We start from the raw sequence: 144,179 nt of genomic DNA on the forward strand, positions 1-144,179 counted from the left end.
CATGGAAATGATATCACAAGCAGTCGATGTGTGTTGAGTTGGTGTGTATTCTTAAGCTTATTGCGTAATACACATTGTTGATAAGCATTTGGACAACGCTTTATATAACAGCCACTGCCGAGGGCCTTTAAGCGGAAGATGGTGTATGATACGGCGCCCCCTGTGGGCAAAGAACAGAACGCACACAGTGAACACTGGATGTGGTAAAGGGTTATTGCAGAATCTCTGCCTCAATATTACATGACATGTAAAAACATTTAACTTTTTTGTTTAATAGATTATCGTACAGAAATCATACATTAACCTACAGAAAAGTTTCAAGTCAGCTCTGCAAGAAACTTCAATATCCTGTGTGAAATAGCTTTTTTCAATAAGATAAGCCTAATAAAGAATTCCACTGCATGAATTATTCCACAGGAGAATGTGGGTGGAATTTCATGACTGACTCTCTCAAAAGCAGCTTAAAATATCAATGTTTGTACTGTGTAATACAGATCTATTCTACCACACACATACTGGAGCCTATCTGATGGGTGTAATTGGTAGATTTTCCTTATTAGAAAAAGTTTTACCATGAAAGAATTCCAAAAATCCTGTCAAAATCCAGCCATATTAGTAGCCTTATAACAGCAGGTTTTTATGTGGATCAGGGCTGCTTGAGCTCACATGATGAGCTAAATACTACTCTCTTTATCTTATTAACACCCTTACTTTTAAACACTTTCACCCTAGAAATAAATTAATCATGAACGATTGCTAATAAAGCATGGTACTAGCAGCAGAAAAGTATTGCTTTTCCATTATGCTAAATTGAGTAAAAGAACAAGACAACTACCATAATGGCTTGCACAACATAAAGGATGAATTTATATTGTTACATGAAGAAATAGAAAGTATGCTAATATGCTATTCCCAATTCAAAGACAAGTAGTACAAAACTTGCCACCACTATGATATAGGGAGCAGCTTTGAGATCCAGAAAAGTAGTAAAAACTTTGTTAAAATAGTCAACGTGACTGCAGTTGTTCAACCTTAATATTATGAACGACAAGAATACTTTTTGTGTGCAAAAACAAAATAACGACTTTAATCGTCTTTCCCCTGTCATCCTGATAAACTATTTATGTTGCTTCCGTGCTTATGTCTGAACGGCAGCTCAGTATTGGCCGGTTCTGGTCACATGAGGAGCACGACGCATGCGAGCCGGCCAATACTAAGCCACCATTCGGACGGAAACACAGAAGATCTGCAACGTTAATAGCTTAGCAGAATGACGGGGAAGAGACAAATTTGTTGAATAAAGTTATTATTTTTGTTTTGTTTTTGCACACAAAATGTGTTCTTGTCATTCATAATATTAAGGTTGAACCGCTGCAGTCATGTTGACTATTTTAACGATGTTTTTACTACTTTTCTGGACCTTGAATGTGGTAATTTCATTGCTTTCAATAGAGGATGATAAAAAAAAAAAACCTCTCAGATTTCAACAAAATATCCTAATTTGTGTTCCGAAGATGAACGAAGGTCTTACGGATGTGGAACAACATGAGGGTGAGTAATTAATGACAAAATTTTGGGGTGTACTAACCCTTTAATGTGAAAAAATCCTTAAACCTAAACACATGAGAAATACTAATAATAGTGATAATTATCATAGCAAGCACTAAAACATGACTGAGTGGACTTTTTTAATTACGTTTGAACAAATAGCAAGACTGTATAATCAATTTCTGACCAGTTTGTCACTTAAATGACTGCTCATTAAATTTGAAAATGTTAAACTAACATCAAACTTTGACAACCGATCGTATTGTTTTTATTAAAGGGTTAGTTCACCCAAAAATGAAAATAATGTCATTTATTACTCACCCTCATGCCGTTCCACACCCGTAAGACCTTCGTTAATCTTCGGAACACAAATTAAGATATTTTTGTTTAAATCCGATGGCTCAGTGAGGCCTGCATAGCCAGCAATGACATGTACTAAAAACATATTTAAATCAGTTCATGTGCGTACAGTGGTTCAATATTAATATTATAAAGCAACGAGAATATTTTTGGTGCGCCAAAAAAACAAAATAACGACTTATATAGTGATGGCCGATTTCAAAACACTGCTTCATGAAGCTTCGGAGCGTTATGAATCAGTGTGTCGTGTGTCAAACCGTCAAACTGCTGAAATCACGTGACTTTGGCGCTCCGAACCGCTGATTCATAACGCTGATTCATAACGCTCTGAAGCTTCCTGAAGCAGTGTTTTGAAATCGGCCATCACCATATAAGTCATTATTTTGTTTTTTTGGCGCACCAAAAATATTCTTGTCGCTTTATAATATTAATATTGAACCACTGTACTCACATGAACTGATTTAAATGTGTTTTTAGTACCTTTATGGATCTTGAGAGAGGAAATGTCATTGCTGGCTATGGAGGCCTCACTGAGCCATCGGATTTCAACAAAAATATCTTAATTTGTGTTCTGAAGGTCTTACGGGTGTGGAACGGCATGAGGGTGAGTAATAAATGACAGAATTTTCATTTTTGGGTGAACTAACCCTTTAAAAACATTTTGAGAACATTTTCCTCACTTGGAACAAAACCGACTAATATCTCTTAAAGTTGAAATGAAATGAAAATTCACCCTAATTTAAACAATCTTATTGTAAACAGTTCGTCCATGTCTGTTTATTTATTTAATTTTAATAATAATAATAAAAAAAACCTCTATGTTTAATCAGAATACCAGAACTCAAATGCTACATATAGTGACTTTAATTCAGTGGTTCTCAAAATTTTTGGTCACATCCCCCTTTAAACCTTTAAATCTGGCTAAATTCTTAGGATCATTTATACCACGTTTGTATAGGCCTATAGCCATATCATCCAACCCTAACACTGCTCTATGTTAAAACATTAAAGCATTTAAAGAAATAACAAGACTTTCTGTAAAGTTCCTTTGAAACGCTGTGTATTGTGAACAGAGCTACAAATAAATGTGACTTGACTTAGTTCATTTCCAGATTTAGGGCCTGGCAGCTCATGAAGAGCACAATAATGATGCTTTGACAGAATTCACATTCTAATCCCCATCACAGACATTTTCTTAGAAAGCCAAAAAAAACTTACAATATTCGTTCTACATAATCGTTGCAACTGAGGCTTATTCTGCAAATCGCCCGTCATCACGCTTCCAGTAAAAGAAACAAACGGATTGTTTTTACAAGGAAACATCTGAGTATAATTTGATGACCTGAATACATTTCTGTGAAGTTCTGAGGAAACAAGAGAGAGAATGAGAGTAACAGCAGGAGAGTGATAAAAAAGATTTAGGGTTGATGAGAAAAAGAAGAGAAACAGATCAGGATGCAACAGAGGGAGGGAAAGAGATAGAGAGATAGTGAAATAGAGAAACTGATCATGAGATCTGGCAAGCTTTTGAGCTGCATCTGTATCTGTGACGAGTCCAGACGGTGTAGCTAGACTGGGGAATCACCCGATCACACACACACACACACACACACACACACACACACACACACACACACACACACACGCACACAGATGGTTTATCTCTGCACTAATGATGCTGAAAATGTCGAATGAACTCAAAGTGACAGCTAAACAAACTGTCCCACTTCCAATTTATGACTTCTTTCAATCAACCGAACAGTTCAGCAATAATATGAGACCCATGAACTATCATTCAGTACTACATAAATGTACTTTTGGCATCACACACTTAAGTAAAGGTGTTTTTCTGCACGTATTAAGAATCATGTGTACCAATTTACAGTAAGGTAACATTAGTTATTACAATAGACATCATGAACTAACAAAGTCCAAAAATGGCAAAATATTTAGTTCTGTCAGGACCACGATCGTCAAATATGATTGATAATTGCATAGAGTTTGTATTGGCAGGGAGATCAGCAATAACCCCCCTAGGGTAAACAGAACAGAACCAATATGCAGATATAATTAATGTCAATAATTTAACATGTACACATTTCAGGAATTAGTTTGATTCAGGGGAATCATAAGGCCAATCCTGACTGTCGAGAGAGGAGGAGCTGGGGATGGAGGAGGGTAATTAGCTCCTGAGAATGCAATAGCTGCTGATAATACTGAAGAGCTTATATATGGATGCTGTTATAGGTGTCGTATTCCTATAGGTAGACCTGGGAGTCAGCTGATGCGAGCTTGACTGACGTGATCTGCCAGAACTGAACATTCTTTTAATGGTCTTAACCATTTTAATCACAAATCACTCAGCAGGAAATTAGCAAGAATTGCATGAATTCCCCTTTGTTTTCTTTAAATGTTTAAGCCGTGTGGGTAACCTTGCAGACAGCTTTTTACAGGAAGAAGAGTCAGTGTTGTTCCACTCAATATGGATGGCTTCAAACAGTTCATGAGTTCATGAAAAAAGTCTCCCAGTTTGTTTGAATTTTATGCAAGACCAAATATTCACTATAGAGCTCAAATCGTGACTCGGACTAGGCCAAAACATGAGCCTGATAGACTTCTCAAGCCACTTCTTGGTTGTCTTTGCAATTTAGGCAGGAGCATTGTCTTGTTGAAAAATAACATCTGACCTTTCCTCTTTAGATAACAACTTTTCAATTGTGGGAAGCAAGCCATTCTGCAATATTCTCCCGTTCTCCAAAGCATTAAATGACTTTTCACAGTAAAGTAGCTCACCAATACAAGCTGTTAAAAAGGCTCCCCACACAATGACATCCTTTCTCACCAGATTTTCGAAGACAAAGCTCTGGAGCTTCACCATGCAACTTATTGTGCTTGATCACTCTACACAACTCTGCTGAACCAATCTGAATCAAACTTCCCATATTCTGCCAAAAACTTCATTCTGTCTTTGATGTTTTTCTGAGACAGCATTGGCTTTGTAAGACAAATTTTAAGTAGAGTATTTGCTTACATTTTGCTAATTTTCTGACCAATACTTTGTAGTTAAGACAATTTAAAGCTTAGTGTTTAGCAATTTTGGGTGTAGCCCATTTTTTTGCCCAGGAGTGAAGTTCTTGCTACTGTATTAAAAGTCCTGTCATGCGTAAACAAATACAAAAATGCCCCACCAAAGTAATCCATATGACTCACACACTATATTTCAAGTGTTCTGAAGTTATGAGAAACTTGTATGAAGAATAAGCTGAAAAGTCACTAATAATCTTCTCCTCTGCTGAAATGTTTAATTTTTTTTTGGGTGAACTGTTCCTTTAAGGATGACTTGATTTACAAGACTATCAAAACTTCTACCAGACCACAAATCAGACCACATACCGTAACCCTAGAAGTGGTCCATATTGTGTTCCTCAAGTGGCGCTTTCAGGCATTGATCTGGGAGGGGTGTCATCTTTAAGCTTATAATGACTGGGGCAGGGAGGAGCACTGGAACACCTGATCCTGATCTGCAGTTTGGAGCCAAGTGTCAGCCAGAGGGAATTTAATCCTGACACTCTCAGACGGAGTGATCTAGGGGAGACAGAATGGGGTTTATCTTCACCTCAGGAGTATGCCAGCAGCTATATTCAAACAGATTTACACCTTACAAATTCAATAAGTGATTTATATTCTTACAGAAAACTGCTTAAGACCAAATAGTCTTGGATTTTCAGAAAATGTGTTCAGCTTAAATCCATTCTGTAGGTTGTTTGATGAAGTCAAATTCCACAGGACGTCTTCATGAGTAACCTAGTCATTTAGTATGCAATACTGTCAGTTCACACTGACATTCACACTCAGTCCAAATCTGATTGGAATCTGATCTAAATGATTGACTGTCCACACTGTGTATCACAACTGTTTTTTGGAATATCTGCGTTGGTTTCCATGGCAATGACATTGTTTTTGTAGGACTACACCAAAAATGGCCCTGTTTACACCTGGTATTAAAATGCATTTTGATTGATCGGATCACTAATGGACGAGGCAGACACCTACCCGTTTACACCTGGTATTTTAATCTGTCTCTTTTGTCCACTTTCACCTACTTCTGTCCTGATTTCTTCAAGGGGAGGGTCCATGGGCGGGTAAATATATGTTTTTTTTTCAGATCTTTCATTCTAATGGACAAAATAAGCTTGCGCAATTTACATATGAACGTGCCCAGAGACAACGGAAAACCAAATGGAGAGCATCAGCTTTCATTTCTGCTCTGATAGCTGCAAGACTGTCCGAACGCGAAGAGTGTGTATAAGAAATCAGGAACAATGAGAGAACATTGTGTCTTTAGCCGTCAAGTTTACAGCTGACAAATAATGTTTATGCGTTAGGTCAGTAGGCGGAGAGTAGGGGGTCTTTTGTGGCGGTTCGAACGCATTCTACACCATGAAAGCAATCCAGACTAATGAGTTTTCAACTACCTCTGGAAGTTGAACGTGCTGGGTAACACACAAGAATGAACCTCATTGGTTCTCGCACATCAAGCAAACATGCTTGAGCTTCCTTTTACCACTACTGATGTGAGAGTTGATGAATGTTTACATGTGAATATAAGCCTAAATTAAATCTGTTCATCATATAAAGCGATCATGTCTCTTCAGAAAATTTGACTAAACCACTCAATTTATAAGGATTAGTTTTACAATCTCTTAATGAACTTCTTGAAGCATCAAAGTTTCAATTGCATAGACTGTCTATGGAGGGACAGAAAGCTCTCAGATTTCATCAAAAAGATCTTAATTTGCATTCCGATGATGAACGAAAGTCTTATGGGTTTGGAACGACATGAGGGTGAGTAAATAATGACAGGATTTTCATTTTTGGGTGAACTAACCCTTTAATACCAGGTGTAAACAGGGCCAATGTGTAGCTGTAGCACTGGACTACTATGCCTAATGAAGCAGCGACAGAGACAGAGGCTGGCATGAGCGTCTTTATTCCGTGCTTCCATCACTGCCTCACATTGAAAGAAGTGAAGACACCTCATCACTGGACCACAGAGAGGTCTCCATTATATTATAATTTTCTGCATGACCAGCACATTGACAACACAACACAAACTTGTTTCTGCAATGATGTCTGATGTGTTTACGTTTTACCTGGCGTAAGAAAGTGACATTTAGGCAGAAAAGCTACGCAAAATCCGATCAAAGCGGTCAAACGGATTTCCAGAAATGAGATTTGAATAGGATTTTCATACCACAAATGAATTTAGCTTGAAACGGATTTGTAAAGATTGGATTTCATGTGATTTTTTGCTGGTTCACACTTGCTAAACATGATTGGATTCCAATCGGATATGCACAAAAATCAGATTTGGACTGAAAGTCTGAAGAAGGCTATACTTGTAACACCTTGCTACCAAAAATCAGGCCACACACACTCTTTCTGTTTACAACAATAGGACAATAATAGAGGGAATTAGCAAGTTAGCATTAAGCTGTGCAAAAACAACTAGCAGGTTGTCTTTAAAAACAACTCATTTAGAGATAATCAAGCAACAAAGTATAGCTTTGTTACCTGATCCTCAATATCTGACTGAAAATGGTTAGCAAAGCAAAACTTGCATTATGGTTTTCTCTTAGTTCACTACACAATAGTGCCAACCAGCATCATTATTATTGTGGTACAATGTCATTAGCATTTAACATGAACTGACAAACAAAGCATTGCCAAAATCCATATGGGCAAAATCTGGCAGCCATCTTGGTGTAATTCGGGCTGCTGCTCCAAACTGGACCTTATTCCAGTGTCTAAATGAACAACAGGATCCCTGTTAGTGGCCATTGGTAGTTGCACCATCTGTCTGAGTGATACAGTCTGCACCAAGCGATACAATAGTGACATCGTGTCAGACATAATTAGTATTATTGTTGTTAATGGTACAAGATAATTGGGAGTGGGAGCCCACAGATGAACCTGACACCCTCTGGTGGTGCACCACAGGCTAATGAACCTCTCCGTGCCCGGGAAAGATGCCAGGCCAAAGACTGAGATCATCCGCTTATTCACGGCCGCTGATTACACAACCAGACCTTTAGTTTCAGGAGTGAAGTTTTCAAGGGCTTTGAAATGCATTATTGAAAGTTAATGGAAAACCAACTGAATGGGTCAATATAATGAAAATTCTGACTCACCATCATGTTGTTCCAAACCCACATGCTGTTATTTTTCCAGTAGAGGACAAAAAAATGTGAATTTAGTAGAATCTTGACACAGTTCTTTTCCAATCATGTCGGCCAAGTTCCAAAAAAAATGGACTACAAAAATGGTGTGCTGACAAATTTTGATGCCAAATGCCTTGCTTCTCTCATATCTCCATGTGCATCTAATGGCAGCGATATTTGATTTGATGGCTACAACAGATGCAATTATTTTCATGGATGCCGACTTAAATTCTAACCTGTTCTTCACATATGCATATCATATGGGAACTTTGAATACAAAGTATGGAATACTTTTATAATGGCTCATTTTAGAGGTCAACATTTCCAAATCTTATTCACTTTCATTAAATCTGGTCAGGATATGCAACAAAAATTAATTTTGATCACTGAAAATATTTCCCTTTGCAATTTATCCATTTATATATTTTGACTTTCTATTCTTATCTCTCTATTTAATAGATTCCTGTTAACTCTGTAAGACAAAGTTCTCACAATGACCGAGATGCCACCACAATCTGGGAGGTCGAGAAGCAGCATATGTGTCGCCTGAAGGAAGTCAGCTGTGAGCTCCTTCACACAAGTTGCTCAAAGGCAGATCCATACTGATTGCGAATACTCAACGTTCTACACCCACCACCCCTTCCTTGTGTGTATTTCAGTTAAAAGTTACTTTCACCTATAAATAATAATACCATACTATTCACTTCGTTTAACCCATTTTAGCATAATTTTCCCTCAGCATCAGCACAGAATAATGCTATTACACAGATTCTATCTGGTGTATTGCCATTAGAATAGGCACCACATCACCATTAGAACAGTTGCTGTGATGGACAAATTGGATTATCCACACAAATACACAGCCAATAATGTTTTTTGAGATGTGAAACCATGATATTAGTTAGAATGGCTAATTACACAATAGTATGCAGTTGAGTTGGATCAAAACTGATGTGACAATTAATCTTGCTTCCCCTTGATCACCATTGAATCCCGAATGTCTTGATTATCTTCACTTGTACGTGGAGTGTCCTTGGAACTGAAAACACTTAACAGCAGAGACGGAGAAAGAATGGGAAAAAAGAGAATGAAAGAGAGACAGATGTGCACAAACATGTTTTGCTTGAAGGCATTTTCTCCTTAAATGGAAGGGCCGAAATTGAGAAGAACAACCGCATCTTCCCAGGACTGTCAGTGCGGGGTGTTTTATGTTGTGTTTGTGAGTGTGTGTGTGCTCTCTAATGATGGGCACCTTGAAGGTTTTGATTTGTGTCGTAAGAGAAGAAGCGTATGTAGGTGCAGGAGTTCCTGAGGTCAGATTCTCATCACTGCAGGAACCTTTTACCTGAGGAGACAGACGTGTGTTTGGTCTAGCTGAATGTGAATGAGAATGTCTGGGTGTGAAACAGAGCAGATAAAATAACAGACAGGGACAAAGTGCAGAACACAGATGGAGAGATAAATAATGAGACAGATGTACCTTCAAGAAACAGACTCAGTTTTGAAGACTAAATTCTAATTAAAGTAAAAGCTTTTACAAGTAACATGTTACATAATTGGCATACCACCAATGGGTTACACATTCTTTTAGAAGAGCTTTTTTAACCCTGGAAATACTTTAGAAAAACATGCATGCAATAATTCTGACATGCAAAGGCAAAACAAATACTACACATTGTCAAAATTGAGCCAATCAGAGTTCTCGCGCCCGACGCCGATTCTACATGCTGAGTCAGCCCAAAAAAAAAAACTGACAGTGTCCGACTAGAGCCAGCGTTGCAGAACACACAGGGAAAACTTAGTTGGCCGACCTTAAAAATGGTCAGACATTTCCCGACAGCCGATCGTAGGCTTGGTGTGTCCTGGGCTTTAGTCATGTGTTCCCTTAGTTCATGTATTTTAAGCCTCTTGTTTTCCATGTTACTTTTTTGTTGTGTATTGGATTTATGTAACCCTGCTATGAGTGAGTGGTTTGGTCAAGTCTGTTCATGCTCATGCTCATGGTCAAGTCTGCTCCTGTTTGTGTCAAGTCTTTGTTTTGTATTTGTTCACGTTGGATTTAATAAACTGCACATGGGTTCTTAACTCACTCGCCTACAGTGGACTTAGTCATTACAGTAACAATGAACACAATCGTACCATAGAGAATTATGTAGAAGATTTTTGTGGACTCTGTTACTTGGTGGACTTTAATGATGTGGCGCTCAAAGACATTTTTTCGAGTGGGTTTGAATGGACCCATTTGTTCCCAGATACCTGGAGGGAAAACACATTTTTCCCTAGCGGGATATATTGACATTGCATTATTACTGAGTGGATCCTCTTTTACTGTGGGGACAATGGAAAAGAAACCCTGCAATTCCCCAGTATCTACCAAGCCGGAGCCCTAAGCCATCATGTCTGCCATGCTAAAGACTTACCACATCAGACGCCTGTTCATGTCATGCCTGCCAAGCCAGAGCCTGTTCACCTCATGTCTGCTAAACCAGAGCCTGTTCACATTATGCCTGCAAAGCCTGTTCACGTCATGCCTGCCAAGCCAGAGCCTGTTCATGTCATGCCTGCCAAGCCTGAGCCTCTTCACATCATGCCTGCCAAGCCAGAGACTGTTCACGTCAAGCCTGCCAAGCCAGAGCCTGTTCACATCAAGCCTGTCATGCCAGGGCCTGTTCACGTTATGCCTGCCAAGCCAGGGCCTGTTCACGCCAAGATAGCCACGCTTGAGTCTTCCACCAAGATGGCCACCAAGCCGGACCCTCGTCACGCTATGGCCGCCACGCCAGAGCCTCATCACGTCGGAGCCTCTTCACGTCACGGCCACCACGTTGGAGACTCTTCATGTCATGGCCGTTGCGCCGGAGCCTCCAGCCATCATGGCCGTTGTGCCAGAGCCTCCAGCCTCATGGACGCCGCACCTGAGCATTCAGCCGTCATGCCCTCCACAGTTGAGCCTCCAACCATTATGGCCTCTGCGTCAGAGCCTGCCACGCCAGAGTCTTCAGCCATTATGGTCGCCTCACCAGAGCCCCCTCACATCTTGTCTGCCCAAGTTTCACCAGGAGATTGTTTTTTTTTTTGGGGGGGGGGGGGGGGGGGTACTATAGGTACCAAGCTCCAGTGGATGCAGAGCTTGGTCCACCACTGCACCATGGCCCAGGTCCTCCAGTGGCCCATGAGCTTCTGCTCCACAGTTCAGGTTCTCTAGTGCTCCATGGACCAGGTCCACCACTGCTCCACGGCCCAGGTCCTCCAGGGCTCCATGGTGCAGGCCCACTACTGCTCCAAGGCCCAGATCCACCAGTGCACCAGGACCCTCTGCTCCATAGCTCAGGTTTGCCAGTGCACCAGGACCTTCTGCTTCACTGCCCAGGTCAGCTATTGCTCCATGGCCCTGGTCCGCCAATGCACCATGACCCACTGCTCTATGGTCAAGGCCCGCCACTGCTCTAAGCTCCAGGCCCGTCACTGTTCCACAGCCTAGGTCTGCCATGCCATGGTCCAGGTCCAGTTCCCCTTCATGGACCTGGCCCTCCATCCTGCCCCCTGAACCTCCTCCACTCCACCACCCTCCTGGACTTTTTGTTATTTTGGGGTTGTTGTTTTTTAGGTGGATTGTTGAGGCACCAGGAGCCTTGAGGGAGGGTTATGTCACATGGTTTTGTTCCATGTTTATAATTTCATGACTTTTATTTCGTAGTTTGATTCATGCTGCTTGTTTGTTAGGTGCATCCATTGCCCTCATGTTTCATGCCACGTGTTCCCTTTGTGAATGTGTCATGTTGGTTCATTGTCATTTCATGTGGTTATGAGTTCTGGTTGTTCATTGGTTGTATTAGTCATGTGTTCCCTTAGTTCATGTATTTAAAGCCTCTTGTTTCCCATGTTATTTTGTTGTGTACTGGATTTATGTAACCCTGCTGTTGGTGAGTGGTTTGGTCAAGTATGTTCATGCTCATGGTCAAGTCTGCTTCTGTTTGAGTCAAGTCTTTGTTTTGTATTTGTTCATATTGGATTTAAACTGCACATGGGTTCTTAACTCACTCGCCTACAGAGGACTTAGTTAATACACTTTAATTGATTTGGTAATTTATGTGAAATCGTTAAAAACATGCATTCAAAAACTGTATAGTAATTTTTGTCTGTTTCAGTATTCAGTTATTATGTTTTGCCATTGCAAGAAAGAAACAATTGTGGATTGCACGTTTTCACAAGATGGTCAAATACTGTCAGTAAATATTTTGAAACATCACAGCGATTATATAAAATGTAAAAAGGCATTGTTCTATCTCATTAGATATCTCTAAACAATGAGATAAAACTATATATATATATATTTGAAAACATCACATTTTTTTTCACAAGTCTTTAATACTCACCAAGGTTGCAATTATTTAATCAAAAATACAGTAAAAACACTGATATTATTACTATTATTATTAATATTATTAATTATTATTACAATTTAAAATAACTGTTTTGCTGCTTAAAATTTTGTAGAAGCAATGATACAATTCAAACATTTCTGTGGTGAGATTACAAAAGAGAGAGAGAAATTGATACTTTTATTCATCAAGGATGCATTAAATTGATCAAAAGTGACAATGAAGACATTTATTATGTACAAAAGCTTAGAACAGGAATAAATTACATTTTAAAATATAATCAAATAGAAAACATTATTGAAAAAGCTCTTTAATCAATATTAAAAATTTTCACATTATTACTGTATATTACTGTATTTTTGATTAAGTAAATGCAGCCTTGGTGAGAGTTCTTTCAAAAACATAAAAAAATGTAATGTTTCCAAACTTTTGACAGGTACTGTAAAAATACAAACATTGAAGAAATTGGTGAAGAAATTTTCACTCAAAAATTGCGAGTAAATTTCACAATTACAAAGAAATGGCAAGTAACACATTGAATGTAACATGAAAATTTTAAGTACAAAGACTGAGATTTCACTTGCATTTCACTTGTAAAAACTACTCCATTAATCTTTGTTTTATTTACAACTTCGCTTTTTTTTTTTTTTTTTTTTTTTTTTTTTTTACAGTGTATACAGTCCCAGTGTATTTCAGTCTTGTTTATGATTAAAAGTCCCGGCATTTTGCATAACATTTTTTTTTTTTTTTTCCCATTTTCTGGTTATTATTAGTATTTAGGTTTCACAATCTGTACCTGCCATTTAATTCGTAAACTCTTGTAGTTTTTGTCTGGGCTGCCTAATACTTTTAGTATTCTAATAAATTAAATCATTTTCCTTGTAAATGTCTCCTTGCATCCCTTTAACACATGAATCAATACATTTTTATTGGCCCCCTATAGTTTTTGTGCTCCTTGGGAAAAAAAGTGCGCTGACACAAGGATGAGTCTGAGCAAACTCATTTACACAAAACATTCTGAGAATCATGTCATGCCGATTACGATGCTCTGAAGGCAACCTGCAGACAATAAAAATAACAGTGAGAGTGTTAAAATAAGAATGGTTTATTAATTAAGTATCATTCTGGTAATTGTCATTCATGATTCGTTTACATGTTTGTAATCTTTCTAAGATAAACACGATTGGTACTGTTGTTGCCAACAATGATAAATGCTTTCTTATCACCTGTCTCATTCCCACCAGCCAAAACTCTCACACAAGCTTGAGTATTTAAAACCTACAAATGTGTATCTAAATGCATATGAAAATGCGCACACTTTCACACAACCCCCTGTAAAGTGCACACTCATAAGACACATACGCAGACACATTTACATAGACATTCACTCTTGACATTGTCTGCAGCATTCCGAGGAATGATTTATTCATTAAGCTCATTCCATTACTGCACTGAAGCCACGCCCTTTCAAGAAGCCCCTCCCTAAATGCCCTCCCAGCCCCACCCACCAATATAGACTACAACAATCTCACACTGTCCTGTAATAATGACTCTCCTTAGGGAGATAATGTACCTATTTCAACTGAGCGCAATGGATGAGATGCATTAGAGATGTAATTCTGTAACTAAGACTCAATTTGCTGGCACATGAACAGAAATAAAGTAAATAAACAAAATAATTTGGCATTAGCAAAGATGAGGAAGGATCCCTCAAGAAAGCAGACAAAACTCACAAAATTTCAAAAAAGGATCAAATGATCAATAAATAACTCAATAAATTAAGTATATAAAGGAATATACTCAAAGAGCAGTTAAATATGCATCATACGGTAAAAACTAAATCTGCATCGCAATTCTTCGATATAAAACAGCGAATTGCAGTTTACGACTCGACCGCTCTTACAAAAATGGCCACTATGCTAATCAGTGGCGCTGGCCAGTCCAGTACCTTTCCATGATGACACGTACATACTATAGGAAATAAAAGTTTATCTATCCATCTAGCATTAGTTTGATCCATCTCGATTCTCTTTCAATATGTGCGCTGCTATGATGACCAAACTTTTTCAGTCACACAATGTACAAAAGTGATGGTCTCTGACCGATAATGTGCCTCTAGTTTCCAAGTTCAGCAATGGAACTAGGAAACTAGATGGAAAGCGTTCCCATTACAGCTCACAGACGAGTCTCCAGCAACTAGCAGAAACAGGAGCCGTGCCTTTCTGTGATCGATTCATAAGCCTAACACCTGAACTTAGTGACTGGCAAATGAGTTTTATTGATCTCAGCAGCAGCACTATCAATGACTGACACATATTGCAGTCACACAGGTATGGGTTGTGACAGAATGTTAAGACGGGATCAAAGGTCTCCAGCACTCCTCGAGTCTCTCAGCTGAGATCCACTGACCACTATGATGCTTGTCATATCCATTCGAGTTCATGTCAATCTTAAAATGTCCATCTCAAGATTTGCCCCAGTCTGGATAGGTTCATTAGAGATGAGAACGGACGTAGCTAGAGGTAGAGAGACCTCACTGTCTAACCAGATTCATTTTCCTCCGCGAGTATGTTTGAGGAGAGTGGACGTTCCATCACAAAGGCAAATTCTGAAATTGATGCACAACATCCTTATTCCTAAGGTCCAAAATTGTGGAGACAAAGGCCACTATTTGGGTGCGGTAGATCTACAATTAGCTCCAGTGTTTAGGGCTCGACTATTGGTTAATCTGACTGGATAATCTCCCGCACAGGTTGAATGAAAGGCGATCTTATTTTCGGAGCGCTCGGAACTGCTGGCTCAGAAATGTCAGGTTGCTAAGACACAAGGAGAGCAGCGAGGAGAAACGTTGCCACAGTGATTAACAGTCGGTCTCCAGACGGACTGCTCCCGCTGACGCTCTTCTCCAGTTTGGGGATCTCAGGGTTAAACTCATCTGAGAGGAAAGAAAGAAAGAAAGAAATAAAGAAAGAAAGGTTAGTGAGCATTTAAAGAGTTTTTATACTGATAAAAAGTCTACGCCGCCTCAGAGTATAGCATTTAAAAAATATACATATAATTTTTCAGAAAGAAATTAATGCTTTTATTCAGCAAGAACACATTAAATTGATTAAAAGTAACAGTAGAGACATTAATAATGTTACAAAAGATTTCTATTTCAAATAAATGCTGTTCTTTTGAACTTTCAATTAAATCCAGAAAAAAGGCATCACGGTTTCCACAAAAATATTAAGCAGCACAACTGTTTTCAACTTTGATATTAATAAGAAATCAGTCAGCATATGGCTTGTAATGGCTATTATTTTATAATATTACTGTTTTTACTGTATTTTTGATATATTTGGTGAGCATAAGAGACTTACTAACCCTAAACTTTTGAACAGTAGAGTATATAATGAGATTTTATCGGTTATAATATGATTTTTTTATGTTTTACTCTGAGGTGGAAACCAATTCCAGATCTATTCTCCAGTTGAATTGTGAGTATTAGCAAAGCTGGATTCCCAACATTCCATCCTGGGCAGCGTTTCCCAAAAGCATCGTAAGCCTAAGTTGATCGTATCTCAATTGGTGACAATGGAGCTACGATCAACTTAAGCTTACGATGCTTTTGGGAAACGCTACCCTGTTTGATAGTAAGGATGAAATACACATGTATATCATCACAAAATATCCAGTGTCCAATGATCATCAATCATTCAGATTAAAAAAATCTGTTAACTGTCAATCTTTCACTGAGTAATGCTAACTTTAGCTCTTTATTTCTCTTATAAGCAGGGTATTCAAGAGAGGGGTAGGAAATTATTGAAAACAGAGAGAGAGGGAATGAGATCGGAACATCATTGTAGGCTGGAATCAAACCTGCATCTCTTACATGAGCACCATGGCTCAATGACAGCAACACATGCACTAACCATTAAGCCACTGCAACCAAAGCAAAAAAACGTTAGATGTCAAAGTTAGACATTGACATAAATGGTAAATTATCACCTACTAAATATCTCACAAAGGGAGAAGGGGGAAATAATGATTCCTCTTTGAGTAATCACCTGCAGCAACTGTAATGGTTTCCCCACAGCCTTCTCTAAATATAAGGAAGATAAAACTCATCCATTCATTTTCTGTATTATTACTAGCCCCAAAGCTCAATATAACACTCTACAAGGGTTATTGATGATGAAAATAATCACTTAGAAAGAGAGAAAGGCAGAGAAAAGGAGAAATGAAGGCAGCAGAGAGGAGGAGAGAAAGCGAGAGAGAAATCTTATCTATTAAATCAGAAGATATATAGAGAGAAGAATGGGAAGGATATCAGAAAGAAAAAAAACAAAGAATATGTGACATTTCTTATCAGCAGCAGCCACGTTGTATGCTGATAAAGGACGCTCGGGCAGTTAGAGGTTAAACCCGCTGCTGTGATAGCAGATGTGAGTGAACATAGACACAAGCTCAATGGACATATCAGCGGAGCGGTGTCAACACATCATGGAAATGTCTGGAATTTGTTATTGTTGACGCACGTAGGTAAAAATCCAACTGAACTGGTTCTGCTTTGCTCTTCTTTGTGTGACAAAGTAGGATGCATTCCTGGATCACCATCTTCAGTTGGGCCTGGAACAACATTCCTGTCACACAAAAATTGTCTTATACCCTAGTGGTTCTCAACTGGTTTTGCTCAAGGTCCCAGATTTGAAGTTAGACAAGTGTTAATCCAACACCGTACCAGAATTGTTTAATGTGCAAAAGTAAAAAAAAAAAAAAAAAAAAAAAAAAAAAAGTTCTATATCCAAAAAAATGCTATATTTAAGCTGTAAATTTAATGTGAAAAATTGTAATATTGTAAAATAGATTGTTCTTTGCTTAGGGGTATAAAGAAGTTCAAAATACTAGAGCTTCCCTCTAATAGTCGACTAACTGTTATTTGACAAGAAGAGGCTTAGTCGACCAAAGTCGCAGGAAAAAAAAAAAATTTCACAGGAAGTGGCAAAACCACGCAGTCTATGATGAACAGATCATTAACAGCTGGACATCCAAATGATCCCCTATCATTCATCGACCTCAAATATGGCTTATCATCTCAAACATGTAAGTAGTAGCAACTTTACATGGACGTTCGCTTTAAAGTTAACCTAGAAAAATGTGGGCAATTCAAGTGTTTGTGTGGCGTGTGAAAGCTGAATAGCAGTGCGCTTACTGCATGACAGCTAACGTTGAGGTGCCGGCGCGATCACTTGCATTTAAAATACTTAAAATAATTTAAGTCTCTGGTGTCCCTAGAATGTGTCTGTGAATTTTCAGCTCAAAATACCCCACAGACCATTTATTATCACATGTCCAATTTGCTCCTATTTGGGTGTGAGCAAAAACATGCTGTTTTCGTGTGTATACCTGCTGCTCCCTGCCCCATTTCCAGAAGAGGACTGAGCCTTTACAGCTTGTACTTCAGATACTCCGGCAGCAACAAAACTAGAGAATCTCATGCAGCCAAAATATCAGAAATCGTCAGTAGCAGTGTTCAGCCTTATGTTCGAACCAGAGTCGGACAACTTTTAGAATGTAACAGGACCTTTTCTGAATGGTTAGTTGATGAATTGATGTTATGATGTTAGTTGTTGTGGAGTTTTATTCAACTTATCGATTAGCATGATCCATCATGATCATCTATAAATTATTGTACAGGTGCTCATGTAGAAACTGTAGTAGGATGTTGTTATCAACCCATCTTTCAAAATCAACTTTTGTGCAAATCCAGCGTTGAACTGACCCTCGTTTGCCAAGCAGTTCGGTGTAAAATCATTTGCACAAACATATAAAACTTTACCTAATTTCTTTCACTCTACCACTTTTCCTTCATAAATGAAATTCACCCACTGTGAATGTCGGGAGCCTATGGAGACTCTTATGTTCATTGGTACATCCAAAAACAGAATATTTGTAACGTTTATGTGGCGCAGACAGACATCAATAGGTGCTATAGCGAGGATATAAACACGGACTATGTGCAGTTCACTCAGGGATCTATGCTAATGGACGGGGCTTGCCCCAACTGTGCCGTCACAGTAGAGGGAAATCTTGAACAGCATATTTTCAGACACTGCTTCTGATTTATGGGGATTATAAAAAAAAAAAAAAAAAGGAGTGGGTGGATTTTTACCATTATAAGGTGGTTGTGTCTACACAATGTAACACCATGTAAAAGTGAATTTTGCATAATAGGTCCCCTTTAATTTAACAACATAAGATGTAATATAATACCCTAATGTACATACATAAGTGATAAGAAAAAAATAAGAAAAAACACTTATTTCAACAGCCTATCAGTCAAATAAAGAGAAAAAAGCAAAAAATATAACTTCATTTCACCTTTTTTGACTGAAACTAGTGTACAAATTCTTTCTGTGTGACCTGGCAAGCTGAAATACGAAACATCAGGTCTCCTAGGTTTTTGGAAGTCTTTTCAGAATAGTGATTATGCATTGCTTTTTTTGACATCTGTAACCCTATCTTTTCATATCTGTTTCAGCGAGTATAATCCCTGACTGGAACACACTACAAAATGTGTCATACGCACAGATTTAAGCAGAATGAACGTTTTAATGCAGCGTCAGCACAAACGATGGTATTATGGAGCTGTTGACTGGAAACAAAGTAAAACTTACTGCTCAAGACTGCTACACATAAGATTTTTTTTTTTTTTTGTATAATAGCGTGGTTGACCTGTCAGCAATGTGTTTTTATTAGATATGGTTTGGGAACGCTAACAAGATGTTGACAGCTTTAGAATTAGGAGGATCTGCGTACAAACAGGGTCATTTTGGTTCATATGGTGTATGTTGTGTCATTAATAGATACAAGAATCAGTTTTCATTTTAATGGCATGTGCATTAACACACGTGTGCCCACACACACATATAAACACACACACACACAGAGAGAGAGAGATGTCCTACTGCTAGAGTGCTTTTAGATGCCTACGGTGGTGTAAAGTGCCAGCTATTTGTTTTGTTATGTGCTTTAGCAAGGGCATGTGGGCGTTGAGCCAAGCTGTGCATCCTGCGGTGTGTCTGGATGATCCTTACTGTGATCCTGATGTGAACTTGGGTTTCTGAGTATTCGCTGGACATTCATTTCAGATATGCAGTCATAATGCGTCTCACTGCACATTTACAGCTCGATTTCTCAGAATAAAACCAGTAGTTAAGTGAGGGTGAGAGAGCAAAAATAGAGAGAATGAATAAATGCATTCATTTGTTTGTTATTGGCCATCTCCTGGTCAGTGGACATTATGGTCATCCAGACTTTTATGAGGAATTTCAGATGCTCATGAGGCAGATTAAATGGGAAATAGCCATATTTGTGAGAACAGATGAACATTTGTGTGTTACTTACTTTTATAAAGCCGATGTGTGTACAGGCTGTGTGTGTGTGTGTGTTCACTCACCGATGTCATGCAGTTTGGGTCTGACAGTGTAGTCAGGTGGACTCTGGTTTGAGTCATCATCTGCATTAGAGACTGTAGAAAAGAAAAACATGATCTCAGTGCATACAATGGCCCCAAACACTATTTATAGTGTTATAAACTTTTAAACTTATAAACTTTTTTCGTCTTTGTCTTGCTCTGGAGGTAGTCAAATTTTACGGTTATATCCTTATATGCAAGTGTTACAAATTCACGTGAGTATTTCCATTTTGCATGAAGGCTCATCCTGACAGTCTGCGTTAAACTTCAAACTTTACTGAATGAGCGTTGGCGCACACATGCGCGTCAAACAGACGGGATGCATTAGAGAGGGAGAAAATTAAAATTCAGTGCAAATATATTCATTTTGCTGAAATATCTGTTGTTGGACGTTAAATTACAGACTAGTGAATGTGTGTGTTCCTGCAGAACATTCCTCTTATCTGTTAACACTGAGTTTGTGTTTTTCTTTATTATCTTTGTTACTATCTTCATTTTTAATGTAGGGATTTAAAAGGTCTTTTTGCTTTATAGCTCTTTTGCATATAGCATAGACATAGATATATTCACTATATATGTTTTCATATCATTCAGTTGGCACGTTTGTTTGAAGGACAGCATAAAATAAAAAATAAAATTGGTCTTTTTATCAATTTAATCGATTAATCGAAGAAATAATTGACCAACTAATTGATTATCATCAATAATCGTTAGTTGCAGCCCTAAAATAAATGCTTTGTTAATAATATGGAGGGCATTTTATACTATGAAACTAGGATGTTTTGATGATCAAAGACCTGTTATATGTCAAAAGTCTCATGTCGTGACCCCCATGAGGCATACTTAAAAATGTATTCATGTCCTTGTATTAGTATGCATAAATAAATAAATATTTGTGAAACTCATATAGGGAGAATTAAGATTTTTTCCACTTTCATTCTCTGTAATTTATCAATATACAGTCTTAAAAAAAATGCTAATAATCTATTTATTAACTTAATATAGATTTTGCATTTTATAATTTAATTCCTGTTGTCGCTTATACACATCACCAGCTCAAACTTTTTTAGACAATTACAGTATATGCAAACACAAATACATTTCAACAAATACACACACATATGTAACTGAGAAATATTAGTGATTAATGCAGCAGGGGGTTAAACTTGTGTTCAAGAGCTGCATGAGCTATGCTATCAAAGAAAGAAAGAGCAAAAGAGTGACAAGAGAAACTGAAAGAGAGAGCAGGGGATGAGAGGACCTCTCCACACATGGCTCTGATCAAAGAGGCCACAGAACGTGTTTGAGCATTAAGTTCTGAAAATAGTTTGCTCACACACAAACACACATTAAAACCACCACCGTGACCTCCTCTTGCGGTTTACGTGCTTTTTTGTTTCTGTGTGTGTGAGATGATGATGCTCACCTGTAGAACAGCAGACAAACACCCGCAGTCTTAAACAGCTGTGTCCGTGGTGATGGATTGGTGTAGCTGCAACAACACATGACAGCACAAACATTAACCTACTGCCACCTACTGGACAATGACATACACTGACATCACTTCTAGGTTCAGAATGTAATACTACTGTAGCTTACTACTTAATGAACACTATGCAGTATACACAGTATTCTGCTTACTACTTTTCAATTATAAGTGAAACAGTAAATTGTAAAATAGCAAGTATTATTATGTAATAATATACATTTCAAATAGTAGTATTCTATGTTGCAGTCACCTGACCTCTTCATGCAACATGTGAATGGAGTCTAGTTATCATTTTGGAAATAAATGCAATTTTTGCTTTTTTATTTATTTTGTAAAAACTTCTGGATGTTTATCAGTCCAATCAAATAATGAGTTAAAATATAGATGTTAAAATTCAGCATTATTTCAAGGTTCATTAGTCACTTGGAAATGGAATGTCAAGCATTTTGCATTGTGGGATTCTATAATGTTTTATACACAGTTTGTAAATAGTATAGTATAGGAAGTAACAAACGTAGCACTAGGTCAAACTAGTATTCTATGCATACTAAAAATCAGCATACTGCGCACAGTATCTGTATGAAATACTGCTATACTGAAATGTAATGAGGTCATGTGACATGTGACACTTTGGACAATAAATATGTAAATGTACCAACAAAGTAGAACACAACAGATTTAAACATTTCCACTGCATTTCTACGGAGCCCCGCACATGACATGCAAGAAAAAATGAAATCGTGCACACTACTTACTAATTCGTTCCCTCGATTTACTAAAATGTGCGCACGATTTACTATTTCGTTCCCTCGATTTATAAATCATGCGCATTTAGTTTCTCATTACCATTTTCCATCCTTAATCTTACCATTAAAAGTAGGGTAGGCAATTTTTTTATAAACACTTTCTGTTATACTGGTTGAAACTCTCTTCACATCCTGATAGCAATCAATAATAGAAGTGGTCTAAATATTAAAACATGTACATACATCTTCTGTGGAAGTCTATAGAGAGGAAGTGGAAGTACTAGGGCAGTTATTAGAGGATGAGATTTTGAAACCCAAAAAAGTGCAACCATCCATCATAAAATATATCCACACGCTCCGGGGGGTTAATAAAGGCCTTCTGAAGCGAATCGATGCATTTGTGTAAGAAAATTATACATATTTAAAACTTTAAAAACTAAAATAGCTTTCAGCAGACGGCCATGCGCATGTTGACTTATGCCAAAAGAGTAACACCTGACGTGATGTAGGAGTAGCGTAAGCTTTGATGCCTCTTGCTGATCAAACAAATACTGCTGCGCAACCAACTCAAGCTCCTCTTCTCTTATATCGAAATCGTCCGACATTTCGCTTTAAAAATTCTCGTTTTAGACTTCTAATTCATGACTAGTGTTTTGTTTTGCTCTATCCTCTGCGCTTCCGCGTTCGTCATTACATCATGCTTTGGGTCAGAGATCACTCTTCCGCCGTAAATCGATGTGTTATTTTAGCTTTTAAATTTTAAAATATGGATATTTTTTTTTACACAAATGCATTGCTGCACTTCAGAAGGCCTTTATTAACCCCCCGGAGCCTTTATAAAGCTTGGAAGAGCCAGGACATTATTTAATATATCTGAGGACCCTATTTTAATGATCTAAGTGCATGTTCTAAAGCGCACGGCGCAAGTGCGCTTACAGTGTGTCCGAATCCACTTTTGTTAGTTTAACGACGGGAAAAATGGTCTGCGCATGGTCTAAAAGGCTTGTCCCTATTCTCTTAATGAGTAATGGGTGTATTTTGGGCGTAATGTGCAATAAACCAATCAGAGTCTCGTATCCCATTCCCTTTTAAAAGACAGTTGCGCTCGCGCCATGGCGGATTGGCTATGTAATTTGCAAGCGGGAAAACTGAACGCTTCTCTAGCAAGGAAACGGATTTAACCTCGTGCACGAGCAGACAATCTATAGGACAAGCCGGATTCTACCAAAGCATTTTATCTTTATGCACACAATAATAATCTTTTAAATTGTAATCCTTTTATTTTTAATATTTGGCGCGTCCCTGTGTGTGTGATAAGCAGAGTGTACGTGCGTTGTGCACCCACATATAGGCGCATATTACTAATGCACCCTTTAATTAACAAAAAAAATATTGCGGCATTGACTTTAGACCAGGTTTCATTTGGTCAATGGCGCAGTCTATTTCAGTTGCCTTAAAATAGCAACACACCAACAATGCGCCTGATCACACCTTGTTTTCAGACCAGCGCACAGATGGACGCAAATGCATTTTCTATTACAACAAAGTAGCACAGGACGTGAAAATGATAACTGCGTCGGGCTGAAACTAGCAAAAAATGCTTGCGTCGCACCTGGTGCCGCATTGCGCCGGGTGTATGATAGGACCCTAAGCCTGTATTCGTCTGAAAGAAGAAAGTCATATACACCTAGGATGGCTTGAGGGTGAGTAAATTTTAAGTAACCCTTTAACCCTGTCTCTCGTCTCATGATGCTTTGCAGACTCTGCTCTGGCTGTATGTGTTCATGCGTTTTGAAGGAGGCGTGTCTTTGGAGAGCGCACTGAAGGGAGGGTGGGATCTTATGTTTTCAAAACTAGCTTGCTATTGCTAGCCTCTCTAAAACTGCCTACCCAACCTTTAAAGTTAAACAGGTTGTTTTTGCTACTGTACCTTTAGGTGCTTCCATATGTAAATGATCACAGAATAACTAACTTCTTCACATGAAGAACTTAAATGAGCAGCAACCTGCTGAGAGTGCTTTAAATATGTCTACGTAGTACATTAAAGTCTTTATTTCAAAAGAGCAAAGCAAATGTTATGGCCATTTTAAGGTATCTAAAGCAAAGATCCTTCTGCTGAGATAAAGCAAACACTAAATAAATAACACCGATCAAAACAGATACGGTGTACGTTTATTAAATTATCCATTTCCACAAGCTGCAGATACCATCTGTGATTGATGAATGGCCCCAAATGAACTCCCCTGGGCTAAGACAAAGATAACGTTTCTTGTTTTCAGGTTGATAAACATATGGGCCATATTATCATAGAAATGTCTGAGTGTGATACCATTTTTCAATACCAATGGTTGTCATACTACTGCTAATAACCTGCCTACAGACCTCACTAATGAAGACGACTATTAGCATTAGGTGAGACATGCATCAGAAAATCATCATTAGCAATGCTCTATTAACACTCGGTTTATAGCCTGCTTTAAAAAGTTTTCAATCAAAAATGGGTGCGCTCTAATTGGTAGTGACTGACCCAAATGCCAGAAAGACTGATGACTGGCGGCCTTCCCGTAACGTCTGTATCCCAATAACAAGCTCCTGTGCATGGCAAAGCTGTCACCGTTTCACCAACAAGGCAGTTTTGAAAGCAAATGGACTGCTGGGAGAGACGCATTTGAGCTTGTCCTTAGGAGCTTTCTTTTATTCTCAGTTGTGATTTGGAAAAATGAATGAAACATAGTTGTGTTTGAAATAACTTTCTTCAAACTACTGCTTCATAGAAATAAAGCCCTTTAAAGACGATCACTGGGGTCGCAAATTGTTTTCTTAACAAGTTTCTCTTGTTAACCGCATCTGTATGATTTATCTGCAACCCTGCACATAATGGTGCTCATGCAGAAAGTTCTCTCTTCTTTTATTCCCAACTCAAAAAACTCCACGACAGGAAGGGCCATGATTGGCTCAGCGGTACAATCGCCACACTATGAAAAGGAGGATCCTGCCAAAGCACTTCTGCAAACAATGTCCCCTTGAACAAAGCACTAAACCTCCATCTGCTCCCCAGTATGCCTTTCCCTGTGTAATAACCTTCTCTGTCAGTGGAGTTTAGATAAAGTATGCCTACTGCAACCTGGAACTCACCAGCAAAAGAACACTTTAAAGGATTATTATGTTAAATAAAAGTTCTATGGACAGCCTCTGTGGCATGTTGTCAATAAACACAGAAAGTAATTTCGACTTGCACCTGAGTTTGTTGACAGAAACCCACTTGTAATTGTGCAACGTTTGCCCCAGATACTTCCATTGTAAGCTTGTTTTCATGAACTGAGGAACAAGTCTGAAGCATTTTCTGTGGCAACTTGCCATTAGCTTTCCATCTGCATATTCCTATACAAATATTAGGATACTGCGTAAAAATTATAAATACTAATTTCCAGAACGTGCACATAAAACGTATACACTCGCTTGAGATGTAAAAACTTACATTTTTATTTAGTAAGAGGACAATGCTAAACTATGACTGAAAAGCATTTACTGAATTTCCTGGATTGATGTCAAAAACAAAAATTTGACTTTGATTCAAGTCATGTGACTGAATTATTCACTCAGATTGGCAAGTAGCACCTTTTGGAATTGTCTGGCAGGCTGTTGTTCAATACATAAATATGAAAGCTTGTTTCCGGCACTAAATAAAAAATAAAAAAGGTAATTGCGACTTTTTTTCCCTCACAATTGCGAGCTTACATTTCGCAATTCTGACTTTTCTCAGAATTGCGAGATATAAACTCGCAATTGCGAGTTATAATGTCAGAATTGAGGTATAAAACCTCACAATTGCAAGAAATAAAGTCAGAATTCAGAGTTATAAACTCACAATTGCGGGATATAAACTATAAAGTCCAATTCTGGGGGAAAAAAATTATTTTATTCTCAGATTTGCGAGTTTATCTCACAATTCTGTATGGAAGCTTGTTTCCGCCACTGAATAAAAAACAAAAAAAGGCAATTGTGACTTTTTATCTCACAATTCTGACTTTATATCTCACAATTGCATGTTAAAAAGTCAGAATTTTGAGATATAAACAATTCTGAGAAGAAAAAAAAAATCAGATTTGAGAGTTTATATCTCGCAATTTTGACTTTATAACTCGCAATTCCAGGTTTATATCACAACTCACAGTTGCGAATTTATATCACGTAATTCTGAGAAAAAAAGTCAGAACTGTGAGATAAAAAGTCGCAATTGCCTTTTTTTGTTTTTTATTCAGTGGCGGAAACAAGCTTCCATACATAAAGCATTTGCAGCAGATTGCTAGCAAAAATTTAATTCTTCAAAGCCTGCTTTATTACATTTAATAAAAGTGGCTTCCATATTGGCTCCAACTTCCATTTACATTTCTATTTTGGGCCAATTTCCCCAAAAGTAAATTTTTTTTTTTCTCTTGAAGGCATAGAATGGAAATGCTGCTAATTGTTTACTTGCAAATATTTCACTTATTTGCATAAATTCCATTTTTGATTTGGATGGAAACATTTGTACTGATACTAAGCTTAATTTGTATTTAAAGAATCACTTTCAGAGTCATTTTTTGGTTGGTCTTGTGATCTGGTTATGTGAACATACCAGCCCCTATGTTCCATGTAAAATAAAATAGCTTTTATAGGGCAATTGGTACGACTCATCTCACTATGATTGAAAAAAAATATTTTATTAAAAACTACTATTCATTTTTTTTGAATGAATAACACTTATAAATAAGTGCACATTTAAATTTTAGGTTTGTAACTAATGCTCTGTAAATAAAACCTAGCAACTAAAATTGTAACAAACAAAAATGTTATAAAGAAAACCTCATGATGGTGATTTTTAGGATTACATCAAATACTCACATATATAGTAGTACTCGTGACCCACGTTGAATTCATAGCCTAGTGAGAAGGCGCTGTAACGCTGGAATTTCTCCGAGAACTTAATTGGTGCGTGGGGGGCGTGCGGCCGGTTGCACTCCCAGCGTTTGAAGCCCATCTGTGGGTCGCAGGTGCGGTAGCCTCGGTAACTGACCATGTAGAGAACGTACTGCTCGGCCACGCCGCGCTCTAGCGCCCCCCGCTGACTCTGGTTGTAGTGTGGACAGTAGATGTCCAGGTAGTCATTAACGCTGACTTGTACGGTGTAGCCTTCTCTCCGCAAACTGAAAGAAAGTGAGAGGAAGGACAAAAAAAAAAGAAGAGAAAGAACAAAACATCATTTTATGATTATAGTGTTTTTGCTATTTGAATGTCATCAGTCATATATACTTTGGATTCTCTTATGGGCAGATAGAAAAAAGGAAGAGAAGGGTAAGATTTATCTCATTGACCTTTCTAAAATGTGTAAGTCCTGCTTGAATGAAAAAGCAGTTATATTTCGATGCTCTGCCACAGCACATTAAATCGGATAATTTTTCATGCTTAATGTGTGCGAGGCCCTGATCAAACAACAGGGGGCAGTGTTTCATTTCACAGCAGCCCTTCTCATTTGACTCTCTTTGTCCCGCACAAGCTCACACAGAAAAAAGCATGCTAATACACACACTTGCGCGCTTCTAGGTCAGGTCCCGCAGGAGATTATTATTCAATTACAAAACGAGGATCAGAAATGTCACCCACTCCTTCTCCGTTCCTCTTCCGCTAACCCCTTTCTCCTCGGTTTCAGTGTCTTTCTTCACACTTCCTTTTTCTTTTTTTACACACTTTCTGTACTACTACATGCAGTGCTGCATTTTTTTTTTTGCTTTCTAAAATGCGCATTATTCACGTGTCCTCTTTATAGCTTTGCTCTTCCTCCTTTACTCACAGTTTATGCAGTTTTCTTTCTTTTTTCCTACAGTTTTTTCCCCCTCTTTTTTAATCAGTGTCTTTCTTAGCCTTTTATCAATACACAACAGATGGCAATCACATCCTTGATTAGGGCTTTCTCTCTCTCTCTTTCTCTCTCTCGCTCACACACACGCAGACTGAATGAAAGATTTTTGTCATGCAGTGTGTTTTGGGGAGGGATGCTTCAAAGCTGCTATATTTAGGGAGAAAGAGCAGGCAAGGAGAGGAAGAGAGAAAGATAAAGGGAGAAGATGAAAGAGTGAGGAAAGATGAAGTGAGAGTGCAGGAAAACAAAGAATGAGATGGGTACAGAGAGGCGCAGAATTGGGACGCTGATGTACTTGACACTGCTGAAGATGATGATGTTGAGGTGTGTGTGTGTGTGTGTTGCTCAGGTTTTACCTACGATGCAGGGACCAAATCGACCCCAAAAGGAGAGTAAAATCTAAAATGTCACATTGTGAGCACCAGCCAATTGCTCCCATGAGGAATATGGCTCAATAAACATACTAAAATCCATCTCATTAAGTTGGTGGACTGAATGAATGACAAAGAAGCAGCTCAAATACAAGAGAGCTTTGATTTGCTGAACATTTTTGATCACTCAATAATTCCCTTACTTCATTTGTTATTTCATAGTATTGATGACTTTATTATCAGTCTAAGGTCATAATAAAGAATAAAAGTAGGTGTGCTCACACTTTTGACTGGTAGCTATTCTTTGAGGACAAAACGTAAGGTAGCTAAATCTGGCCTAAGTTAAACGTTCAATTTCAGTTCACTGAATTAGACCTCTCTCCAAAACTCTGCTCTCTAAAGACAAGTCATCAGACTCAGACATTTAAAAAGCAGAGTGTGTTTCTGATTGAGTAGTTCTCTGATTGGCTACAAATGTTGGGCCTTTCCCTCAACTCTGCCATTTCCAGAGTCTAGAACTGTTACAGAAACAAGTGTGATTTGTCAAGGACACCTGTATATCGGATTTATGTCAAGTAATAGGGACATTTATGTGTGGTACATTTAAAGATACATATAAATTGATTCATATAGTAAAAATATATGTTATTAAAAATCAAAAGGTTTTCTTTTATGGGCATGGTTAGGGTTAATCTATACTAGCAATTATAATTTACTTTATGCAAATCCAATAAGTGTATATTTCCCCATTTAGATTGAAATGAGGTTAAAGAAATAGTACATCCAAAAACGTAAATGTAATTATTAAATGTAACTATTTACTTGCCTTCATGTCACATTTCAAACCTATGACTTTCAAAACCTGTAAAGTGGTCATTTTTCTTTACACAATTAGTCCCTGGGGGGACTGAAGCTTTCCAAAAGACACCTAAAACTAAAATCATAAAAATGGTCCCATATGACTCAGATGTTAACAGCTGTGCCCTGTGAGCTGTGAGAATTCACAAACTGGACCAACCAATTCATCGAAAAGAATGAATTAGAGTCACTACTTCTCTCAAAAACTCACATGAACACTTACAAGAGTGCTAAGAAAGACATCAAGAGAAAGATTTCAAGAGAATAACTTAAATTTCAGTCTGTTCCTCACACAAAGCTATCATATCACTTTTATATTACTTTTGCATCCATTTTAAAGCTTGACAGCTTCAGTTCCCTGTAATTACTTGAAGAGCGACCAGCACAATTCCTCAAAATTTCTTTTGTTGCATGGAAGAAAAAGAAGTCTTCCAAATAGGTTTGTAATGACATGAGGGTGAGCAGATGACAGAATTTAAACTTTTGTGTGAACTATCCCTTGAAATGTGTGTGTGTGATTCTGCAGTCCCCACAACAAAAATAACCTAATGTGTATGTGTTCCTGATCAAGAACAATATGTTACTGTATCATTGTGTCCCACATCAGTGTGCGTTTATGCTCTTCAGTATACATGCTCTATAGGTGAAGTGTTACGCAACTATATGTCTGCCCCATGACACCCACAGACGAGAGCGAGCGAGCGAGCGAGAGAGAGAGAGAGAGAGAGAGAGAGAGATGGAGCACTCCCCAGGGATGTGCACATGTATTGAAGTGTGAAAACGGAGTAATGGTTTTCCCTCTTCCTCTCTTTTCTCACTTTCCCATTCTGCTGTCTCATCATCATTCTCTTTTCAGTGGGCAGGAAAACCTTGTTAGTTAGAAGGCAAAGTGGAAGGGAGGGAGAGAGAAAAAGCTGGTAGATGAGGAATAAAAGTGATAGATAGAAGCAACGTATCCAGCTAATAATTGTCTGAGGATACAATAAACAGCCGTCAGCATAAAACGCTTCAGGGCCAAAGTCTCCACACTAACTGCTAAGAAAATCTTCAGTTTACACAGTTTATCCACCGAGACGCATTACAGATATATTCCAATGGTATGACTTTCTTTTTTTCTTTTTCTCATATTGTGTATTTCTTATATTTTTATTGATGGCCTTTACTTTTCATCCATTTTTTTTATCCTTTTTAAAATAATTTTACTTTTCTTTTATTGAGCTGTTCCTTCACCATCTGGTTTGTCATTGTTTTCCTACATATATTCATTTTCAAAACAAAACAAAACAAAAAAATAAAATGACTGGTCTTTGGCAATCTTTTTTCTTTTTATTGAAAAGATAAAATGACAGAATTAGAATGATAAAAAATTACTTGGACGAATATAAAGAAATATTGTTGGCTGAACTCGAAACTGTGCAATCTGCATTAGCATCATGGTTTAACCTGTTAACCTTCACGAGGACACCGACGCACTGAAGCATTCTTTGTTTAAATTTGCTCATACATACAGTTAGATGTAATGTAATTACCTTGACAAACTATACATCATTAAAAAGATCTAAGACTCAAGCTTCATTTTTTTTTTTTTTTTTACCACTATTTTACTCTCAAAATCTTATAGTGACCGTATTTTGTTAACATGTGTCAGGAGTTATGAATATGAGTAAGAAAATATCAAAAGTTGATACTTTTGATTGAAATGAGGGTCAGCATTCATTAATATAAAAACTCCTGTATGATTGTCATGAAAACACTTGACAAAACAACATCCCTCAGGGCTTTAGTTCAAAAGTATACACATTTGGAGATATATTGATGGATTCTCATATGTTTTGTCAAATTTCTATACAGAGGAGTAATATTTATTCACATTTTTTTTTCCCAAAATGTGCCGATGTTAGCATTATGAGCGCTCTGATGTACCGTTTTCAATTCATACTGGCAGCCTGAGGGCGCTATGCACATTTTGTCCACAAATGTCACTAGTGATGAACAGGCATATCATGTGACATTCCAGGAAATACCAGAGGCTTCCAGAGATCGCTATAACATGCAGATAGACACTTTTGAAGACAATCGATATATGGTTTATCTGTGTTCTTCATGCCAGGTTGACTATTTTCATCATAACAGATTATATTTATAATGCAATGCTAATCGACATAGTTTTTATCAATGTGCAAAATACTGTAAAATAATATATTCTGTCAGATTTTTTGATCCAAAGCCACATCAGATCACAGAAGGTTATTTAAAACACTCGACTTGTGATATAAAGTAAGTTTGGAGCAAAAACATGGTTTTAATCTTATAAATTGTCGTGTTTTGGTAGTGTGCTAAACTAACATGCTAGCTAGCGCTAAGATGCACCTGACACCTAGCTGAGCAAATATGTTATTTTTACGAATAATTTTAAATGGTAAAGCTCACTGAAATGTTTTTTTTATTTTTTTTTTTTCAATAAGGGCAATTGATACAGTTTCAAAGAAGGTGAAGTGAGAAGTTTGATCAAAGAAATGAGGGATTAGGCTAAATCTTGAATAGAAAGCCGTCAGTAATTATAATGAAGACAAAATAAAAGAATAATTAGAGCCATAACCCGGCCGGAGGGGTGTGACTGTGTGCAGGGGAGACTGAAACTGAATGGGGGCAGTTTGCACCACAAAACAATAGAGACAATACACTGAATGAATGCTTAGAAAATGGCAATAAACATCTGTTAGACTTTTAGAGTCTTCTCAAAATAAAATCACATTACATGATTACAAACATTTAATAAAACTCAGAGTTTTAGACTTGTCATCTTCGGATTTGAAATATAACATGGTCAGGCATGTGGCTTTAGCTGCAGTGCATTTCTAGACTGGAACAAGGCCAACTTCAATTTTATTTTCATAAAGATATTTCATAAAAATAAATTTCTAATAACTTTACAAAACTTTGAAGCTATTTATAACTTTTTTTTTTCATTATGACAAAAATGATTGTAAATAATTGACTTTACAATAAACTGCAAAATGTCTGCTTTCAAATGAGACCATACTTATGCTTTTAGTGCAAAGGCTTCATAAACTGTATCTGTTTTAGTTTGGGTATGCCATTTCTTTGGATTTTTTCAAAAGCGGGGGTTCAGGCTAACAGGTTAATGTAGCTTTGCGCTAACAGCTGTGCCACTGTTGATATTTATTACTCTGCTGTCCATGTCAGCTAAATTACACTGCAGTACACTTGCCTGACAAACAAGTAACACATACTATTAAATGCTATACAACTACCAATTACATACATACTTCATACAGCTGAATGATTTACACCTTGCCATGCCTTAAAATGCATTCACCACATCTAACAATCTTTCAGCTCTATAAAATTTGATAACATGCATCCCAAACTAACGATATTTCAGCTCTATAAAAGTCAATAACATGCATCCCAAACTATTTCGTTTAGTCCACGCCAGGTTTCACACATCATTATATGTTTTTATCACACAGCTGCAGCTCTGTGCACAGTTTGCTTCTGAGCTTTAAACATTGCAAAAATGGTATCTGACGCAGTCTTGGCTGGCTATTACTGTGATGGATTCCCTGTAAAAGGTTAAAGCTATAACACAGAAAATTCACTCCCGGGGGCAATCCGCGAATGATTCACATGGGTGGATAGAGAGAGAGCATGAGAGAGACAGTGAGATACAGAGAGAGACAGGAAGATTCTCAAAATCTACCGTACATAATCTAAAGAATCCAAAAAAGACTTACATCTTCAGTGGTAATAGAAACTTGAGAACCAGCATCTTTCTGCTAAAACGCTTTGGGTATAAAACCACACATACTGTCGAAATCGGGTTTTAACTGCACCTAAATGTGTTTCTAAGAGTCAGCATTCACACTTACAGCAATTTACAGCAACAAAGTGTCCGAAAGTCATTAATTTTCAATGAGGGCTGGTAATTTGAGTGACAGCAGACATTGCCAATTCAATGTGGTTGAGTAGAGTTGTGCATTGATTAACTATGCAAATAATGAATGTTGGGGCAAGTTACGTTTAAATGTAATGCCTTACAATATTGTGTTAGTCCCTAAAAAAAGTAACTAATTGCATTACTTAGTTACTTTTTTATGTAATGCGTTACATTCCTTTTGCATTACTTTTTCTCACCTGGGCTAGGCTTGCTTGTTTTTCTGTTTTGTTTCTGTTTTTGACACACCGAAAGTGAAATGAATAAGCAAATTACAAGTAACAAACTAACTTGCGTTACTTATTGAAAAAGTAACTCAGATATTTTGTTGTAAATTTAAAAGTAATGTTACTTTACTAGTTACTTGAAAAAAGTAATTTGATTACATAACTTGCATTACTTGTAATGCGTTACCCCCAACACTGCAAATAAGCAGCGATGCAACGCACTCACTACCAATGGGAGAGCAAAAGTGCTCATGTGATCATCCTCAGTAGCCGAGTATTGACAAAATGGAGAAATTAATAGTAATTCTGAGAAATTATGCACTGATAATTGGTTTAACTGATATTTTTCACTAATATTTACAGTTGACTACTAAATCATATGAACCATCTGGTGGGTCTCTAAAGAACATCACTCAACAATGCCATAACAGGAAAATATGACATTCACAGGTAGTTTTAATTAATGTATTGTTTGCACAATTACTCATTTTTTTTTTTTTTTTTTTTTTTTTTACATTTTTTTTATAACCATTCACTCTCAAATGAGAACTGGATAGCATTTCAAGCTTAACAGTTAGACGAAGCACTAAATAAAGATGAAAATAAATGTATGCCCATTTAGATCACAAAACAACTTGGCATTAATAATAGTAATAATAAACAAATACTGGTAAAAACGAATATCAGTCAAAATCAAATATTGTTTAAAACATCAGTCTCAAAACTATTTTGCATAAATATATTATAAACAGTAACAATCTTTATTATTTATAATTATTATAATTACTTTTTTTTTTAGGAAAACAAAAAAAGACAATATTTGTTTAACTCCGAGAAATGTCCCTGTTCGAAAACATTTTCTGTCGTTTTGCCCACATACTGTGAAAAGATGCCTTGAGGCATTCCGCTTCAGTTTGACTCATGTTCATTTTGTTTATGATACGATATGATACATTATGCACCATGCAAAGATGGAAATAATATAGAATTTTTGTCCTCTGAAATGTTAATTTTCAGAATTAAGAAAACTGATTTGTTGCCCAAACATCTGCAAAAAAAATAAAAATAAATAAAAATAAAAGGCAATACATCCTATTTGGGGGGACAACCAACAAACAATACAGCAACCTCAAATAATACAGTCACTATCAGTGCAAACAAAGTCCCTTTCGAGGAAAGTCTGTTCACTCAGTGGCCATATTTGCAATGCCTCCGGGCAGCTATTTCGGGCATCCAAGACCAAGTTCATTTGAATGGGGGAATCGTGAAATCTCAAAAACTGCTTAGCGAACTCACAATTAAATAACAAATTTCAAATCAGCAACAAAATCTGACATGAACTGTCCCATAAATGTTGTTTTATATTCTCAAATAGCGTTAAAAAAGCCTATTTTTCAGGCTAGATGAGCCAATGCGCATGTGCGGTCCTAAATGCAAGAGCTTCTAATGGCAGCTGCAGTGATGCAATAACTCTATCAATCAGCGATTGGCTCTTTTACTTAGAAGGCGGGACCTATTCCGCCATATTGTGTTTTGCAGTTTATCCCACTCATAACTATATGAGTGGCAGTTTATCTCTATAGTCTCTGGTGCGAATAGCCTTTATAAAAATATCAAAAAAATAATTCATTTGATCACTTTTCTCAGAATATTGTCAGGTTAATGGAATACAAGGAATCCTTGTAAACTGCATTAACAATAAGGGTTAAATTTTTCTGTGGGCATTTCATCTAAACTGCATTCACACATTATTCAGAAGACCAGGCTTTAGAAAACTGAAATAGAGGCTCATGCTAGTGCTCATATTGGCCACTTAACTAATAAGTGAATAAGTATAGTTCCTGATAATACCATCACCCACTCAACAGACTGAAAGTGTATGAGTATGTGACCTTTCATGTTTGTTTGTGTGGACGACAGCTCAGACTTCTGATCTTGAAGCGATTCATTCTAAAGAAAAAGCCGCAGACCTTTTTATAGAGGTCATGGATGGAAATACACATCTTCACTTTTTTCCATTTAAGAAATTGAAAAGATCTGCATTCTAAGACTGCTTTTTAATTAGATTCATATCACTTTATATCCAGCGGATTTTGTATCTTGTATTATGCTAAAGTGTGGATTTCTATGATCAACGCGAAAAAAAAAAAAAAAATCAATTAACAAGAAAAACATATTCAAGTGCCTAATACACAAACAAATCAATATAATACCAATTCTTGTAGACTAGAGATGTCATTATGAGAACAATTACATGCTAATCAATTGTATCAAACATTTATAAGTTTCTAAATTATTGATGCTTGAGAGATGTCTCATCCCCAGCTGAGCTCTTACAGTAGCACATTCAGACACACACATACACTCGTCGCTCTCCAAGAGCTTTATTTGGCAGACAAATTACAGTAGACCCACTTGTGTCTGTTCAAAGAGCATAGAGTGAGCAGTGCTGTCTTTGAAGTGAACAATGCGATGGGGAGCCGCCACTCTCTTCAGGAAGTCTGACACACGGAGGTGTTAGCTCTCACTCTCCTCTCCTCCTTTAGAGTGAGACAGGAGGGGATAGAGAGAGACAAAGACAAAGAGAGAGAGGCTAACTGATTCAGGTGTTAAAATCGAGGAGATATAATGATGCTGACCTCTGAACCCTGAGATTGCTAGTAGGGATGCACAAATAATAAATCTTTCCCCGCCATTTACAGAATTTTTCGGCAATCCATGTTTTCACTGTTAGACGGTAGGGGACACTATTACGCATATTCTGAAATAGTACACAATCCCCGGCTCAAAACACAGGCAAAGAAGCAGCAGAAACAAGCGATAGAAGCATTGTTTAAGCTAATGCAATCATCGGACATTAAACAGCATTTAAATCAAAACTGCCAAATGTTACAGAAAGAAATGTCGACCAAGGAGAAGGAATAGGAATGTGCAAGTGCAGAGTGTGAAAAGCAGAGGCTTTGTTCTTTATATATTGTATGTTCAGATATACATACAACAGAATAATCTTGGGGCCATGGAAATTTTTTTAAAATGATCAAAAATGCTGGCACTGGCTGGCAAATTAAAAACAAACAAACAAACAAACAAACAAACAAACAAACAAAACACTTTTCAAGCTATGGCCGATAACCAATAAATAGCCCATATTAAAATTCTATTCTATTTTGCTGAAATAAATTAAAAATAAAACATTAAAAACAAAAAATTATTTATTTTAAATGCTAGAAGGCATATCAACATTTTAATAACTATGAAAATTGGATAATAATTTCGATATTTACATGTAAGATTACATTAAATTGCTAGCATTTTTAAAAATAATATATAGATTTACAGATTTAAACACTTTAAATGAGCATTAGATGATGGCAAAAATAATATTAATGTAAAAACAGGGAAAATTAGCATGCATAATTAAATTAAATATCCAGTATTGGCTGATATCCAATATAGACACATACATTAAAAACCTCTAATAGTAGCTGATAATCATTATCGTACCAATATATTATGTATCATTGGCATAATCACAGTAGAGGTTGATAGTCATTTTTACCCCAAAAGAAAAAGAATGAGAATTCCCATTTAAATAAGTAACCAAACAAACAAACAAGGGGAAGAAATGTGCTTAAATGCCATTAAAATTAACAATACAATCTCTTTTCTCACCTGGATGTATTTTTGTGAGATCCACCTGTGAATAAATTTTTGCATTTCATTACATGGGCTAGTGGTCGACACCTCCTCCTGAAGTTTTAGGTTTTTGTGATCACATGGGAGATTCAGATTCGAACCTGACCTGAATTGTGATCTGACTCTTTAACAGCCACTAAGTGGGAAAAAGCCCAAAAACCTGTTTGAAAATTCAGCTTAATGGAGCTAGCGGTACAAAAAAATTACACACTTGACCTTTAAGAGAGTGTTCTAAAAGTACAGATTAACATGATTTAAACTAATGTGCAGTAATTCACACATATCTAATGTGCTTATTCTTCATAAATGTCTTTGTTCATGCATGCACGCACACACGCACACACACAGATCCGCTCTTCCACGAATGGTGCGTCATTGAAAGGCATCTATCCTCCATGAATATTTGATTGTATCATAAAAATAACCAACCTTTTAAAAAAACTGTTCAAACACCCCTGAGCTAGAGCAGCCAACCAAAAAGCTTGAGTAATTATTTACACTTTGTACACAATAACACAGACGCATGTGTACATGCGCACATGCGCACACACGGGGTCTGATGATTCTCCGGAGCGAGTCAGACGGAGACTGAGGGTGAGTGCATGAGGGCAGGACACAGCGGCTGCCGCTGCACCAAATAAATTAAAAATTTACAACCATCTCCGACTCTCTCTCTCTCGTCACCTCCCTCTCTCTCAGCTCTGTACATCTAACTTATATAACTCCCATTACATCAAACTGTCTCCCAAAGGCATTCTGGGAATAGAGGTGGGATCTGTCCGCTGAAAAGATGGTGCTATCAGGTTCACATCAAATAAGGCCCCCATCAGAAGGTCAATGTCCTTCATCAAGTGAGCGAAGAGGGGGAGAGGCTATTTGTCTTAATGGCTCTTGAGAGGTAAGAAATGTCAGAGGGTGCAACTGTTCCTCTTAGTTTCCAGCTAAACTGGTAATGGTGCTGTAATTTAGCCAAGGTTTGAAAGCTAGACACCCACAATTTGGAAATTACGGGGTGTGTTTGGCTACCTTGCAACTAGGATGGCTCAAGATGCAAGACTTCTGAAGATCCTGTGAATTAAATGTGAGTTTCGTAGCTTGATTTCAATGTGCAGTTAAATGTGAATCCTGCCCTATTATCACAGATTTCTTTGGAGGTATTGGAAGCCATCCAGGGATACTTTATTTTACATATCCCTGAGGATTCATTTGCTCTCTCTGCATGCTAACAAAGCCCTGGCATAACTAGGTTTCATGCCACAAGTTAACTGTGTTAGAAAACACGATGGAGAGAAAAATGTGGTTGGTGTGCTTTAGATTGAGTCTGAGGTTCTTGAGGTAGAAGACGCAGGTTTGAATCCAGCCCGAAAACATTTGTTTCCTATGGGAGTTATAAAACAGACAATGTAATTCTGACTTCACTTCTTATAATTACAACAATATCTCACACTTGCAGTTTTATATCTCATAATTCCCATAATTTCAAATTTACATCTCACAATGTATATATAGAATTATATATACACTACTTTTCAAAAGTTTGGGGTCAGTAAGAGTTTTTTAATGTTTTTGAAAGAAGTCTCTTATGCTCACCAAGGCTGCTAAAAATACTGTAAAAACAGTAACATTGTGAATATTATTAAAATTCAAAATAAAAATGTTTTATATATTGATATATTTAAAAATGTATTCTTGTGTTGTCACAGCTGAATTTCAGCATCATTACTGATCTTTCAGAAATCATTCTAATATGCTAATTTGCTGCTCAAAAAACATTTCTAATTATTTATGTTAAAAACAGTTGTGCTGCTCAATGTTTTTGTGGAAACAATGATCAATTTTTTAGGGCTGCCCCTGACTAAAGATTTTTCTTTTCAAATAGTAGTCGTACGTTTAAGCCATTAGTTGACTAATCGCACGTTTATATTAATGTAATTATGAAAAAAAGCAAGGGGACATTTTAATTATTTATTAATAAACTAGTGTTTTCTAAATCAGTGTAGGCTGCAGAGATGAAGTTGACGATGCTGCCTCGCCATCGCCACAGTATAATGAACGCACCTATAAAGAGAAATGCACCTTTCATACAGATTACAAATAAAGAGAGTATTTCTTTTCGATTTTAATTGGTTTAAAAGTAGACATTTCAAGCTTTCTATAGAAAATATTTCTTATGTCTGTGAGACAAGTAGCCTAGTTTCGGTTCATTTTTGTGACACGCTCCAGTTCAGCGAGATGGCATCCTGTGTGTTTTCTTTATTTTACAAAGGCACACATTTTTGTTGTTATTGTGAGTTTATACAAATAAAAGTAGTTTCAAATTAGGTATTACTTGTAGCACCTGGACCAATCAGACACACAATTATTTATTATATTTAATGAATAATCCAGAAAACTCTCCCCACAAGTTCTGTTAACCCCTGCAACTAACATCCCAAATGAAGCTAACACACAGGCAGAACCAGGTGTCATGTTACAGGACACAGGAACACTGATAAGAACCTTTTTATGATCTGAAAGAATTTGCAAAGGCTTGAGACACTGACTCAATTCTTTCTGAGAAGGACAAATAAACCCTTTTAATCCTATATATTCTATATATAACCACTTGAGAAATGTATAAACATGTATCCAATTTTCACATCTCATGATTTTCCTTTTATAGGGTTTGGCCTATGTAAAAATTTTCTCTGTTGGTATTATTGTTTCAGAGTTGCATACTAAGGTTAACTAAAATCACATGGGTAACATGTTTGGTATCGATGGACTCCAACTGTTGTTTCCTATTTGGTAATTTATGTTACATGTTGCTAACTTTGTGACACAATACTATTATAAGAATCTAGAAGATTCTTCTCTCATACATCCACTCCAATGTCTTATGCTAATATCTTACTAGAGAACAAAGACTCGTAAAAAAGTTCCCTCCGAAGGAACAACTCCTTATTGGCTCACACACCTCAAGAGGGTGTGACATCTTCACTTTAAAATTACTGATCACAGGATCACAGGCCCCTTTCTGTTCTTTTTACTGAAAAATGCTGATGTGAAGATGATGCTGAGCTAGAAGCTTCTAAGGAACCCCAAGCTTGTGCCAGGCTCTGGCCTAGACTTTCCATTCACCGAAGATCCTCTGAATCCAACTGGTTTTCTTTCATCAAGACAACATCAGCAAGGATCAACTGGAGCCTCAACAAATTGCATCGGGACAGTTTAATTCAAATGGGCGAGACATGCAAGTATCAAACTTAGTCTCATTATTTGATACATTAAGTATCCTTACCCCTTTTAAAGAAGGGCATGTTAGAACTGAACTGATGGTTTGCTCAAGGCTGCATCTGCTGAATTTCAAACAATGCTGTAACTTCTTGCTTTCCTGTATTCTGCTTCAGCTCTCTTCAGTATGTGTATGTGTGTGAATGTTAGAGTACTTTAAGTGTTTAGTCTAGTTAATAAAGTCTTGTTCATGTCACACGTAAAGTTGTCCGTGTTTCATGCTCTCATACTGGAGTTCCTAATCATGCAGATTTTGACTACATGCTCTGAGTAGTACTGTACAATAGAATGTTACTTCCCATAACCAGGAAATTAACATTTCTTAGAATTAATAAACAATTAACACTGAGTGTTCATTGGCCAAACAGGTTAATTGATTGTAATATTAATTTTATTACATTAAGTTAATTTTATTAACTGATCCAAATATTTATAACTAGTTATGATTAATTATTCATATTTCTTTTTGAGCTAATTTGCTACATACTCTTATTTGTATGACTGAAAATGTAATTTAAGTTGCTTCTGCTGTTATCAGGAAAAAATGCAAGTGATCGTGCCGGCGCCTCCATGTCATGCAGTAAGTGCGTTAGTACTCTTGGTTAACATTGGTGCGAGTGGCCAAGTAAAGTTGCTACTACATGTTTCACATGATAAGCCATATTTGATGTTAATGAACTTTGGATTTCCTGCCCGACATACTGTAATTACCACAAGGACCCACCGTTAATGATCTGTCCCTCACGGACAGTGTGACTTCGCCACAAGGTTTTTTTTTTGTTTTTTGTTTTTGTGACTAACCAACTAATACAATTTTGATGAACTAAGCGTTTAGTTGACTATTAGGGGCAGCCCTATTTGTTTTTGTATTCACTTGATGAATAGAAAGTTTAAAAGAACAGCAATTATTTGAAATAATTTTTTTTTTGTAACAATGCAAAAGTTTTTACTTGCACTTTTAATCAATTTAATGTGTGCTTGCTGAATAAAAGTATTAATTTCATTTTAAAAAGTAGGATCTAACTGACCCCAAACTTTTGAGCAGAAAAATTGAGATGTTCTCAATGAGATGTACTCTTTTATTTCTTTTAACTGCAATTTAAACTCTAAATTTCGATTTCATATCTAAAAAGTATGACCGTATATCTCAAAACTTTCTCACAAAGACTTTCTCACAACTACAACTTTACAACCACACTGTATTTCCAACTATTTCAGTTTAACAACTTACATTCAGTTGCTGCCTTAAATATTTAAGTTTAATCAAATTGGATGAACAAGTCATTTCAACTTGAATATATTAAACTGACTTTAAAAAATCGAGTTGAATCTAATAACTTTTCTTACAGTGCAATAACTTTTCTCTAAATTGTGACTATATGTTTATATCTCACACAATGTGATTTTATTTCATAATTACTTCTCTCCATTTACTCTGGATGGTCTTCTATAGTTACCTTTCTACTCTTTTCTTTCTTTAGCCAATAAAAAGTGCCAAGAATTTGGAAAAAAATACTGATGCAAGAATTTGTATTGGACATGCAAGAATCATTTCTGCAAGAACAGAACAGAAGAAACAAAAGCAAACAGAAAACTAGCGGCATCCCTTCAAATCACATTTGCAATGATTAATGTTACATACTGCTTTCCGGTGTCAATGTGTGTGTGAGTGGGAGTCGACAGTGAATCCTTGTCTGGCATGCTGTCATCCGCCCACACCCTAAGGGGAATCTCAGAGGCCGGAGCGTTACTTGCCAGGAGCATTAACGCTAGGATTTCGCAATGAATCAAGCTACTAAACCATAAATGGACCATAAATTCAGTGACTACCAAAAGTAAACTGTGCAGCTCGCATGGGCCGTTATATACGAGCTGCTGCTGCAATGCGCAATATGTTTGTTTGCTTGTGGCAAATGACTGCCACCCCCTGAGCATATACGTTCACATCAAACAGCAGCCTCGACACACGCTGGCCATTTGGGCTATATTTTGATGACAATTACAGTTTGAAAAAGCTTGCGTACACCTGTGTGTAAAGACATTTATATATACACACACACCCTAGAACCCTGCAAATGGGTTATTAGCTCAGGAGCCAATAGAAACCCCACAGCAATTTGAGTTCAGTTTCTGCTCAAGGGCTAATCAGCGCGTAACACCAGTAGCAAAAGCATTGTTAGAGACCCTCGAGAAGCACATGAGCGGTTCCTGCCTGTTTGAGTGAAGAACCGTGAGCCATAGCGTTATAATCACAACCCTGAATGGTTGACACTCCACACAGAAACACATGTTATCTGTTTGCTTTGTGTTTGTGGAGCTTCTTTTAAAGCACTGTATCGGACAGGAAGACATAAATCAAGGTGCTTGTGGGTTGTTCAGTTAGTGTTGTGCCGGGCTTGGTGCGCTCATAAAAAAAACCCCTTCATCTGTCTGCTCAGCTTCACTGTCGGGATGTTGCTTTTTGTGTTTGTGTAAATCTAACGTCATCTTCTGCTGAATTTAATGGCATACTTCACCCAAAACTGAACATTCTGTCATCATTTATTTAGCATTCACACATCATTTACACTTATGACATTCAAAACCTGTGTGACTTTTGTTAAAAATCAAAGGCAGCAGATATGGAACAAAAACATTGCATATAAAACTGTGTGTTCTAAGAAATAAAGTCTTACTGGTTTGGAATGACATGAAGGTGAGTAAATGATGAGAGAATATTCATTTTTGGATGAAGTATTCCTTTAAGAAATGCAGGTACATTAGGACTGTTAAATTATTAATGCTACAGCATAAACTATAAATGCACAAAGAAATAAATGGAAGAACGTTACGGATATTCAGAAACATTTCACAAAGCAAAAACACACAAAATTACTTTCTCTGTGTTTCTTTGTTTTCTCTGCAACAGCTGTTTCTTACCCCCTTTTCACTTTCATACGAAAGAACAACTGATAATCCTCACATGTGCTACACAAACACACACACACTCACACAATGTGTGAAAGCATCGTTAGCTCATCTAATCAGTGTTAATTACTCTACTTACTGACAGTCCCACCTGTCATACAGTCTTGTTCTAAAATCTAATAAGCTGCCTACCTAGACAGCATCATAGTGCTCCTGACATAAAGGCTGTTCCAAATGCCTTTTAAATGGCACTAAGACAATGGTACTTGTCTGGTTTTGAAGTCAAGCACTGATCTAAACACAGTACTACAATTATCATACATAAACAAAAATGTCCTATCTGCATATTAACTGCATATGCAAGATTAATAGAGGTGTAACGATATTCAAACCGAACCGAAAAACCGCGATACACCACCATGGTACGTAGCGCGATACTCTCATGGCATACCGAACGCGCCCCGCCCCCCTGCTGCCCCGCCCAGCCCTGGCCCATTGGATCTACACGACAAATACAGAGGTGTGGCCTAACAACTAATATTCGCATTAATATTCGCTCCACATTTTGTTACTTTTGATAAGAAACTAATTCTGTCATCTTCCAAATTCTGTCCATTTTATCATGAAATTCGAACAAAAAACCCAGTTTTCACACTCTTTAATGTGGCTTGATAGATCACTGTACAGGCACCTCATTTCAAGCGGCAGCGTGGAACGTGAGTGAAAGCGAACATCTCTTCTTTTTTAATACTTGTTACAGAATAAACATGAATGAACATCTGAAGGTATGTTGAAAGATACAGTACAACTTACTGAAAAGTATATAATCTCATGTAATCGCTCAATCAGTGTTTCAACGGCAGAAAGACGTCAATCAAACAGCTTGTAAACACTGCGTCATGTAGCATTTACCTCAGGCGAGTCCACAGCTTGTTATTTCGCCAGAGAAATTAACTATTTCGCTAAATATATGCACTATATTAGCCTATATATTCATTATATTTTACTTGACATGTTAATGATGTCTTGATTATTTTAAATAAATCTGTCATGAAAATGACAGCCACTGTGTAAATGATTATATTTCAACACTAATTGGAGTAAAAACAATTTTATAATTAGAATTATTAGTTAATGCAAAAACTGCCTTATGTCTTATTAACTTGTAAACTGCAAGTTTGCATACAATTTGTTATTTGAGTGTTGATTATTATATCTAAAAATAAATAGCAAATGAACTTAGGCTAATACTTTGGGCTCTGAACCTTTAATATTATAGTATAATAAGTAAGGGCTCCCTATATAGTTTACAGCAGTTGCAGAGATAATTTTTTTATCCTTAAGAAAATTAATTATAATTGAATTCATTTAAAGACAGAGACTCAATTTGTTCAGTAAATTACTGTTTATTAAAAAAAAAAAAAAAAGCAATTTTGCTTAGATTTCCTGCTGTACCGAACCGAACCGCACCGCACCGCACCAAGACTTCAAAACCGAGGTACACACCAAACTGTCAGTTTTGTGTATCATTACACCCCTAAAGATTAACATCAAGATATAGGCTAAATAGTTGCTTTCAGGTTCAGTTCATATCCTGATCCAGTTACCCTCACTTTCTGTCGCTACTCTATTCTACTGTCATATAAAACACATATAGAATGCACTGCAATGAGTTTAATGGAAAAAATTATTTAAGACGACAGGCGAAATGAGAGTTGTGTCACTAAATGATACTAAATTTCATTAAATATCAAAACATAAAAAAACACAGCTCAACTTAATCAAAAATAGACTATATGACTCCATATTTCTGTGTGCCATGTATTTTTATGCTTATTAGAGAATCAAGTTGTTAGCTACAGCTACTGTATAGCAGCATTTAACTAACATCAAACAATTGGGATCAGTGAAGCTTCAGATGAGGAGCGCTATTTGTGTTGTCTGCTGACTTGCTGCCTATGTAGAGCGTTCCAATTCAGTCACTTATGAGCAGGCCCTTATGGAATCTAAGCACACAGTACTCAGCAGAAATGGAACAGCCATTGTTTACGGAATGGAATATTTTGTATAATTATGTTATACTTTCATGTACCAATAAGAGTGAGGTACAACTGGCTCCATTTAAAACATTTTACAATGTTAATATCCAATTATTTCCTAAAAAACAGTACATAAAATGAGAGGGAAAAGTCAGATTCAATCAGGGTATGTAGTAGACAGCAAGGTAGCTCACTAGGTTTTGGAACAGAGCTAATGAGACCATAGCTAAAGAAAGAATCCTTCTGTGAGTGGTGTTGTGTTTGCCTCAGGCTACACTGATATATACACAGGTGTTTGTGGCAGCCAAAGGAAGTTGTGTTTTTTTCTTCCCTGAGTGTTTGTATATTTCTGTGAGTTGGCATGCAGGTTAACCTTTCTCGCTCCCTCACTTTATGTGTGTGTGCCTGCAGTTGATGCTCAATCTGTGGGACCTGCAGAATGGGAAATAGTCATCTAAAAATATCCAGACTGCCCAGTGTGCACTGAGGCTACTATGGTTTGATGTGCCTAATCTCCCTTTCCTAACTCTGCTATACTGTTTCTCAAAGAGAGAGATAGAGAGAGAGGCTCTGACCCGGCCCAACACAGCCATCTCATTACACAAGGGAATACGGGACACAGCGAAGGGACAGGGTGAGAGAGAGTGACAAGCAGAGGACGAGAGAGATACAGGAACACAGGAAAACAGCAACTGGGAAAAGACAGAAGGGGGAAGATGAATGGATTCAGGGATAAGCCCAGGGATGGATGGAAATGAGGGAGTCGGAGGTAAAAGAGCAGTGTGTGTCCAGATATGGACAAGACGAAAGGAAAGGTGAAGAAAACTGCATGAAGGGAAAAGAAGGAAAGTAAAAGATAATGGTCCTATTTAGACATCAAGACACAGCAGAGGTGCAGGAACAGGAAAGGGAATTTCAGAAAAGGTTTGTCCAAAAGGTTTTTTTTTGGACCCAAAAAAGTTAAAAATATAAAATTATTAGAATAAGAATATTATTAGAATAAGAATATAATATTATATTAGAATAAGAAGTTATACATACATACATAATATTATGATAAACATTGCATCACTGAAGACATTTTATAAGTATGTGTGTATAATATATTACTTATGGATTACGGCTGTCTCATATCTTTATGGCTGTATTATATTAATATATTATATTTACTATACATTGCAGATATTACTACAAATGTTCTTTGTAAACAGCACTTACAGGATAGAATGAAACAGGATAATAAATTCAATAATGACAAATAATAAATGTAAAAATGTAAATTTGTATTTTATCATTCAAAAGTTTAGGGTTGTAAAGTTTTATTTTAAAGGGGACATATCATGAAAATCAGACTTTTTCCATGTTTAAGTGTTATAATCGGGTCCCCGGTGCATATACCAACCCAGAAACTGTGAAAATGGACAACCCAGAAACTTTGTTTTGGTAAGTCTTTCTCTGCAAGCATGTGACAAAACGAGCCGATCAGATTTCGCTTCCCGGGGATCTTATTATAATATTACCGCCCCTTAATCTGTATGTTTCCACCCATGGCACCGCCATTTTGTTTTCGCAAACGACAACGGTGTACCAGTAACACTGGTCCTGGGGTGCAGGTGTCCTGCACAGTTTAGCTACAACCCTGATCAAACACACATGAATATCTTCAGGATTACTAAAGCTACGTGAAGGAAGGTGAATTGGGTCGGAGCAAAACTCTGCAGGACAGCAGAAGACAAGAGCCATGTCGTTATTTTCATTTTTAACCCGAAAACGTTTTCAGTCTGCATAATACATAAACGCATCTTCATTCTTATTGAATCTCTCCAACAGTGTGTAGCTTTAGCCACATTAGCCGTGCAGCATGCTGTCAAACTCACTGAGGATCGAATTTTAGCAAACGTCCACAAAATACATGCCATACCTACATGATCTGATATGCTGCTTCACAAACAGCTTGTGATGATCCATTTTGAGAGTTATATTTGCTGTGTGAGCTTCTCCTGTATTGGAATCGCAAGCTTGGGGGCGGTGAGCATTTGACACCAAATCAGCGCATTTTTTCTCCCACCCAAAATTAGGCCGTTAAAACATTGTATAATAAAAAACAAATCCATGGGGTATTTTGAGCTGAAACTTCACAGACACATTCTGGGGACACCTCAGACTTATATTACATCTTGTAAAAAGGGGCATAATAGGTACCCTTTAATGTTTTTGAAAGAAATCTCTTATGCTTACAAAGTGAAACGGTAACATTGTGAAAAAATCATTCTAATATGCTGATTTGCTGCTCAATAATCATTTATTACTTATACAAGAATCTTATTTTTGTGGAAACCATGATACAGTTTTTTTTTTTTTTAATAAAAGATCATGTCCTGATTCCTTAATGAATAAAAAGTTCAAAAGAACATTTATTTGAAATAAAAATCTTAATTGTAATTGTAATCTTAATTGTAAAATGTAATTCTTTATGGTCACTTTTGTTCAGTTTAATGCATCTTTGCTGAATAAAAGTAATTTCTTAAATAAAAAAAAAAATCTTACTGACACCAAACTTTCGATCGGTAGTGTATGAAACCTGGGAAAAAGTCAAATGAGGGGTCTAGTCAATGGTCCAGTGCTCGATGTTTGGAACTGGTTCACAAAGTAGCTTGGTCATACAGATGAAATCGTTCGGACTAAAAATTTAAGAGCTGAGAACTCATTCACTCAGTTAGACATCACTGCTTTCAACCACGAGTCAATATAAACCAAGCGCCTGTGAGGGCCGGTTTTGAGGGTGAACAACGACCACTTATATAAAAGCTGCATCAGTACGTCGATGGTCTGACAGACTTGGTGGCAAGGCAAAAAGAGAAAAGGTGAGGGTGGTTTTAAGCTAGCAGGGACAAAAAAGGAGACAAAGACTGTGCAGAAGAGTGAGGCAGGAAACAGAAAACATACAAAAAGACGAAGACTGACAGCAAGAAGGAGAATATTAATAATGAATGTGTGTGCCATGTAATGGCCATGACCTTCACTAAGATGAGAGTCTGAGAGATCCTACCAGCATGGTGAAATCTTCACCGCTGGTGTATGGAGTGATTAGTATTACAGGGAGAGAGAGAGAAAGAAAGGAGATGGAAGGAGTGAGTTGCAAAGAAACCAGCTCTACTCCTGTATGCAGGAGGGTAAATGAAGTCTAAAGGAGACTGTCTGGGCACTGATGCATGCAGAGTCACCCCCTGTTTGAGGTTACGTGTCTTCCGTTAGATAACACCCATCCATTTTAATGCATGTATGTGAGGGAGGGAGAGTTCTGAGCCTGTAAATTGAAACATTAAAACTAAAATGCAGTGAAATGTAACACTAAATGTTGCGAGCTTGACAGCATGTAATTTCTTTCCCGTGCCACACTGCTTTCCTGCTTACAGACATAATTGGTCAAGATCAGCCTTATGACACTTCATATTTCAAAGTGACAAAAGTCACACTCAATGAGCCCCAAATATGAATGGAAATTGACTTTGGAAAGAAAGTCATTTCTAGCTAGTTGGAGTAACAAAATAATGGTTTCAATCTTTTTTTTTTTTTTTTTAATCTGACATCAACGAAATAAAACGGTCTAATAAAGAAAACCTCAACAGAGCTCAAACCATCACATTTTTAAAATTTCAGTACCGACTGGTATCGAAGTCGGTACTTTTGACAACACAAAATAGAAGTGCTCTAAATATTTAAATTTTTATATCTTCCGTGGAAGTCTCAGGACCAAAAAATGTTCATCAAATCATGATAGGATGTCCTACCTGCCTATCATCGTATGTATTTGCATACCTGCATGCAGACATCACACATCATCAGTGTGTTCCATGAGTCTATGTAGAGTTGTAGACAGACAGTCACAGAGCACCACAAACAGCAGCAACCACCTTTTACAGTTCCTCCTCAACCAAAATAACAAGCTTATTCTGCTTTCATGCCATTTCGTAATTACCATAATTAATCTCAAACATACTCAAACATCCTCTCTGTACTCGGTTACTAGGCATTTAAACTCCTTGTTGGTTGTTTGAAATATCTGATGGATGAACTCATTTGATTATTGGATTGGACTTAGTGAAAACTGGTTTATTTACACGCTGTCAAAACTTCCCAATGTTATGGACATTGCCATTTTTGATACTGTCGCTGAATGCGGTTTTAAGTCCTGAAAATGTGCAGGCTCGAATTAAGCGGCACTGCCATATTAGCCATTGGCATCTGCTCTGGAGTTTTGTTTTGTTTGAAACATGACAGGGGAAACATGACAGCCCTAATAATGATGGTTGAAATGAAACCTATTTCTACCTAAAAAAAAATGCAAATAATAAATGTATTTATTTTAATGTTTCTCATAATTGTAACTTATTTGTATGTAAAATGCATATCTGACAATTGCCTGACAATATGTCACAATGTGACTTATTTAGATTTTTCTAACAATTACCTTTTTTCTGCTCTAAGGTAAAAACAGGCTTCCATAGTTCAGTATCTTTTTTGTAGCCAAAAAATTAAATCTGTCCTTTGTGTGACAACTTGCCCCAGCTTCCCGTATAAAGGACAATTCGAGGTTAAATGGTTCAAAAACACTTTTATATAATCAGAAAAGGCGTGATTTGGATGGCTATGGCGGCGATCTGGAGTCCATGCTGAGCTGCACACATTCTTGGCCGACCTTGTTCAAACCCAGTTTTCACTTCCAAGACAGTCAGTGGAATGAGAGGATTAAAAAAAAGCACTCAATCCATGAAGGGAGGTGATGGCGATTTGCATTTTCCAGGTGTGTGGAGACGATTGGAAATGATTGTTTGCTAATTTAGATGAGGAAAGCAATGGTTTAACGTCTGGGGCTGTTTCTGATGGGCTGAGCGAATGGGAGCAGCTGCCCGGGCGAGCGGATGACATCTGTGCCAGAGGACATGCTAACGCCAGGTTTTTAAAGAGCTTCATGACTGTGTGACTGTGAGGACAGAACATTGAAAGCTACTACAATTTTCTATGGGGGGGGGGGGCTTTTTCAAGTGCTTTTATCCGTTTTTGTCCCAAATTGGCATTTTAGGCGATGAATAGTAACAAAAACGTTTTGTCAATTGGTTTGAATAGGCCTTATCAGTACCTCTTCTTCCAAACTTTCAATATATTTACTCAAAGCAGTGGAATAGTGCACTAACACTGAAATATGCTTTCCATTTCCTAATGTACCATAATACATGTCACACAGGGTGTATATTTGTTATTATTTTTCAGCAACTGTGAATGGCTTTTTAATACAACAGTTTTTTTTTACACTCCAAGCCTTATTACTGAGTATTACCTCTACAGAAAAACAGGCATCACATAATTTATTAAGGTGAGTGCCCCTCTTTTCTGAAACAAATTGAGAGTAATGTAAACCAACGCTTTATTTAATTGCTTTGTGCTGGGCGGCGGTATCTGTATTTGAGCTCCATCGACTGCAAGAAAATTACTAGAACGTTTCTATATTATTTTATTTAAAGCAATAGTTCATCTTGAAATGAAAATTCTGCCATTATTTACTCACCCTCATGCAGGGCCGTCACCAGAACATATAGAATGGGGGCATAGGGGGGCACACATTTTTGTATGATCTGAGAAACAGACTTTCACCAAAACAATAACATCCCGTAATTAATATTACTAAACTAGACCAAGTTCTATATTAACACCAAAACACAAGATAGTCTATTCTATTATGCCCATATACTTAGTAAACATGAGGCACAAAAGCTTTTCAATTCCTCAACAACACAATAATAAAAACAATACATACCAAATAGCAATAAAAATATGTACGTCTGTAGCATATTGATGTGTAACAAAGACTTACAGTGTACTCACCATTAAAACAGTTCAAGGAAGCGTGTCTCAGAGTGATAGTCAGTGATAGTGTTTCAAGTTTTGTTTTGTGTAACAATGCGTTAAATATGAATTTTCTGATCATAGACGGAGGATGAACCAACTCCAGGGAAATGGAGATGCTTCCTATTTAAAAACACATTTTATAGATTTCGTAACACTTCAGTATGGGAAACAATTCTCACTTTTAACTAGTTGCTTATTAGCTTGCATATTGGCTGTTTATTATCATATTCTATATCCCTTAATCCTACCTAAACTCAAACGCTACAACAACTACCTTACTAACTATTAATAAGCAGTTTATGTGTTCCTAGATTTCCTTAAAATAGTTTCAAGTTACTACATCCCAACCTATACATCCCAACATAAACACTGCTGATAAATTGTTAATAAAGCATCTACGTTCAAAAACCACGGTTAATTTTAACAGATTACATACTGTACGTGGGATTTGGCATGGCAGAAAGTGCGGAAAGAGCACTCCAGTCCCTTTATAATCACTAAAAAGCTCACTCATCTTAATTCACTGCGATCTCAAGAAGTTCTGTTACAATAAATGAAGAACAATGAATCTCTTATTTACATAATTGTTTGATATAATGAGAAGATATCTGCAAGCATGCAGAACTCAGAATCCATTCACTGAACAAAAACTCTGGCTCAAAGCGCCAGAGTTTTTGTTCAGCGCTAACTTGAACACCAGTGATTGGTCATCGCGTTCAAGAAATTAACAGACATGATTGTGATTGGCTACATTGCTCAACGCTGCAAAAACACGTTGTAAACAGAAAGCCTTCTCGTTCTTCAGAGCGCAAACACAGATATGCAACTTGATCGTTTGCCAAATATGTTTCACCAATATGCTATTACGGTGAAAACTGATCCCAGATCAGTAGTTATAGGCAGCTTTTCCCTCTAAAAGCAATTAGAAGCAGCAGAAGGCAGTGGTTTGAGTGAGAAAAATTTACACTTCCCAATGCCCCTTGAGTTCAACTCACTGACTCAGTGACAGTGGTATTTAGTAAATTGGTCACAATTTTGGTCTAATAAACACACACACGACAATATATGGTTTATCTGAGTTCTTCAAGACTTCTCGGGTATTTTCATGATAATACAGTATATTTATACTTCAATGCTAATCGACATAGCCTTTATCACTGTATAGAACACTATAAAATAATATGTTGTGTGCCTTAGAAGCCACATCATCTCACAGAAGGATGTTTTCAAACACTCAATTGATGTCATGAAGTGAGTTTGGAGTAATAACATGTTATTAAATGTTGTCTTTTGTTGGACATGAGGTTCATAAATGCTTCTCATGTTTGGAAAGATGTTTGACGCGTGTTGTTTTTTTAAATGTACATTATAAGTGACTCAAACTCGCAGTGCTTTCAGATGGAGCAGCATTTCCTACTGATCACAGAGCCGTGCTTCGTTGACAAGCTGTGCATAATAAAATCATAGCAGCCTTTGCGATTTCATAATCGCACTATCCAAATCAGTTTAAGTGCGATTTCATGTTAATTGCGATTTATTGTGCATTTATCGTGAGCAAATAATCACTGAATCTTCATTTTGGGGTGAACTATTCCTTTACACACGACACTTATGAGACAGCAACACTCTCTCTTACCACCTAATTCACGGGTCATTGCTGGCTCAGTGTTTGACAGCTGTCACCCTTCCCTTCAGGTGCATCATAACGCACCAGAGGACGAGAGAAAGAAAGAATGACAGGGATATGGGAAAAAGATGGATGCAGAGAGGTGTCCATGGGCAGCTGGAGGGATGAAGATAGAGGAGGAAGAGGTGGGGAGAGAGGAGAGATCCCAGGCCTCTCTGTCACTCCGTGCGGTCGTCTTTCCGCCCTCTTGTTTTCTTCATCCTTCCATCCTGTGCCAGTAACCTTCACCGGGAGGCCACAGCAGAGATGATGAATGGAATCAGAGACAGGGGAGAGGACAAAGATTAGGGTGAGAGAGACAGATGAAAAATGACAATGACTCAAGGGAGGAAAACAGAAAGAGAAAGAGCGGGAAAGAGCAAGATAAAGTTAAACGTAGGGTTCAAAATGAAACAAAATTAATTATAGAATATTATTATAAAAATATGAATATGTGAAAATATAAAAATGTATATATATATATATATATATACATAAATATAAAATTTATGTATACATTAACTTTTAATTTAACATTTCTAGGCATATACATCATATTCTAGGCCACGTTTCATCTATAAATACATTTCACACCCAATTTATTTATTTTTACTAGCTGTTGGCTAGACTTTTATTTATTGATTGTAACATTTCATTATGTATTCAATTATATTGTAATATATTGATATGTTTTATAATTTCTTTTTTATTTCATAAAAATATATAGTATAGTTTTCCCATGTATTTAGGTTTAGGTTTTTACAGAGTTTGGTGACTGTGTGATTGTGAGGACAGAACATTTAAAGTCGCTAAAGTGCTTACATCAGTTTATCAAACAAATTATAATAGAAATAAATGTAAATTTTTATAATTATACTCGCCATTGGGCAATGTGAAAAAAAAAGCCAATTTTGGACCCTGTCTGAACAATAAGAGAGCAGGTAAAGTTGAGAGAGCATCAGAAATAGAAAAAGAGAGCCAAGAGAAGGATAGGAAAAGAGCTCAAGGTGTAATGAGAATGGAAGACAGGGTGAGAGGGCAGAGGGTGAAAGAGAAGATATATAGAGAGAGTGTGAAGGTGACTGTGAGACAGTGAAGGGTGATTCTCCATGAGTCTGGTGGACGATGATGATGACCAACATGAGATAATAACACTCACACACACAGCATGCCCTCTGTGCTTCTTTCTCACACAGAGAGAACAATTTTGGTTTTAAAGGAATAGTTCGACTCAAAATGAAATCTCGATCCAAACCCGCATGACTTTCTTTCTTCTGTGGAACACAAAAGGAGATGTTAGGGAGAATATTCATGCAGCTTTCTTTTTGTACAATGAAAGTGAGCAGAGAGAGACAGGCACTGTCAAGCACCCAAAGTGACAAAGTGACAAGAACCCATATGACTAGTCCATTATTGTCCAAGACTTTTTTTAAAAATGTGAAGAATTGTTTTTTCACATACAGTGCATTTTTGACCCGGTTTTATGGTGCCAAACATCAATTTTGCCAATCAGGATATCACTGATGTTAAACATGACATGGTACTGTATGTTTAAAGGATTAGTTTACTTCAGAATTAAAATTAAAATCAGCGGTTCGGAGCGCCAAAGTCACGTGATTTCAGCAGTTTGGCGGTTTGACACGCGATCCGAATCATGATTCGATACGCTGATTCATAACGCTCCGAAGCTTCCTGAAGCAGTGTTTCGAAATCGGCCATCACTAAATAAGTCGTTATTTTGTTTTTTTGGCGCACCAAAAATATTCTCGTCGCTTTATAATATTAATATTGAACCACTGTATGCACATGAACTGATTTAAATATGTTTTTAGTACCTTTATGGATCTTGAGAGAGGAAATGTCATTGCTCCCTATGTAGGCCTCACGGAGCCATCGGATTTCAACAAAAATATCTCAATTTGTGTTCCGAAGATTAACGAAGGTCTTACGGGTGTGGAACGGCATGAGGGTGAGTAATAAATGACATTATTTTCATTTTTGGGTGAACTAACCCTTTAATGCTTCAAAGGGCTCTACACGATCCCAGATGAGGAATAAGGGTCTTCTCTAGCGAAATGATCGATCGTTTTCTAAAATATATTTTATTTATATATATATATATATATATATATATATAATGAGATGGAGTTTTCCGCCCTACCGCGGTACTTCCGCCTACGTCACGTGTGACCTTTCCAACGTGATTGCGTAATGCATGCCGCATCGCAGAGCTAGTGCAAGATGAGCATTTGTGGTTACAAAGTATATATATATTTATTTTTTTTAGATAATGACAGATCGTTTCTCTAGATAAGATCCTTATTCCTCAGCTGGGTTTGTGTAGAGCCCTTTGAAACTACATTTCAAATGCAATTTGGACCTGTTTTCCTCAAAAATCTTAATTTCTTTTCAACTGAAGAAAGAAAGACATAAACATCTTGGATGACAAGGGGGTGAGTAAATGATCAATTTTAATTCTGAAGTGAACTAATCCTTTAAGGTGCTCATTTGTGGTGCCATTTTTGGTGCTCGACAGCCTTTTTATGGTTAAAAGAGCATCCGGAAAATTAACTCTTGTGTTGCACTGAAGAAAGAAAAACATAGTCTTTAAATAATAATAATAAAAAAAAAAGACATTCATATTTAGGTTGAGCTATACTTAATACTTTACCCTTTTGTTGCACTTAATTCTTCCCTCAAGTCAGTCAATGCTTCTTGAGCTAAAATTAATGTAGTTTTTCATGACTATTTTCCACAATCCATTCTATATAATCATAAACCTCTCTCTCTGTAACTCTCTCTTTACCTCTATATGTAAATGAGTTATTTTTATGTTATGATTGGATAAACTCCATGTACTACTGGCATAGTTTCCATTGTTGTTCATCAGGGTCAGCCAAGTGGTTGAATACTGAATAAGTGTTGATGTGTAAATGTGGGCAGTATGTTAATGTGTTTACAGTTCTGATGCCAATACCTTGACAAATTTCTGAATGAGCCGTTTCTTTAGTCATTCATCTTACTCATGTACGAACCCTATACACGAAGGGCACATATTAAAGTGTTGTTGTTTTGCCAGCTTTAGTTCATTATAAAGACCTTTATGCATGAGTTCTTCACAGTGCTGTCAACTTTAATCTCACACTTCACACATTTAACTTTTGTATAGTTCTTTCGCATAGTTTTATAGTAGAACTCTTGAAATTAGACAGAGACTGCATGCCAAAGTGGTAAAATGCATATTCCCAAAAGAAATGCGAAGAAAAGCACAATGGCGGTTGCCAAATTCCCTCCAACATTTCCAGAAAATTGCAAGTCTAAATAATTCTGAAACCAAAGGCCCGTGCCTTCAGTTGTCCGTCCCCCTCCCTCGCTCAGCACAGACGAGTGGAATGACAGACAGAGAAAGGCAGTAGGTCTCCTCCCCAGAGAGAGAGAACGCATTCATCCGTACTGATCTTAAAACAACAGCCTCCTCCTCTTTTCCCTCTCCTTTTCACCCCTCGCTCTCTTCCTCCTTCCCTTGACAACACACCCTCACCCTCTCTCTTCCATGATTGGCTCGCCCTCCATGCATTCCCTTTTTCTCCCCATCAGCCTGTGTATCACCGTGTCTTTCACCTCGTGTTCCACTCCTTGTTTCATTCTTTCTCTTCATCCATGCTGACTTGTATTCCATGTCATTTCCTCCCTCCACCAATCCTTTCCAGCTGCTTCTCTGGATTTCTGCTAAGCTCTTCCTGCTGTCCTCTCACCTGTTACCTTAGTTATTGAATTTCATGAATTGTATTAAATCATATTGCATAAATCACAAACGGGCAGCACATAACTTTACATACTACATTTTACACATAATCTTGTCATACAGTATCTTGCAAATGCTGGTGAACTGACAACACTTTCTGGTTATAAATATTTCATATTGGCCATAAAACTGTATTTGCATGCAGCACCATCTCTTTTAAACATTTTCTGTCTCATTGTCAATAAAATTGCTCAGTGAATCTTAGAAAACCTGTCAAGAACTGGTCAGGGTCATATTTCACCTCAAAGTGGTTAAAAAAAAGGCTGTTTTAGGGCCATTCAGATTAGATTTTTATGGAAAAAATCATTACTGCAGTGCAATAAAATAAAAAAAAATAAAAAAAACCTGATGAAAACCAGTCTTACATAAGGTATTTAAATATTGGGGAAAATATGCAATTTTTTTTTTATTTTATTTATTTATTTTTTTAAAAAGCATACATCTCATTAAAAATATTTAGATAATTTTATTGTTCTACAGTCTAATTACAATCATTATTGACTTTCTAATATAGTAACATCAAATAATTTTTTTTATGGTGGATATAAAAATCTAACAATGCAAAACAAGCATTGTAATAAAATGAAGAATCTTTAAAATAACCATTTATGCTAAACATAATTTCTTACTTTTTGACCTTGGCATGTTCTTGACAGGTTTTGTGAGATTCACCCAACAAACGGCGCATGTCATTGTCATTCAAAGCAGCATGCACTAGTCTCTCGCACCACCTGTTACGGAACATTGAAAATCATTGTTATTTTGTTCATCATATGTTCATTATGTGTCTCCAAATGGAGTTCTGGAGTTATGACATTAAAAAATGCATTTCCTAGCTACATTTATAATGGGTAAATTTTCCACTGAGGTAAACGTCACTGCGCTTCAGTTCTTTCGTTGGAATATAAAACCTACATTATGCTGGAACCTTGTATTACTGCCAGTCAACTGGCCAGTAATTTTATAAGCAAAAAAATTAATTAACATTCACCAAACAAAAATTGGCTTTAGTAAGTGTTAATTTTGGAACCTGTGTATATATTCCACATTTTGAGAAAAATGTGAACGAACAGCAGGAAGCAAGAGTTTCATGAACGAATGTTTACGGTGTGGATTCCTATTTGATACGGTCTATTCATGTACGGCAAGAGAGAAGACTTAAGTCTGCCAAGTTGTATTAAAAGTTTATAATAAACTTCTGTTTTATACCATGTCCCCTTTGTGGATTGTCTTAAAGCTTTCTCCCCTTATCTGTCTTCATAATTCATTTGGATTTTTTTTTCAAAAATTCATGCCTATTTTTAGCTTACAAAAAAAAGGAACTAGATTAAGTGGGGCTTTTAGTAGTCTATTTTTGTAAGTCCAAAAAAATATTGCTAGTTTAATCACAATTTCACACATAAAAATGTGCTGATGAATATGGTGGACAGTGACATCCATGCTGAAGGCTACAAAAATGAGCCCAGATAAACTCTCAGATGCCTACAAAAAGCAATCAGAAGATAAAGAGATTGAGCTGGAGGAGGTGATGGAGGAAGCACACATCTGCATGCTTCGGGTCTGCCGAAAATGAACAAAAGATTAGCTAATTTACATGAGCAACCCCGTGGCTTTAGAAACCACTGCGTTTGAGGTTTTCAGAACAAGTGCGCAAATTGAGCAGCTGTGAGGTTTTGCAGCCACTGTCTACGTGAGAATCTGGAGGTGACACAGGCAAGACATGACTGATGTGAAAGCAGGCAGGGTTTGCACCGTTGCTCTCTGAATATTTAATTAAAACCCCACATACAAAAGCAGAGATGATGTCAAAGGTGTGCTTCTGTTTTCTGCCTCCTTTGAACCCCGCTTGGTTTGGCAGTTCTCTTTTTTCCTCCTTCGCTTCACTCCATAGCCTTACCTTCTTTCTTTTGCTTTTTTCTCTACCGCTTTCTCTCCGATCAAACTCAATCAGCGGCCTGCATGCTCCTCGCCGGCTGTTATTGTAGCTCGCAGGTGCGATGGAACCCCTGCTCAGCGGGCCTGACCTCCTCTGCGTTCTCCTTCACTCTTTTAGAGCCAAATAAAGACATTTTCTTTCCTTCTCTCCTCATCCGCTCTCATGCTTTCACTCTCTCTCTGGCCCTTCCAACACCAGACAACCATGTCACGCCACTAACATGCTGTGGACAAGACCCCGAAATGATTTTGTGCTGCATTGCAAGTGTGCCATACATAAGCAGAAACTAAAATACCTCAAACACTTGTGTAATGAATAGATGCCTCCAGCTGGGGTAAAAACAGAAATGTGAAAACCAAAAAGAATACAGCATATGCAGCTGTAGCTTTTGTTCAACACAGTAAATACACAGAGAAATTCCCACAGAATTAAATGCAGTGGGGAAACAAAAAAAAAATAAAAATAAATAAATATAGCTGCGAGCAGCAATTATCGGGATTCAAGCATTTAAAGACCTTTAAGCATATTCGTAAATAAGTGCAATGTTTTAATTAGCAAGCCTGTAACCATCTCAAGATGGAAAAGGGCATTTACAGCCAATACAGGCAATTTACTATAAGAAATTTATGGTTTATAAAGCTTTTTAACAGTTCTCGAGTTTGAGCCAAAAACCTATGACTAGTTAGGCAAAGTTGGTTTTTGAAATAATTTCCAATATTTAACAAATGATTTGATGGACAGCAGCAGTCCTATAGAGGCAGAGTTGCTCAGAATGAGGAGTTCTACCATGTGGTATGAATGTCATGGCTGTGTGTGAAAAATCAAGCGATACACAATCCTTTACGCATGTGAAAAACGCGAAGGCGCCCCTGGTGGCCGATTTCTTCTGAATTTCTCTCAGGCCTCTAGGGTCATATGTCAAACAGGCACAGCGAGTTTTGTTCCAATCGGCCGCTGTTAACCTTGTCTGAGAGCTGCTCAAAATTCATTGGCTGATGTCGGACATGTTTTTTGATATGAGTCAAAGTCCTTATAGACAATCATGGCACCTTGGACAAAGACACTGCATGCCAATTGTCAAGTCAATTGGACTAACAGTGAAGTACTTCTAGCCATTTTCATGTTTTTTTTTCCTGTTATAGTGCCACCAAGTGGACAGTCGCCGTGTCCTTTTTCACGCAACCACAGAATGAGTTCTTACATAGGTGTGCTGAGTTTGGTGAAAATATCTAATTCCGTTCACAAGTTGTAGCCATTTTAGTAAAAGTGGCTCTGCCCACTTCAAACATTTTGGCGGCCCTTAGGGACTGTGAATTGAAATTTAAACTTTTTTGGATAGTTATCGTCAATCAGACTCCAGAGAATCTTGCAGCACTGGTTTGGTTGCAATCGGGCCAAAACCTAGGACTAGTTTGCAAAAGTAGGTTTTTCAAAAAATCCAAAATACTTGAAAATGTCCTCGATATAAGACACTTGAGCCTACGCCTAACAGTTTAGGAGTTATGAGCGATTTAGTACTTTTCACCGCTGTAGCGTCCCCGTTAGGCTGATCAGGGCAAGCCTTGGTGACGTTGTAGATAGTGTGAGTACTACCAGCCCTCAAAGTCTCAAGTCAGTTTTGTCTGCCCGATCTCTTTTAGGGGATAATGCTGATCCTTGGAAATTTGAACCCCTAATAATAATGAAATACTATATTGTATTCTCATGATATAATTTGCTGCTATTATTTTTTATTTATTTGTTTTTCACCTCATTTTGGGGAAAACACGACTTAAATGTTGGTAAAAACATACTGTAGCATGAGGTAAATTTCTATTCAACCAAAATAAAAAACCCACCGAAAAGTCCAATGCAATGCAACGAATGAGGGACATATTGCAATATTTAGTTTTGATTAAGTATTGCAGTTCTAAACATAAAGAACCAAAGTATTGTATCATAACCCCATTTCCATATAATGTCTGATCATTTTTTTCCACACAATTGCAGAGACTTCATGTTTTGACTGCCTGTTTATTACTTTGATACAGTATATCTTGCACAACTCCACCCCTAAATGGCACATAAAAACAAAACCATAGTTAGTCGCTTTACATGTCTGCTCCTATCTAAGCGGCTGATTCTTGCAATGAAGACCAGATTTTATGTCAGTGACCAATTGTCCTATCCATAGCACTTTCACTTCAAAGGTTTGCTCCTAATCCATTTCCAACCTTTTCCATCCGTAATGCTCCATGATTTGTAAAATCTCTGCCTTATCCCTTCCAATTTGTCTACTAACAAATTTGACGCATCATTCTTTGGTGTAATACTAATATTCACACTCTTCCCTGAAGACGCCACTTCTCCAGATGCACATTGACCCAGCTGCTCTGGGGCTGGTAGGAGGGCTTGTTCCTCAGAGTCGCTCCACTGAACATGACTGACATAAACCACAAAGACTGTAGGAAGGAGACGAGCGGGGGAGAGAGACAGAACAAGTGAGACCTGAGATATTAAACACTAGGTGTGAGAGAGAGCTAGAGCGGGTGTAATTTATGATCAATAGCGTTCCTCAGATTTCATTCTAATTAGAGCTCCATTTACAGTGCTGGTGATTCTTACAGCTGTGAAATATGCCATCAACAGCACGCAGGACATTAAAACTGCACACAAATAGACATACACACACAGACACTGGATACCCATACAAACACTACAGACACTGAGCAAGATATATATAGAGAGAGTGAGGAAGAGAGAGATAGAACGATGAAGAAAAAATGTCAGATTGACCGACCAACTGACAGATACGACTGAACGATAGATAGAACAATAGACAGACAAACAGCTAGATAGATAGAATGCGCAAGCGATAGAAAAAAAAATGATAGAAAGAGCAATGGATAGATAAAAGACCAATAGACCGATATTTCAATCAACGAACAGACAGATAAAATAGAACGATGCGTGTGAGAGAGAGAGAGATGGCGAAATCCTCCTTGTCAATGCAGCAGTGTAAGTTTATTACAGTAAGATTAACGGCGGTTCAGGAGGCTAATGCCTGCTAATACATCAGCGCTGTTTTAGCACAGCCCAACACTCTCCCAGTCAATACAGAGCCTGAGAAGTGGAGAGAGGGCAGCCAACCACAACCACAGACACAGGAAAAGGAGAAAGAAAAGGTGGTAAAAACAAAATAATAATAATAAAAAAAAAATACAACATAGTATGGCACGAAACAGCATAGATGCTGATTGTCAAGTTCCAAAAGGCACAAAAAAATTATAAAAGTATGACTTTTATACTACTTCTACAGTCATATGATAGCTTTATGCATGGGGCAGACAATAGTTGACCACAATATATCTTCCGCTCCGCCATTCAAATCTAGCGCATTAATTATACATGCCAGAGCATCTTTGTTTCATAACCAAAGCACATTGATCGCGCTAGACACTGTATCAGGATAGGAAGAGATTGCACACTTAAAGTACTTAAAGGTTTGAATGTGATAAAATTCAAGATTTAATAATTAGGGTAATCTCACCCACATATTAATTTGATATGAACATATATGCTAAATGATCGTGTAGTATACTATAGTATAGTCAAGTGTAGCAATTTCATTCATTCATTCCTTCAAAATGTGTCAAAACTGTGTTCATAAAATTGCTCCAAATACAAGTTTCAAGGTGAAGTTTTAAACACAGCCGTGAATCAAGTACACATTGTTGCATACTAATAAGACATTAATGGAGTTTGTTCATTTTCACAGTGCAAAGCCCGTAGAGCCCGAGCGGTGTATTGAATCCAGATAGGAAATGGGAGCCAGTTCCAGCTGGCTGGACACAGTTGAGTTCTGTATCGATTTTCAGGGGGAGTTTGAAGCCCTCAGACACCCTGCACAGTAATCCTGGCTCAGGAAAGCATCTACCATCAGTGGGCCACTGAAGTGTGTGTGTGAGTGTGTGTGTGTGCGTGTGCGCACAGGGCCCGTGGGATCTCTGACCACAAACATGGGGAGCTCACTCACCATCTGCATGGGTTGCTGGGAAGATTTCTCAGCTTTCTGTCAAAAATGTTCCACACAAATTGAATAGTCCAGTTACAACGTTTCCCGCTCAGCTCCCTGGATACTGGAAAGCAAGCACCAAGATTCATTCAGCCAAAAGCCCTATTGGGATGGGATTAGTTTTCCGGACACATGTCTGTGAAGTATTAACTGTGTGTGGACATCTGAAAAGTTTAATGTCATTTCAAACAGGATAAGTGTAGAAATCAGTGAGATAAGTGAAACGTACATACTGTACATCACAAAATGTATTTAGTTGGCCAAGTTATGCAGGAAATGTAAAATAGGAGTATATATCAAGAGGAGCTAGAAGAGATTGATTAGAATTTTAAGCAAAAAGTAACAACTATTGGCATTATAATACTATGGGGCGGATTCCTGGACAGAGATTAAGCCTAGTCCTAGAATAAAATGGCCCTTTAAACCAGATTAACAGAAATCTGCTTTCTCTGTCATGGTTTAAAATAGTCCTAGACTTAGTATAGTCCAGAGTTTAATAAGCTGATTTCCTGGAGGAAGACTAGAGCTACTCCAGGACTAAATTGAGGCTTAAATTAAACCTACCAGGAGGCAGGTTTAACTTCAGATTAACGTTGTGTTTCAAAGAAGAAACATGTATTACTTGGATATATATCGATATTGACATACACTGTGTATATATATATATATATATTTTTTTTTTTTTTTTGTGCTGTTCACTTTATTTAAACAATTTATTTTGATTTAACACCATTGTTTCTGGTTCAAATATGATTGCTTAATGTTACATTGACTTGAAATGGTTACTAGAACTCAATTGATGTTTTCATTTTGAAATAACATGTTTCAGTCAAGTAACTCAATCAAACAGGACTTTCACTTCCCATCATGCTTTGCACCGGGCTGAAGTGGGAGAATAAATGTTGAAAAAGTGTTATTTTATGCATTTTTTTAGAAAGATGTGAATATGGAAAGACTTCTTACTGTTTAATGTTCTATTATGTAAAAGTTTTTGTTATGTTAGTGTTTTTTGGAGATTACCGTTGTAGTGAAGTGTTGAGCTTGTGCTTGGGTTGAGGACCTGCTAACAAAAATTGCCTTTTTTTTTTTTTTTTTTTTAATATAATGAAGCAACCACTATGATAGTGCTTTGGATCAAACCAGTATCATTTCTAGACACCGATTATCACATGTATAAATAGTTATGTTTAATTTGTTGCTATTTAAAGAACAAAACAAAAGCATTAATAATCATATGATTATTATACATATAGAATTCATCTATTTAAAAAGAATTCATTACAAACAGATTTCCAGGCATTTCTTTTTTTTTTTTTTTTTTTTTTTTTTTCACAGCTGATGTATTTTGCTTGCTTTAAAATAAATGTCTCTTGTTTAGTTAAGTTTTTATATTGGAGTCTTTTGCTGCCATTGTTTTCCTTGGATTTGCTTCTCAGTTCCATGCAATTTTAAGCTTTTCTTTGTTCATTCCATGTTTTACAGGCAACCTCTCTCATGCTAATTCATTTGCACAGTTGGTTTTAAATTAATCTGGTTTATTTTAATTCAAGACTCCATAGTCCAGGTTTTAGTAATCTGTATTTAATCTGTGTTTCAGAAAGCTATTTTTTTAAACCATGATTAACTATTCTGGATTAAGGCCTATCCTGGCTTAATTTAAACCCTGTCCGGGAAACCGCCCCTATATGTCACTTTAAAAGATGGGAAATCAGTTTACGTTTCGCCAGTTTTCCCTGTATGCAATTAAAAAAAAAAATTCATTGCTTATAGTCGTTGGTTGTTTCTTTTTCTTTTCTGGAAAATCTGTTCTCATTCATCCCTATTGTCCCCCTTTCACTATGAATATTTTTGTGACATAAGCCGCTTTTCCACCATCGAGCCGAACAGTTCTTAGAATGGTAAGTTCTTAGAATGTTTCCACTTGAGCCCGGTACAGCATGACACGATTACAAACCATTCTCGGCACGGTTGTCTAACTGGTAGAATCTGTGAAGTCACATCACCACTCAGGATTGGTAACTTGTCTGTTTCCTGGCTACTAGTTTCTCTGTAGCTGGCTAAGCGCTCTATTTGAGCGGCGTAAATTCAAATTAATAATAAAATTAAAAGAAATATCTGATCATCCTCCATAACGCGGTCGTTGTACATCTCATATCATCAGAAAACCATTGTGTTACCAAGGCAACAACTGATGCTTTTGTATTACATTCCAAAGAGCGGCCGTTATCAGCCCTACAGTGGAAAATGAAACCGTAACCATACCAGCTGGCCTGGATCGGCACGGAATGGCGTGGTTGCGCAATGAGGACTGTTCGGCCCGATGGTGGAAAAGCGGCAATACTTATTTAGCTAAAACCCTTATGCCAAAGTATTTTCTGAATCTATCACTCAGGCCCTGTTTACACCTGGTATTATGGGTTTTGCGTTTTGGTCGATCAAATCACAAGACGACGAGGAGACATTCCCGTTTACACCTGGTGTTTTAATCCACTTTCAACCACTTCTGTCCTGATTTCTTTGAGGGAAGGGGCTATGGGTGAGTAAATGTACAGGCTTTTTCAAATCTTTTGATCTAATGGATGAAATAAGCTCACACAATTTACATATGAACGCAACCGGAGATGATGGAAAAACATACGGAGAGCAGCAGCTTGCATTTCTGTTCTGTTCTTCATCGAATCGACCAAAACGCATCTTAATACCAGGTGTAAACAGGGCCTCATTGATCTGCTATTGGTCATATGCACTAAAATCAATACAAATTCTAAATAATTTTATTTTCCCTAGTTCAACAGCTATTAAATAAACTGAAGGCCATATACCATGCACCATCTTTTCAATCAAGTTACAAGTTACAAAATATGCTTCAGTTCAATTCTGTCATTATTTACTCCATATAATGTCAAAAGATATTTTGAACTGTTCTGGACCAACACTGAACAACACATATTTTTAAAAAATATCTTCTTTTGTGTTCTGATGACACGTTTGGAATGACGTGAGGGAAATTACATTTTTTTGGGGTGTACTATCCTTTTAAGTCCATATGCAAAAGCAAGCACTATCTTTTCATTTTCTGGTGTCAATTCACATGAGACTACTATTATCTTTGCAGGGCATTTTACAGAAAGCCAAGAAGTCTTAAAAATCACTGACATAGTCGATCTGGACAGAAAAGCTCAGATAATTATTACATTACCCCACGTTCCCATATAAAACTAATCTGGTCCGAATAGGACAGAAGATTTTTTTCTGCTTAAATTTAGCTTTTAGCTTAAGCTTCAAAGTGATCAAGAACTGCCTGAGATGATTACAGACATGACCTGTTAAAGGATTGAGAAGAAATGAAAGAACAAATCGTAGACTTTTCTTAGCCACTATCACTCATTGCATCACCGAGTTAGCAAACAGACAGAAATGGGTCATTGTAATGTACTTTATCAAGAGACTCTGCTGCTCCAGGCAGCTCCTTCTTTCCCTCTCTATTTTCTGCAGCTGATTTTAGTCCATCGGTTTTTATTTGAAAGCACAACTACTTAATAGACAATGATCATTTAGCTAAAGCAATGAACACAGCATTGAGTGTTGCTAATATGGAGCAGCGTGGAAAGAAAAGGCCTTTTCCTCAGACAGAACACAGCCTAATTCAATCTTAGTTTTATCTTGATGCAAAGATACGCTGTAGACCCAAAGAGCACCAAATATAATCCTTCCAAGAGGGGCCCTGTGGGGATACTTTCTCAGCATATAGTTCAAACCCATTCTTCTGCTGAGTTTTTTTCCCACCCTCTCAGCGTCATAACTACACTGCACTATTCCTGCACTAGTTTGACTTTACTTCCCACATATAACATGTTCTCACACTTAATTTGTTTCAGGAGTCTGAGAAAAGCATTTGCAAAAATGTTAGCTTAAGTGGCAGTCACACTGCACTTTCCATTGACTTCCATTCAAAAGCATGCGAATGCATCAGACCGGAAACGGAATCTTGTGCGAAAAGTTTCGCATTTCACTGCATTCTAAAGTTCAATTTGGTGAACTCTGACCTGCGAATTCGCATCACGTGAAGACGTGTGACAAGTAGAACATCAATTTGTCAAGGCGTGAGCTCTTGGTTGAATGAAAAGAATTATATTTTTGCAGTAAAGTCAAGTAGATTGTATATTTTGTACATTTTGAGTGTATTACTATTTGTTATATGTTGAATTCATGTTTATAAAAAGACACTGGAGATGGTGACATCATATCACGACCATTACAGTGTTCGAAGAAATCTTGCATGCTCAAAGTCTAGTGTGACTGCGGCTTTAAATGTGAATGCTCCAAACAAACTTGGTGTTGGTGTCCTACTTGATACCTGGTTAAACTGCCTCAAAACAAAACAAAACAAAACAAAACAAAACAAAACAAAACAAAACAGGTTAAATTAAGATCAATGCATTTGTCTGAAGGAATAAGGACTCCTGTGGATCAAGTTAAGGTAAAAAAGAAAAAAAAAAGAAAAAAGAAAACAATAGTTTAAAAGATGTTCACACAAATAGCACTGATAAGCTAAAAACTGTGATTGATTTGATTAACTTGACCTCCGCTGCAAGGCGCATTTAATGTTACCATTCATTTTTCCTTTTGCCTTCTACCTGATGAGAAAAAATGAAGATACTAGATCTAGCACAGAGTCGCTCAGAAAAAGAAAATGAATGTTTGTGTTCATGCCATCACTGCTTGCTGACTGAATAAAGAAAAAAAAATATTGCCATTATCTTTACTACTGAAAAAAAAATGGTGTCTATTATTTTTATTATTTGCCTTATGGGGACTCTTTTTAAATTATTTAAAATAATACATATAGACTAAGGCTATCTCTTCTTCACAGCATTTAGGTGTTTCTTTGTACTCTATCTGTCTTCGTTCACCCGTTGTTTCAATTTTCCGCCTCTTTAGTTTAAGATCACCCCCTACACTCTAAATTAAATCTATTTCATTTGAATCCAAATTGTTTCATTTGGCATGACAATGAATTTCTTTCTTTTCGTCGGCAAGCCGTGAATGCAAACAAACAAATTGAGCAAGGAAACAACGAGTGAGAACAATAAGTGGTAATTATGAGGAATAATTACGCAGCTAATCCGATGAATAAGTGTATGACAATTAGCGTGGGGAGATGAATGGCTGCGTTGAGTTAGCGTCGGTACGGCCCCGCTGCGAGGCAGGTCATGACAGGTGGCTGGTGAAACAGGCCTGTCATTACAGCACACCTCCATACCTCTCTCGGGAGGGGGCAGATTACTGGTAAAATCAGACGACATTTGTTCGCGGTGTTAAAACAGCTAGAAGGGAACAGGTTAGCTGAGCTTTGGTCTGGGGATGTGTAAATGCGCACAAAAATAGCAGGTTTTCTTGCATGTTAATGACGAGAATATCCCTTTCCAGCCAAGAGAGCTCCACATCAATATGGATGATCCATATGGTTCCAACTATATCAACATCAACATGATGTAACTTAATTTCTGAAAATAACTACTGACAACAAGGCTTATTTGATTAAAATATCAGTGTCAGTGCCTGTTTTTTACTCTACAACCAAGAGCCACAAAAAAAAAAAAACAATTGAGGTGTGATATTCAGGAAAATATCAACATAACTATGACACAAAAGACATAAAATCTCACCGAACGCCCACTGTGTCCTGTAAACAAATGAGTGATTTTATTGCACACTCTGCCAAAGACAAATTAAACGAAAACAAAGCTCACCATGGGAAAAGACAGTTAACTTTAGCAGACTGCTAAAATAAGCAAAACATCACAAAACAAAGGAGGCGAGCAGATGGGCAGTTTGAGTGCTACGTAATACATCAAGCTAGTTCACAGAGCAGCACTAAAATACACAATAAAAACACTCACATACTGTTCGTACCCTCAACAAGCCAGTGAACTTTAACTATCTTACTAGCCTCAAGAGCCTCCAATGCAGTTTAACCACTGTTAACCATGCTAGCGCAAACACGATTCTCTTAGAAATTCATTTTTGTTGTAAATGTTAAGACTGTATGGTTTCTCTTGTGTCCTGTAGGTGTAGGCCAACTGCAACCAAGATGATAAAGTGTTTTGGGCTCCCCTGCCATCCTGAGCACAAATGGCTCTATGCTTCCTTTAGTGCCTCTAAAAAGACAAGAGGCTGCGCTCCAGGTGGTTGGCAGACCTTTCTGTTGTGTCAGCCAATGAGGGTGAGATACAAAATGCTATAGGTGACAAGATTTTTGCCAAAGCTAGAGGTTGCCAATTGCATGCAGACAATGATGGTGCCAAGAGGGAAAACCCTGTGCCCCCTGTTGTCAGATCAATGTCGAAATTGCAGAGGAAAGGATATCCAGTTGGCATTAGATTAATGTTGCCTCCTTGGAAGTTCAGAAGTCGTTTACAATGATCAAAAGACTACTGACAATATGGCTTATTTCATTAAAGGATTAGTTCACTTCAGAATTAAAATTTCCTGATAATTTACTCACCCCCATGTCATCCAAGACGTTTATGTCTTTCTTTCTTCAGTCAAAAAGAAATTAAGTTTTTTGAGGAAAACATTCCAGGATTTTTCTCCATATAGTGGACTTCACCAGGGTACAATGGGTCCAAATTGCAGTTTCAGTGAAGCTTCAAAAAGCTCTACATGATCCCAGATAAGGAATAAGGGTCTTACCTATCGAAAAGATCGATCATTTTCTAAAAAAATTAAATAAAAATGTATATACTTTTTAACCACAAATGCTCGTCTTGCACTGCTCTGCGATGCACTACGCATTATGTAATCATGTCTGAAAGGTCACGCGTGACATAGGCAGAAGTACCTATCCAGTGTCTACAAAGCGAACATGCAAAGACTAAGTCAAACGTCCTTTACAAAAAAGGAAAAACAACGATGTTGGATGATTTTGAAGGTGGAGGAGAAAATGAGATGGAGTTTTTCACCCTAATTTCGCCCTAATTAAATTAAATTTAATTCTGGTACTTCCACCTACGTCACACGTGACCTTTAAAACGTGATTATGTAATGTGTGGCGCATCGCAGAGCATTTGTGGTTAAAAAGTTTTTTTTTTTTTTTTTTTTAAGAAAATGACAGATCGTTTCGCTAGATAAGACCCTTATTCCTCGGCTGGGATCATGTAGAGCCCTTTGAAGCTGCATTGAAACTGTAATTTGGACCTTCAACCCATTGTACCCTGGTGAAGTCCACTATATGGAGAGTAAGTAAGTATTTCCACTGGCATTCACAGTTCTGACATGACCTGAAGAAATCCCTTTCTTCCAACCAAGCACAATGTACATTGGATTCTAGATCATTTCATCCTTTCTAGAGCATACACTGTGCATTAATGAGTGCAAGTATCAGTAGCAGTTAGTTTCAGTTTCCCAGGTCACCTCTAGATGGGATTAAACTTTCAAAGTTTTTGTTGGCAGTACAGATTTTTGATGGATTAATTATAAAACCTGTCTGAATTTCTTTCTTCAGTGGAAAACAAAAGATATTTTAATGAAATGTGCGGACCAAAAGTCTTTACACACAACAGCTTAAATTTAAGTCCATGGACATGTATTATGTTGATTATGTTGTAGAAGAAAGTCAATCAAATGGGTTTGGAACATCAGGAGGGTGAGTAAACAATATATTTCTTAAAAATTATATATAATAAATTATAATAATGACAGACTACAGACTTCATCTGTCAGTCAAAATGCCGGTTGGCTTTTGGTTAATGGCTACTGTTCTTGAGGTGAAACTGGTTTAATGTCATCCTGTCATCTTGAATATTAAGTTTAACAGGGTTAATTGACCCTATTGCATCGTACAAGTTTTGGTCACACAGTGCCGAAATACAATGACCAGTAGACCCATCACTTTAACACAAACTAGCTACTTTCATGGCCGTCAATTAGATACCATTAAAGATGCAGAGATTGTGTGGACTATTACCAGCCCATGCTTCTCAAATGTGCTATGCTATGCTCTACCAGAGTGTGTAATTAGAGGAAGCGCTTCAGTCCACAGATTTTTCTTTCCTAGATGCACAGTGAGTCGCTCAGCATGTTGTCGGTTTATTCATACAGGAATTAAGCAAGGCTGTCTTTTATACTACCCCTCGCTTTGCCTTGTTCTCTGCATGGACATGCATTACAATTCTTGCTTCCTACCTCCTCCTTCCTTTGCCGCTATGGCAGCGTTTCTTTGATCATCGAATAGCACCGTGATGGGTAAATTTCACAGTTGGCCTGATTCTTAATTCTGCCATAATTCTTTCAGTAATGTTGTTGTTTTGGTTGATCAACCGTCTCTGGAGTTTCTCTAATAAGCAGTCAATAGTCTTGAAATACAGATTATCTTAAACTAGCATGAAAAAGAAACTGTTCGATATGCTTAATACAAACACCATCACGGCACAGTGGCACACATTAGGTCATATTCACTAACTGTGTGTATGCACATACTTGGGTGCAAAACGTGTGTGCAAATGTTTATATGCAAGTCATGATTCATCAGTTCTGCTTAAAATAAAATGTAGGATAAAATTAACAGCCAACTCAAACCACATGAATGCAAAAATCAGAGACATCTTGTGGCATATACATTCAATAATATACTGTATATCCATTTTTTTTATTTATATACAGTCATGTGAAAAAGAAAGTACACCCTTTTGAATTCTAAGTTTTACGTATTAGGACATGATGAACAACAACATGACACATTACACTGTGTCGTTATTTAACAAAAATAAAGCTAAAATGGCGAAGCCATGTGTGACAAACTAAGTACACCTTATGATAGGCTTGCTACGGTAGTCGGTGTTACCGGTGTTCAGTCGCAACACCGGTTTCATCACTTGCCAAAAATTCTTTTTTTACACTTTAACGCGTTAAAAATATTTGCATTTAATGCAAGTAAGGTAGTATCCGTTTTCTGCGTTATATGATAAGCTCTTATTCATGCTAATGCTTTTAAACCATTCGAGCGCGACAAGGCAAAATAGAATGCACTGTCTGTGAATGCCTATGTGACACACACACAAACACACACAAAATGCGCACGCGCCAGTATTGAGTTCTCTTAACGAACCATAACACACACAAATTATGCCAAAATGTCCATTTTGTCGAGTGCTTTTCAGTCAGAGTAACCCACCATTCAAGCAATTGCCATTAATTTCAAAGTGAAAGTCGGCCTTTCCGTAACAAAACATCGAAAGCTCAGCCAAACAGCAGATCATAGCTGTACAGGGCCGGTTTTTATTTTTCATGTCAAAAACATTCCTCGTCGCGGAGAGCGCAGTTCATGGTTGCTTAGCAATGACAGATGCCACGGGAGCGCAAGCACTTTGGAAACAAGGAGAAAGCGATGTAGCCGCGCTTTCCACGCGTTTTTAGAAGTGATATGTGAACGGCCCCGTAAGCGTTTAAAAAAAAAAAAAAAAGAGGTAGAGGCCCCGCCCCCCCAGTGACACCGGTATTACCGGTGTTGTCACGTCGAATAATCAATGGGAAAATACCCTATGATTTAATTGCTCATAGAACCACCTTTAGCAGCAGTAACTTGACAATCATTTTCTATATGACTTCATCAGTCTCTCACATTGTTGTGGAGGAATTTTGGCTTGGGTTTTTTGCAGTTTCTCTGAGCAGTGCACAGGCTGACCTTGGGGTGAATTTGTTGGGACATCCACCCCTGTGAAGATTGGCAACAGTCTTGAATGTTTTCCACTTGTGAACAATCTTCCTCACTATAGAATGATGGACTTCAAATTGTTTGGAAATAGCCTTGTAACCCTTCCCAGATTGATGGGAAGCAACAATTGCTTCTTTAAGATCATTGTTGGTGTCTTTCCTCCTTGGCATTGTGTTACACACTTGAATGCCCCAAACCAGCAAACTGCCAAAACCTCTGCTTTTGTAGAGTTGGTCACACTTGCTGATGATAAATTAATCAAAGGCATTTGATTAGCAGCACCTGACTGCTATTCACCCTCTTAATTCCTTTGGAAGCAGTAAGGGTGTACTTAGTTTGTCACACATGGCTTCTCCATTTTGGCCTAGTTTTTGTTAAATAAACCATGACACGGTCTAATATGTCATGTGTTGTTATTCATCTGAGGTTGTATTTACCTAATCTTAAGACCTGTCAAGGACCAGATGATTTTTATTATTATCATTATTATGTCCTGATATGTAAAATCATAGAATTCAAAAGAGTGTAGTTTCTTTTTCACATGACTGTATTTTTAGACAACGCAGTACTGTTAAATGTACCAGTACTTCTGGTCAATACTTAAATGTTAAAAATGTAATGATACCAGCCTTTGTGCGGTACCGGTACTATCGAGTACCAGGTCAATTTGGTACCTACTGTTAGGTGCCTGCTACAAAACTCTCCTGTGCAAATTTTGTGTGAGCATTCTCTGAAGAGCATCAAAGGATTCTATTTACAAGGTGTTTCTGTAGTGATTTTGAAGCCAATCACAGACATGTTTGTTGAGCGAACAAACGCAATGCCTAATCAGAGGCGTTTAAACACAGTTAAGACAGTAAGAACAATTTTATGAACAGATGTATGTACACACCTCCTGCAAATATGTCTGAATTTGGCCTGAGAACAAAAGAGTCTGTGTAACAGAGGCCAACTATTAAGAGTTGTCAAGTAAATCTCACTCCCCTGGCCTCAAGAGGCACGCTAGCGACTGACGCTAGAGGTCTTTAGCGTCCTTGTTAATGCGCTCACCTCCAATGCCGGAAACAGCGGTTCAAATCCCGCTCAGAGCAGTGAAAGTAGAACCGGAGGGGTTACACATGCACCCACACATTAGTGAATGAGTGACCCAATGGCTATATGATTTCTTAATTTCCTCTCAAGTTTCCACTTGCAAGCAATGGAAGGTGGTATAGTATAACAATCTGGTTAATCAAAAGATTGACAGTCTGATCTCCAGCAACCCTTGACCATCACGCCCTTAAACACCCCAACACCAGTGAGTAAAATCAGACACACTGTACTTAACTCCGTTTGCTATAAAGAAAGAAAGTCGACCACTGTTCTTATTAAGGATGTGAAAAGTACAGGTACTTCAGTACCAAGTGTGTAATATATATATATATATATATATATATATTTTGCAGTTATGTCAAGACTCATAGAAATGTGTACAATTTCACGATTATTGGTGGATACTGTACTATTCATGTTGTGACAACCCTAGCTACAATTAAGCATTTGGCAGCAGTTTTTACGCAGTGTGACGTTAGAAGATAAATTCTGCATACGAATTGAACCCATGACTTTGCCATCCTATGCATTTATTCCCAAGGAGACAACTTTTATACACTTTAACATGAACTTGTAACAAAGTTATAATGGTGAATATGGATGATGATATGCTCAACAGCAAATAGTTTGGATCCCCTCGGCGCACATTTCCTTTCTCTTTGAGTGCAGTCTTGGCATTTTGCATGAGCTGGAGTTGGGAAAATGAATGTAATTACAGTTAAACTGCGGCGCCCCACTATTCCAAAAGCGCTGCAAGCAGCTAAAATTATTCTAGGCGGCCTGAAGCGTCGCGGACGCTGCAGCGTGAGTTATTGTTGCCGTGTCACTCAGGCCCACGGAACGCCGATGGGATCGCAGGGGTGAGCGTTCTTATTCAAGCGAGCTCCGTCTGCTCTCTGCACTTGTCCGCCTTTGAGTCATGAAGAAAGACCCCCGCCCCCACCTGACGTCCTCCCATCAGCAATTCCGGCCACTTTTCCTCACACAGTAAGAGCATGAGCTTTATTAGCATGGTGATGGTGCCCCTGGGCCCTGGTGCTTTTAGAGAAACGGTGGGCAGCGCTAATTCAATTCAGCTCCATTCAGCACTAATAGCTGCCACCGTTTGGAAGGAGTTGAAGAGAAAGAGAGGGATATGAGGGAGGGAGAGAGGTTATTATAGCATGGCAGATAATGCGCCTTGTACTTTCATGGCTACGGTCTCACCTTTTTGTCCTCCCTGCTCGACTGTGTCACTATTGGAAACTTTCAGCCTTCACTCGCAAAACTGTAACTTTTGCCTATATATGACAAAGTGCAAAGGAGAAAAAAGAAGATTGAACACCAATAAAACTTACCAAACAAATCAGGCAGTGAATAAACTAGTTATACAAGCAAACCAAGAAAATGGCCTTCGAGACTTATTTTTGCATCTCACCTATCGCAAGTTTATTTGCTTTTCGATACATTTCAAGTGAGCTGCTTGCTTTAGAGATGATGATAATTTTAATAAAACCAGTCATTATCGAGTTAAGTGCAGAGTCCCATCTACAGAGTATTTTCTGGAGGTGGATTTAGCTTTATTGTGCAAAGGCGGTGAGGCATATTACAATGCATAATATAGTGCATTTGTTATGCTAGATGCAGTGTTCTTCCCTTTGTTACGAGAGAGCTCTCAAATGGCTTTCTTGTGGGCAGGGAGGCTTTTAAAACATTAATCAAAAAGCATCAAGCATAAGGTTAGGGTAAAGTCACACTGGAAGGCAGAGCAGAGTATTTCAAGTGTTACGATTAGCTTTGCAAATGTCTCGTCTGTTCCATTGAGTCCTTTAGCTCTCCTTCTCTTCCACAATCATATCTGAGTTGGGAATGGTCAATCACCAAAATGTTCCCACTCATAATCAGTAACCCTTAGCCTCTCTTTCCTGACTGTTCCCCTTCTCCTTACTTCATTGTCTCTAAATGTTCTTAAGCCTGTAGAGCCTGATATGAAATAATACTTAGACAAATCTTGTTTTTTTTAAAATGCTAGTTTATTGAACCTTTAGACAAATAAATAAATAAATAAATAAATAAATAAATCTAAAAGAGGCTTGCTTTTTTGGAGGATCATAATTGATACATCAGGCTTTAATGGATAATAAATTATGATATATGAGAACATGGAGCTCATACTTGAGGAGAAAACAACACCTCAGTTTTATTCAGAGCCCCAAACTAAGCAAAAATAAGCAATTTTGTGCAATTACTGATTTAACATGGCCAAAAAGTAAGATCAAATTGTTTGTAATGTAAATCAATATGACAGTATACTTTATAACAGTTTAACAGACTACTTAAAATGCATGTTAATATCTGTTTTCACTCTATATCTGCCAATAGTATGTCTTAGTAAGATGATATTTAAATGCTTAGCTTTATGATCAAAGCTCTGTAGTTTTAATTGTGGGAGGCAAAACATATAATGAAATGCAATTCAATAATGATTGAGAGATGTAGAAAGAAACGTTCCTTAATGCATCACATTTTTCGAACTACACTAAAAGCCCCTTTACTTAATAAAAAAAAGTATAGACAATTTCAACAGCTATTCGTCGGTTTGAGGAAGTGACGTCTTTGTTCCTTAGACGTTTCCGGTTTGTTGTCATTCAAAACATCTTATCAAAATTAAAATTAGGTACATGTTGCTCTGTGGTTGGACAGTAACGTCAGTAAATTATGGAGTGCCACAAGGATCTGTGTTAGGCCCTCTGCTATTTTCAATTTATATGCTGCCACTTGGTAATATTATAAGAAAACATGGAGTTAGTTTCCACTGTTATGCAGATGATACTCCGTTATATATTTCATCACAACCGTAACGCGAATGCTCCAAGGAAGATGAAGGCAGAAGATTCAAGTAACACAACGAAGTTTAATCTCAAAGACTGGCAGAACGGGCGACAGCAAACACATGTAACATTAACAATACCGGACACTGAACAGAACACAGGCAGAAACTTAAATACACAATGAAAATGACGAACAGCTGTGATTAGTGTCCATGGTGATAGATGAGTGGCGGGAACTTAGAACAAAGAAGCACATGACAAACAAAACAAACGGGACAAGACGGTGACTGTGACAACAACCAGATGAAATTTCTAAATTATCCAAGTTGACAGAGTGTGTTAAAGATATAAAATATTGGATGACTTATAATTTTAAATTTAGATAAGACTGAAGTATTACTTATTGGACCAAAAACCTGTATACAGAATCTCTTAGACTACAATTTGAATTTAGAAGGATGTACTGTTACTTCATCCTCTACAGTAAAAGACCAGTGTGTTATATTTGACAGAAGCTGAATACCATATTCGGAAAGGAAATGACGTGTACTACTGAGCCCCTAAAGGGAATACACATGAGATGGGAGGAAAAAATATATTTCTTTCTATATATATGCTTTCTCTCGCAATTATATAGTTGGGTAATTATAATGTAAATAATTTGCCAGCATCAGGAAGCTGCTGTTAATATGCGGAGTATTGAAATCGCTTTTAAATGCGCGCACGCTTTTACTTTCACTTTAGAGATTCGCAATCACACGTGCTGTGTGTATACTAGGGAGCGTCAGTGCTTATTACACATTTCACAAGATTAGATATTTGTCAGTGATGCTCAGGAACTGCAAACCATTCACCATTGTCCTATCAGCCATCTCTCCTTACTCTCTTTACATGGTAAGTGAAATCTGTTGTACTACAAAGTAACAGGATCCTGCTAGCAAACGACTAACCATGTCCCTTTCGGTGCTCCGTAGACTGCGTTTTTTTCCCCCCGTGCCTTTCCGACAACTTGTCTTTCGAAAATCATGTTTCATAAGTTACAAAAACAGCCTTCTTTCACCTCAGAAACACCGCTAAGCTACAGAACATGCTATCTGTTTCAGATGCATAAAAGTTAGTTCATGCATTCATGACCTTTAGACTAGATCACTGTAATGCATTACTAGTTGTTTGTCCTGCATCCTCAAGAAACAATAAACATTTGCCCAGTTTGAAATCTGTATGATCGTCTTCTTAAAAGAAAATAAAAATCTCCTTTTGTGTTCCCTGGAAAAATAAAGCTATACAGGTGTGGGATGGCATGAGGATGAGTAAATGATAACTGAATTTTCACATATGGATGAACTATTCCTTAGAAATTCTCAAAGATTTTTCACAATAGAGGGGCTACAAGTTTTTCTCATTGCGAGGTCTTGTCACATAAGAATGTTTTTTCATGATGAGTGTATGAGTTTGGTCATCTTGCTGTCTATCCTCAGACTTGTGAAAGTGTCATTGGTGGCAGCTAGCATGCGGTGTTGTTACTGCTTTCTCTTCCATCACTGTCCCCATCAACCCTCATTACCACACTACCATGATTTCTAGGACAGATGCCATGTTTACTGGAGGTTGCCAGGTGTACTCTAGGTGTCATCTTTCCTCTCCTCTTCCTCTCCTCTCACTGCACCTTTTTATTCTTCCTCTTTTTTTGACATCTCTCAAGTGTAATAAGTATAGATTATAGTTTAAATCAGTTTTTAGCGGTTTAGTTCTTTAAGCTTGTTAAAGACTACAAAGGTACTAGCATATTTATGTTTCTGCAGTTAAGAAGCTTTTATTCAAGGCAGCTTATGACCTATATACAGAGTAAATGAATTATGCAATAATGCTGTTAGAATTATTTTTACCTCTCATTTGCAGCTGAAAAACTCCCAGATAGGCACTGCAACTCCACAGACCAGAGAAGAACAGTTTCAAGATGCAAGTGCAGAATGCTGCTCTTTCTTTACATGACCTGTGCTGAGGCAAACAGCAAATGTCTAATCCAATCAATTAATTAACTAATCCTCTTAATCTTATTATTTTTATTTATGCTCTCACAGCCCATTGACTTTCAAGCAGATAAATACATGCTGCACAATTCAGCCGGGATTTAATTGACCTATTCCTCTGTTTATCAAGAAAAGTCGATCTGGCTAGCCTACAGTATAGAGTGAATCTCACAAAAAATACGTCCAGGTCACATTCTACCTCATTTTTTTTTTTTTTTAGAATTTATATCATTAGATTAATGATTTTTTAAATTAAAACAATTAAGCACATTCCTCCACCAAAAGTGCTGATGATCTGACAACACCAACAACATGTATGATGGAGTTTAGTGAGGTTCAGTGTGAAAATCTGCTTGAATGAAAGTGTCATACAGCCAGTCTGTGTTCCTTCATGGGGCCACATGTCCAATTTGATGCTACTAAATCTGCGAGCAAACCTTCCCTGTGTCAAACTATAATAAATCTATGACTGCCCCCTAATAGTCAACTAACCATTAGTCGACGAGAAGAGGCTTAGTCGACCAAAACTGGTATGACTCGGTTAGTTGCAGAAAAAAAATCCTCCACAGGAAGTGGTGAAATCACGCAGTCTGTGATGGACAGATCGTTAACGGCAGGAAATCCAAACATACGCCTATTATTCATTCCTCAAATATGGCTTATCACTTATAACATGTAAGTAGTAGCAACTTTACAAGTCCACTCGTTCGTTAATCTAGCTATTATTTGGCACATATCCAAGTGTTTGTGTGGAGAGCGCGTTTACCGCATGACATGGGGGTGCCGGTGCAATCACTTGCATTTAACTTAAAATATTCCACCATTTTTGGTCATACAGATAAGAGTAATCCAACATTCGAAACAGTAAATGCTTTGCTTTTATTTCTGTAAACTCACAATAAAAACAAAAGGTTTGCTTTTGTAAAATAATGAAAACAAAAAGGATGCGCTTTCTGCCGCCTCAGTCTCAAGTGAACTTGAGCACGTCACAGCATTGCCTCACAGACATGAGAAATATATCTATGGGAAGCTTAAAATGTCTACTTTTAAATAAACCAATTCAAATCTAAAACAAATTTTCTCAGATTATGTAATCCGTATGCAACATGCATATAGGCGCATCCACTACTGCGGAGATTGAGTCGGCATTGTCGATGTCATCTCTGCAGCCGAAAACACACCATAAACTAGTTTACCAATAAATAATTAAAATGTTCAGACAGTCTACTTCTGTTCTTTTCACACCACATTCATAATCATTATGTTTGCTGGTGCGCTGCTGCTATCTTTATGCGTGCGTTTGAGCTCTGATTAGGCTCATTATTCTAATTTATATGGTTTATTAATATAAATGTGCGATTAGTCGACTAATCATTTAAATGAACGACTACTAGTCGACTAGAAAAATCGAAACATTGTTCTTGACCATATTGTTTGCGATCATGGTTGGTGAATAAATGCGGTCCATGCGCTACAATACAAAGTCAAAATTTAACAGTTTGGAATTACTGGAATTAATATTAGGAATTTCACTTTTTTAGCTTTTGAGGGAAGCTTCTTTAGGTTTTTACCAGTTTTCATAATATAAAGCAGTTGAAAACTACATAGCTGGCGTGTATATATATATATATATATATATATGGGCACTATATACAGGTGCTGGTCATATAATTAGAATATCATCAAAAAGTTGATTTATTTCACTAATTCCATTCAAAAAGTGAAACTTGTATATTATATTCATTCATTACACACAGACTGATATATTTCAAATGTTTATTTCTTTTAATTTTGATGATTATATCTGACAACTAAGGAAAATCCCTAATTCAGTATCTCAGAAAATTAGAATATTGTGAAAAGATTCAATATTGAAGACACCTGGTGCCACACTCTAATCAGCTAATTAACTCAAAACACCTGCAAAGGCCTTTAAATGGTCTCTCAGTCTAGTTCTGTAGGCTACACAATCATGGGGAAGACTGCTGACTTGACAGTTGTCCAAAAGACGACCATTGACACCTTGCACAAGGAGGGCAAGACACAAAAGGTCATTGCAAAAGAGGCTGGCTGTTCACAGAGCTCTGTGTCCAAGCACATTAATAGAGAGGCGAAGGGAAGGAAAAGATGTGGTAGAAAAAAGTGTACAAGCAATAGGGATAACCGCACCCTGGAAAGGATTGTGAAACAAACTGACAGCTGGAGTCAGTGCTTCAAGAACCACTACACACAGACGTATGCAAGACATGGGTTTCAGCTTTCGCATTTCTTTTGTCAAGCTACTCTTGAACAACAGACAGCGTCAGAAGCGTCTCGCCTGGGCTAAAGACAAAAAGGACTGGTCTGCTGCTGAGTGGTCAAAAGTTATGTTCTCTGATGAAGGTAAATTTTGCATTTCCTTTGGAAATCAGGGTCCCAGAGTCTGGAGGAAGAGAGGAGAGGCACACAATCCATGTTGCTTGAGGTCCAGTGTAAAGTTTCCACAGTCAGTGATGGTTTGGGGTGCCATGTCATCTGCTGGTGTTGGTCCACTGTGTTTTCTGAGGTCCAAGGTCAACGCAGCCATATACCAGGAAGTTTTAGAGCACTTCATGCTTCCTGCTGCTGACCAACTTTATGGAGATGCAAATTTCATTTTCCAACAGGACTTGGCACCTGCACACAGTGCCAAAGCTACCAGTACCTGGTTTAAGGACCATGGTATCCCTGTTCTTAATTGGCCAGCAAACTTGCCTGACCTTAACCCCATAGAAAATCTATGGGGTATTGTGAAGAGGAAGATGCGATATGCCAGACCCAACAATGCAGAAGAGCTGAAGGCCACTATCAGAGCAACCTGGGCTCTTATAACACCTGAGCAGTGCCACAGACTGATCGACTCCATGCCACACCGCATTGCTGCAGTAATTCAGGCAAAAGGAGCCCCAACTAAGTATTGAGTGCTGTACATGCTCATACTTTTCATGTTCATATTTTTCAGTTGGCCAAGATTTCTAAAAATTCTTTCTTTGTATTGGTCTTAAGTAATATTCTAATTTTCTGAGATACTGAATTTGGGATTTTCCTTAGTTGTCAGTTATAATCATCAAAATTAAAAGAAATAAACATTTGAAATATATCAGTCTATGTGTAATGAATGTAATATACAAGTTTCACTTTTTGAATGGAATTAGTGAAATAAATCAACTTTTTGATGATATTCTAATTATATGACCAGCACCTGTATAGTGCCCAAAAAAAACTGATGCTGCATTAACTAAATTAACTATTTTTAATGTGTTGAACAGAAAAAAATTACACCCCCTGGTTCTTGCATCATGTTTCCTTCTGGAGCATCAGTGAATATTTGAACCTTCTGTAATACTTGCGTACTGTATGAGTCCCTCAGTTGTCCTCAGTGTGAAAAATGGATCTCAAAATCATACAGTCACTGCTGGAAAGGGTTCAAATACACAAAAGATGCTGGAAAACCAAATAATTTGCAGGACCTGGAGGATTTTTCTGAAGAACATTGGGCAGTTTAACTGCTCAGGACAAACAAAGGACTCATGCACAACCATCACAAAACAAACAAACAGTCATGGATCATCCAGGTAACCACACAGTATTAAGAATCAAGGGTATGTAAACTTGAACGGGGTCATTCTTATAAATGCAGCATTTTTTTTTTTTTTTTTTTTTTTTTTTACTTGTGGACTATATGTAAACATCTTTTATTTAAAATATCTTATTCAGGACAGTACTATATATAAAAAAAATAAGACGCATTTTGTATGATCCCTCTTATTTTGTTAAAATAATTAACATTTTGCAGATTCTGCAAGGGGTATGTAAACATTTGAGCATTTAAACACACACACACACACACACACAGAGCGAAATATGATCTGGACATATATTCTTGATGTTTTTTGTGACATTCACCCATATATTCCGGACATATCCAATGAAATGCACTGAATCTGAATCTTCTCTTTATTATTGATGTTTTCCAATGTGCCTGTACTGGTGCAGGTAAGCGAAAAATAAAGAGCTCATACATTCTGCATGCCTTCTACATATATGCAAATAAATCAATAATGACAACACACCCTCTCCAAAGAGATTGAGCGATGGCCTTCGCCACTCTTTGTCTACTTAACAACCTGTCCATCAAATCTCCAGCAAGGTCTCAGCTCACCCGTCCTCGAGAATATTGAGGAATATCAATCACGCTGGATCAGCACATACTCCTCTCTGGATAGTTCGCATGAAGACCAGGACAGAGCACAACCAATCAATCTGGGGACCACTGGATTGGGCCAAATGTGACATCATGTGCAGATGGCACACTAAAGCGTTCTAGCCAGATGTGGCTGATTTGGGATGAGGGCCCTCCTTTGCTACTCATCCTCCCCGTCACAGCAAAGATGGCCGCCCGTGCCTGTGCCTGACTGTAATTTGGAATTAATGGGATGGTAAAACTTTTAATTCAAAAGTGCTACCTTGGGGACAAAAGCATTTGCATACAAATGAACACAATTTCCTGTTTGTTCCGTATGCAAATTCAGGAAAGGAGATGCTTAACGAGCATGAGAGTGTGTTTATGTATGTGCGGTGGGCGGTGCTTGGCAGCTCAAGCTGAGCGGCATGTGAACGGTGCACCAGACGCCCAACTGAGCACTTCAAAAAACAAAAAGAAAGGGAGTCTGAGCTATCAGGCCAGGGCAGGAGGTGAGCCGAGCTCATCCCTGAAGAGACGCGGTTCCTAGAGGAGAACTTTATAACGGTGACCTTTCCCTCCGCCACTCACACCTGAACACAACAGGAGGGAAGGCTGTTTGTGCTTCCATCCCATCTTGAATACAATTATAGACGCCAACTCTGGGGTGGCGCAGTGGAAGTTGACGGTGCCAACCCAAGGCTAGAGGACGTGGTGTCAAATCGTTTTATTAAAATAAATAAATAAATAAAAACATTTAGCAGCAACAGCATTAATATTCCTGTAACATGGGCGGTTTGGTGTTGAAAGTTTGCCCTCCTCTAAGCATTTGTGTCTGTTCTCCTTCCAACAACCTCAGAAGACTGCACTGAAATTAATCTTCCATACAGTTAATTGATCAGTAATGGGGCTATATGTATATTAGTTTTTAATATCAATCTTGAAAACAGATGCACTGCTTTATATTTTTGTGGGAACACATAACAATGTATAAGACTTTGCTTTCATTTTTGACCTAATTAATGCATTGTTGCTGAATGAAAGAATTAATTTCTTAAAAAAAATCTTACTGACCCCATACTTTTGAATGGTAGTGCATTTAAAAAATGCACTTAAATAAATAAATATATCAACTAATATTGTGAAATGTCTATCACTACAAAAAAATAAAATTAAATAAAATAAAATAAAGTAAATTCAACATTTTTTGGGGGTCTTGGAAGTTCTTTTTAGTATGGGTCGATGAACAGTTTCAAAACATTCATTAAAGTCTCTCTCTCTGGAAGCTATCGGATACTGCTCACTGGCTCTCTGAGAGTTCAATGGCATTTAATAAAATTTCTCCAATAATTGTTTCACTTGAGGTCAAAAATTAAGCACTCTGAAAGTGTTTTGTGTCATTTTCTTCAAGAGAGAGGACCTGAGGGACCATGATAACAGAGCACTTTTAAAAGATTGAGCCCTTAACTTAAAAATATATGGAAGGAAACTGACTCTGAATTTAGAGTAAAATTAATGCTTGCTTTCCAACAGAAGGGCACAAACCCAATTTAGTATAAAGAGAACTAGATACACAATGAACAAGAGCTGAAGGGTTCTCTATACTATTGCCATTTTAAAAGAGTTTCCTCAAATTCTATACAAGTTGCAAGATCATTACATATCGCTCCACAAATCATGTCATCTTTCCATTGTTTTCAGGTCTGGTTTAATCACCACAAGACTACATAAAGTCCATACTACATCCATAAATACAGATGGCGCTAAAAGAAGAACTCTCTAAACTGCTTACACCCATATCTCAGAAACTCTAATTAAGTCCAGTGTGGTTGCATTGGCCTGTCATGATTGATGATCTCACAGAATAGAGGACGAGTCGAAATATGATCTCAACATTTGGCCATTTAAAGGAACAGTTCACCCAGAAATCATTTACTCACCCTCATGTGGCTTACTCTCTTGGCAGAAAACAAATTTAAAAGTTCAGCATGTTGACATTGCTCAATAAAAAGTGAATGGTCACTGAAGCTTTCAAGCTTCAATCAATATTTATCTTACATTACTTTTCCAAATTATTTCTGTAAAAATTATTTTAACTTGCTGGGAAAAAAAAAAAAAAAAGTAAAAAAAATGCCAAATATCATCCAGTATAGATGTCGGCCACTATTCACTATTAATTTTCCTTGTACGAAAAAGAGCAGCGTTAGCACACTGCCTAATAGGGATATTACTTTTTCCCCCCCAAAAAATAAAGTAGCCTGTGAGTTGCCTGTTCTGAATGACTAGTCAACAAATTAGTCTTAAGGGAGCGCTGTATAATTAGGTTGGTTTCAGGGCATTACTTAGGAGGCGTTTACATTTTACATTAAAAAATACTTAGAGGTCAACTGAATGGAACAGAATTAAGAGGTCTTGAGACGCATATTTAAAAGTTGGATAATTTTTAAACCGACACACCCTTAATAAACTCAATGCTTAGGATGGGACACTCAAAATACACTGACATGCGACAAAAAAGATGTGGTTAAAACAACTGTAGTGGTTTGCATTAAAGGGGACTGGACTTTTAAAAAACAGCACACTGTCAACATAATAATTAATAAACTGTCAATAAAAAAATAGAGAAAAGCCAACTAGTTGATTTGTTGTCACTTCCCTACTGCCTAAAATCTATTTTTTGGTCTACAGAAAAAAAAAAAAAAAAAAAATCATACATTTAGAGTTTAAGTAAATGCAAACAAACTTTTATTTTAGGGTGAAATATCCCTTTAAATCACTCAAGCTTCATTAGTGAGACATCCCTTCCAGAAAGCATGAAGGTGACACTGCACTTTTAGTAGAGACAGAAAGCAAGGGAAAGATGTGTCACCAGAGAGCCATATTTCAAACAGCGATGCAGTTTCTCCTTTGAGAACCTCACAGACCCTTCGTAACTCGCCACAACCGTTAGCAATACCTCACACGCAAACGTGTCTCCTCTTTCTGTGCTCAATTACAAAGGCTTGTATTCACCGCCTGTAATGAAAGATGAGCCGCTCTTTTGTCTTCTCACTGCCAGTTTGGCCGATAATTCAATCGTTTCATTATTTAAATAATCGAGTGTTTGTGTCAACATAGAATTCGTGCTCGTCTCTCTCTTTTTGCATAATCACCCACTGTGTTTAGATGTGCTAACTCAGGCGAAGAGAGTCAGGCGATAACACGCTTTATCATTTCCATGCTCCTTCTCTCTACAGAATTAAAGGGTTAGCACAGATTGTTTTTCTTTTTTACTTTTCTGTTCTTTTTTTTTTTTTTCTTTGCTGGAATAACAAAAGTGGGAGACTGAAGATTGCTTGCTAAGTGAATTAGGCTATTTCCAATTAGGAATTTCCACTTAGAACTAAAAAAGAAATGAAATTACAGAGGGTCATTTTGCTGTCTACTCCTGCCATTCATATTTCAAAATACTTCTCCATCCTCCTCTCAGGCTCAGCTCTGTAACTACACTGTAAAAAAAAAATATTTTCATGATTTGTTATCACAACATTCTTTTGTCAAATCAACTTCAATAATTAATGTGGTTCATATAACATAATATTTTGAGTTTCTGTTGATTAAACCAATCGCCTTCATTGTATTAACTTAAATTTTTAATTTCAATGAACTCAAAATTTTAAGACAACCAGGTAACTTGGTAAACCAACAATTCTTTTTTACAGCAAAAAAGATGACTTAAGTCTTAGAGTATCCCATCTAAAATATTGATTGGTTTGGTATTTTGATTTCTTTAACAATAACGAAGAAGAGACAGAAAAGATCTAACAAATACAATCTAATATAAAACAATATTAATTACAAAACTAACATTAAAAAAACAACAACTATATATTACTAAGTTGAGCAAAGAGTTGTTGGTATTTAAATAGTTGTCTTTTGTTTGTTTACATTAATGTTAACATGACATTGTCAGATTTATGTAATGCTAAAACACTGCTGTTCACTTTCAGAAGTTGTAGTGATGCTTTCTTTTCCCAGAAAGAATGTGAAACATATATATAGATTAAATCATTTTCAGTTTTTAAATTCATTTGATTATAGGCTAATTCAAATTTATTTTACACACTTAAAGCATTATCGTATTGCATACTGAATATCGCAGCCCTACTCAAAACTAACCAAACTGAAAAACATTTAGTTATATCAACCTGAAAACTTAACATCAAGAACATCCAGGTAAACAAAAATACCTGAAACTAGGGGTGGACAATTAGTTATTTTTTTTATTTTTTTTTTTTTATCTTTGTTATTAAATATAATAAAAAAGAGGCAAATTACAAACAACAGGACAAATACAATAAAACAAAGATATAAATGAAATAAACAGTGCATTACGTTTTTTTCAGGTAGGCCTACACTAGATCTTTTTAACAGCAGAATTCAAGTAACAATACAGAAACTGAATAATCAAATGTAAAATAAAACAGTGCATAGTCTTCACTTGAATTAAATATACATTGAATCCTATTAAAGCTACAAAAGTTATTCAGTCAAGAGCAGTGAGTGATTTTCTCTTGTTGTTTGACTGACAGACAGCAGGAATATTGTATTAAGTCGCTGTCACTTTAAGACCTAATGCATGGATCCTATTGACACACATCCGATTTCTTTCCCAACTGTTTATGTTCACTTAACCGACTGCGTTTACATGAATACAGGCATTTTTACATAACTGTGTGTGTACCATTTCGAGTGCAATAAGCCACGAAAGAGAACTGAATTCGGGATTGCACGCTGTCCGAGAGGCGGCTTTCTGTGTGCACACTTCGGGTGTGTGTCAGACAGCACGAGGACCGCACTGAGTGCTTTTCTGCAGCTTATTGTACTTTATAACTCTTTTTAACATCGAGCAAGTTAGATGCAAGTAACAGTCGTGTACTAGGGCTGCACGATTTATCGCGATTAAATCGCACGTGATTTGGCAAAGGCTGCGATTATTTAATGCGCGGCTTTTCAGAGCTGTGTGATCCTCTGTTTATACCATTTTTGTAGTAAATAAAAAAATAAAAAAAAGTAAAAAAAATAAAGGACCTTCAGCAAAAGATGCAAAAACTGACTAAAGCAAAAGCTGTAAAAACAAACACTGATTGAATCACACACCAACCAGTAATCTCAGCCAGAAGGAAACTGGGAAAGTGGGCCGGAAAGCCCATGCCAAGGAGTGTGTGGTTACGGTGTGGATCACATTGCGCATTCACCTCCTGAAACACAAGGCCTGATTAAATCTATACTTAATTGGATCAAATCTAGTCGTGATGGAGCGTTCCCCCTTGCGTTTAACCTGCGGTCCTCTGTCAAGTGGGGAGTGGGAGGTTGAGTAAGACTGGGGAATTAAGAGCTGGAAATGAATACCAATGATCGCTAATGCTAATCACCCTACTTCGTAGGTCAGGGCCACACGTGCTGGATCAAGGTAAAGAAGAGGTGCAAGGAGAAAGAACTGTAGAGGTCCTTCTGGATTTACACCTACTCATGCATTAGTATATTGCGAGGTACATGCACCCTTTACAATCTGCTTGCAGTATGCTATCTGCTGAGTAAAATGAATGAGCTTGCAGGTTGATGAAATACTCAAGCTATGGGTTGTAATTCTTCACCCCTGTGTTCCGCTCCAGGTGCAAAAGGCTTATGTAAAAGTGGGTCTAGACTTTTAGAGCTGTGGCCTAGAGGTTAGTGCTCATGCTCACAAACATTGTCAGCACAGGTTTGAGTCCGACTTGGAGAACAGGACAAGAAAACATGATAGGAGGTCCCTTAACTGTCCACATGCTCAATAAAGATGGCAAAAAGGCCAACAAGTGGTTCTAGACTTTACCTTTATCAAAATCAGACTGCCTGCTATCATGAACGGTTAAAAATTCATTCAAAATGGTTTTGCGACATTGGTCGAACAAACACATTATCTCAGTTGGTTGCCATAGGTTGAGCCAGTGCTAGTCTAAATGTGGAAACAAATGTTTTTTTTTGTTGTTTTTTTGTTTTGTTTTTTATATCTAAAGTAATAAGCTACAAAGTCCAATTTGTCTCTGCATATTACATTAGGTCAGGAAAAGTATTTTAACTTTCACACACAAAACCCAAAAACTGAAAGTCTATAATTTACTCCCCCTCATTTAATTCCAATGAAATTCAAATTGGGATGTTTATAGTGGAACTAAAATGGTTACATGACAAGAAGATAAAAAGATAAATTATTTCTTTAGTGCATCTGAAATTGCACAAGCAATTTAATTTAGTGTTTGTCCACTTTCAATTTCATTGACAGGAAAAGAGTAGTGTGAATATTCTGCCTTTTGTGTTCCACTGAATCAGTTTGGAACAACAGGAGGGTTAGTAAAAGATGACAGAATTATAATTTTTGACTGGATTAAAACTTTAAATGGAACGATTAGGGTACTTTCTTATCTGTAAAGCCATTTTGTCACAGTTCACCCAACTGTCACAGAAAACCATCTTTGGTAGCAGCACTAAGTGGGTGAGCGGAGGTTTGTTGGTATCGAGTCTCCCTTTCCCGACACTGATCCACTCAGCCAATCACCAGTCTATCCAGACACTCTCAACAGGAGTGCAATGATTAAAGGCGTGATTGTTAACAGGGTTACCCTGTGGGTCAGTGGAAAGCTGGATAAATCATTTAGTAACCTGGTGGCTTACCGAATCCCCCTAAAGCTTGTTTAGAAACAGGCATCAGCGAGCCATCAGGCACCTGAGACTCAACCTCATTGGTATCTGTTGGGATTGACTATTTTCTAAATGGCACTGTTGCTCTGGGCTGTAAAATCAGAGCAGACAATGAGCTAATGCTAACTTCCCCTGTGAGGCGCGAAAGCTAAAGAGCAAACCTGCGCTGCCTGCGAAATTAACCAAAACGCCGCACTCATAAATTATCCATGAGACGACTGACTGCTGATGAGATGTCTAATGAGGGGAGAGGGTGGGGCTGCTGACAACAGTTCATTTCGTGTTGGGTTTAAAAAGTGAGACTACGCAGGCAATCTGTGCAATGGGAATGCTAATATCTCTCCATCGCTCATACTGCACTGTCATTATCCACATGCTAAATATCAGTGGAAAATAATGCAATTCTGACATTCTAAACAGGGCTTTCTGCAAACTGCAGTCATTCACAAGTAATTTGGAATTTACCTACATAAATTACAGCCAAACGGGAGCCAATTAGTTAATAAAACCAGCCAATTAAAGCATAATGCCTCAGGTTATTAAATTTTAAATGGGTAATGGCTGCACCTTTGGGTAGTTAAGAGCTTTGGGCAGTAATGTGGAGAACTGCAAAAAATCATGTAGAGTTGACAAAAAGAAAGTTTGGATTGTCTGGGAGAGAATGGCCAGAATTCTGTGGAACTGATTTAAATATGGTAAAATGTGTTCAACAGAACTGAGTAGGTGACAGAGGGCAGCACTATATTTCTCCATTCACAAACAAGATGTTGTGATGGTGCATTCACTGTAAATTCCCATTGTTCTTCTTATGCCTGAGAAAAAAGAAAGAAAGAAAGAAAGAAAAAACAGAAAAGCAATCACATATCTTTGTGAGAAATGTTCAACAAAAAAAAAATAGTTTGTGGATGTTTTTCTTTAGCTGTCTAAAGTTTTGATGCCTTTGAATTCAATCTTGTAGCTATTTTATTGCTAGGGTGTTGCCTAAAATTGACATGAATGAGAAACCCTAACATTGTAGCTTACAGTAACTATACAAGACTTCATCATGGCTATAAAATCAGAGGCAGTTGACTGAACTGAAAAATACTTCTGCTTTAAACATATTTAGGGTTCTATGAAATCTATTTTTTCCCTCCAAATTCTGTTTTATTTTTTTCCAAATTCCGTCAATTTTTTTAAAAAATAGTTTGACTCCATTTTAATGATTAAATTAAATTTTAGTAATCAAAAAGCATGCCTAATTAATTGAAATCATGAAACTTGCAAACTTAATTGAAATCATGAAACTTGCAAACTTAATTGAAATCATGAAACTTGAAACTTACAATTTAACAAAAAATAAATTTTTAGAATCCTATGAAATATATATATATATATTTCCCCTCAAATTCCATTTTATTTTTACCAAATTCTGTGTTTTCTGTTTTAAGCTGTCTGGATTCCATTTTAATGGTTTAATTAAATTTTAATAATCAAAAAGCGTGTCTAATTTATTGATTTCATAAAAACAAAATTTATTTAAAAAAAATTATTTGAAATGTTTTGTTTTTGTTTTTTCAGAAATTCCGTGTTGTGTATTTTGTGTATTTGTATTTTTCTGGCAGTCAAATGAAGGCATAAAACAATTTAATTTATCTTTTAATCATATGAAATTAAACTTTTTGTCAAACAAAGTGCTGCACAACGGAGCTTTACTGCTTTACTGATTATTCCTTAAAAAATAAAGTTTTAATAATAATTCAATATTTTTATTATTATTAGTGTTATTATTATTATTATTACATTGAGATGTAGCTAAATTGTAAAAGAGTAATATATTTCTGTCACTATTTCTTTAAGTTAAACCAAACTTTTACTTTGACAGGTTGCTATAAAGACCTTTGAGTTTCTGTGTGTATATGACATGATGATAATTTTTTTTTATATGGAACGGTAAAATGCTCATGAAGTGAATCTCAGAGCAGCTCTGGAGATGAAGTTCATGCATTCATGTCCTCATATAGTGAGGCGGCAGAGGCTGAAAACACCACAGGCGTCATGCATTTAGTGTGTGTGGTAAATAAAACTGCGCGTCTGTGCCATTCATTCACACAGAGACACGCAGAACATGCAGGATTCATATTTAAATAGTCTTTTTGCAGTTTAATATTCACAGACACTAGCCTATATCGCGTTTTGATTTAAATGTACTGACCTACTTTTTATTTATTCATCAAAAAAATTCTGTGACATTCCGCTTTATACAGTTAATTCTGTTTTTATGACTAGATTCCGTGTTTTCTGCATCACGGAAATCATAGGGCCCTACATATTCACAGCTAAATGGATTAGCTTTTTGTGAAGGCATAATTATGTCCCAACATATATTATAATTTGTGAGATGGCACAACGCAATTTTGTAACACTTAAACACAATCTGAAACGCATACTGCTTAAATCTTACACAAATGTAAGGTTTATGAAAAAGCACATGTTTTCCACAATGCCCCTTTGGAAATTCCTGCTGAATTTTACATGAATACATACAATCGATGCAGGCCTACAGATGATTCATAGTTTGTGATAATATTGACGTTTTATTGTTGAAATTCTCTCAGTATCCTTTCCAACAGATTTTTTTTTTTTGTAGTTTTGCATTTCCCATGATGTGATATCCACATCCCCCTCCTGTTCCATCATTCTATATTTGCTTTATTCCTTCTCTCCTCTGTGGATATAACCTTAGCTGTCATTGTCCATTCACACAGTTACATATGAACAACAGGACATATTCTCTCTCTTCTTACAATCATGAAGATCTAAAAATCTTTTTTTCTTACCCTCCATTCTCTCTCCCTCGTCTCCTATTTCTCCTGCTTGTCTTCTTTATTCTGTCTGTAAGCTGAATGTGCCCTGTGACAGGTCTTGTCAGAGATTTCACAATCCTGACATAGCGTTAACTTGGAATGCACCTGTAAGAATGGATGTGTGCATATGTCATAACAGAATTGTATTTGAGCAGGTTTGCGTGATGGAAGCATAACAGGCTATGGACGACCATCAAGGCTTGATTACAATGATTCACAATCAGTGAAGGGCAGTTTTAGATGCTGATGAATTCAGATTGAAGACTACTGTGGTAACGATGCAACTAAAATATTCCATAATTGTGGCAGAGTATGCTGTATTGTTAAGTGTGTGTGTGTGTGTGTGTGTGTGTGTGTGTGTGTGTGTGTGTGTGTGTGTTTGTGTGAGCTTGATTTATTCTAAAATGTGAATCTGGCAGGTCTGTCTCTGAATGCATGAGGATAGGTGGCCCTTGTTGTCTGAGCACCTCTCAGTGTGTGTGTGTGTGTGTGTGTGTGTGTGTGTGGATGTCTTCAGGGAGAAATGCTTGTGGTCTATGAAGAATCTCAACTGTCTGACACAACATTAATATTCTCACTGCCTGCGTTGTCTCTTTCCCTCCTCGCTCTGTCTGTCTCTCCATCAATCTTTGTATCTCCTCTCTTATCGGAAATCCTACCACCTCCTGCCTCTCATTATTTAAAAAAATGTGTTTATAGCTCCCTTTTGTATTCTTTCTCTCATTTTTGCTTTCATCCCCTTCTTTTATTTATTTGTTATCCTGTCTCTCCCACTCACCCTCTCTCAGGAAGTTGGTTTGCATATCTAAGTTGCTGTAAAAGCAAATCTATGCATCATAACCTTGCACCCCTGCATTTTTAAAATAAATTTAAATGCACTGGGTTTGGAATAGCACACTGCCTATATGCATAATGTGCATGGTATGCAGATTATCTATGCATGGAATACCCTGATGAATTAGTACATTCCCCAAAATGTTCAGTGTGCAACCTGAGCACATACTGCATTGCATACTGAGGTGTGGAAGGAGGTCTATAACACCTGGAGAGAACCATCTGTTTGTATTCCCATTCATCTCAATTTATAAATTCACAATATATGTTGACTGCAAAATTCTGATATAAGCAGCTACTTTTGAATGGTCATCAATGAAAGTGAAAAGTTAAAAGTGAAAGTGACATGTGAAGGCCAAGTATGGTAACCCATACTCAGAATTTGTCCTCTGCATTTAACCCATCTAAGTCAGTACACACATTAAAAGTAGAAGTAGTGAGTAGTGAATACACATACACACACTGCAAACCGTGAACGCTCAAAGAGCGCACACAGAAAGCCGCCTTTCTCAGACAGCATGTGATCGGAAATTCAGTTCTCTTTTGTGTCTTATTGCACTTGAATGGTTAGATAGACACACAATAATGTCAAAATGCCGTTGTATGGAGTATTCGCGTAAACATAGTCAGTTATGTCTTAAATTAACGTAAACAGTTGGATGAAAGCCGGATGTGTGTCAGTAAATTGGATCTGTGCATTTGGTCTTAAAGGGACAGAAGTATAATAAATTGCTGTCTATCTAATTAATGTGAATCAAACAACAAAAGACAAAGGCTGTTTGTCAATATGCGTTCTTAAGAGATCTTGCCTCCTTGTGTTCTCGTACTATGTCACCATCAAATTCAATTCAAATACTCAAGAACGCAAGTACAGAGGATGCATTAAAGTACCTGGATGTGTTTTTGATATCGAGGATGCATCGAATGCAGACTTGAGAGAATCGAACTGTTAGAAATCCTAGAAGATGCTGCGGGCGGACAATGTACAGAAGCCTGTAAGCTTTAAACTTCTTGTTCTCACTTAAGAAATTCCCACTGCAAGCTTGCAAATACGTGACGGCTTTTAAGAGTAAACATTTGTCTGTTTGTTTTGCTTAATTTTAAAGGGGACCTATTATGCCCCTTTTCACAAGATGTAATATAAGTCTCTGGTGTCCCCAGAATGTGTCTGTGAAGTTTTAGCTCAAAATACCCCACAGATCATTTATTAAAGCTTGTCAAATTTGCCCTTATTTGGGTGTGAGCAAAAACATGCCATTTTTGTGTGTGCAAATGAGCTGCTTTCCAGAAGAGGGTGGATCTTTAGAGTCAGACACTGATGGAGAGACTCAGGAAGAAGTTACAACTTTTATAATGCAACTGGACGTTTCTGAATGGTTAGTGGATACATTTATGTAGTTGCTGTGGAGTTGATTCAACTCATCGACTAGCATGTGCCGCCATGTTAATCTTTTGTGTAAAACCTGTATGGATTGGTTTATTGTGCATTGGATATGCTGGGATGCTTCTAATATGCTGGGATGGTCAGTTGAGCAACAAGATCGCAGCACATCTCAATTCTCACAAGGATTGTGTTCTGTGTCCTTGCGTCTTTCCAAGTTCGTTCTTTCAAGGTCGCCTGGCAAGAATGGTCTCCACGAGGGCGCAAGTCTGTTCTTTGGATTCTTGGAATTGAGAAACAGCCAAACAGAAAATCACTCACTGCTCTTGACTGAATCACTTTTGTATCTTTAATAAGCACCAGTTCATAATTTGATTCATACAGTGAAGACTATGCAGTGTTTTAGTTATACACTTGATTATCCAGTTTCTGTAGTATTTCTTACTACATGTTAAATAAACCTAAATTTTAAAAATCTACTTTAACTGAAAAGGCGAAGTTAAAAAGCTAAATATCTGTATTAATTAACTGAATTAATTTGCCAAATTAAGCATGCATTGTGGTTGCAATATTTCATTCCAAACAGAGCTTTTGTATTTGTCATAAAAGCCAATTCCCCAACACACAAACAATCATAAAACACACACCTCCCACATCCATGCCCTTTCCTCTGGGACTTTCCATTGACGCAGAGCTTCAGCAGTACTATTCTAAAGGGCTGCATAAACCACTTCCTGTCTCTCATACCCACACAGAATTGCTCATTAGGTGTCCAGTATCAAGTGTGTATTTTAACTGGAAACACTCACACATATTTATCTGTGGGCCGTGGACGACTACAAAGACCAAGAGCTAAATGACTCCCTGACACTGCGTACAAACTAACTCACCCACACAGGCTACTGTACACACTCGACTCGGTGATGCATCCACCTACTCGCACACCAACACACATCCTGCCCGAGGTACCTACACGGTCTGCGTCTCTATGTGCTTCCAAAATACACAATAAGCAATAAAATAAACAATAAAACCCATGTATGCTTAATAAACAATGAAACTGCATATGCCACCTATGTGTGAAAATACACAAACACCAATGGACAAGCACACGTTCCCTCTCGCTTGCTTTCAGGGGCGGACGAGAAGAGAGCACAGCAGGACATTGATATTCAGAACACCCACACACAGTGTGGTTGGGATCTAAGATCTGGACTCTCAGAGAGTTTCCTAGTTAACACACACACACGCGCCGCAGTCCTCCGCAGTATCATCATTAGGCAGACTGGCTCGCAATGTACACAAATTTACTCAAGCGCAAAGTATTATTCCCAACCAAATTGCTCGGCACATTGTAAACACAAACAGGTTTTGCTCCCCCCAGAAAAATATTGGGATAAACCCATGAGCGATGCTCTATTAATGCACAATTTTTTCTTCCAACATCCACATCGAGATGCGTTGCATGCATCCAGCAAGGCATATAAGCTAAATGATTGGTCACACACGTATGGAGACACAAGTCAAAGGCACCATCAATGGAAATAGCAGAGATTAAAACTTGTGAATGTTTGTAATGGGTAGACAGATGATGCCTAAGCTCATGTATTAACCATAAAGAAATTTACACATCAAGGCAGCCAAATGGATTTGTGATGCAGGCCTACACGAGACAAGAGTAAATGATGAGGCTGAAACGTGCAGGGAGCATCGGCCGCAACCATCCTGAGCTGCCCGTGTCGATGTCGGGGGGGGGGGGGCTCGTATCGATCTCCGTTTGTGCTTTCTGGTCCAAGTTTAGCCGTGAAATGGGGCGACACTGAGAGACTCAAGGCAGCCTGGGCTTAATCAATGGAGATGAAGGTTTCGTTTCCCGTTTCGCTTGCTCAAGGATGACACATTGAGGATAATTGCAGTCTTGTTTTTCAATCACCGAACAAATGTAGGGTGATCAGAGCGATGGAGTGAGCGCTGATGAAGGTTCCTTAGACCTAGAAATGAAGTAGACATTAGTTCCACCAACTTGTCTTTGAGACTTCCTACTCTGTTGCCCTTCACTAGTAACATTGTATGTAATTTCCTATGCAATGACATCCCGTCCACACCACTTAATCTGAGCGTCTGGCGTCGAACTACATCGTGCCTTGTGCTGTAATGGAATGGATTCGCTTCGCTTGGAAGTTTCCACTGATTTTAACTTTCCTGGATGTTTGAAGTAGTCGCATTTAACTTCTGGTCGCCCCCGACTGCCACTGATGGGAGGTCGAATTACATTTTTGCATGAGTGAATGTGCAAAACACTGGAGAGAGATTTCAATTTCCCTCTGATGTTCTCATTACTGTGCTGATGGCAGCCAAAGGGTCTGAAATCTTATAATTACTGCATCAATAGGCAAATTCTCAATTATAACAGAATAACTAATTATTACGTCCAGATTCAAAATAGCCTTTTTTTTGATGAATTGTCTGAAGTGCCTCGTATTTAACTGCGCTCAAGGGAGAGTCAGAGGTGGTTGTCTCTTTATTAAAATCAAACGTTTTAGACTTCAGGAGAAAGAAAATCTCAGACATGGCACCCAGAGGTACAGTCGTTAAAGTCACGCTCTGACAATGCAAAAAGAGATTTGAGCAAATTAAAATTCTAAATTACAGATATGGCCTAAAAGTTGACGCCTCACATAGTCCTGATTATAATATATTTGAAATGATTTTGCTGGTGATGTAAAATTGAGAAAAATCCTGAGTATATGATTCTAAATGTGAATTTTATTTGCCTGTCAAGTTTCCTAAAGACAACTGCCAATTTTCATTATCCCACACTGTCTTGTAACTTACAATTATTAAATCAGAGCTCTCAAGACATTATATATATTAGGGATGCACAAAATATTAAAATTCTGACTAATACCAATATGTTAATAAATATTTTAATGTAAGGGCCATACTTTTGCATAAATAAATTAAAAATAAAACACTAACAAATAAAATAAATCAGAAGTGAATTTAGGCATCACAATTATAATCAATGTACAGTATGAAAATAGACATTCATTTTTGGATTAAAGATTATAGTAATTATTTAATAATACTTAAATATATTTAAAGACTGACATTGTTAGCATTAGATGAAATCAAAGGTAATTTAAGTGTAAAAACTGAATTGAGCATGTACAATTAAATATCCAATATATTAAAAAAAAAAAAAGAACAAATAGACATATACATACCGTACATTGTGAAAATGTAGAGATTCTGCTATGCTTACATAATAAAAACAGAATAAAACAATGAATATACATAGAGAATATATATTAAAATATTTATTATATTGTGTTTTCCTCAAGTAAACCTAACCGATTAGATTGGTGACTGCCATCACATTGCAATGTGTGAACATTTGCATCTTGAGAACAAAAGCAATTTATCTAGCCAGTGAAAATAATAGGTACCTCTTCAGCGTCACACACATACTGTACAATAATACAATGGGACTTGAAGTTGGGGTGGCTCTCCACTACAGCATTTGCATTCAAATCATTGAGTCTGGAATTGGCTTTACCTGTCAGGAGTGGGAAACCCATCTCTACAGGATTTGGAGCTTCGGTTAAGTGAACACTCCATAACCTTGGAGTTGATGGAATACTAATGGCTTGTGATGGCGATTGAAGTCAAATGTGCACTCACGTGCGCTCTTGCTCGCCTCGTTCTAGAGAGACATTCCGTTGCTATTCTTCCACCATTAATGTCCTATGGCACTTTCTTGTCAGACTTGCACTTGTTGTAAGTATAGTGCCTTTACAGTTGTCAGATGACTAAGAACTGAAAAAAATGTGTATGGCTCTTTGTTATTTTGTGGTCATCATGGCAACTGCATACAGAATACCTGACCTTGTGACAAGTGTGATGATTAGGTCACAGTGCTGACAGTGACTCTCCAGGGAGGCAATCAAAGGGACTCAAGGGAGTGATGTCACACACACAGGTACCTTTCATACAATAAACAGAGTCCACTGGAACATGTTTTTCTCTTTCACATGACACACCTGGAGTGAAGCAAAGACATGGCTCAAAACAACCCTTAAAAACAGTGCAGGTTGTATTTGGATGCAAACGAAAACAAGACTTTGAGTGAATGGAGTACAGTCTATTCCAGTCTTCAAACTGGGGTGGAAAAATGTTTGGCTTTTGGTCCATGAGTTCATAAATGTATTGTTCCTCTTAGGGCTGGGTAAAAAATATTGATTTCTTGATTTTAATAGATTCTCATTTTTACGAACCGATATCAATTTTTAAATCCCAAGAATCGATTAGTCTAGTCTGTTTTCAGTTGATGAATGAATAGAACATTGTAGCGCTCTTCCCATCCAATAAATGGCAATAAGCTTTGTGCTTTGTTACTTCTGATATGAGACAAAGTCTCAGATTTCAAATTCTGTCCATTTTATTCTCAGATCAAGAGAGGCAGCACCTCTTTAATACCAGTTACAGCGTGAAATAAACATGAATGAACACCCAAAGGTATGTTGAAAGATACAGTACAACTTACCGAAATCCGTATCCTGTCTCATGGAATAGCTCAATTAGTGATTCAAACGCGAAAGACGTCAATAAAACAGCTTGTAAGCAATGTCATGTAACGTCACATTTACCTCAGAAAAACCATATTCAGTGACCATAACTCGTTAGTCAGCTATAAAACTGAACTCTAGAGAATAGCATTTTGCTAAATATATGCACCATATTGCAAATTCCTTGTAATTCTTCAATATTTAATGCATGTTTGAATAAATCCGTCAGCCACCATTTAAATAATGTATTTCAAAAAACAAATTGGAGTAGAAATATAATTACATAATTGTAAAGTTAGTATTTTAACTTTATTATTATAAAAACTTTTACTGATTTAAGGATAACTTCCACTAATTTAAGTGTTTGTATACAAATCAGTTAATTTTAACCTTCAATATTATAGTAATGTAGAACTGATTCCCATGTATAGTTTACAGCATTAGTTGAGAGATTTTTTTTTCCTTGAGAAAATTTGGCATGTAGCTACTGTTCCTTATATATATCCAAAATAATCGATATTGAATCGAATCAAATTTAATCGAAATTGAATCGAATTGCAAGCTTGTGAATCGGAATCGAATCGAATTTTGGAATTTGAGTCAATACCCAGCCCTAGTTCCTCTAATTAATACTAGCAAGTTTGACTAGCAATACTAAGTAATAGCATGATCGTTCACAGCTGTAAAGTAAATAAAATAAAATAAAATTTAAAAGCTATGACAAAATCAATGTTAAAAAAAAAAAAGAAATGTTAAAAAGAGACAATCACTTTGAAACACAGGTAACACTTTAGTTTAGGGTCTGATTTTTACTATTAACTAGCTGCTTATTAGCATACATATTAGTAGGATATTGGCTGTCTGTTTATTAGTACTTTTAAAGCACATATTAATGCCTTATTCTGCATGACCATATTCTACATCCCATAATCCTACCCAATAGCTAAACTTAACAACTACCTTACTAACTATTAATAAGCAATAACAAGGAGTTTGAGGCAAAAGTTGTAGTTAATTAGTTAACAGAGAGAATTGGACCCTAATCTAAAGTATGACCGAAATATATCACCCCAAATTCCTGTTTGAATAGGAAATGTGCCAATTGTAAGAAAGCTGAACTTGTCAAGCAAATTCACAGTATTTAAGACATTAACTTAAGAGATTATTTATTGTAAGACAGACAGAAAGAAAAAGAAAGACAGAAAGATTATTTATCTTAGACAGACAGAAAGAAAAGGAAAGACATTTGCAATGGTGTGTTGCCTGAAACATCAACATAATGCACTTCTATCCCTCACAGCCTACTTTCTATTCGCATAAAATTAAGTACTTCTAATCCAACTAAGGACCATAATACAGTGATAAGAAGGTATACAAATATTGGGGCCATGAGCCTCAGCATAAATACAGCAATTGCAGACAACAAAATGCTGGCTATAAGCTCATACACTATCCTGAACAAACTTCACTAGGCTTTCTTTGTGTTTGTAGCAACATAAAGTGGATAGCTACAATGATTATATTAAATTGAGTTGTACAACTACCCGACAGAAGCACTTGAAGTGCTCTGAGGCCAATGCATTGTCCATGCAATGTCCGTTTAAGTGTTACATTAATCTAAAGGCACTATCTAAAGATCTACAAAATGAGTTTTAATATGATCACTAGAGTTAGAGTTCCCCACACTTATAGTGTATAAGTCCAGTCAAACTTCAGCCTCTACTCCCAAGGAAAATTGCGATTTTAACATCGCAAAGGCTGCAATATATATATTTGTTTTAGAGTTTTCATTATATAAATATATAAAGTGTGTTAGTGAAGAGCTGCTCTGTGATCAGTAGTAAATTACGCTCCACCTGAGAGCACTGCATTAGAAAAAGCAACACAAGTCAAACATACAAACATAAAAAGCATTTATGAACATCTTGTCCAACAAAAGACAACATTTAATATCATGTTTTTACTCCAAACTCACTTCATAACGTCAGTCGAGTGTTTGAAATAACATTTTGATTAGCATTGCATTATAAATACACTTTATTATTATGGAAATACCCGAGAAGGCTTGAAGATCACAGATAAACCATGTATTGTCATAGTCGTCTGTTTATTATATTCATGTTTAATCAATCAAAACATTTCTTATTTCTTTTTATTCAGTCTCAGCGATAGTATGATGCCCATAGGGAATTTCCTGGAACGACGTGCGTTATATTGCGGTACTTCTCAGAGGCATATTTGGAGTATCTGCTCAAGGGTGCCCTCTGGCATCCAGCATGAAACAGACATGTATATCACCAAGTAAAGCTCACTCAACTCTATTCTAAGAAAAAAAAAAAGAAAAAATAACTCTTCTCTAAAGAGCTTTGAGGGAAACATATAATCAATGTTTTTCTCCAGTGTACAGGGTTTTTTTTTTTTCCACAGTGGATGCAAAGGAGACACGTAAGGAGACTCCATTTTTGATTTTGCATACCTCATGACAAAAATAAAGTAATTAGAGTCACGGATTTTATCATAATAATATATTTTTTAATAAATCCTTAGACCTTTCTAATTATTTAGTTATAGGCTGCTTATGCCAACGTTCATGCTTAAAACCAGAAATGGTGGACATGCTGATTTTTTTTTAGCAAAAAACCTTTACACATTTAAAGCAGCTTGTTTCTGCCACTGTTCTAATTTTAGTTATTTGAGAGACTTTAGTCTGGGTTGTTTTTTTTTATTATTTTGATGATTTGATTACCCACATTAATATTTGTTTTGCTATATGTCTGTTCTAGAGACATGTTCCAGCTTTTTGATAAATCTCTAATTGGTTTCCTTTGGAAACATTCACACTAAAGGCATTTATGAATGTAAAGTGTGTCTGTGGGTGTCAAAATCGTGATTAAAATCGAAATTGCAATATTGATCAAAGAAATCATGATAGGTTTTTTTGTCCATATTGCACAGACCTAATTTTCACCAGTAATTGCATAAGTAATGAGAACTAAACTAGTTTTTAATATTGAAGAAAATATGAGTGGTGCTTGCCTGTGCAAAACTCACCAAACCTCAATGTGCATTGGTGCTCTGGTTGGTTGTGAGGTATTGCTATAAGGTTGCTAGGTTTTCAACACAAAAATTGTCAGATCACTTAAGCCGACGGTCGGCCGTAGGGCAATTTTTGTGCGTCGGTCGACTAAGTTTTCTCAGTGTGTTCCGCACCGTCAGCTGAAGTTGGTCCTCGTCGGCTTTTTTTCGGCCAATTCGACATGTTGAATCGGTGGCAGGCCGTCGGAGAGAGAGAACTCTGATTGGCTGTTCAGTATAGCAAACGAGTCAGTTCACGAGAATATAAGCAAAAGTTAAGAAAGCAAGCAAATAAGGCTTGACGCCACAGAAAGAAGGTTGTTCTAATTTTCTTACCTGAGCACTCGAATGCACAAATATTTTCATAATAACATGAGCGGAACGTGATCAGCATGATTGAGATTCAAAAGGGTAAGCAAGTGCTGCTTTGTTTATGGTTTGTATACATGCAGTCTTAGTTTCCCTTTCCCTTTTTGAATGACGAATATAGACAAATATATCTGCTTACATAGTTATCTCCTTTATACGCAGGCGCAGAACACATGCGCTAGTTGTCAGTCGGCTGAAGTTCTTTTGGTCTGTTCAAGCACATATTTTTCCCCGATGCAGCCGACGTGAGGCGACAACACCGTCCGCTTTCGTCTTCGAGTTGGTGTGTCCCAGCCTTTAGGAACAGCATGATTTCAGGTATCATCCATGTTTATAGCACCATTGCAAGTTACACGCTAAATTTACTGTAATACTTAAGGTTAAGGACTTTCCCAGAAATCCCTGGAAAATGGAAATGAACCTAAAACCTTATACTTCCACTGACCCATGATGACCAAATGTTCCACGCATCATTTTCAGCTTTCCATCTCTCATGCATTCTCACTTTTTGTTCCTTAGGTGTCTAAAGGGGGTGACCTCAGGGTAGAGTGTTTGAGAGAGGCAAGCTTTACACTCTCCCCTCTCAAATTCAAATCAATTCCTCCTCTCTTCCCACTCCGCTCTCAATTCTAATTGGTATTTCTCGCACACTGTCACATTCAAGCAAAAATGAATTTGCGCATTGATTATCACAAGGCCCGAAATCGACCGTTCTTCAGGCACCAAATGTCTCGTATTTAATGGTTATATATTTATTTGGAGGCTAGAGGCCCTTCCTCCATTCAGCTCGGATCGATCACCTTCCCTTTCCTCAATCAGACTTTCCCAAGGGAACGCCAAGAAATTACGCAGCAAGCCATTGCTTTTACTTGGCAAAGGCTGTAGGCATGAGTCACACCGTGGCAGGGAATTCACCGAAGTCCTTACGGACTGTCATCCTCCATGCCGAAAATAAAGAGAAGGAACAGGTCGGACACATACATCCACCTATCCGCTCTGTGTATGCTGCTTCAGACAGCAGAGGCAGTCTTTCTCTTTATGTATGCAGTAGGCACAGGACCAGGGGGATGTTAGGCACAGATGTGTCATTTCTACAGGAGTGATCCAGCCTTGTTGGGAGCAATGGGAAAACAGGTTATCATGCTTCCAGCAATTAAAAGATTCACTCAAGTACATCACACATCGATTAGCGTTGCGATTGATTGGGCTTTTTAGGAATCAAGAGAAACCAAAAGAAAACATGATTTGTATGCATACAATTTTAGGCATTTCATACTTCCTCTGTGTCCGTAGTAATTCATTGGCAATGAATGACTGAATACTGAATGCTGGAATAAGGTACATTTGATATGCAGAATCAGAGAGACTTTGCCATCATGCCAAGCCAGATGGACAGCCTTGCATGTAATCAGCTGGCAAATCCACTTGTCTTTCTTTTCTAGAGAGCGTAGCCACCACATAACGGAGACAGACTAGCACAACACATGCTCGCTTGCCTCAATGCATCAATCCACATGACTAAAACCATGTGGTTTAATAACTATCCTCAATTTAACCTTCTTTTCCAGGAGAAAAATACCTTTAAACTTCACATTCTATAGCCCCCGTTTCCAATTAATTTTCTAATCTTCACTGTTGCTCCTAATTTCTCTGTGTTAATTAATTTGCCAGTCTCTGTTTCTTTTAACATCTTTTGTATAATTCCCTGCTCCAGTAATATCTTTATTCCTTGTTCCGTTCCATCGATAACTGACTTTCCTCTTGTTCTTGGGCAAAAAAAAAAAAAAAAAAAAAAATGCTCAAAGACTGAAATAGATTTTATCTACCTGCACAAATTAAGTCCCTTGGCATGAGGACTGACTTAAGGAGCCAGGGTTTGAATTCATTACATTTTTTTTAACATCCAAGTAAGACATTCGAGGGCATAACAGTACACATCCTTTTTTGACATTGCATATGTTAAATCAAAGTTACATCATTCAAATCACAGTATTCAACAACAAAAGCAATCCTTACACATAAACATTACAGATAAGCACTAGGCATGCTCCGCAGATCGGTATCAGCCAATAATCACAATCTATGACTCGATCGGGACTCACTCACCAACCGATCGCAAATTGCTGACGTCAGACTTGAGCGCCGCAGTCATGTCATTACCAGTGTGGAGTTATTACACAGTTTCAAGAAACAATGCATTTTTAAGCCTTGCGAACAAGTGATTTGAAACTGCTCACGCGCAGTAAGCTGCGAAACAGTGCTCATTCGATATGTGCGCGCGCTGTCTGAAAGACAGGTTCTCAGCGCAGTCAGCGCACACACATAAAGCTGCTGCTCATACAGCATGTGAGTACTTATCTGGCTTGAATGGTCAAATACACATACTTATGTGTCAAAATGCCCATCTTTGCAAGTATTTTTATAAACACAGTCGTCTTAAGCGAACGCAAACAATGCATTTGGTGTTAATGTAGGCTATAGCAGGCTAATAAAGCTGCTGCCGTGCCATTCATGTTAATCAAACAGTCTCTCATTGCTCTTTACTAAATCACTTTTGTGAAGATTATGTTTTTGTACATTTGATTACCTTATACAATTTATGTTGTACTTCTATTTCTAGTGCTTGAAGTTTAGTGCTCGAGTGTTGATGGTAAGTGACTATTCAGTACAGCCGCATATGTTTTGGATGAAAAGAGTAATAGACTATCTCCCCAAAATGCAGAAAAGCTCTAATTTATAAAGAGAATACTGCCTTACCTACTTAAGTGGGGCGTAGGAAGGAAGGACACAAATACTCAGCACTTGCTGAATAATATTCCTGATCATTTTTGTATCAGATTGCTCATTTTGTTCATTTAGGAGTTGTAGTGTTTCTATTTGTTTTTGTCCTCAGTCACATATTGGAAAATGTTTAATTACCCCTTATGGGTTGTAATTATGTTTAGTTTGACATTAAGTCTTGTAGGCTCTTTAATAAGCCAGAGTATCCTAATATGGATAGTGTTTTGCATAAGCCCTGTTTTTAAAGGCCTATTAAAATGTTCACTTTAAAATTAATATTTGTTGTGCTTATTTATTTGATTCTCATTTAAAACAACAATCTATAGCATTACTGTAAATAACGTCTGTTGTATTACTTATCTGGAAAAAAATATTGACATTCAACAGAGAGCATATTTATTACTTATATAAAGCTTGTATGATCGGGATCTTTATCGGCCAATCACGATTGCAAAAAAAAACAACAAAAAAAAAACCACGTTAATCGGTATCAGCTGCAAAAATCCTGATCAGAGCATCCCTAATAAGCACCCACATATTTGGAAGTGACATCAATGATAAACCATGAAAATAATAATTGAAAAACTTCATAACATTTCATTATTATTTTTGTGATTGCAGGGCTCAACACTAAGTTTTTTTTTTTTTTACTGCTGTCACTTTAAAAGCTGCACGGATCCAATATACACATGCTTACACATGAGTTTTATTTCTCAACTATTTACAATCACTTAAGACATAACAGACTATGTTTTTACGAAGAAACTCGGCATTTTGACAATTTTGTGTGAATTTGTCGTCCAAGCACAAGATGACATGAAAGAGAACTGAGTTCAGTATTGAGCTGAGTTCAGTATCTGACTTGGATGTGACTTTCTGGGCGGATGCTTCAGAGTTAGTTAAAATGATTTTGCACATTCACATGAGTGTTGATTCTGTGCTCACTGCTTGCAAAACTTGCAAGTCCCTTTAATGATGTGATCACAGCTACATGCTCCAAGTAGCACCGTACCCAGGCAAAAAATAGTTATTTTTCTATGGCCACAAAAAATATCCTATGAGAGCTGATAGATGATTAATACTGTGTTTGTTGGACGAATAGGTTAGATGATTGAATATTAATTCTGCTACATCAAGTTAATAAAATTAACTGATCCAAATATTTATAATTAATTCAATCGAGTTATGATTAATTATTCATATTTCGTTTGAGCTAATTTGCTACAAATGATAAACTTTCATGACGATGCAGCACTGGCCCGATCGGGCTAGTGACAGTTCCGTCAACTATTCCAAGCATCGTTCGCGCTGGCCCCTTATTGTCGAGCCCTGGATTGATTATGTTGGCATTTTGTGTGGCACCCTGCGGTTTAACTGGTTAGAGTTCGAACAGTTACAGTAGATCGACACTCTACATAGTGGCTTTCAGTCTGGGATGGGCATAGCACTAAAGACTCAATTTGGACAGAGATGTGACAACAGCTAAATGGTTAATGAAGCACAACTGATGAAATGGATGGCATGCAGGGATCTTGAGACATGCTTTTAAAATTGAACTATTTTAATGCAACACAGTGTCTTCAATAGGCAACATCTGGTGTAAGAAAATAAGCATGCATTCTGACTCAAATTGACCAACTATATAAAACAGCACAGAGAGAACTTGTTCAATCTCCCACTGTCTCACTGCAGCTACAGTATCTGTCCAGAACTCAAGCAGTCAAAATGACAAAAATGAACTACCTTTTGTACTCTTGCCTGAACTATACTGAACCTATTCTTGACCTGTATCTGAGAGTATTGTAAAGAAGGAAAGCATTAAACCAAATTGGCATCTCAAAATAATGTTAAAACATTAAAATTATTCAAGAAACTTGAAAGCCATAATTAGAATAACACAAGCGCTTATATGCATTGCTTACCAGAGTGGACATTTATTGTTGTCAGCAACTGCTCTCTGCATGTGACCTTGTTTTTCTGTGTAAGTTTTGTCTGTTTTTTTTTTTTTCTTTTTTTTTCATTAATAGGATATATGTGACTGTAATGAGCTGCAGGAGGAAGCCTCCTGCTCGGCTGGTCATTGATCACTCCACCCAATGCCTCCATTTCCCAGGGAAGCCATTTGTCAAGATGATAATTTGCTCTGTAGCACAGAAGATTGTGCACTAAATAAAAACTTTCCTAGTCTTTCCCACTTGTTTTTCCCACCCACTAGTCCTGTTTCATCTAGTTGAAAAGAAGAATACATTTGGTCTGGTCTAATACAAAAGAAACAATCCATAATGGTGGCATTATCACAGTGTCAACTCTAAAATTTTATTTTTTGCTTTAAAAAAAAAAAAGAAAAAAAAAAAAGCTTTGTCTCAAATTATAAAACAATTACATAAAAACATGAGAGCACTGTGGCTGCTCAAATACATCCACTGCCAAAAATGTGTATTAGTGGCAGTATTTTAACACTTCCAAATTAACTCAGTATGTTTTTGTGGTCCACCAATCAATTACTTTCAAGTGAATAATCCAAAAAACAATGATGAAATTAGCACAATTGTTTAGCACAATGGTGCTCAACAGTTCTGGGGACCCACAACACTGCATATTTTGTATTTCTCCCTCATTTACACACTTGATTTAAATCATCAGCTCATTTGCAGAGAGCTGCATGAACTGAACTTGGTCTTTCAGATAAGGGAGACATAAAATGTGCAGTGCTGTGGGTTCCCAGGACTGGAAATCAGAACCACTGATTTATGGCAATTTATGGCGATTTTCAAAATCGTCAGATCACTGTTCTTTTCACACTGCACGACTATTGGGGGTGCCATTCAATCGCTGCTGTGTGCACAATGGATCAGCGACAGGGGGTTTCACATTGCATGACTTTACAATAGGAAGAATTGGTGACACCTCTGTCTGGTCCGCAAACTACTTTTCACAACCAAACACACGTGAGAAGTGATAAGGAAATAAGGCAAGGTCACATGTGAGACCGGAGTTCTCGCACGAGACTGGAATTGTTATTAAAAATGTTAGCCCGCAAGAAACTTGCTATCCAATTGTGTGTGTGCTAATTTGCAGCAAAAAGGAGAAAAAGAAAAAAAAGATTATGGAGGAGGAAATGGTTGGCAAGATGCTGGTCTATAACTTTCGGGCATTTGTCTGCGCAAAATCTGTCAGCGAGTGAAAATCGGGCCTAAAATCGTGCAGTGTGAATTCGCCATTAGCAGACATTATTGCAGATATCTGCATTTAAGTCAGTCAAATCTTGCACGTACTGGGGGAGAGATGTGCACTAGACATAAAACCTGACAAAGAGAACCAAAAGATTAAAACAGATTAAAATTACCCATTTTTAAAATAGTTTTAGTATGCTTTTTAGGGTTTAAACTAGGGCTGGAACTAGAGTTGTCAAAATTGTCTGAAATTTTAGTTTTAGTGTAGAATGTTGAGTGGATTGGTAAACACCTCTGATTGGACGTTGTGTTCATTCGCTCATCGGATATGTCTGTGATTAGCTTCAATGATCAACGCTTCAAAAACATGTTATAAATAGTCATCAATGACGTTCTTCACCGATCGCTTACACATGGGAGCGTTTGAGAGCAGCCATCTAACGCGGACCAGTACGCTGATAGATGCCTACTTTTCAAATTCCCCAAACTCCCGTGCGTTGGTCATTGTAGCCAATCACAGACATATCTGATAAGTGTGTGAACACAATGGCCAATCAGAGGTGCTCAACAGCGCTCAAAGCGTCACATTTTTAAAATTTCAGTACCGACTTGGTACCGAAGTCGGTACTTTTGACAACTCTAGCTGGAACTAACGATTAAAATCGATAGAGTTTTCAATCTATTAATCTATCTATTTGATGTTTTTTCCTCCCCAGAGTAATAGAATAATGTAACAATTATTTCTCTTCAAACATGTTTTAACATCGTAACCACAGGTGTCGTTCATCACATTAACTATAAACAAGTTTAACTAATGTAATGACAACCTTAAAGTATCCAAATATTTGTCTTCATTTTAATATTTTAAAACAAACTTGTAAACTCTGTTAACTATTTTGCTTTAAAAAAAAAAAGTGTGCTATTAAATGCCACTTGGTTTGACATATCACTGTATATTGATATTTATTAATTTTTAAGTGTGACCTGTCTCCAAATAAGTCTCCAAATACTTCTCAGGGCCACCTGATTAATTACCTATTTTATGTTCAAAAATATAATTTCAATTCGTTTTTGTACACTCAGACTTTTAGTAAATCAGGGCCTTAGCTGAACAATCAAGTCATCAGGTCTCAAAGCTACTTCAGGGGTAAACAATTACAGGAACAAAAATTGAATTCAGCAACACACCACAAGTGAGAATAAATTCACTACAAGCAAGTTTCAAATTCATTTGACCCAGCTCTTAAAAGTCACAGTGTTGCAGCCTGTATGTTCGTTCTTTCTCAGCACATATTACATTTCATTTTGTCTTTCTTCTAAGGTAAATCTCCCTTCACATAAGCCCTTCACTGTTGCCTAGCCTAGAGCTGAGAGCAGGGCTCTCGTTTGTTATCATCATGTTGACAGGGGCTGACCAATTAAAGGCCCTTGCTCTGATACTGGGCCATGACACCAACCTGGTGCTGGGTGCAAGAGGCCACGCCGCCACAGGAAATGTACCCTACGGCCACCTTGCTCAGCTACACATGTTCCACATCAAACTTTGCTAATTAGCTGAGAACCTGGGAGCAGCAATGATTTAATGTGTGAGTGTGTGTGTGTGTAAAAAGGTTGGATTTTTCCTGTCACTCGTGTGCATGAATGTTCTTCTCATTCGGCTTACAAGTCAGTTTGATCCGCATAAAGTACATTAGTATGCATACTTGTTTGCAAGGGACTTTGCGTGTGCGTTGGACAAAACGCAACTAAATGACTTTGTGTGTGAGTGTGTGTTCCATTAGCTGGGACAGCTGTAATGAGCTTGGGTTGCAGTGCCAGTGCCAGCAAAAGCTGAGAGCGTTGCCTCCTAATGGGGCCGTGCAGATGCAATCAAAGCCCAGCCGTGTGCTACTGACTCATCCTCACCATCCGAATCAACACCCTATACATAGGGGTGTGCAATATCACGATTTTTAATCGTGGATGATTCAAATGCCTCCACGATCTGCTTTTTAAGGAATATCGTAGTATCGTGCCACAGTGCAAGTTCTGGCGCCTTTGTCCCAACATGCTGTACAATGCGACGTACATTTACATCACATGACTATAGCTCATATGACATTGCAGTTATTCACAATCATGAAAGTTAATTTGTGTTTAAAGCCTTGTCGGTTAAACAGTTTATTCGCACACTGTTCTGACATGCGCTTTTCTGAGCGTGCACACTAAAAGCCTGTCAAACAGCATGTGAGTACTGAACTACGTTATCTTTCCCGTCTTATTGCGCTGAAACTGTCAAAAAAGGTTTAAATAAATACAGTTGATTATGTTTTAAGTGAAAGTTAACTGTATATTAGATCCGTGCATGGTCTTAAAGTGACAGCAGCCTAATAAATTTGCTGCTGCTTGTCATTAATGTTAATCAAACAACAAAAAACAAAGAGAAAATCACTTACTGCTTTTCACTGAATAACTTCAGTATCTTTAATAAGAATTAGTGTATATAATTTATTCAGTGAACTCTAGTATTTTGTTTTTACATTTGTTTATTCAATTTCTTGAATACTACTGTTATTACACCTACTGAAAAAAATAAAGCACAATTTATTTCATTTGTATATTATAGATAAAATAATAAAAGAAATATTTTATCTTCGTTCACCCCGACTTCGGCCTAAATGGTCTGTCATTCTTTTTTCTTTTATATTTTGTTACCTTGTTAGGCAACATTTTTAAAACAGGAAAATTAGTTTGGCTGTCCTGCTCAGTCACTTGCGAAATAGTGAAATAAACATGAAAAAATCGTAATAAAATCGCGAATCGTGATTTTCCTGAAAAAAAAATTGTGCTGTGATATTTTTGCCATGTCGCCCACCCCTACCTATAAATGTCTGTTTCAGTTGTTTACATATATCTGAAGCACTTCATGCGAATTTCTGTCATATTACACCAGCAGTCGCGTTCTTTCTGACTTCTTCCAGAATTGGCATTTTCCCCAGACGCATCATCTCACATGATTGATGATCCTCTATTCACTTGACTTTACAGTGAGATTTCAAACAGACTCCGTGAGCAAGGTTTTCTCGCCGCATCCATGAAAGCGCTTTTATCAGTCTGCTCTTTTATCTGTCTCGGCGATGTGAGTGCCAGGATGCGGAGTGAGAGTGATCCCGGTTACGTTAGCCCACATAAAGCACTCTACCAGCTCCACCGCTAACTCGTCTACCTCAGCTGGACCAAGAGTTAGGCTCACTGCAAAAGGAGGGTCTCACCTAGAACTGTGACAACCCACTGGGCCATAAACACTCTCATGCCCTTGAGGGGCTCATGGGAACCGGTTGGTTGGGAGATTGTTGCTCCAGTTTGTACCATGCCTGCATGCGCTTTCTGAGTAGTGTGTGGCCCGAAGCTTTAAGCCTCTCAGGACTGATCTGGGATCAGTATTCATGCCGTAAGGCCTCAGAGAGTTCCTCGGCTACCTGCAATCTGGGTCAGTTTACGCATTATTTTACAGATCTTCTCCCAGTGTGGGAGTAGAAATAGACTCTGTACTAACAGAGACATGTAGGTACAAACACCCTGACACTGAGTTCTAAACACGAAACATTAATACACAACAATAACCGCTGAAACATTACTAGTTTTCATAAATAGCTATATTTCAGAAAGACATGCACCTGCCAAGACTCAAAGAATCAGACACCTCAAAGTATATTTCGTTATTTTTCTTTCGTACCTGACATACATACACAAACCTTTCACTATTCTCTACTGCATATATCACAAATTAAAGGGGACCTATAATGCCCCTTTTACAAGATGTAATAAGTCTCTGGTGTCCCCAGAATGTGTCTGAAGTTTCAGCTCAAAATACCCCACAGATAATTTATTATAGCTTGTCAAATTTGCCCCATTTGGGTGTGAGCAAAAACACGCTGTTTTTTTGTGTGCGTCCCTTTAAATGCAAATGAGCTGCTGCTCCCGGCCCCCTTTCCAGAAGAGGGCGGAGCTTTAACAGCTCATGCTTCAGTTGCTCAACAACAACAAAGCTGGAGAATCTCACACAGCCAAAATGTAACAGTGTTCAACATTACATTGTTCAAACCGGAGTCGGACACTGATGGAGAGACTCAGGAAGTTGTTAAAACTTTTAGAATGCAACTGGACATTTCTGAATGGTTAGTGGATACATTTATTTAGTTGCTTTGGAGTTGATTCAACTCATCGACTAGCATGTGCCATCATGTTAATCTTTTATGCAAATCCAGTGTTGAATTGACCCCCGTTTGTGAAGCATGTCCGGTGTAAAATGATGGCATGGTAACAACACTCTACTACAACAACTCTTCCTCTTCTCTAAAGCAGCCCAACAAGGCCTCACCCCCTTTGTTGCGTGTTCTTGGGGACAGGGTTTGTGTAAATTTTGGGGTTTGTGATGTCACCAACCCTGGAAGAAGCTTGTTGTAGTCTCTATCAGCCATTTGTTGTAGTCCTTAAAAAGCAATTTCTGTAAAAGAAAATATCTCCTTTGCATTGAACTTTGAGCGTTGTAACTTGGCAGATGTTGTTTATGCTCAAACAGCATCATTACACACTAACTAAAGTTAAAAAAGTGAAATCATAATCAACCACCCCTTTAAAAATAGTTAATACTACCGATGCAACAAAATAAATGAAATTATTCTATACAGCCCACTTTATATCTAGCTGTATAAAGATAAGCAGACATCTGTAGACATCTAACCAAAACTTGCGTTCAAACAAAAAGGATAATTAAAGGTAATAGATAACAGTATCAACAGAATGTGACACACAGGGAAACGTGTGACTGCTGTGCACTTTGAAGATGCTGCGGTTAAGATAATGAGAACCTGGGTATTAATGAGGCTCTTCTCATCTTTTCTACACACAAACACACACACACACACACACACACATACACACACACACACACACACTTACACACTTAATTGCTGCTGCAGCTGGTGCTTGTTGGGCCCATAGTTTGCTCTAGAGGTTTTTGAGTAATGCTGAAACCATGTTTAGAGTGCAATGCTCACTGACATTCATGCCACATACTCTGACCCCCAGTTTGAATATGAGAAATATTTCCATACTATTTCCATCACATATAGTGATGCATATCAATACTAAGATGAAAGAGGGGAATACAGCAAAAAAAGACCACTAAAAGTGATACAGAAGACGAGAAGAGAGCGGGTAAGCAGAATATAGCTAGGAGATAAGTGGATGAGATGAATACAAATAGACGTGAGGTGGGGGGAGGAGGGAGGAGCTGCTCGCCCTCCCTTTTATCAGAGGAGAGATAAATGTGATTAATCTTAAGATAATAACACTAAAGGCACAAGACTTCTCATTCATCACCACTACAGTTCTTGTAATTACAGACAAAAGAAATTAAACTGAAGAAAGGCTACAGTATAGAAGCTCTTCTAGAGAACAGGACAGCAGGGGAGAAGAAGAAAAAAGCTGTGGCGAGATTTAAAAAAAAAAAAAAAAAAAAAAAGATGAAGAAAAGCACCGTACTGATTTTCCTCTCGGATTATTTAGCTATCCAGTGTCGGCTGTCAGGTAATGTGAATTATCACCTGTCAGCACACAATCCACACAATCAAGTCCTGTGATAGTAAAAGAAATAAATCAGTCTGGAGGCTGAAGAAAACATGTCTCAATCAGGAGCCACTTCATCAACTTCCTCAGCGCACGAGTCGAAATGTACAGCACGTGACCAGACAGTTGTCCCTTAAATCAAAACTCTCAGATAAATCTCACGAAACCTGTCAAGAACGTGTTCGGGTTATGCGTCACCCCAAAATAATTATAAATAAATCAATTGGTTGATATATATATTAATTTAAAATATAGCCTATATATATATATATATATATATATATATATATATATAATTACAAGAATGGTCTGACAAATATAAATCCGGTCAAATTACGCATTAATTCGAATCTGGGATGAAAATGTGCTTAATTGCCATTAAAAGTCATATTAAACAAAATCTCAATTGTGCTTTGAGGGGGAAAATCTAGTTCTGTTCTTGTGATTCTCTGGTGTAAATATGTCCCGGACATGTATTCGTGAGATTCTCCTATCTTTTCTCCCTCGATCTCTACGTGTTAACCGTCGTACGGGACCTAAATCTCCACACATCCGATGTAGAAAACTTATGAACCCACTTACTGGATGTTTGAGCTGTTCCAGTACACAGCGTGGCGGTTGTTCGCGTGGACCGGGCGCAAGTTCGTCCAGGCAAGCGCGAGAAGGTAGAGGGAAACCGCCGCGAGAGCCATTATAATATTCCTGCGTTCACGTGCACCTGCTGTGGTCTCTTCACCTTCTTCGACTCTCAGTCCCCCAGTCCAACGCAAAACTAGCGGTTTTTACAACATTCCTGCGACTCAGCAAGTGGTCAGACAGTAGCAAAGCGTTTATTTTGCGAAGCCGTGCCGCAGTACGGCTAGTTTGTTCAGTCACAGAGCTTCGCGCTTTCCCGAATGCAACTCCATGGCAGAGAGACGCTCATCCAAGGCATCCTGAGCAGGTCTGTTGGAATTTACTGGAACAAGTTACTGAATAATTCCTTTCTGAGACAAAATCCTCCACAAGAGAAGAAAAATGGTACGAGAAACTGTCGGTTGAGATTACAAAAAGGAGTAGCTCTTCAGCGGCAGGTGTCTCTTTGGTTAGGTGACAAGCGTCGAAGAAAAAAAAAAAAAAAAAAACCCACTCAATAAGTGTAAAAAGAAAAAAAACGATTCTGTCAACTCATACAGTCATATTTTGCGGTCACTGAACTTCTGTGAGCTTTTGTTAGATCCCTCTAAGCGTTTACTGTGGGTTTTTGTCCAAACGCACACACGATGCCAGTAACAGGAAAAGTAAGGCAATCATAGCCTAGGCATCCTCTCTGACACTCGTTTTTTGCTCCCGCCACAGTATATGATTGACAGGTTGCGGTTGCCCGAGTTCTGGCCACGCCCCTACCGCCCACTCATCTAATAAGACCCGTGTATTTTTAATGATTCGGTAAACGTAAATAATTCTGGTTTGTTTAACTGTTTGTAGAGCTGTTTTTCTATTGATTTTGTCCTTTAAAAAAAAGTCCTGTAGTGGGGGAGAAAAGCTCTACTACATTTCTAGTCAGAGTTTGGATTTGATATGTGGGTCAATGTTAAATAATTATATCTGAGATGATAAAAAGAGTAAATCTTTGAAAAATCTGGTGTAAACTGTGCCAGTTTCTTAGAAATTGTATTTGTATCCATGCTAGTTTAATACATTTTAGAAAATTACCATTATTTTTAAATATTACCAATATTTCACAACAAAATTGCTTCACTGCTTATTTTATTCAAGAATTAATGCTATTGTTAAACATTTTTTAAAAATAATTTCAGCCTATTAAGATTTTTTATTATTATTTTATAATCTCTGGACAGTTATACCACCTAAACATTTTGAATTATTATTTGGCATGTCAAAATGACATTTCATTGAGAACGTGTTCTTTGTAGAAGACATGTAATCAGGTAATTTTTTTTTTTTTTATGAATCATTTCACAGAGGTAGGAAAGTGAAGGTGTGTTCAGATCCATTGTTTGCATAAAATTCTACTAAAGCTGAGTGCACACTGCGACTTTGGCCACGATTTGGACATGTCTAAGACAAATATTGTGAATCCTAAAAGATTCCTCTGATCCTAGACCAAAATCTGTAATCTTTGATAGCAGTTTGACATGTTCACAGACAGCAGATTAATGACTATTGCGGTCAAGTTTCACTTCACTGCACAACTGTCAGAAGTTTTGAGGCACTGTCTTGCAGTGTGGACTCTTCTATGACAACCTTCAAATAAAAAAACCTGATGACACAGTGCGACAACAACAAACCACCATTTGCTCTTCAAACATAATCTTTTTTTTCTTCTTCTTCTTCTTTTTCTGCTTCTCAAGAGTAGCCATAATCAAATATAAGTCTAAAGATCTAGCCACCATTTATATCCTGCATGTAAATGCAGCTCAAGTCACCGAACATGTCACAGACAAATGAACTCTGGATGAGTCTTCTTGTGTGAGTCCATTTTTAATGAATCTTGACTGTCGTACAGTCTGACATTAAAGGGAACTGAGATTCCACAGTGTGACATGGCTTTCAGCGGGGATCATGTTGGTACAGTCTAACAAGCAACAGTAAAAGACTATTACATATTGTACAGAATTATGACAGAATGTACCTGTGTTGTCTATGATATCAGTGGTTGGTTAGAAGATTAAAATTGGAAGATTAGAATAGGAAGATTGCAAGGTTAACATGAACTAAGTATTAACAACACTTCTACAGTATTTATCACTCTTAGTTCATGTTAATACTGATACATTATGGAAATCAAATGTTGTATTTGTTAACATCAGTTAATGCACTGTGAACTAATATGAACAATCAATGAACAGCTGGATTTTTATTAACTAACATTAACAAAGATTAATAAATACTGTAACAAATCTATTGCTTGTTGTTAGTTCATGTTATAATGCATTAACTAATGTTAACAAATGAGACCTTATTGTAAAGTGTTAGTGAAAAAATTGTTATACATTTCATTTTTTAACTTGTATTTCAGTTTCTACTGAGACATAGTATTGTACTCATTAATTATTTGCCTAGTTCTTATTAAATCTCATTTGAATTTGCTGTTGGATCATTAGACATGATGATACAGTGTAATGCCTTGGAAGTCTGTAGGGCTGTTCACTCTGCATGGGTTATTATCATAAATGCTGTTCTGTTGGCATGAAATGGATCTGTTTTTTCAATGCATGTTATTATTGTCATTGTGAATGATTCATCCAGTTATGTGCTTCCTTCGTTTAGTTTTTTGACCTTTCGATTCTTTATCAAAATGTCATAACTCGATATTCTGGTAATCAGTGCTGGGTAGATTACTTACAAATTGTAGTCGATTACTGATTCCAAATTACATGAAAAAATTGTAGTTAGTACTGTAATCTAGATTGCTCATTTTAGGTAATGTATTCTGACTACTTTTTGATTACTTTTAGATTACTTTTGGCCTAACTTGTGTATCACATTGATTTGAATAGGATAATCTTGTACAATACTGATATAAAGAGAAAGAAAATATATTCCCTTCTTTGTTATCAACAAAATTAAGTGCATTAAATATTATATTACATTAGGGTTTAACAGTAATCATGTAATCAATAGAAAAGTAATTGTAGTGTGATTACAAATATTTTAAAATGTAATTTCTACTTACAAGTATTTAATTTTTGGAATCTGATTACATAATCAAGATTACAAGTAATCAGTTACTACCCAGCGCTGCCAAGTTTTACACGTATGCATGCACGTGACGTGAATTTCGTCATCAGAAGAGTACACACGTACTGTACGCACACCGCCGGATTTTTGTAACAATGCGCTCTACTCCCCCTGGGGGCCAGACTTGGCGGGCGCAGCACCTGGGGGTAAGGACAGACGAGACGAGAGAAAAGGAGACGGAAGCACAAGGAGCGACAAGGAGGAGAGAGGGGCGAGAGGGAAAAAAAAAAATCTTGGTCTGGTTCCGGGCACACTGCCGCTTGGTCCTCAGCCAGCCGAGAGGCTCTTCCTCGTGGTGCCATGCAATGGTACTGGATGCTCGGTGGACGACTTGATCCTCCTCCGCCCTCCTCCTGAGGGCAGCCGGCAGCTCCTCACCCAATCCCTGCTCCTCCCCTTCTTGGCGGTCGCCAGCAGGCTCCGGCCCACAGCGAATGGCGGTGACTCCTCCATTCCCTCTCGGACAGCAGCCACCCCACCTCGACCCAGGAGCATGGCAGAGAGCTCTCCGTCCCACCTGCTGTATGCTCGTTCCAGCACCACCGCCTCGGGCAGCCACTCGCGGTCTTCATACTTCCACGCTGCCCGACCTCCTCAGCACCGCGATCCCCCTCAGCAGCGAGGTTCTCTCCGACAGTATGTCCCTCCTTCCTCCCGGGTTTCGGCACCAATGTAACACAGTTCACTTGTAAGGGAAGAAGAAGGCAGGAATCGGCGAACGTTTAACAGACATTAATAATAATATAAAATAAACAAACAACAAAACGAAAGTAAAATGCCGGCAGTCCCTCACGGCCGACTGCCGGCCACACAAAATTAAAACATAACATAAAATCCAGGCCTGGTCCTCTCTCGTCTTCACTGTCGTCGCTCCCCCTTTTATGCTTCCAGAGCTCCTCCGTGAGATACGAGACTGGTGTAATGTGCAGCTGACGCTCATATCACTCGGGCCACCAGCATTGCGCCACCAGCATCGCGCTGTGCTTTCACGGCTCTCGCCCCGCCCTGCTTGTCACAGAGAATAATTACAAAAAATAATTATTTTATTCAACAGTCGTTTTTGTTTTGTTTTTGCGCACAAAAAGTATTCTCGTCGCTTCATAACATTAAGGTTGAACCACTGTAGTCACATGGCCTATTTTAACAACGTCGTTACTACCTTTTTACTACCGGGGGTTAGAAACCTCTCAGATTTCAAAAATATCTTAGTGTTCCGAAGATGAACGAAGGTCTTACGGGTGTGGAACAACACGAGGATGAGTAATAAATGACAGAATTTTCATTTTTGGGTGAACTGACCCTTTAAAGCTGCGACTGTTAAGTGCATGAAGTGTCCAACATTCCATACTTAGTTTTTTTTTTATTTTTTTTTTAGCTAAATAACTGCATCATCTAGGTATTTGAAGTACACTTCTTAGTGTTGGAATTTTCAATGTGTACTCAAACTTTTTATACTAAAAAATTATAGAATAGTGCATATGTATACAAATTGGGACGCACCTACTGCCTAAGACTTTGACTGACTTGGCAGCATAGGCATACCACACGAATAGATTGAAAAGTTATTGCCATCATATGTAAATTAAATTTCTGTGCAATTCATGCGGTGTCTTTACACCTCTAGGTTACATTTGAAAATGGACCAGTGAGGTGTGACTAATTGATCTGTCCTGTTTCCCTCATCTTGTATGTTGCCCTATTGTCATTCCCAGCATCACTCATTCATTCTCTGCCTTTCTTTCTTTCCTGTGTTCTCCCTTTTTCAATCCCTGCTCCCCTTCTCTGTTGTTTTTGTCAGGGATGCTGCCTCTCTTGTGTCCCCTCCAGGCATGTTGCTGTGGTGACAGCAGTAAAGGGGAAGAGAGAGAGAAGGAGAACTATCACTTCTTTAACTCGCTGCATCTACCGTCCTTGCACTTGTCTGTGCATAGTATGCCATGTCAATTGCTTCTGTTGTCAATCACATTCTTTTTTCTCCCTCCAGAGTCCATTTCTCATCCAGTATTAAACTGTTTCACTTGCTGTAGCCCATATCTTTGTATCTCAAGACTCTCACGTTATCTTCTTGTCCCAAAATCAAAGTTTCTCTGAAACTCTATAAAAGATTTGTGTGTTTGAGGAACATCTGCTCTGAACCTTCAAACAGATTTGTGTCTGTTGATAATAAGTAAGCTGTTCTTTTATATGCCATCAGCATTATGTTTGTGTTGTGCATGTCTTTTATGAATCTTCAATATTCAGATACGTTTGGCTCGGGTTGTGAGTGATGGCGATGTGCTGATGTGCACATTGTGGCTCAGGCGTTGCTAGGCAGCCAGAGACATTAGTAAAACTAGGCTGTTTCTGTTTGCTTTCGCGTGTTGGTTGTGATTAATTCATGAGTAGCCCTGCTATGGGCACATTGATTATCCAGATAATCCATTATCATCAATGTGACTTGCTGCAGTCATGTATCCTTGTTTGGTGTTTAATTGCTTTTCCTAAGGTTTTTATTCACGGGGCATGCAAGATCACACGGAGACGGGTGCGTTCTGTTCTCTGTTCTCCTCCCCCTCCGTTACCCGCCCCTCATCCATCTCGTTTTCCATGTCGACTAATTCATTCATCCTTCTGTATTCTCTCCGTCTACTGTCACACCATTTATCTGAATGTTTCAATCTCAGTCGCAAATTTTGTTTGCGTCTTCTTATTATTGCAATGATTTATTTATTGTTACAATCTCAAGTTTGTATATGCAACAGACTCAAATGACAAAAAAGCAAAATTACTTTCTGTCAGTGCAAGAGATAGTGCCTAAAATAGCACTTTATTCTTCTGTGTTTGTTATGAAGAGCTGTCTGTACACACAAAACCAACATTTTGACATGAATTTTCTTGTAAAACTTTGACAGTAGATTAAATACGAAAATAATTTTTCCTTGAACTTGTGTGTTGATGTTTCGTCAGATGATAATGATGCATTTTTTATAAACCGTGGTCTTTTGTTCTGTCAATCAATCAGTAAAACTATAAAGATGTGGTGACCCAATGATTAAAAATAAAAAAAGCTTAATCCAGTAATCAGGCATCACTGTCTGTCAGTGAGGTGTATAAATTACCATTAAGGTGTAATCAAAATAAATCATTATTTATTGCTGGTCTTCAATAGTTAGCCTACTTTAAAGTATTAGTTCACTTTAAAATGAAAATTACCCCAATCTTTACTCACCCTCAAGTCATCCTAAGTGTATATGACTTTCTTTTTTCTGATGAACACAGTCAGAGTTAAATTAATAAATATCCTGACACATCCAAGCTTTATAATGGCAGTGAATGGGACCAATGAGTATGAAGCTCAAGAAAGTGCATCCATCCATCATAAATGTACTCCACACGGCTCCGGGGGTTTAATAAAGGCCTTCTGAAGTGAAGCGATGCATTTGTGTGAGAAAAATATCCATATTTAACAAGTTAAGTGAAATATCTAGCTTCTGCCAGACCGCCTTCCGTATTCAACTTATGAAATAAGCATAACTGATGCAATGTCAGTTACGCTTTTTTCGTAAGTTGAACACGAAAGGCAAAGGACGTAGCGTAACACGTGTCCTAACCAGACGTGATGCGATAAGATTCCAGCAACAAACACTTTGTCTGTCCACACCAGGCGCGACGCAACAATGAGAGTCAATCAAAAATCACAGCCAATCAGAAGAGCGCATGGGCGGGCTTTCTCTGCAAGCTCCCGGCACTCGCAACGAATCAAATAATCAAATTCATGAATATCACACCATTTTTAACATTATTGAAAATACATACCGAGATACTGAAACAATCTTTGTCATAGAATACTCTTGTCTGTTCACAATGAGTTGACAGTTTGAATTTTCTTGTTTCCTTTTATTTACATTGAAGATCTGAGGTGAATTGTCCATTGTTGCTTTCAGAACGGCTATAGACCTTATGAGCCAGATAAACAAGCGCGCCACCATATTTATAATATTGTCTTTGAACTTCCGTTTTTGCGGTAGCTCTGTACATTTCTATGGCATCGCTATCAAAGAATAATTAGCTGGTGAAGACCGGGAAGATTTTAAAACGAGCATTCATTAATATGTAAGATCGCTATGGAAATACAAACCGGAAGTCGAAAGACAACGAGCGCAGCGCTGAAAAGGGGCGGGGCTGCATAAGGTCTATAAAAGACACAAAATAATATTCTAACTCACATTAGACGCGTTTAACATTAAATAAAGCACATAAACAGTACCTGAGATTATCATTGCCATACTTTGTGTTGTTGTTCCAGCCGCGATGTCGCAGAAAAATAGAAATCGTTGCGTCGCCGTCATGGCTGGTTAGGACAAAAACTCTGATTAACATGGAAAAGATACCTTTTATCATGTGATGTCGCATCTAGTTAGGACATGGTGTAAGCGTTTTGAACTGCAAGAGTTTACACTTTCTTCCTAAGTTGAATACAGAAGGCAGTCTGGCAGAAGCTAGATATTTTACTTTATGACTTGTTAAATATAGATATTTTTCTTACACAAACACACTGCTTTGCTTCAGAAGGCCTTTATTAACCCCCCGGAGCCGTGTGGAGTACACTTATGATGGATGGATGCACTTTCTTCAGCTTCATATTCGTTGGTCCCATTCACTGACATTATAAAGCTTGGGTGTGTCAGGATATTTATTAATATAACTCCAGTTGTGTTCATCAGAAAGAAGAAAGTCATATACACCTAGGATGGCTTGAGGGTGAGAAAAGCTTGGGGTAATTTTCATTTTAAGGTGAACTTATCCTTTAAAGCATAAATGCCAAATGATTAAGAAGGATTTATGTTATTGTCCAAAACCCCACTTTGCCCAGAGCGTTTCCAGATTTTCGGAGGGCATGAATGTCTAGAGATTGAGTTTTCAGTCTTTTGAATTGAAATTGTGCAGCCGTAACAGACAGCAGAAGTGTGTCATAATACAAGATTCATTCTGTTAGTCTTTTCTGAGCTGGTTTAGAGAGCTGTCCGTGGTCCTGGAGTTTCATTTATTTTTCCATGGTCCTGAACTCGTTGGCTTTTGAAGGATGCTTTTTAGTAAGCAGAGATACTAAGATAGCTATACAATCCAGCTGAAATTCTATAGACAAAATGCTGTGTTTTTTCTCTCTCTCCTTCTCTCTATCATGTTCAGGGTTACATAAGTGTATTAAACTGAACTGACAGTGCTACCTCACCAGCTCGCATTCATTCCACTTTCTCTCTCTTTCTACTGTGATCATTTTTTAACCACTTTCTTACCCAACCCGGTCTGATATGAATTAGCAAATGTCTGCTTGCATGACTGTGCATATCTAAGCGTGTAAATTCAGCCATTAAGTGCAAGTGTGTGAGTATGTGTACTTTTGAGTGAGTCAGGCAGGCCTGAACTCCAGGTGGGCCTCTATTGTTTGTACCCTTGAGCAGCTACTTAACCTGATTCGCTCCAGTGCCTCCCCAGCTGTACTAATGGCTAATGTGATTGTAGAAACAGAGGCCTTGGATAAAGGCATCTGCCAGGCAAATCGCTAGCAATATTGTGCAGTGTCACAACTTAAAGGCTGATTCAGAGTGTGGAACGAAGGATGAAGAAAGGAGACGGAGAAAAAGAAAGATGTAGCAAAACATTAAAAATTGAATTACAAAGATGGATGACAAAGGAGAGTAAAAGGAGAGGTGAAGGAATAGACAGCATCTGTAAAAGCAAATAAGATAAAGAAGAATAAGAAAAGAAACCAAAATGAAAGTCAATCTTTGGCAGGCTGCTTAGATTATTCAGTATGAGATGACAGGGGCAGGTTTGCAAAAAGCTGACTCAAAGTGGATGATGCAGTGCAGTGGGATATATTTTTTCAACGGTCAGAAGGTTCCAGTGCATAAGATGACAAGGCCAAGAATAAATACACTTTCAAAGACTTGATATTGAAGATTTCGGTGAAAGCAAAGAGATATAAAGGTGTGCATGGTCAGTGTAGGCTGTAAAGAGGTGTGGAGTGTTTTTATAGCTTTCCAGAGAGCCTGAAGGACAACATTCACACATGAATACAGCCTCATTAATTGAAGAGTTCTTAAATACTTTTAACGAGGACTGCATGTATGGATGCTATAATATTGCTTCCTCTACTAAATTTACCACAGTCAAACTTGCATACAATATTTACCTGTTGAAATAGCTGTGTAAGTCTTTCTAATTTTGATTGACTGCAATTCAGTTGAGAATGATCATGAGTAGGCTATGATATAAAAAAAAAAAAAGCAATGTTAGAAATTTGTTAGTGTGTTTTGGAAGGGATCAACATTAAAGTAATCTTTTTTTATGGAATGTTGCAGTGTTTATTATAAATGATTTATCTGTGCATATCATTATTATTATTATTATTTTTGTAATTTTCACGTGCAACCAGAGAATAGCCCGAAAAAGAGAAAATATTCAGTGAGCGGCAGTTCTGTGGGCAAAAATGCCTTGTTTGTGCCAGAGGTCAGAGGAGAATGACCAGACTGATTCGAGCTGATAGAAAGTCAACAGTAACTCAATAACCAGTCATTACAACCGAGGTCTGCAGAAGAGCTTCTCTGAATGCACAACATGTCAAATCTTGAAGCAGATGGGCTAAAGCAGCAGAAGACCACGCCGGGTGCGACATCTGTGAGCTAAGAACAGGAAACTGAGGCTACAACTCACACTGGCTCACCAAAATTGGACAATAGAAGATTGGAAAAAACTTTGTCTGGTCTGATGAGTCTCGATTTCTGTGGCGACACTCAAATGGTAGGGTCAGAATTTGGTGTAAACAACATGAAAGCATGGGTCCATCCTGCCTTGTATGAACGGTTCAGGCTGCTGGTGGTGTAATGGTGTGATGGGATATTTTCTTGGCACACTTTGGGCCCCTTAGTACCAATTGAGCACCGTTTAAATGCCACAGCCTACCTGAGTATTGTTGCTGACCATCCCTTTATGACCTCAGTGTACCCATCTTCTGATAGCTACTTCCAGCAAGTTAACGGGTCATGTCAAAAAGCTCAAATCATCTCAAACTGGTTTCTTGAACTTGACAATGAGTTCACTAAACTCAAATGACCTCCACAGTCACCAAATCTCAATCCAATAGAGCACCTTTGGCATGTGGTGGAACGGGAGATTCACATCAATCTGCAGCAACTGTGTGATGCTTTCATGTCAATATAGACCTGAATCTCTGCGGAATATTTCCAGAACTTTTCTTGAATCTATGCCACGAAGACTTAAGGCAGTTCTGAAGGCAAGAGGGGGTCCAACCGGGTACTAGCAAGTTGTACATAATAAAGTGGCTGAATATGTCACAATAGGGAAGAAAAGATGATCGCAACTTCCATTTCATTTCATTAAATTCATTGATCTTGTGCATCCATTTTTAATCCATCACTTTTCAAAATCCAAACTGTTTTAAAGCCGAATTACAAACAACAACAACAACAAAAACGTTGCAGTAATAATTCTAAATCCTCTTTTAACAGCATATATAAAAACACATTGTTAAATATATATAAAAAAAGATCATTCTTTTGTTGTGAGGCCAGTGAAAATGTTGGCAGTGCAAGTAAAGCTCAGAATTTTACTGAGCCTCAAATTAGTGGGAAATCTATTATAATATTCCTATGAATTTGTCTTAATTGACTGAATTTGTCACAATATAATTTTAAATTTCTTAAACTGCCCCATCTCATCTGTTTTGCATTTCTTTGAAATAGTTCATTGTTTCTTGGTGTCTTATTGTCCATTTTTCCTTCTCTGCACTGATAGTTGCCACATGTTGCTTGTTTAGCCAATAAGTACATATATTACTAGTGTTTGCCCCAGTATTTTGACAGGTCTTGAAAGTGTCATCTATAGAGTCTAGTGTTAGACACATGGGTAAGGCAGAACTTTATTTTGCTAAGTACAACATGTTCCTGGATCAACATCTTTGTTGATCCTGGAACAACATTCCAATCAACCAATCAGATTTGAGGGACAAGTTTACAGTTAATGTCAAGTTTAGACTTATAGTCAAGATTAGGTGCTTCTACATCAGTGTTATTCACCTATGATTTCCCTCCGATTTTAGGGATAACTTATGGATAGAGTTAGGTTTAGGGTTAGGACTAAATTTTCAGACAGGAATGTTGTTCCAGGATTTTGACCCAGGAATGCATCTACCTCTGCAAAATCAGGACATGCCTGGGTAACAATTTGCAGCTATTAACTAAGACCATTCGGGAACTAATTGATGGTAGATATTATTTTGCAACACTTTCGCTGTATTTCATTGAATTTCTAAGATTATTGTTACAGACCGCAAGTAAGAAATGCTTCAAATCTGCTTTATTATGGAGTTCACGTGGGGCCGTGTCTTTTCCCCAGCTTCTCTCTTAAGCCAGAAGGTTTCGTTGTGTACAGCAAAGCAAAATCAACATACAGGTCAATAAATGGCCACGTACCAGCAGTCTCTACTGACCAAGCAGCAACGGGCCCGATCGATTAAGGAAGTAATTAAGTAAGACCCCCCAAAGAATCCATGGGTGGTCATCCCTTGTTTTGTTGTTCCTGGTATGTCTTTGTCTTTCTCCTCACCTCTTTCATTATCTTTTACACTGAGTTTGCTCCTTTTGCCTGCTCTGATAAGATAAGCAGAGTAGTCCTAAAGGATTTAGAGACATTTGAGTCTGGCCTTGACTCAGACACTAGCCTGGCATGACTTTGCTGAGCTTGGTTCCGTGTTTAGTCTGAGATGAGTTTGAGGGTGACTGATGACTCGAGCTGATTGATAAGGTCACGCTAATGTTCTACAATGCACTAATGTTGATTTGTCTGCTCAGGAAGAGGTGAAAACTTGAAGGAAAATGTCCTCAGTGGATGTTGGACCAAAAATAGCTCTGCCAATTTGACAGAATTACACTACAACGATGTACAAAACACAGAAAAGTTTTTCCTTTGCTTTTTTTACATACAGGCAACAACGTTGTCAAAACGATTCCTATTCACACAGATTCTTGAAAATGACTAAAAATGCTGTATTATGCATGCCAGGCCAGTAGTTGGCAATGTCACTTTGTAAAGAAACACTATGCTCCCATAAGCCCAAAGTATACTTCGCTTTTTACACGTACGTGAGGGTTAGCATACAGTGCGCGTGACGCAAATTTTGTCATCAGAAGAGTATGCGCGTACCATATGCTCACCGCCGGATTTTTGTACTTTGTACACGCACATGCGCATTTAATTTTTTTTTGCAGTAATTAGTTTATCCACAAGGTGGCAACGGTGCCCTGGGGGCGTCGATTTACAAGGTAGTCGAAGAAAACCTGCATAAACAGAACAGACCGGAACGCATGCAAGCTACAGGGACGATGGAGGCCTATATAGACGACAGATTGTGAGAAGAGGTTAGGAAGTACCCCCATTTGTACAACTCTAGCATGAAAGAATACAAATATATTTACATGGGTTGTAACTCGTGGCGAGAGATTGCTCAAAATTGCGCATGCGTCGAACTGTGTGTGCATACGAGTCAAGGGAAGTATACTTTACAAGGCTGTGCGCGTACACTAGGATATGTGGGGATATAGGCTGAATACATTATAGGTATGTGCACAATGTCACCATTTTCACAAATTTGCATTTTTGTAGTTTACGTGGAGACGAAGACGGTATCTTTTTCAAAAACTTGCTCTTTTTCAAAAGTTTGCGTTTTCAGGCCCCCAAAATGTCGTTGTCGCATAAAAGGTTTCCCATTTATAGTTGAAAATGGTGACGTGTAAAGCAGAATTTCCAACAACAATGTAGAATGCATCACATAAAACCAAACATATATGTGTAAGGCATAAATTGGATGTTTAAGATAAATGAATGTCAAATTTTCTTTGACAACTCATTCAGCAGACCATCCTTTATGAACTCTGATTATGTTATACTGACAACATCTAATCATGTAAGCTTATTTTTGTATTTCATTTTCAATGAAATCGAATAAAGTCTGTAAAAACTTTTACACCTCATTTCCAATAATATTCAATTGCCAGACAGCACTGTGGGCTTTTGAACTCTTTAGCTTAAGCTTCAAAGCTTCAGTTGACCTTAACCAATAGTGCTCTCTTATTGTTTGCCCCTCCTTCATATTTCACTTTGGTGGATATTTTTTGCCTTCAGAATAAATGTTATGCCAAAGGTTCAGGATAAAATAATGGTGCAGTTGACCTTTTTTCCCTGGTTTGGATGGATGGAGGGAGAAGGGAGGGAGATAAAGACTCCTGCGTAAGAGGCAGAGGTAACACAACGGATCAACAGAACCCTAAGGGAGAATAGATGAAATGTCACATGGGCTATCAGAGAGAAGGCTCACTTTATGGGGAAGATGTGTTCCCTTAGACACAATACTTTTTTCTTTCTTTTCATAAGTCTGAGCGATGATATTGGTGTCTGTGTTTTGGTGAACTAGAAACCTCATTTATTCGGTTGATGCGCGTGGTCATCTGGGTGTGTTTTCAAGAATTACATTGTTACACCAACACATTGTGCGGAGGGCAACTCATCCGCCCTTACTGAAAGGAGAAGGGGAATTCAATAGGTGCTGATTGAGGTGGGCATAGCAGGTTGCCCCCTACTGACTCAATCAGTGTGGGTGTGTGTGTATGTGTGCTTGTACTGCGTACTGCAGGGTCACCAGCCTATTTTATTCCGTATATTTGTGTAACACCTCATTATCGACAAGCTACGGCAGCCTTTTGGGCCTATTGTGGTTTAAAGCCAACATGATATGGCATTCACAACCCGTTTTGCTTCTGTCAATCTGCAAATAAGTATTATTTTTCATATTTATAGTAAGTTCTCAAATATTGATTCCAAGATGCACAGCTTATGAGTACATTTCAAATCTATAAATGAAGTAAAATCTACTTAACTTTCTACTTAATGCAGCTGCTCCCAGCATGTACCGGGACATGAATAATGAATAAGGTTGCACATTTCACTGTTTGCCAGTTTTATTTGCACTGTTGCTATTGTTAATGTTGCTGTCAAGTTTGGTAACTTGTTTTGTGATGCATGAATTGAATTTTTTTTTTAATTGAAATTATCCATTTTGTTTTGTGCACAAAGTATAGGTTTCCTGAACTTAGCCTATATTACAAGGTCATGTTGTTGCACAGATGAAACAACATGCATTCAACTCTCCACATAATTGGGGTGTATAAAATGTGTCTTTATGAAAATACAGCCCCGGTATGTTAATATGAATGAATTTTCTCTTTTTTCACAAGTGTTTTTTGGAACGTGCTTTGCATTGTGTTTTAGGGTTGAAGGAAATGTGCGTAAATAGAAAAGGTACTGGTAATTTTCTCATTATTCTTCTTCCACTCTGAAAGTTTATGGCAGCCCATAGAACCTTATGGTAAAAAGTTGTGAAATTTGGCACACAGATAGAGGACAGTCCAAACATTCACCACAGAGCAAATTTAGACTCTCTAACTTAGTCCCTTAACTGTCCAAAGTTTCATTTATGTTTATGCTAATAACTTTTGAATTAGGGCTAGAAACAAAATTCTGATTCCTTGGCTCCAGTTGATTCGATTGCACCCTAAGACGTAATTTTCCGTCATTTTTACGCCATTTTGAATTTTCCGAAAAATCTACTTTTTCGAACTCCACCTAGACGTGCGAACCAAAGTGGACACGAGGCTATGTCTCTGCAACTCTTTAGTGTATTCAGACCAAATTTGTGACAAGCATGACCACAGGCTACCTGAAGCGTTTCAGCACAGTGCCACCTACTGGACATGAGATATGAAAAAATGGCTATTTTTGCTTATAACTTCTGAATGGTTTGCCCAAAAATCATAACCATATTTGATAACAGTGCAACCGGTCAAAATTGATAAACAAGTTAAAGGATTAGTTCACTTTCAAATGAAAATTACCCCAAGCTTTACTCACCCTCAAGCCATCCTAGGTGTAACTTAATGACTTTCTTCTTTCTGATGAACACCACTGGAGATATATTAATAAATATCCTGATGCTTTTAATGGCAGTGAGCGATATCAACGAGTATGAGCTGAAGAAAGTGCCTCCAACCACATCCATCCATCATAAACATACTCCACACTGCTCCGGGGGGTTAATAAAGGCCTTCTGAAGCGAAGCTATGTATTTGTGTAAAAAAAAAAAAAGATCCATATTTAAATTGTGATGTAAAATATCTAGCTTTTCATATTCAACTTACGGAGAAAGTGTAAAATTCTTGCAGTTCAAAAAGCTTACGCTATGTCCTACGCCTTCCCTATTCAACTTATGGAAAAAGCTTAACTGACACGACGCCAGTTTACACTTTCTCCGTAAGTTGAATATGGAAGGCGGTCTGGTGGAAGCTAGATATTTTACTTCATAACTTGTTAAATATGGATATTTTTTTTACACAATGCATCGCTCCACTTCAGAAGGACTTTATCAACCCCCCAGAGCCGTGTGAAGTACGTTTATGATGGATGGATGTGGATGGAAGCACTTTCTTCAACTAATACTTGTTGGTATCGCTCACTGCCATTATAAAAATTGGATGCGTCAGGATTTTTATTAATATATCTACGACTGTGTTCATCAGAAAGAAGAAAGTCATATACACCTAGGATGGCTTGAGGGTGAGTAAAGCTTGGGGTGATTTTCATTTGAAAGTGAACTAATCCTTTAATCATATTTGTGCTTGGCCCTGATAATTGCTGATAATTGCTGATAAAAATACCTGATAATTTTTTTTCTTCAGGAAGACCAGGACCAGGAATTAAGGTCAGTTTTGAATGTTATGTTGACTTTAAGAAGCTCCTCAAGCTTGAAGAATTATTGATTGATTTATCTAGCACATACCAAATATTTAACCGCACTTTATGAGAATTAGATCTCCACAGTTCCAGAAGGTTCCTTAAGCTTCCTGGTATTTATAGCAAACTCTAGAGACTGACGACCACCTCAGGAGTTTTCTGTGGCTGGCACATCCACCAGTGAGGTAAGTATAGTGGGCCAATCATGGATTCTGTTGTTGAGCTTTGGGGCAGAAGGGTCAGTGGGTCAGTCAGTTGCGTCTCATACCTCTGCACTGTCGGGGCCTAAAGGAGGAGAATGACCTAATTAGCTGTCTGAATAATTGCCTGAAAGTCTGTATGAGGTCTAGTGGGGTCAGTTATGTGTGTATATGTGTGTGTGGCTAGATAAAATCTGAAAGAAGTTTATCTTTCTTAAAACCATGAAGGATACTGTGTGAATATGATGCAGCCTTAGAATTTGACCAAAAGTTCAATTCCCTTAAAAACGATATAGGCAGCTCACTAGGTTTTGGAAAAGAGCCATGATGTCCACCTCCATTTATATCTCTTTTTCAGCCTGGTAGACAGCTGTGTTTGAGAAAGCAGCAGGAGCTATCAACTGTCCAGGCCTAAAGAAGCATGTCAGGGAAGTGAGATGCCACACATAAGCCAAAGTCACATTTTTTAACCCGATTTTAGTGCAAAAACAAACATCGGCTTCAGACTGTGTGGCTGATCCAATTCTGCCATTGTGGATCAGCATAGATTTTATGCTGTATTACCCCACAGCTTCATTCTTAAAACTGCTCTGCTATTGCATCAGAAAAGTTAGTCTACAGTCCACCTGTTGAGATTGTCCAGCTTCCCGAGTCGTGCCTCTCAAGGGAGTTTTGTTGAAATTTTAGAATAGGATTGTGACTTCAGGCTGTGTTGCAAAACCTAGCATGTACTGCTTAGCTAAACACATTTTTTGAGCATTAGGCATGCTTTTGAGAGACCTCATTTTGGCCAAGGCAGGATTGCATATATATATACATTTTTTATAGACAAACAAACAAACAAACAAACAAAAACATCCATTATTCAATACTAAAAAGTACTGATAAGAAATCAAATGGCAAATATAATGTTTTACCCAATATTTACTGTATGTGTATATATTTCTGTGCGTATAGAGTAGCTAGGGGAAAATCTCATTATGAAATAAATGTTTTTCTCTCATTGCTCACAATTAATCATACCCTTTTATTCAATACTTTTTGCAACCTCCTTTTGCCAAGATAACAGCTCTGAGTCTTCTTCTATAATGCCTGATGAGTTTGGAGAACACCTGACAACAGATCAGAGACCATACTCTTCAGGTCCTTCTGATTCCCAGCTCCATGTTGGTGCTTCTCGTTTTTAGTTCACCCCACTCATTTTCTTTAGGGATCAGGTCAGGGAACTGGGACGGCCATGGCAGAAGCTTCATTTTGTGCTCAGTGACACATTTTTGTGTTGGTTTTGATGTTTGTTTTGGATCATTGTCCTGATGGATGATCCAACCACGGCCCATTATAAGATTTCTAGCAGAGACATTCAGGTCTTTATTTTTTATCTGTTGGTATTTGATAGAATCCATGATGCCATGTATCTGAGCAAGATGTCCAGGATCTCTGGCAGAAAAATGGGCCCACAACATTAAAGATACAGCAGTATATTTCATTGTACACATGGGGTACTTTTTTTTTTTTTTTTTATCTCTGTGTGCATCAAACCCATCTTACTGTAAGTGTTTGCTGCCAAAAAGCTCATCTGCTCATTTTTTTGTTTGTTTGTTTGTTTGTTTCATCTGACCATTTAAATAAGGAATCATCATTAAACAAATTGAAGTTATCAGAGCAACTGATAACAGTGTAAGTGATAAATGTTTCATTTTTTTTTTAACAATGTTATCGTTTTTAAGCAATGATTTGTATTAAATCCAATAGTGCTTTTATATAGTATTCACTCAACAATATGCTTAAACTAATTAAACTTTTTTTTTTTTAAATAATAATAGTAAATTAAAGAGAGAGTTTACCCAAAAATTAAAATTCTGTCACACTGTAAACCCGAATAAGTTAGTTATGATGTTCCCAATTTTAAGTAAGCAGAACTATCAAGTTTTGAGTTTGTAGTACTCATGTATGATAATTGCTCTTAACTTGAAGTGCTGATACATTTTGATAGCAATTAACATGAAATATTTAGTTAATTAGCTTTTTTATTATGAGTTCTTGCAAATCAAATGAGTTATTCACTGTAAACACTAAGAAAATTCAGAAAATGCCAACATGGAAGCGCTGAACGTAAGCTGCATAGGAGAATGACACAGAAGAGAAGATATTGTTGAATAAAGTCATTATTTTTGTTTTGTTTTTGTGCACAAAAAGTATTCTCGTCGCTTCATAAAATTAAGGTTGAACCACTGCAGTCATGTCGACTGTTTCAACGATGTCTTTAGTACCTTTCTGGACCTTGAAAGTGGTTGGTAAATTGCTGTCTATGGAGGAGTCAGAGAGCTCTTAGATTTCATCAAAAATATCTTAATTTGTGTTCCGAAGATGAACGAAGGTCTTACAGGTTTTTCTGTTTTTTTTTTTTTTAACAGCCAGTGAGCATCCTGCATTTTTTTTTTGTATCTTCCACAAGTGAAGTGCATACAAGGTTGGAGCAACATGAGGGTGAGCAGAAGCTCATTTTTCAGTTTAAAACAAATTATCTGTGGAAAGTGCAACTTGATTGGACTGATCAGATTTAGACGTGAAAAGGTGATTTCGAAGTTAAGAACTTATGTTTTCGATTTAGAAGTGATAAATAAATAAATAAAAAAAAAACATGTTTTTGTAACTGTATTTTGGAAGACAAAATCCACTTGGCTCATAAATCTGAGGGGGCGTGTTTGAATGGGCATGATTCTTCTGGTGGTGAGAAAAGCAGCAATTTGGTTTGTGTAATGTTTTGACATTAGACTAAATATCAGATTAGTTTCATAACAGAGCTTGTGTGTTTTCCTGAGTGAATTACTGACATTTGCACACTTGTTAGTGCCTCAGGAAAGTTGCAATGTAATGAATTTATGCTACCTCATGAGTATTCATCCAGAAATACACATTTTGTAATGGATAGCTTCATTTAGTGATGTGTCACGTCAATCAAAGGTGGTTAAAATGGTATACCCTGTAATTTTTCACATATTAAAAGACCTAGCTGTTTAATTAAATCATTGCTCAAGCCTATGAGAGATTGAGCCAGTGTATTTTTCCCTTTCAACTTGACCGCATGATTTTGTGATCCATCAAATTGATCATATTGGTTTGAGATGTGAGAATCTGTCTCTCTGTAATTATAAAGCCACATTCAGTACCCATCCTGAACCCGCAAACGGTCAATTCCCAGCTAGTTTTAAGACCCTCACATCACCCACAGCTTTAACGCTTCCAGTGCTGAGATTGTGTGACTTTATCATTGCCTTCATTGCACTTCCTCTATTGCTTACGCTGCTTATTAGCAAAGCTCTGATCTGTAGGAGTGTCACTCTTGCCTTATGGGAAATCAATGACTAATCAGAATGAGGGTCATCCAAATCTACTAGTGATTCTGCCACGGCGGCTCTGGAGCCAAATGAAAACGCAAAGTAAAGACATAAGGGCTTGGATCTTAATCACATAAACAGCCAAGGATAAACAGTTCTGCTTAGCAAAGAAGTAATGCGAGAAACCGGTCCAGCAGAGAAACCTAGAACAATTCCATTGAGGATTCTGTGTTTGTTTGGGTTTAATGAGTTTTTGAGTGTGGTGTGACACAGGGAAAGTGCTTCTGTTGAGACTGCTTATCTCGACTTCATCTAAGAGATAGAGGGATGGAGAAAAAGCAGCAGAGAGGTGAACTAGTGGAGAGGGTCACTAGTAACGCATACGGCTGTGCACTTGGAAAATACCGAACCAGTTCGATTGTTCGATCAAACGGGTTCGACACTCAACGTTGTCATAGAGAGACACTGAGAAAACAAAATCTGTTTAATTTAACAGAGTGGGTTATGCAGCGCTTTCAAAAGCCTCACAACGGCTGCTTATTACTACAAGGAGCGCTCGATGACACAGAGGAGGACGATGTTTTCCAGCGAGCCAAGTCGTACCATGCTATTGATTGGCCTGTGAAGAGGTCCTTGTGCAATGAGAGCTGGTGCTCAGTCCTCCATTACGTATAATTGCGCTGTGTATCACATCTGTCGCATCAGCCCCGGCATAAGCGATGAATAAACAGTGACAGTAATGTCTTTCCTTTGTTTAAAACTGTCTTCTGTCCTTTTTTAATGCTGATGATGGTGCACTGCAAAAGGATCCAGCAGGCCTGCTGGTGCCCTCGGGGCAAACATAAACAGAATTCATTACAGGATAAAAATGCAAATGTTTTATCAGAAACTCCTATTTAAAAAATAACAAAACACTGTTTCGTTTGCACATTTGGATTAAAAAAAAAAGTTCACCTAGAAAATAGATTTCCATCCATATTTACTCGCCCTCATGTTCTACCTGTATGCTGTTATTCTGTTAGAGAAACACAACAAGCACAGTTGACAATGGAAGGCGAGGAGACTTACGCACTGTATGTTGATGAGTTGATTTATCCTCGTTTTAATATGCTCCTGTTCATAGAGATTTTTAGACGGATGCCAAAGCTTTGTTTGCTGGCATCCATGGCTGCATTAAGCTGTGTTTTCTGCTGGCAACCTGGGGTGTTGAAATGCTATTGGGGAAATTGGTAGTAGGCGGGATCACACAGACCAAAATAAAAAGAGACATTCTGACACAGAACGCATATTTCAAAGTAGAATAACTGGCTGTAGCATTGTTTTCAGAGAAACAAGTATGCAAACTTAGCATGTTTCCTAAACATACAAACATATTATGGTATTTTTATGCTTTAGTACAGTCAAAAAATTACATGGGCCTACAGCACCTTTAATGCATGCTTGCTGAATAAAAGTATTAATTTCTTCTTCGTCTTGCCCATATTCTTGTGGCTTGTCACATTACTGATATTCGTCATGTCACCATTTTAGAAGAGAACAGAAGAGCTTGTAATAAAACAAGAATCAACATTGGCTTGGCTTTTCTGAGATGGCAAGAACTTAGGAATTTGAAGGGCCCTATTTTTGCGATCAAAGCGCATGGTCTAAAGCGTACGGCGCAAGTGTGCGAATCCACTTTTGCTAGTTTTAAGATGGGAAAAATGGTCTGCGAGCCAGGTGCATGGTCTAAAAGGGTTGTCCCTATTCTGTTAATGAGTAATGGGTGTGTTTTGGGCATAACGTGCAATAAACCTAAAGTCTCATCTCCCATTCCCTTTAAAAGCTAGTTGCACTTGCACCATGGCATATTTGCTATTTACATGGTGGAATTTGCAAGCGGAAAAACTGAACGCTTGGAAACGGATCTGCTTGTGTGCGAGGTCGGTTTAAACCAGGTTTCAGTTGGTCAATGGCGCAGTCTATTTCAGTTGCCTCAAAATAGCAACACGCCAACAACTGGCGCTTTTCCAATGCATAGAACGGCTCGGTTCGGCATGCGCTTACTTTCGGTTTGCTTTTCCACTGCAGTGTAGTACCGCTTCAAAGTGGGTGGGATCATATAGTTGCACCGCATCTCCGCTCCTTGTCTACCAACGAGTCTGCACCTCGTCTACTGACCACAATACAGCCATTTCTTTTTTCAAGTTGTGTGCGATGGTCGTTTAAAGCAAGTCATTTCACGAACAAATGATACTGCAGTGGCTGTTACTGAATATTTAAACCTAGCGGGTTTGGTGTCTCGTGTTTCAAATCCAATGACGCTGGTAAAGACGATTCTCTCTGACCAATCAGTGATCTGCAGTGTTTACATGTCACATTTAGTATCGGTACGGCATGCTTGGAACCTCAACCGAGGTGGTACTCTCTAAGCGAGCCGTACCGAGCCGTCCCATGCAGTGGAAAAGTGCCAAAAAGTGAGCCGTACCGAACCGTACCATGTAGTGGAAAATCGCCAAATGTGCCTGAACACACGTAGTTTTCAGACCAGCACGCCCATGGGCGCAGAAATGGGCGCAAATGCATTTGCTTTTTAAACAACGTGGCACAGGATGTGTAAATGATAACTGCGTCGGGCTGAAACTAGCAAAAAAAACACTTGTCGCGTCTTGTGCCGCATTGCGCCAGGTGTATGATAGGGCCCGAAATGTTGTAAAAGCGGAGATGGTGTTTTTATTACTCAACAGATGAGTATTTTATTCAACAGATAGTGATATTGCCATATGTAGCTCTCTAACAGAGTTCATTGTAAAGCATTATCTATTGTGAAGAGTCATATTCATCCGCACAGTCACACAACGACGAAGCACCAAATCAATGTTCTTTCACAAAATGCATACATTCTTTTTTTATTTTAACATGGCAACATATGCTAGAACCAGTGCTATTTTGGTATCTCTGAGGTTGACATGCCATTTTTAAGCTTTGCTGGCTTAAATTTCTCCCTGTGATTTTCCCAACCCTATAATTTAGCACTTTGTACTTGTACTCTTTGTGATTTTGACTTTGGCATTACTCAATAATAATTACACAGTAAATATTTTTTATTTTGATTATATGTGATTGTCTGGAATGCAGTAAGGCTATATTACAAACACCTATTTCTTTGACCATTTAACTGACCTATTTTGAAGATGAAAAGAGGTTTTAGGACTAAAAGGATTACATTTCAGATATTATAAATGAAACTTATTTGTTCCTTATTTACAAAATACTTTGGATTAACTATTTTGCATTTGATTTTCACAAACCGTTTCTAACCAAAAGGTCACAGATTGCTGTAAATATCATGCAAATAAGGCCAGAGCTACACAAACACAAATGCATACAATTGCACAACACTTCACACTGAGGACCAATCAGACAGCCGACCTCACTTGCCACTGGGGCTTTGCTCCTGCCTCTGTTTGACATGCTGGGCCCATCCCAGAGGAACCTGCTTTTATAAGGCAAACGTTTGGAATTAGCATTTTCACAAAAGGGCAGCGAAGTCCTCTTGTCAGGAACGAGGAAAGGTCACCAGGTTTCTTGCTGAATCGAGACTCCCCGAATGCTGTGATATCACTCCTCTCTCACAGTCAGCGAGGGCACCAGAAATTGAGAGATGACTCTGTCTCTATCTTCGGTGACATTACGAGGGTCATTTAGCACTCAAGATTGAAAGCCATAATTGGTTATGAGGGTCCGACACTGAAATATGGCCAGTGTCGCCGAAACCATGAAGCATGGACTACATCCACCCAGAAACAGTCAGGCAGTCACTCTAGATCTTGGCTGGGAGGAAAAGCCGAGAGGGCGGGCGCTGAGGCATGCCGGCCCAACTTCACTGTGTCTGCCTGCCATCCTGGTGGGGCTGGTAGAGCGTGGCACGGATGTCTCTCTGAGAACCAGCTAGACGGGGTCTCCTCAGAGACCACCTCCGGTTGGGTGGGAGGTGTGTATCTCTGTGCTTGTGTCGAGGGGGGAGGTGGGTGGCGTTTGATGGGCTACATGCTTACACGGATGAGTTAGCTAAGCCGAGAGATAACAGAGACATGGAGTGGCTTTAAGAACGAGGCAAGGGTTCAGTGGAGGAGATCTCCGGTTATTGTGAGTGTAATCATTGATAGAGAGGGCAAAGTCATACTTCAGAAAGGCTTCCAGGCTTAACTTCAATTCCAGCTTGTGTTTCTTTTTTCTTTTCTTTTTTTTTAACAGAATGGAGACCTTGCCCTACTGCATGTGTTTTACTTCTGACAACAGACTGAATATGGAGCTGAAATGAACCATTTCAAATCATTTGGGAAGAGTTTTTTTTTGTTGTTACTTTACCATCCCAAGTAACAAAAATGAACATATATATTTGGATAAAAATGATAATACACTACAGTTCAAAAGTAAGATGTAAATTTTTTTAAAGAATGTCTCTTATGTTAAGAATGTTTAAGAAAGACTCTTATGCTTTCCAAGGCTGCATTTATTTGATAAAAAAAACAACAAAAAAAAAACATTAAAAACAAAAATATTAATATGAGTTAAAACAATTATTTTTCTATTTTAATATATTTTAAAATGTAATTTATGCCTGTAATTGCAAAGCTGTTTTTTTTCTTTCTTTTTTTTCAGTTTTGTAAAGGCAATTTTTAGCATTATTACTCCAGTCTTCAAAGTCACATGATCCTTCAGAAATCATTTTAATATGCTGATTTGCTGCTCAAGAAACATTTATTATTATTATCAATGTTGAAAATAGTTGTGCTGCTTAATATATATATATATATTTTTAAACCGTGATACAGTTATTATGATTCTTTGATGAAATTTCAAAAGAACAGCATTTATTTGAAATCTTTTGTAACATTATAAATGACTTTTCTCTCACTGTTGCTTAATTTAATGCATCTTTGCTGAATAAAAGTATAATCTTACTGACCCCAAACGTTTGAACAGCAATGTATATTATATTGCATAGTTGTACTGACAAACTAAAATGATATTTTATTAATTATGGGTCATAATTATAATGAATTATTCTATAAATGTGCAAATGTACTATATCTCTTTGGCTTCTTTTTAGCTTCTAAACAAAGTTTTTATTACTTTTTTACGATTTAGTGTGCAAACTTTGTCTTTGCTGTTGTTAGGGCCCAAGCCCCAAAGGGGCGGAGGCCCTATTGGTTTCCTAAGGATTTTTTTTTTTTTTTTATATATATCAAACACACTTGCATGTATATGTATGACACTCGGTACACATATAGACCTCATCAGGCCAAACAAATTCCGCACTCATAGTCATAAGCTCCGCCCAACAGGAAGTCGGCTATTTAGGGTTGTTTGAAAAAGCATGCTCTAGAATTTGATACACTTCTCCTTAGCGATTCATCCGGTCACCACCAAACTCGGTCAACATGAAGTCAACACATTGAGGATGATAAAATTGGTGGTGAGGCAACAAATTTATGGCGAAAAAAGGGAAACAGGAAGTGTGTTATAACTTCGGCATACATGAACTGATTTGGATGAAACTTCAGCTGTGTGTTTGTTGCAGGAGGCCAGTCACATGGATATGACTATAGTGAGTCAAAGTCATAGCACCACAAACTGGCAGCAGGAAGTGTGTCACTTTCAAAATGCTTTGAAATCGCCCTCTTATTTTTATCCGATTTACTTTAAACTTCATCAGTATAATGTTAAAATGTGGCATACGTAGACCTGCGAAAGGGTTCTTGATGTCTTAAATACTGTTGCCATGGCAACACATCAAACTTTAATAATATTCTTGGGTGTTTTTGGGGCTCTTAGCTTGCTTCAAATTACATGAAACTTGACACACACACGACAAACACTAATTTCGAATCAATAGCTCTGACCAACAGGAAGGCAGATATTTAGGTTTGAATGTGATTTTTTTTTATTTTTTTTTATAATCAGGCTCTTAATTTTTAACTACTCCTGCGGGATTAATTCGATTCACACTTTCTGAACATGGTGGCAAGACACAGACACAAATTGTGAACGGATATTGGATATCTCAAACGTGATTAAAGTAACGACAAAAAGGGATTCTTTTACATTGAACCACTTTAAATGCATATCGCCCGTTGTGCACAGTTGCCCTGAAGCCACTGGGGTGGCAGTGCCACCAGGGCTTGGGCCCGTCATCTCTGCTTGCAGCTATATTTGTTTCTTGTTTTGGTTTGTGTTTGGTACTGACATTCTTTTGGGAGTTTTATCGTGTATAAATCATGAGTGACTGGTGCTTTTGGTTGATTTTACCACACTGTTTTGCTTGAATAATAAATAAAATACAGATAACTGTAAAATAGCATGCTTGTAATTTTATAAATATCTCTTGACACTGGGCAGTCAAACCGCGCAAGTTCTTAATAAATTATAAGCCAGTAGAGTGCATCCTGATGTATTCCTACTCTATTATAGCTATACCTGCACATCTTGTGTATCACTACGATGTAGATGTCTCACATCACTTGCAAATGTGTCAAATCTCTAATCCACAGTGTGAGCTACAAGCACAGCTCAGCATGGAGCTTCAACACATTAAGTGTATTAGATTTCAATCTGACATCTGGTCATTATCATCTCCTCTCTTGCTCGCTCTTTCTCTCCCTCTCTCTGTCTTTCACATACTCCATCTCCATAAACAATTCCATTTGAAAACCTCCGCTGCTGCTGTCAGCTTCTTACATTTTCCAACATCTCCTCTCCTCTCTCCTCTCACACCCTCCCTCCTCCTGTTCGTCCTGTAGTTTTTGCGGCATACATCGGAGCAGGTGAGTAAATCACAGAGATGCTGAGTGCAAGATAACGAGACGATGGGGGATTCTTGCTGTTGCAGATGCATCGCCCAAGGCTGAATGGTAGGGGTGGAGCAAACCGGCACCAGCACAGCTGTTCACATGATGCACCATGATGGGGTCATGGATACCAATGAAGACCCTTGGAGTCTTGGACCTTTTTAAAGGTAAAATGTGGAATGTGGAAATGACTTATTGAAGCAGGTTTCCTGAACACTCCCTGTCTACCATTGGTCATCAAACAGATAGTCCTGTGATAAAGCGACTTATGGAGGTGTGTTTTATCAGAATGTATTTGAACCCATGACCTTGGCACTGCTAGCGCTATTGCTCTTCGAGATGAGATACAGGAACCTGCCTGCATCACAACTCTGACTGAACTGAAAAGTTCTTTATTAGCATTGATGTTCCATGAAGAACCTTTAACATCCATGGAACCTTTCCATTGCACAAAAGGTTCTTTACAAGATTTTTTAGATCATCAAAATGTTCTTTACCCTAAGAAGAAAATGGTTCTTTTAAGAACTGTTCATTAAAAGGTTCTTTGAGGAAACAAAAATGGTTCTTCTATGGCATCAGTTTACATGGTATGGTGAGAACAAGACCCAGATTTAAACATGCCTGTTTTTCATAATGTATATCCAAAGAAAAATTGCAACTCTTTCTTGAAATATAATAATACTTGCCTGATATTTGCTCTTAAAGTCTCAAACGATAAGACAAGGAGAGCTAGAGCATCTCATGCCCTTTTATTGTCTCAGATTCCCAAGACATTTGCTCATTTCCCAATAGGCCTAAAAGGAGAACAAGATAAAAACAGGATTTTATGTCATATTCAAACCGATTTCTTAACTTTAAATAACCAAAACATCAGAAAGTCAGTATTTTATAAGGTAAGTAGACAAACTATTGGCTGACCAAATATAAAAGTTTAAGAATAAGCCTTTAAAAAAAGCCCATATTCGAAGGGTCCTGCTGGGAATGTTACATCCAAAAGGCCAAAGATATGCTGCTATATGTTTTATTGTTTTGATTTTTATTGACGTTTCAGTATTATTACAGTCTCTTAAAGGGTTAGTTCACCCAAAAATGAAAATTCTGTCATTAATTACTCACCCTCATGTCATTCCACACCCGTAAGACCTTTGTTCATCTTCGGAACACAAATTAAGAGATTTTTGATAAAATCCGATGGCTCAGTAAGGCCTACAGTACATCGCCAGCAATAACACTCCCTTTTTCAATGCTCATAAGACTACTAAAAACATATTTAACAGTTCATGTGACTACGTTAAACTGAGGTCCTGACTCTCTGTGGTCGTTAAAAATCCCACGACGTCCTTCGAAAAGAGTAGGGGTGTAACCCCGACATCCTGGCCAAATTTGCCCATTGGCCTCTGTCAATCATGGCCTCCTAATCATCCCCATATACTGATTGGCTTCATCACTCTGTCTCCTCTCCACCAATAAGCTGGTGTGTGGTGGGCGTTCTGGCTCAATATGGCTGCTGTCGCATCATCCAGGTGAATGCTGCACATTGGTGGTGGTTGAGGAGATTCCCCTTTCCATTTGTAAAGCACTTTCAGTACCCAGAAAAGCGCTATATAAGTGTAAGGAATTATAATTATAATAAATAATTACAGTGGTTCAACCTTAATATTATAAAACGACTAGAATACTTTTTGTGCGCCAAAAATAACAAAATAGTGACTTTATTCAACAATATTTAGTGATGGGCGATTTCAAAACACTGCTTCATGAAGCTTCGAAGCTTAACGGATCATTTGTTTCGAATCAGTGATTCGGATCGTGTATCAAACTCATGTGAACTCATTAGAGTCATGTGAACTATTGAAGTTTAAAAACACTTATGATGTAACGAAGCCTCGTTTACTGAAATCACGTGACTTTGTCAGTTTGATACACGCTCTGAACCACTAATTCGTAAAGCTTCGAAGCTTCATGAAGCAGTGTTTTGAAATCGCCCATCACTAGATATTGTGGAATAAAGTCGCTATTTTGTTATTTTTGGCACACAAAAAGTACTCTCGTCGCTTTGTAATATTAAGGTCGAACCACTGCAGGGTTGCACTTTAAAGCAGGGTTATTATAGTTAACTGAAACTAAAACTAAATCTATTAAAAAAACACTGAATTAGTTTTGCTGTTACAAAATATCTGCAATAAATAGACCAACATTTGGTCTATGTAGCAAAACTACATTCTAAAATCCACATTCACATACATGAAAAGTGTGTTTCTGTAAAATATACAGCTACATTTCTATAACTCAAATAGTAGAGCATTCCGCTATCAATGGCAAGATCATGGGTTTTATTCCCAAGGAATTCATAAACTTAAAATAAAAGATGTAACTTGAATAAAATGAGCCTCTGCCAAATGCATAAATGCTTCTGTGTGGTATATGATTGATTTCAATGCACAGTCAATAAATACATCCTATAAACTATTTCTAAATGCCCAAAGCATAATATCAGTTTATAATGTCACTTTTTAACCTAGCCATAATGAAACCATGCAAACCACATTTAAAATCCGAATTAAACATATAATGATGTGATTTATGCTCTGAATCCACCAGAAACTCCAGCAGCATCAGCAGATTTTGACAGATGTCACTGACTTCACCTCTCAACGATTGCCTGTAAAGTGAGTATTTGTAACATTTTTGTTGCTTTAACTGCTTCCTCCTCTGTGAATCTCTCAATCCCCTTCTCAGCTCCACAGAGAATGAACCGCTCATCTTCGCTCACTTTGCACCATGTTTGGTTAAGCAAAGAGAGTAAATGATAGAGAAGTGAAATAAAGTTTTAATAAAGGTTGTTTGAAGGATTGGATGTGGGGACCAAAGACACTGAAAGACACAGCTACACTTTGAACTTGTAATTACTCCACCATGGAAAATGACAGATTAGAATCATCAACCAATAGAAAATGTCTGTTTCCCTGTAATTACAAAACAGACAGAGACAAAAAGAAACAAAGGACATAAAGCATCACAATACACATCCTGTCACCACAGACACTAATGAGAAACAGATAGAGAGAGTGTGGGGACGGGAAAGATAAACGGGTAAAGCTCAAATCTGTTCATTTAGAAAAGCGCTAAAGACGTAAAAAAGATTATCAGCGTTCGTTATAAAACTCTTCATAATTGGTGTCAGAGTCCAGTTTAGATTTGAAAAGAAATCCTAATTG

General features: G+C 37.7%; 2 protein-coding genes across 2 annotated transcripts in view; one reads left to right on the forward strand and one right to left on the reverse strand.

The window, feature by feature from the left end:
• Positions 1–13,600: 13,600 nt before the first annotated feature.
• Positions 13,601–115,476, reverse strand: efna3a (ephrin-A3a). Its single transcript, XM_051873568.1, has 5 exons — positions 114,589–115,476; positions 27,090–27,391; positions 21,397–21,462; positions 19,953–20,024; positions 13,601–15,446 (listed from the first exon to the last, which is right to left on the reverse strand). The coding sequence occupies exons 1-5, from the start codon at positions 114,696–114,698 to the stop codon at positions 15,328–15,330; spliced, it is 669 nt and encodes a 222-aa protein (XP_051729528.1). The 5' UTR covers positions 114,699–115,476; the 3' UTR covers positions 13,601–15,327.
• A 25,041-nt stretch (positions 115,477–140,517) lies between these two features.
• si:dkey-266f7.9 (uncharacterized protein LOC100006223 homolog) overlaps positions 140,518–144,179 on the forward strand; it is an 11,361-nt gene continuing 7,699 nt past the window's right edge. The window contains exons 1-2 of the mRNA XM_051873818.1: positions 140,518–141,128; positions 143,563–143,630. The gene's annotated coding sequence lies outside the window, so the exon portion shown is untranslated. The remainder of the gene's footprint in view (positions 141,129–143,562; positions 143,631–144,179) is intronic.

This window comes from Ctenopharyngodon idella, chromosome 19, assembly GCF_019924925.1.
Source record: "Ctenopharyngodon idella isolate HZGC_01 chromosome 19, HZGC01, whole genome shotgun sequence".
Lineage (NCBI taxonomy): Eukaryota > Metazoa > Chordata > Actinopteri > Cypriniformes > Xenocyprididae > Ctenopharyngodon > Ctenopharyngodon idella.

Bases quoted from the DNA above. Each gene is read 5' to 3' on its own strand.
- efna3a (XM_051873568.1), bottom strand. From the start codon at position 114,698: ATGGCTCTCGCGGCGGTTTCCCTCTACCTTCTCGCGCTTGCCTGGACG. The intron at 27,392-114,588 runs GTAAGTGGGTTC...ACTTTCTTTCAG, and splicing joins TGGAACAGCTCAAACATCCA to TTTGCGGAGAGAAGGCTACA. The intron at 21,463-27,089 runs GTGAGTATTTGA...GTGTTGTTGCAG, and splicing joins TCACGAGTACTACTATATAT to CTACACCAATCCATCACCAC.